This window comes from Panicum virgatum, chromosome 8N (genome assembly GCF_016808335.1).
Source record: "Panicum virgatum strain AP13 chromosome 8N, P.virgatum_v5, whole genome shotgun sequence".
In the NCBI taxonomy this organism is placed as follows: Eukaryota; Viridiplantae; Streptophyta; class Magnoliopsida; order Poales; family Poaceae; genus Panicum; species Panicum virgatum.
Window position 1 is genome coordinate 16,171,131 of NC_053152.1, and position 144,179 is coordinate 16,315,309.

Consider the following 144,179-nt stretch of genomic DNA (forward strand, 5'->3'; position numbering starts at 1 on the left):
GGTCCGCCAGCAGCGGCGAGGACGGCGACGGCAGGAGGCCGCACACTATGGTCGCGTCGCCCGCCCGTGCCAGCGCGAAGGTCGAGAGCGCGGACGCCGCCGCGGGCCGCCACCGAGCGAGCAGGGGCAGGAGGAGGAACACGGAGAGGAAGCCATGGAGCAACCGGCGCTGCGGCGGCGGCATGGGAGCGCGCAGCGGCGTGCGGGGCGGGAGCGGGGGAGGGGGAGCGGCAGGTGGGGGGACATGGTAAGGCGGGAGCCGGGACAGGTGTGGCCGCGTCAGGTGGTGGATTTGGTGAGTGGCATGCTCTGGCCTCTGGCTGCTCAGCTCAACCGCCCGCCCTTGTCACTCCGCTGCTCTGCTCATCCCCACTCCTTCACCGGCTGCATCCATCCATCAAGATGAAGCGATCGAGCTGCAGTGATCAGTGGGTGACGTTGGCGATTAGCGTCGGTAATTGGTTACTAAATTGGCGACGATTAGGGCAGGACAAGATTGCGGTGTCAGGCGGCGCATGTGGCAGGGGATCGCGGCTTGCTTCCGGTGGGATGCGCGCGGATCTGGGAAAACAACTGGGCACCCGCCGGTCAGGTTACGAATTCTCAGGTTACTGTTGCAGGGAGGTCATTCGGGCTCTGGATAGTGGATTTGGTCATGTTTGGCTAAAAACCGCGATATTTTTCACCAAGGAATGTTACATGTATAGCGTATTAAATGAAATTTATTTGTAAAAATTTTCACAGATAGATGCAAGTTTGCGAGTCGAATCTAATAAGCTTAATTAGTTCATGTTTAGATGCAGTAATATTACAATAATGATGCTCTAATCATTTTCTAATCGTACAATCAAAGGTCTCAGTTAAATACGGTAACTGCTACAGTACCATGATTGTGGAAGCGGTTCTGTAATTAGATTTCATTTAATATCTCTAATTAGTGATCAAAATGCTGAAAAGTTTCACCAAATTTTTTTCGCGCCCAAACCAAACTACTCCGTTTGGAGTGATTGAAAGGTGAGGTGACTGATGAGCTGGTTTATTTGGCTCATACTACTCGTCCTACCAACTAATCAGCGAGGATGGGATTTTGCCATACCACAAATATTCTCCTCTTCTTGCTCTCTCTCTTTCTCTCTGTGTTTCTTAACATTGGTAATGCATAAATATAATTTTTTAAAGTACTCTCTCCATTCTAAATTATTAGATATTTTGATTTTTTAGATGCATAAGTTTTATGCAATTAGATATATATATGTTATGTCTAGATGCATAGCAAAATTTATATAGTAATATAGCAGAAAAATACAAGATTATGACTCTGGGAGGCCATAATCAGGCAAAACAAAGAGAAAGTAGAGAAAAATAACTAGCAACTAGCGGGTCGGATTGGGACATCAACACCGCAACACACATACAGCCCCAGAAGGTTGGATTGGGGAAGCATCCCACCGGAAACACTTCACGTCGCCAATGCTCGAGCACCAGAAACGCACCACCATCACCATGGAGAAGGCCCACAGAGGATAAACCATTGTCACCGCCAGCGCCGTTGTTGCTGACGATGCCCCACACCGGACTAGCCACTGTTATACAGGGTTAGCTGCCATGGTCCGCTGCAAGCTGTGTAGCTACCAGACCATCGAGTCCGCTTGCGTCTCCTCACAAAGTTGCCCTACACTGGACCAACACCCGCCGAGCAAGGCTGGCCGCCATAGGTCGCTGCAAGCTGTCAAATCGATAGTTGAATAGCTGCTGCAAGCCATCCAGCTGCCGCACAACGTCCACTAGATCTGATAGAACACTTTTGGAGCCCAAGCCACCCAGCCATCTCGTCAAGAAGCAGCAATGTCGCATAGGGCCTCCGGCAACCAAAAAGACCACCGCTGGCCACCTCCTACCACGCCGGCCTCTGCCAACTTCGTGGTCTCCTCTAGCGCACGGTCCGGCCAAACCGTCGCCCTCAATGCCAAGCGGAGGTCCTGCCCTCACCACACTACGGCAACGTCCACTTCTTGGCCGCCATCCGCCACCGCGTACACCCACCCCTCGAGTCCAAGACTTGGTGTCCGCCCACAGTTCCACATGACCCGTTGACCATGGTTGGGGTTTAGCACCGACACGGCCGACGCTATGCGTGACCGCTCGCCGCCAAACCAACAAGTGAAGGCTCCAACACACTTGGAAGAAGGGGAACTCCAAAGGCGGCGTCTTCAAGAAGAACATGACGCAAAGCTGCGCCAACGCCACCCGCCCGAGCTGGGCAAGGTTTTCACCCGGAGAATCCACCATGGAAGCAAGGAGGGGTGCCTTGACAAAGTCCTCAGCAGGAATACGAAGCCCAAGGCGTCGCCTTTGTCAGCTCAGCGTCCGCCGAGCAGGATTTCTCCCGGCACCCAACTGCCCGCAGCCGCCACAAGCCCAGTTCACTGCCAGCCAGGGCCACCACCACCACCAACCTCGCCTCCCAGACTGCCTGTCGCCGTCACCACGCGGGCATTGCTGAGCGAGCCGAACACTGCTGCCAGGCGACCACCTCTCCTAGGTCGCCGTCGCACGGACGGAGCACGCCCGCCACTGAGGCCGCCGCCGCGCGAGGGCAGCACCTCCACGCCGAGGTAGCTACCGCGCTGTTGTCATCCGAAACACACCGGCGAGCAACGACGGGCAACACGAAGAGCCGGGAGGTTGCTAGGGCGCTAGAGGCACTGCTCCCTCATCGACGGCCCGCAATTTCCGTCACGCGCCCGGAGGTTTTGTGGAAAACCGGGCGTGCCACCAGACCTATACCCGATCAGGAGGGTGCAGACGTACTCCGAACAGTTTCCTGCATGCAAAGACACGTGTAAACGTAAGTCCGAGCTGTGGTCGGCTCCCCGGGATGACTCTTGCATCGGCTTTGAAGAGCCGATCGAGTCCCGGTGTCAGACGGGATCTGATTGTATCCGGATATGATAAATAGAGCAAATTACTATAAAACTGCTTCAGTCAAATCTAATTGATCTAACCCACGATGGTAACAGCTTCACTGCTAGATCGGAACATCTTACACGTGACTAGGCCTAGCGAACGTAACAGACAACTAAACCACAACCTAAAACAGAGGCCTAAGAACTAGCAAGAGCCGATTCCCGGAACAATCCCTATCAAGGCTAAGATAAAGCATCTACTATGCCACCGGATCATCCAATCCGTTTGCAAGGCCTAACCTAGCAGATATTATGCCAACTCTTAAGATAAGAGCAAACCACAACAGATTGGATCTACTAAATATGAAAGAAGCAGGGTGTTGCCCCTGTGCGACTAATTCTATGCAATAAGAACTAGCGTGAGATCGGAACGTGATTGCACAGAGACAACATGATATTCGTAGATGATAAGCAACAAAGCACAATGGATCTACTAATAGCCATGCTACGAACATCAAGATAACTAGTACTACTCGCCATCAAAAACGCTTCAGTACGAGTAATACCAAGGTAAAAGCAAGAACAATACTGCCCTGATCGCAAGAAGCGATCAGGGCAGCATGGCACTTACTTGGATGAAACCCTAGGGTTAGGGGTGGCGATGCGCCGAGAGTTGTTGTTTGTGAGTCGTGATGACGCCCTCTTTCATGAATAACGAAGGGTACATATTTATAGTCCGGAGACTTGGAAAACAATCTAAACTAATCTTGTCCTGATTGGACTCTATCTCTAATCTTAAACTAAATCTAAGGATACACGGGCAATGTGGCCCATATGCTCACGCAGGAGCCGATTTACAAGCCTTCTTTAGTCTTCTGCTTTAAGCCCATCTTGATGTCGGCCCATAAATTAACCCTGTTAATTTATGGCGATAACACATGCCCCCCTGGTTTTGGCAATGATAGTTCCAAAACCAATCCGTCGCCTCATCTTCCCGTTAATGCTCATTAAACATACTGTAACCACCAAGGAAGACGCAACGTCTCTGCAACTGGCTCCTCGTAGAATGTGAAAACTGCCGATCCATCTTCCACCTTTTCACTATTTAATCTCACCCGAATCGGCTCTTCTCCACAGCAAAATTCCTTCTTCTTCCCAAAACCAGTAGCGCAGAAACCCCAATCTTTCACCACTAGCAATGGCGATTTCTTCTTCTTCCGGCTCCAACTCCTTTGGAGACTCCTCTTCTTCCTCCTCCTCTCCCCCTTCTTCTTCTTCCCTCTCGGCCTCCTCCATCGACTCTATCCCAGAGAGCCGAGAGCCGACCCCTGAGTGGGACCCGACAGCAGCCTATGAGGCGCTGGCTCCTCTGCACTGGGATGCAGAGGAGTTCGATTTCGGGGTCGCCTCTGAGGAGGTCGAGCCCATGACTGAAGGAGAAGACCTCCGGCTCCTGTTCCAAGAGGAGTCGGAGAAGAACGAAGAAGAAGACCCCTCTTCGGACGGAGTCGACTCTTCCTCGGAAGAGGAGATCGACTCCCCCTCCGATGACGACGAGCCGATGGGCGGAAAGCCCTTCCGGTTCCTCGGGTCCTCCGAGGAGGATACTGAGGAGGAGAACAGCGGCGACGACGACGGCTGGAGCGACTCCGGGTCTGAAGGCGGCAGCAGCACCTTCAGCAGCGACGACGACGACGGCAGCGACGACGATGGCAGCGGGGATGTACCGGCCCGAAGCCCCAAGCGTCGTAGGTACTAGGTACCTACAAACAGTAGTAGTAGTAGTATCGTAGGGGTAGAATCACAAAGCCGAAGGATTAATTCCTTTTGTAAAATCGGCTTTCCTTGTAATGAACTTTCCTTTAATGAAATCGAATTTCTTCAATTTTGTGTGTCTTCATTTACCTTCCAAAAAGCCGATGGCAACGCATCAGGTTTCTATAAATATCCAAGAGCCGACGAAATTCAAACTAGAAGCAACCCGCAGAAGAATAACACTTCCAGTCTGAACCGAACTCGACGAACCCTCAAACTCGAGTGTGATTCGAAAACCAAGCTCTACAAATCCGAGCAAGAACTCTCCAGGCAGCCGGAATTCGAACCAGAATCTCCAACAATCAAACCCTAAGTCAATAGATCTGACCATGGCAGATTCTACAGCTCAAACGACAAGCTCTGCAGTCCACGATGCGGCAATCCACGGCCTGAAGGTAATATACGGCCTAATCTTTCAGTTTTCTTCAGCTTACCAAGTTTCTGAAACTGAAACTCTGAAACATGACACCATACACATATTTCTGAACTTCTGAACTTCAGGTATCAGACATCCTTTTGCCGCATCCTTCTAATCCAAAATCTTTCTGTCTTGGCCCACAAACTCATGAAAACCCCACAGATTTGATCTCTTGTGAAGCAAATAGGATTCCTTTTGTGAGTCAAAACATCGATTTGAACCTCTGGGCCGACTGCTTAAGAGCCTGGCCTAATCCACCTGAAAGCTGGATAACATGGTACACCAGAGTAGCAAAAGCTCACATGCCCTTGTGGCAAGATTTAAACATAGCCGATGCACTTAGCTTATCACTGTCACCCCTTGACAAAGATGAAAATCTTCTGAAGACCATCGGCTATTTCTGGTCTGATGCTCTGAATTGTTTCCTTTTTGGTCATGGACCCATGACTCCCACTCTGCTAGATGTTGTCATGATCACCGGACTAGACATTAATTCCCCCAATCCTGCTGCTCACAAAATGGCAGAAGTTCCCTTCAAGCTCTCTTCCAAAGTCAACTGCACAAATTGGGGTACTTACGTGAATCAGTACATGAAAACAAAAGGTCCAGTGACTGAGAAGGAACACACAGCCTTCTTAAATCTTTGGCTAGAGCACTTCATCTTCTGTGGCCCTTCCTTAGCTCCGACCAAGAACTATCTCCCTTTGGTCTACCACCTGGCCCATGGTAATCACACCGGCCTAGGCAAACTCTTTCTTGGAGAAACATACAGATATCTCCATCTGATGACATCTAACTTGCTCAACCACAAGAAACTGAGAACTGGAGGCCCTTGGTGGTTCATCCAGCTGTGGGCACAACTGTACTTCCAGCACCATATTCCCAACTTCCAAAGCCTAACCAAGAACTCCTTTCCTGATGAAAATGGCAATCCAATCAGATGTACTAGTTATGGCCAAGCTTTATTCAGTCTCCCTGGCAGTAAACTGAATTCGGCAGATGCAGCAAATTGGTTCAGGGTCTTCTACAAAGGACTAGATAATCCTCTCTACCTTCCGTTTACTGAATCTGAATCCTTTGAGAACCCAACTGCCTTCAGATTAGATAACTTTGCCGATGACGACAGCACTCGGCATCTGTATTCATTGATGATTCGACCTGGCTTCCTCCCCGTTGGCATTAGTACTTCTAACAGAATTATTAAGCCAGGCTATGAATCTTACCAGTCAGTCATAGCAGCTCGGCAATTTGGCCTAGGACAGGTCCCTCCCCACTTCCATATTTACCACTTGGTGGAGAGTAGAGCCGATCTGCCTGATGGTCTCACCAGCTCGAGATGCTACAGCATGATTGACAACCTCCACATTTCAATACCAGCCGATCTGTTTTTCACTTCCACATCAATCGGCTTTGATACTTGGTGGAACATGTGGAAAACTCATGTTTTCCGAAAAGCTCTAGGTCCTCGACTGCAGCAAATCGATCCTGAATATGTAATCCCCAAGGAAGAGGTACTGATTTTATGCATCCATCCTTTTAAATCCTCTACTCCTTTCTCTTGGCTTAACCTGCTCATCCTGTCAGCAGCAACAAGATGGTCCAGAACCCACGACCAATACTAGGGAGCTATTTCACTTTCTTCCAATTGCTCCTGATGTACTTTTCTGCAAAGGATCACCACCAATGAAGAAAGTGATAATGTCTATTCAGCCAGACTTGCTCCAGTCAGCTTTCAAGCGAAGACAAGCCTCTGCAGTAGCTGCCCCCCGAGTCTTGACCAAGAAAAGGAAGATGATCACAAGGCGAGTGATCAAGAAACCAGCACCAGCATCTCCGAGTCCATCAGATTTCAACACCAACCAGGTAACTCTTCTTTCAAAGCCTTCTTCTTTATTTTAGACATATATGCTCTGGTTGACTATAATTCTATTTCCAGGATGCAGCTGAAGAAACCTCCAATGTAGAAGGCCTGAATCAACATGAGACGACTGCAACTTCCGATGCACTGATGGATACAAGCGAAGAACAAGCTGATACAGTCGAGGTTCTTGACGCTAACACCAGCTCTGATAGGACGATTGCTCCCGAACCGACCAACACTTCTTCTTCAGAACAGGTAACCTCATAAAACCAATTCTGAACTAGCCGATAACTTCATAAATGTATATTGTTCTAACTCCAGAGATGTCCATAGAGCTTTGACATTTCAGGTTTACTCTCCTTCGACCCAGCATCAATGGGCCTGATTGCCCCTGGAACAGAAGCATTATCTCTGCAGCAATCGGCTAACTTGTCACATCAGCTTCGACTCATCAGGGACTTTCTATCTGCTCCAATTACCACTCTGGTCGATGATTCCAGCAACATAAAGAACATCTTTGAGCAAATAGAACCCCAACTCCCGGAACCATTGCAAATCAAGCTCTGGTCAGCCAGCAACCTCCCATTCTTTCGGATAGAAGTCAGTAAAGCACAACGAAGGATGAAAGCACGTCGTTCCCAAACTTCTCTGAAAGCTGACATTACCCAAAAGTGCCAGGCCCTCAACCAGAAGAAAGCAACTCTAGATATCAAAGCTGACGTGTCTGCCAACACGAACCGACTCAACCTCCTGAAGAAAGAACTGGCGGAACTCGAAGAAAAGGTCCGCAGCACCAAAGAACTTATCCAGGCCAAGGAAACCTCCATCGCAAACTCTAAGCAAGAAACCCAGGAAATATCCAAGCAGATACAAACAGAGTTTGCAGAGATCAGCACCTTGAGTCGGTAGATAGTTACAGGCGACGACAAGAATGACGAAGCAATTATAGCACGAGCAGACTCTGTCCGAACTGAAGCCATCCATGCCATAGAAGAGTTCCTGAACCAATAGATAGGCTCAAGAGAGAATTAGTATCGCCTGTTAACTTGAGATTTGTAACTGTCCTTTTAAAAACATCTTAAGTCGATGGTCACACATCGGCTGTTTGTTTTTCATATATTTCACTAGCCAACTCAAAGTGTTGGCCTGTCATGATGATTTTTTTTTACTGGCCAACTCAACGTGTTGGCCTTTCATGACTCTTTTTATTATTATTATTATTTTTTGCACGGCCAACTCAACGTGTTGGCCTATTACACTGCAGCCAGATAGATCTCATCGGCTTTTCGTTACTCGCCTTCCCACATGCTCGGGAAATACTTCCTGAGATGCTAACCATTGACAGCAACGGGAAACTTGACGCCATCTATTTACTCGAGCATGTATGTGTTCCCAGGCAAAACCTGATCAACCTTATACGGCCCATGCCAAGTTGGAGACCATTTACCAAACTTTTTGTCTCTAGTTCCCAATGGCAATACCGCCTCCCAAACCAAATCTCCAACTCGGAAATTTTTAGGCTTGACCTTCTTGTTGTATGCACGGGCAACCTTAGCTTTGTTCTCTTTGATTTTTTCCAGTGACCAAAGCCTTAGCTCTGTCAGGTCCTCCACATTATCGTTCATCAAGGCTGCATACTGTTCAGCAGATAGATCATTCTGAAACTCAACACGCCTTGATCCAGCCGTGATTTCCCATGGTAGCACAGCATCCTGGCCGTAGACTAGATGGTACGGCGACGTCTTGGTGGACCCATGACACGAAATACGATATGCCCACAAAGCTTCTGATAACACCTCATGCCAACGCCTAGGGTATTCATCAATCTTTCTCTTTATGAGCTTGATAAGGCTCTGGTTGGATGCCTCAGCTTGTCCATTAACTTGGGCATAATACGGAGATGATCTGATCAACTTAATCCCCATGTCATCGGCAAACTTTCTGAATTCCTCTGATATAAAGACCGATCCTCCATCAGTCGTAATGGTCTGAGGGATCCCAAATCTATGAATGATGTGTTCTTTGACAAAGCTGATCACATCTCTCGATGCTACTGTCCTCATGGGCACTGCCTCTACCCACTTTGTGAAATAATCTGTGGCAGCTAAGACCCATTGGTGATCCTTGCTAGACGACGGGTTGATCTGTCCAATCATGTCCATGCCCCATCCTCTGAATGGCCAGGGTTTGATGATAGGATTCATCACTGATGCTGGCACTATCTGAATTCTGTCAAACCTCTGACATGCTTGACATCCCTTGTAATATTTGAAACAATCTTCAAGCATAGTGGGCCAGTAATAACCCGATCGCCTAATCAGCCATTTCATCTTATGAGCCGATTGGTGCGTACCGCAGGCTCCTTCATGAACCTCATGCAATAGCCGATTTGACTCTGACGGTCCCAGACATTTAAGTAATAGTCCTTCCAAGGTTCTGTAGAACATATCATCCCCTATCAGAACATACTTCATGGCCTTGAGTCTTATCCTTCTGGGTGCCCCCCGAGCCGAATCCTTCAAGTAATTGAAGATATCGGCTCTCCAGTCTCGGGGTTCTAGAAACTGGACCTCCACCTCGACTCCATCGGTTGTCTCCTTGTAGCCAGAAGCCATCTGTGCTAAATCATTGGCTTCATTGTTTAGAGTCCTGTGTATCCAGTGGAAATTGATGTATCTGAATCGTGACATCAACTCACGGCATTGCATCCATATCGGGAAAAGAGCCTCGCTCTCACACCTATATTCCTCCGTGAGCTGAGAAATCACCAGCTTCGAATCTCCAAAAATTTCCACTGCTTCTGCACCGGCTTCGAGAAGCAATTCCATCCCTTTGCAAACGGCTTCATACTCCTCCAGATTATTGGTGCACGGGGCAGTCATTCTGATGGAGAAGGAATAAGTCGCCCCTCGAGGTGACACCAGCAGAATTCCCACACCGCACCCATCATCACAAGCCAATCCGTCAAAGAACATAGCCCAAGCACGAATGAACAACGCAGCAATATCAACGCTGATCCTATCCGCAACAAGATCCGCCAGTGCTTGTCCCTTGACTGCTTTTGCAGGCTGGTATCGGATATCGAACTCTGACAATGCAAACATCCATTTTTCGAGCCGGCCTTTAAGGACAGGGGGCGACAGCATATGTTTTATGACATCTGATTTGCATATGACAATCGTTTCCACCGAGAGCAAAATATGGCGAAGCTTTGTACATGTAAAGTATAAGCAAAGACAAAGCTTCTCGATTTCAGGATACCTGGTCTCGGCGTCTAACATGCGTCTGCTGAGGTAGAAAACCACCCTCTCTTGGCCATCATGCTTCTGGACTAGCACCGAAGCAATGGAAGTGTCACCAACGGATAGGTACACATAGAACGGCCTATCTTGCTGAGGAGGAACCAATACTGGAGGCTTTGACAAATATTCTTTGATTTCATCGAAAGCTTGCTGCTGTTCTGCCCCCCAGCGAAACTCATCATCGGATTTGATCTTTACTAAACCCATAAACGGCTCAATACGTCCGGACAGATTAGAAATAAATCGCCTGACAAAGTTAATTTTAACGATGAGTTTCTGCAACTCCTTCTTTGTAGTAGGTGGCTTCATCGTCTTTACGGCTTCTTGACTTTTTAGGCCGATCTCGATTCCCCTTTTATGCACTAGGAATCCCAGAAATTGGCCGGCCGATACACCGAAGGCACACTTCTTTGGGTTCATTTTGAGCCCAAACCTTCGAGTCCGCTCTAAAACTTGACGCAAATCTTCTAAATGCCCTGCAGTTGACTTGGACTTGACCACAACGTCATCAATATAAATCTCTATCAGCTTGCCGATGAGATCATGAAAAATGTAATTCATAGCACGTTGGTACGTTGCACCGGCATTTTTCAGTCCGAAAGTCATAACCAAGTACTCGAACAAGCCAACTGCACCTGGTACTCTGAACGCAGTCTTGTTCACGTCCTCTGGGGCCATGAAGATCTGGTTGTAACCGGCGTTGCCATCCATGAAACATCATTTTGTGGCCAGCAGCGGCGTTGATCAACGTCTCTGCAACAGGCATTGGGTATTCATCCTTCGGAGTTGCCCTGTTGAGATCTCTAAAATCGACGCAGACACGCCATCGGCTGTCTTTCTTTTGTACCGGCACCACACTGGAGATCCATTCTGCATACCGGCACGGCCTGATGAACCCAGCATCCAGCATCTTCTCCACCTCTTTCTTAACTTCTTCTAGGACTTCGGCCTTCATCTGACGTGCTCGTTGCTGAAACGGCCGAAACCCTTTCTTGAGCGGGAGCCGATGCTCGACTATACTTCTATCCAATCCAGGCATCTCCGTGTAGTCCCATGCAAAGCAATCCCGGTATTCTTTTAGCAATGTGATCATCTCCTCTCGCAAAACCGGATCCAACTTACTGCTGATAAATGTCGGCCGTGGCTTATCCCTAGGACCGATGTCAACCTCTTCCAAATCATCAGCTGATGTGAACCCGTATCCGAGTTTGCCGTCATCTAAAAAATCGTCCGCGAATGCGAGCGAATCTTCACTATCCACAATGTCAGCAGCAAACACAGGGAGATGACAAGAAAGATTACTTGGCCAACCGCACGGGCTGGCCGCTTCTATACTTCTATTATTTCTCAGAGTCAAATAGTCAATAGATAGCCAACTGCTAGAGGAGGCCATCACGTGTACACGATGTAACAATTCCGACCAAAAACAGAATTTTTCTATTTTTTGGGGCCGATCGCCGGGACCGGCCTTTCTATTTCCCTTACACCCCGTGGCTAGCCAGGGTGCATATATTCTGTGAGGCCAGTGGATAAGACCAGCCTCAATCCGTTTTTTGTCGCCTCAATCCGATCACAGTCTTCCAAGGCGATCCCGGAAATCGGCTCTTGTCCTTCCGCATCACAGGCATTCATATCTGCGACCGAGACCTCGCTGGAATCATCTGCAGGGACCACCTCTACTTCATCGCCGTCCCATTGGACGAGGTACTGGTGCATTGTGGAAGGGATACAACAGTTGGCATGAATCCAGTCTCTTCCAAGCAGCACCGTGTATGTGCTCTTGCTGTTAACGATGAAGAATGATGTCGGCACAGTCTTGCGGCCCACTGTCAGTTCCACATTAAGAACCCCCATCGCCTCTGATGGCTGTCCATTAAAGTCGTTGAGCATCACATTGGTCTTGATCAAGTCGGCAGAAGAACGACCTAATCGGCGCAGCACAGAATATGGCATCAGGTTAACTGCAGCACCAGTATCGACCAACATCCTGTTCATAGGTTTGCCGACAATGAAGCCCTTGAGATATAACCCCTTCAGGTGCTTGTAGCTCTTCTCCTTGGGCTTCTCGAAAATGATTGGCCGTGGGCCAAGATCCAGCTGCGCGATGGCCAATTCCTCCGGTTGGGGTGCTCGAAACTCCGACGGGAGCACGAACACCATGTTCACGTCAGCCGATGACTTCTCATCGGCTTTTGTCTGCTTGGGGCGCCACTCCATCCTCGGGGGGCGCCTCTCTTCCCTCTGCGGTCGCCTAACTTGCTCCGCAAGATCCGGACGCGCTTTCTTCAGCACGTCAAGATACTTTGCTTCTGCGTCTTCGAGGTTGCGCAAGCGCTGTATTCTGCGCTTCTGCGACCGATTGAGCCTGTCAGGACACCACCGTGGGCGATGGTATCTGTCTTCTTCCTCTGGCTCGGAATCTCCTCTGGATGGTCGCCTCACATGATTGTCCTGACGTGTCCTGGGCCCCAAACGCCGGAACACCGATGTCTTGTCCTGTTGGTGCTCTCGCGACCTGCACTCCAAGCAATCATCTATAGTAGGTAATCGGCTCATGCCGGAGTTCCAACAGTACCTGAAGAATGGGTAGTGCCAGTGGTCTCGTATAGCCTGGCGCCTTCCCAACGTCCTTCCAGTGCGGTGCTCGTACTCGTCTTCTTCCGATTCGCGTCGGCGGCGCAGGTTGTACTGATACTGGTATTTCTCCAGAAGCCGATTAGAAGCTGGAAGCTGATTGCGGATGTGACGCACTTGCTCTTCGGTCACATGCTGCTGTTCCAACTCGTGTTCCTTCTGCGGCCACTTGCCAGAAGCGGCCTCTCTCCTCTGCTTGTCATGGCGGCGCATAGGTCCCACCATGTTGATGTGGAATGCCAAGTCCTGGCCCTCGGACCTGAAGTCTGACAGTTCCACCACGTTAGCTTGTGGGAAGGGCTTCGTGTCCACCTTCATAGTATGCTGCGCCAGGATTAATCGGCCCTGCTCGATAGCCGATTGGATCTGGTGACGCAACTGCTTGCATTCGCCAGTGGCATGAGTAAACGAGTTGTGCCACTTGCAGTATAGCCTTCCCTGCAACTCTTGTGCCGTCGGCAGCTTGTGATTTTCTGGGAGCTTCAGCTATTTTTCTTTGAGGAGCAGGTCGAATATCTGCTTTGTTTTGGTTACGTCGAAGTCGAAGCCCTTCACAAGCCCCTACTGCTTGATCGACTTGCATGGGACAGGATTTGCCCCCCCGGGTCCACTCTGCCACGGCTACTTCTTGCTCTTCACCCGAGTCGTCAGATTCTTCAGCTTGTGCCATGTTTACATGGCGCTTGAACTTGTCCTGGTACAGCTCGGGATGATAATGCTCGTATGCGGTAAGCTTCTGCACCAGATGCGCCAGAGACGTAAGCTCCAACTGGAAAGCCGCATCCTTGATCGGCTTAGCAAGTCCCAGGACGGCCAGATCGACTGCCTCTTTCTCTGTGATACATGACGAGTAACATCGGTTCTTGACCTCCCTGAAGCGCTGTATGTACTCTGACACAGCCTCTCCTCGCTTCTGCCTGACTTGAGCGAGGTCGGCAATTCCGGCTTCCGCAGCTTCCGAGTGGTACTGGGTATGGAATTGATCTTCAAGCTGCCTCCATGTCCGAATCGAATCCGGAGCTAGCGACGCGTACCATCCAAAGGCTGGGCCTGTTAGGGATTGGCCGAAGAATCGGACCCTCAATGGGTCCGACACTGAGATCATCCCAAGCTGCGTTAAGTATCGGCTCACATGCTCGATGGAGCTGGCTCCCTCCAATCCATTGAACTTGGTGAACTCAGGAAGCCGGTACTTGGGTGGCAGTGGGATCAAGTCATAGTCGCTTGGATACGGCTTGGTATAGCCGATCGTTTTTCTCTTGGGCAGGATGCCGAACTGGTCTCTGAGTATTGCACTGACCTGCTCCACACTAAGAACTCCTAGGGCCGATGGCTCAGCACTCGGCCCAGTAGCGTACTTTGCCAGCCACGCTTGTTTTTCTGCATCTGCTCCAGGAGCTCCTGGGTTCGCCATCTGTACTGAGCGTGCTGGACTGATGCTGTCAGGGATGTAGGCGCACGTGTAACCGTGCGGAATCTCCTTAGGTGGCTCGGTGAGGAATTGGCCTTCTCCAGGATCACCGCCGATCCTGTGGACGACGTAGATCGGCGAGCTCTGCGGTCTGGGAGCTGCAAATGAGAATGGCAGTTGCGGCCTAGAATGCAGTGTAGCTTCCTCTGTGTGACTCCCCAGGGTTGGCCCCGATGGAGAGTACTGGTTCTTGATTATCTCCTGGATGACGCGGTGCGCCATGCGCTCAAGCTCGTTCATCAGGCTCTGAGAGTGCCGATGAAGCGCATGGGCCACCATGTAGTTCATCTCCTGACGCAGGGCTCTGGTGCGTTCTTCAGATGGTACAGACAGATCCACATTGTCCAGAGCGCCTTCTGGTGAGAACCCCTTCCACTTGATGCCATGGCTGCGAGTCCTCTCAAAAGAGCCGATGAGATCGGCTTCCAGCAGAGCTTTGATCTCGTCATACTTCTTCTTGTGTTCAGGAGGAAGCTCTTCATATGTGATGGGCTTGGAAGCGGGATCTTGATCTTGAGCTCCGGTCATCATTGCGAAGGATGTTGTTGCCGAGGGTCCCACCAGGCGTGCCAGAATGTGTTGTCGTCCGAAACCCACCGGCGAGCAACGACAGGCAACACGAAGAGCCGGGAGGTTGCTAGGGCGCTAGAGGCACTGCTCCCTCGTCGACGGCCCGCAATTTCCGTCACGCGCCCGGAGGTTTTGTGGAAAACCGGGCGTGCCACCAGACCTATACCCGATCAGGAGGGTGCAGACGTACTCCGAACAGTTTCCTGCATGCAAAGACACGTGTAAACGTAAGTCCGAGCCGTGGTCGGCTCCCCGGGACGACTCTTGCATCGGCTTTGAAGAGCCGATCGAGTCCCGGTGTCAGACGGGATCTGATTGTATCCGGATATGATAAATAGAGCGAATTACTATAAAACTGCTTCAGTCAAATCTAATTGATCTAACCCACGATGGTAATAGCTTCACTGCTAGATTGGAACATCTTACACATGACTAGGCCTAGCGAACGTAACAGACAACTAAACCACAACCTAAAACAGAGGCCTAAGAACTAGCAAGAGCCGATTCCCGGAACAATCCCTATCAAGGCTAAGATAAAGCATCTACTACGCCACCGGATCATCCAATCCGTTTGCAAGGCCTAACCTAGCAGATATTATGCCAACTCTTAAGATAAGAGCAAACCACAACAGATTGGATCTACTAAATATGAAAGAAGCAGGGTGTTGCCCCTGTGCGACTAATTCTATGCAATAAGAACTAGCGTGAGATCGGAACGTGATTGCACAGAGACAACATGATATTCGTAGATGATAAGCAACAAAGCACAATGGATCTACTAATAGCCATACTACGAACATCAAGATAACTAGTACTACTCGCCATCAAAAACGCTTCAGTACGAGTAATATCAAGGTAAAAGCAAGAACAATACTGCCCTGATCGCAAGAAGCGATCAGGGCAGCATGACACTTACTTGGATGAAACCCTAGGGTTAGGGGTGGCGATGCGCCGAGAGTTGTTGTTTGTGAGTCGTGATGACGCCCTCTTTCATGAATAACAAAGGGTACATATTTATAGTCCGGAGACTTGGAAAACAATCTAAACTAATCTTGTCCTGATTGGACTCTATCTCTAATCTTAAACTAAATCTAAGGATACACGGCCAATGTGGCCCATATGCTCACGCAGGAGCCGATTTACAAGCCTTCTTTAGTCTTCTGCTTTAAGCCCATCTTGATGTCGGCCCATAAATTAACCCTGTTAATTTATGGCGATAACACGCGCGCGGGCACCATGCCGACGCCGACCAAGACCCCGCGCTGAAGCCGCCGCCGCGCGCAGGCCACGCACCTCGCACTGTCGTCGCCACCACCGCGGCCATCGTCGGACGCCGCAACGAGCACCACATCCTGCGCCGAGGCTGCCGACACCGCTACCGCCGGGGAGACGGGTCCCCAGACGCCGGGCTGCCGTCCGCCATCGCCGTCCGCCCGCCCGCCGTCCTCGCGCGGCCGCCCCCCATGGCCTGGCAGACCCGGCCATGGGGGCGACGGATCCGGCCGCCAAGTCGCCGGAGAAACCCCGCTGGCCAGCCTCACAAAGCTCCATAACGGCGTCCGCACATCCCACGCCTGCTCCAGGTCGCTGCACTGGTCGCTGCACTGGTCGCCGAAGTCCCGGCCGCCGCCGTCCTTGACACCCACCGGACTTCCGGCCTCGGGCTCTGGCGGCGGCAGGGAGGAGGACAGGTGGGGAGGCGGCCTCTGGGCACCGGGGGTGAGTCACCGCCCGGGTTGCCCAAGGAGAACGGTTCGGGGGGCCCTGTTCGCTTAGCAGAGGAACCCCGGGATATATTAAATAAAATAAACGACTAATACTTTAGGTTGGAGGGAGTAATATTAGTTTCTCCAGATTTGAGGGTTCTTTGGCAAAGTATGTACTTTCCACTTTACTATTCTTCATTTTGTTTTATATCATGGGGTTATGTGTTTGGATAAATGCTTGGTTGGGAGCAACTTGAGCGCACCAACGGGGAATGTCGGGCCGATCAGAATTATTAAATAAGTTTTCCACATGGTCTTTTTAAAAAAAAAAGATTTTGGTCTCGGCGGCCAATTCGGTGGAGTTCGATCATTAACGTGCACATTAAACTATATGTATTGGCCAGAAGGAAAAGCGTAACAGGATTTGTTACAATTACGAGGCTAAGAGCACACTTAGAAAAAAAATATTTTTTCTACTAATTCCTTTTGTTTTTAAATATATAATAATTAGCACAAACTATTTTGTTTGAAAACCACATGTGTATCAATTATCAAACATCATTTAGTTCGAAATAAAGGTAGTTATTAATTATCAAAGTTCAGACCATATTTTGACCCTAGCCTTCAGAAAAAGTGAAAATGCAACCAATACAATAACAGGCGATTTTTTTAAAGATGGACAGAATTTAGTTGCAAAGTGCCATTTTGAGGGAGGGAGAAACACTCATAAATAAATGAGAAAGCGAGGGTGACCGCACATCTTATTCGTTCCTCTTAATGGCATGACGAAAACAGAGCACGAGGGTCATCGTCCCCGGCGCTGTTCGATCGGGTCACTTTTCTCTTTCTTGAAATTTGAGCACGGCAAGCATGTTCGCTGCATCTCCTTCCCCTAGAAAGCTATCCATCTCATACGTGTACATATATATTATTATATAATAAACAGGGAATGGGATGGTAAGACTTGACTCCGTTTGGATCCACTCACCTAATTATTTAGCTGATTAGTTTAACCAGCTTATTGGATAGTTGCTATTAAGCTAGTGTATTAGCTACTCCTTTTGTACCAAAAAAAAAGTCAGTCTAGGATTCAAAATTTGTCCCATAAAACAAGTCATCTTACCCTATTTAGAAAATACATGTGCATGTAACAATTAATTAGGGCTAAATATAGATAATAAATAGAGGTAAACATGGTCATTTTATCTTATTGTTAATTTGTCCTAAAATTTTTAGAATGACTTGTTTTTTTAGGACAGAGAGAATATGTATTAGCCGGTTCTGTTTGGATCCACCATAACTAAAATCTACTCCCTCCGTCCCACAAAGAGTGTAGTTTTAGAAAATTTCAGACATATTACTCATCCAAAGAAATGAGTTTGTTGCCCTTAATCACTTCTACAATTATGATTGAAAACCGTGCTATTTATTTGGTTTTCTGGATCCTCAATGAATGCATATGCATTGGAACTAGGAAAGTAATATCTACTAAATATTTGATTAGCTCTTTGCATTTTCCTAAGCAATGCTTTCTTGGTACTTGATATTACTTTAATTAAATTAATCTCATTACAAGCTAAAACTACACTCTTTGTTGGACAAAATTTGAATGCTAAAACTACACTTTTTTGGGACGGAGGGAATATTAATTAGCTGTTGATCCATACATACCCTTGGTTTGGTGTTGGTGACAGGTTGAAGGAGGATATGGATGCATGGGTGACATGGATGGAACCTTGCTGAGCAAGGTTCGTCGGAGACGTACTCGTGCAAGGAACTGAACGTCCCAGTCGGGCCAGCGCAGCCGAGATCGGCGCCACCAACGACCTGACCGTTGGCAACTCCCCACCATCCATTTTTGCTTTGCTCGCGACGGCAGCTGCGAAGGAATTGTGGAGCTGATGGCGATGTTACAACGTATGTAGATGGATTAGGGTATTGAGTGTATGGAGGGGCATATATGCACTCGTTCACCATGCATTGACTTCGTCTATGTATGGGAGGCAAAGCCATGATTAGAACAGAAAAATGTGTCTATTCATGGGGGGGGGAGGGAATTCCCATGTCTTTCTTTGTTTTGAATTTTTGAATAAAGTTTTTCTTAAAACTTATCTAAAAGTAAATCATGCAAATAAGTTTTCCAAACAAAGTTATCAAAGTAACTATTTTGGAATAGTTTTTTCAGATAAATTTTCAGAAAACAAAGTTAGCTCAATAACAGATTCTGAGGAAACAACCGTGGTAATGAAAATGTTTTTTTGTCTACGTTTCTAATAATTTCCGACCGTTTTCACCTGTTGGAAGAGTCAATGCAGTATTATTGGAACCCTTTTGTCCCACTGCTAATGACCGTTCAGTTTTGGGTGTGCGTGCTGTAAGGATCGTGGCCCAAGAAGGGGTTGAATTGGGACTTTTTCAAATTTTTATCTAGTCCTTAACCTAGACTAGTATTGCCCAATCTATAAATTTGAAACCTATTCACTAGAGCATGCTAGCACAAGGTCCTTAGGTAGGTAAACACACTATCAAGATCATGTTGCTTAAAAGATATCACACTAGCAAGATCAAAACCTAAGCAAAAGATCACACTACCATACAAGTTGTCCTAGTCAAACTACAAGCAATCAAAGACAAGAGTAACAACAAAAGAATTTAATTGCTTGAAATAAAAGTAAGAGACACGAGACAACCGGATTTTTACCCGTGGTATCGAGGAGTTGACGCTCCCCCCTAATCCACGTTGGAACACCCACACAAGGGTATAGCCCCCTTGCTTCACCAAGGAGCAAGTGATCACTAAGAATGCTCTTTCTCCATCTCCGGAACGACGAGATTCACACCGTGTACAATCTTCTTGTCTTGGGGCTCCCACAAACATCAAGAGCTCACCAAGAACCTCCCGATCACCAAGACCGGCTAGGTGCCGTCAAACACCAAGAGTAACAAGCTCCTAAGCCTTCACTTGACCTACACTCAGTTGGCCCTAGCTCAAGCACACTTGCAACACTTGCAAAGGATGGATTCTTCAAGGTTTGAGCACAAACAAAGTGCTAGATCTTGTCTTGTTTGCTCAAAGCACTTTCTCTTCTTCTAAAGGGTGGCCTCAAGTATTCAGGGTGTCAAAGGCAACTGAAATGAGCCATGGGGTGCTCTTATATAGAGTGGAGAGAGTTACATAGCCGTTGGAAGTCCACTGCAGAAAAACCGTGAGCACCGGAAGAACCGATGGGTGTCAGATTTGAGGCGTCGGTTCAACCGGTCTCTCTGTGTCCAAATTGTAGCCGTTGGGGTTCTGACACAGTATCCAGGCTTGCGTCAATGCACCGGTGCATGCTCCGTAGGGGCATCGGTTCAACCGGTGATGAAGAGTTTCACTAATCAACACAAACAAGCTCTCTGGAACATAGGACGTCTAATGCACCGGTGCTTTGATTCTAAAGCGTCGGTTCAACCGGTGCTGAAGAGAAGTTGAAGTCCACCAAAACATGCTCTCTGTAACAAGGCACATCTAATGCACCGGTGCTTATCTTTTGACCGTCGGTTCAACCGGTGCTATAGAGTTCTTGATTTGATTCCTGCCTTCATCCAGAGAAGATAGACCGACAGGGCATCGGTCCTTCCGCCAAGCATCGGATGCTCCGACGCTAGGGCACCCGTTCGACCGGTGCTACTGTTTTTCATTGTTTTCAGCTGAATTGACTTGGATTCGAATGTAACTTCGATTGTTTCTTCTTCCAAGTGTTGTGTTGACTTCTATTGACCATCTTGGGCTATTTTTGAGCGAGTGTGCATGATTTCTAAGGCCAACTCAATTTTGATCAAGCTACTAACTCATGAACCCCTCTTAATAGTACGATCAAGAACTAAAAACTATAAATCCTATCTAAATCAAGTGTCCTTCATCTCCTTGTGACACTTGAGACTAGAAAGGTCCTTGATCTTTGAAATTGAGTCCTTGGCACGCATGGTTGTTCCGAATTGAGGGGTCTCTTTTCACATTTCATATGAGACTAAATTAATCATTAATTTTTCCTTCAAAACACACGTTAGTCGCATACGGTTGTCATTAATCACCGAAACTTACCATTAGCATCTCTCGGCCTAGATGCACTTCAATCTCCCCCTTTTTGGTGATTGATGAGAACACAAAGTAGAGATACATACTATAAGAAATTGAAAGCGATAAACAAGCATGCATTACTCGAAAAAAAAGCACATGTAGGGACATGTCAACACAGAGCATACTCAATATCCAAATAACATGTCCATACACAAAATCCATGAAGATCCAATCACGCCACAAACCACCAAGCTCCCCCTATCTCTACTCCCCCTATCTATCTCCCCCTTTGGCAACAAAGTACCAAAAAGAAAGACAATCTAATCCTAAGCTGGAGAAGGCGGGGTCTTCCGGCTGGGTCCGGTGGAAAACTGAGCGGCGGAGTCATCGGCGTCGTCGTCCGTCCAGTCGTCGTCGACCGAAGAAGACTTCTGCTCGACTGGAGTCGTCGGAGCAGCAGAAGTAGCTGGAGCAGCGGTAGAAGCTGGCTCGACGACGATCGTGGAGTCCGTCTGAGGAGCAGACGTGACGGGAGTCAGGTCTGGCTGAGTGGGGCGCACGACGGACGGACGGAGCACCTCAGGCTGTGAAGGTGACTCGAAAGTGAGAGACTGAGCCGAGGGGTGCTGGAGCTGGTGTAGGATCTGCTGCTGCCTAAGAAACTCTGCACGCTGCTCGGCAGTCCAAACACTAGGCTGTGGAGCAGGAGCCGGAGCAGCAGTAGGAACATGACTGGCAAACAACCCGGTCTGAAGAAATGGTGACATCGGGAAGGATGACAAGGGTGTCTGCACAAAACCGCCAATAGGAGGAGCGGGAGCAGTGGGGTTGAACTGGAGCTGCTGGGGTGTAGGGAGCTGAGGCTCAGGCAGTCCAGTGTGACGGTACAGCTGATCGAAGCATCCCGAGAAGAAAGTGAACATCTGCTGCTAGATCTGGGACTGCTGCTGAAGCTGTAACCTCATGGCCTCCTGCTGCTGCCGAATGCCCTCAAGAACAAGTGTCTGGGCCTCCGGCTGGCGAGCCTGCTCGACTTGCATGGTCAGCTGAGCTGCAGCAAACCGGTCCTGCTGGTCAGAGAGCTGAGTAAGTATCGCTGCAAGAGAGTCTGGCTGTGTGACCTGTGCAGTGGTAACTGGACGAGCAGGGGCTCGTGCTGCACCGGAGGATCCTACCTCATCGTCATGAGCACCTCGAGGAACAGTAACAGTGGGAATGAAATCCTCGTCATCCTCCGAGTCCTCTGAGTCTGTGATCAGGTAGTGTGGGAGCTGGGCCTCTGCTGCTGCTAGTGAAGCGTCCTCGGCTGCTGTCGGATCGTCTGCAACTCTGCCCTCAGCCAAGATACGCTCATCAAGAATCTGATGTGCCCTGCGCTGGCCTCTCGAGCCACGACGACCGTCTCGAGGAGTAGCAGGTGAGTAAAAATTGAAGTGTGTTCTCGAGTGCTCCAGCTCATCCATATGCTCATTCTGACTGAGCTGAGCAAGAATCCAGTAGATCCAATGAGCAAAAGGATGGCGACGGTGAACTGTCATCCCATCCAGAATCACGTCCTCAAGCTCGCAGATAAAGAAGTCGACGAAGTCAAAGTCTCGTCCTGTCATGATATACAATAAGAGCCACTGCTGCAGAGCTGTAATCCCCTCGTTGTATCCAATCCGAAACAGCAGACTCTTCCTCAGAGCTAGGTGAATAGAGTGTGCCATGGGAGTCAGCCTGTCCGGAGTCCTCGGTGTGCCAGGCAGGAAGGGCTGCTGAAAGAGAACACTGATCTCCTCGTCAGATGGAACGTGAGACTCATGAGGACGTCGAGAAGGCACCGTGCTGCCATAAGCCTAATAGTGCACGAAGTGTGGCTCCTCGGCAATCTGAACTCCAAGGAGGGTAGCCAGTCGAGCTCGGGTCAAACGATAGTGCCTCTCTTGGAACATGAAATCAATAAACTGCCGGTCCTCCTCAATAAACAGAGTGGCGTAGAAGACTCGGACCCACTCTCGAATATATCTGGACCTCTCACTGAGTAGAGCAGGCAATCCATCATATCTCTCGAAGAGAGGAAGCACTGGAGTCCCACCTGCTGCTACACGCATAGCCACCCAGTGGAGCATCTTGTGCTCACTGATCTTGATATCCAACTGGCAGTAGGTGTGGTAAAAAGACTCCTGAAGCAGAGTGTAAAAGCGACGATCAACCCCAACGTCTCTCTGCTCGGGAAACCACTGCTCCGGGGTGACAAATCTCAGTCTCTTGACCCTAGGTCCTGGAATACCCCTGAGATCAAATAACTCAACCTCGGGCAGCTCCTCACCACTGTCCTGACCTCCTATCTCAGTGCCACTGCCGGTGTGCTGCTGCTGTGCCTGACCTGCTCCCCTCTGAGTACCACCACCTCGAGTCCGTGGACAAGAGCGGGACTCAGGTGTGGTCTGAGCTGTCTAAGTACGTCCTGAGCGATGTAGCTGCTGCTGTGGCTCCCCCTGAGCCTGAGGATCCCTGATCCGAAGTGATCCCTGCCTGTCTGCAGCATCTGCAACTGCCTCAGCTTGCTCTCGCTCGCGGTCCTCACGGGTGCGCTTCTTCTTCTTCTGCGCAACCATCTTACCCTTGCCCTTCTTGTCACCAGCCATCTGTCATAGCATGTAATGATATGAGCCTAACATGGTGAGATCTAGTGGATAACAACTTCACTAACACACTAAAAGGACTATTGAAGTGACGAGATTAGATGTGAGTGATCCAATTAGCATGTGAGTGAGTAAGGCAAGGATATAGGAAAACATGTGTGTAAAGGATAAGAAAACTAAGATACAACACATGCTAGGAGAGGCAGCACCATACCCTTGCTAAACCGAGAAACGGTCGAGAGGAAGTCGAAGAAGAAACCCTAAGAGGCCATTCCTCGAACACCTTGCGTGCACTCAAACCAAGGGAGGAGGGATCAAATCGATCTTGAATGCACGAGCGTGGGAGGCAGATCGGAGCAGGAGAGGCTGCGCGCGTGGGGAGAGGCCGTCGGCGGCGGTGAGCGGCGGCGCGTGGGTGGCACAAGCGTGGCGTGGGTGCGCGAGCGGCTGCGGAGCAGCAGCGCAGGAGCGGTGTGTGGGCGCGCGCGGGCGGCAGCGCAGTGGAGAGCTTGGGCGCGGCGGCTTGGAGTGGAGAGCTCGGGCGCGGCTGCGGCGGCGGATGAGGAGCAGCGGCAGTGCGGGGGCGACGGTTCGCGAGGTAGACGAGAGAGAGAGACTGACGCGCGGGGCCCGCGGAAAGGTTAAGTGAAATAGGACGAGCGGGCCTGCCAACCCTAAGGCATCGGAAGTTCCGATGGTTCAGAGAAAAGAGCATCGGTGTAATCACCGGTGTAACTTTGACCAGATCTGATTGAGATGAAAACGTGGTCAACAGGGGCACCGGAAGAACCACTACTGAGGCGTCGGAACATCTGACGGGCGTCGGTGCATTGGCAGGAGTAAGGTCCAGAGACGCTGCAAGGGCCAAAACTCCACGCAGTAGCACCGGTTGAACCGATGCAAAGGCGTCGGTTCATCCGCCAACCATCGGATGCACCGGTGGCCATCGGTGTAACGGTCGGAGTTTGTTCCAGAGACAATGCAGAAAACCAAGCCACGAAGTCTTAAGCACCTGATATTTTTCTTCACGAAGCTTTTTAGAACCAACATAGATAGCTTCAAGTGCTTCCCAAATTTCATGAGAGGTCTTTTTGATATGAACACGAGCAAAGATCTCCTCACTAAGAGCATCAAATAAAGCATTCTTTGCTCTAGCACCATATTTAACTTGGTCTTCATTCCAAGGACCGACTATAGGTTTCTCCGTGACCGCCCAAGCGATGGGATTAATAGCCTCAAGGTAACCCGCCATGCGAGCTTTCCAATAAGCATAGTTTCTCCCATCGAGCTTGGCTGGACCACCACATCCCCCGGCCATACTCTAGGATTTTAAGCCTAAAAAGAGAGCCCTTGCTCTGATACCAATTGTAAGGATCGTGGCCCAAGAAGGGGGGGTTGAATTGGGACTTTTTCAAATTTCTATCTAGTCCTTAACCAAGACTAGTATTGCCCAATCTATAAATTTGAAACCTATTCACTAGAGCATGCTAGCACAAGGTCCTTAGATAGGTAAACACACTATCATGATCATGTGGCTTAAAAGATATCACACTAGCAAGATCAAAACCTAAGCAAAAGATCATACTACCATGCAAGTTGTCCTAGCCAAACTACAAGCAATCAAAGACAAGAGTAACAACAAAAGGATTTAATTACTTGAAATAAAAGTAAGAGACACGAGACAACCGGATTTTTTCCTGTGGTATCGAGGAGTTGACGCTCCCCCTAATCCACGTTAGAGCACCCACACAAGGGTATAGCTCCCTTGCTTCACCAAGGAGCAAGTGATCACTAAGAATGCTCTTTCTCCATCTCCGGAACGGCGAGCTTCACACCGTGTACAATCTTCTTGTCTTGGGGCTCACACAAACACCAAAAGCTCACCAAGAACCTCCCGATCAGCAAGACCGGCTAGGTGCCGTCAAACACCAAGAGTAACAAGCTCCTAAGCCTTCACTTGACCTACACTCAGTTGGCCCTAGCTCAAGCACACTTGCTACACTTGCAAAGGATGGATTCTTCAAGGTTTGAGCACAAACAAAGTGCTAGATCTTCTCTTGTTTGCTCAAAACACTTTCTCTTCTTCTCAAGGGTGGCCTCAAGTATTCAGGGTGTCAAAGGCAACTGAAATGAGACATGTGGTGCCCTTATATAGAGTGGAGAGAGTTACATAGCCGTTGGAAGTCCACTGCAGAAAAACCGTGAGCACCGGAAGAACCGATGGGTGTCAGATTTGAGGCGTCGGTTCAACCGGTCTCTCTATGTCCAAATTGTAGCCGTTTGGGGTTCTGACACAGTATCCAGGCTTGCGTCAATGCACCGGTGCATGCTCCGTAGGGGCATCGGTTCAACCGGTGATGAAGAGTTTCACTGATCAACACAAACAAGCTCTTTGGAACATAGGACGTCTAATGCACCGGTGCTTTGATTCTGAAGCGTCGGTTCAACCGGTGCTGAAGAGAAGTTGAAGTCCACCAAAACATGCTCTCTGGAACAAGGCACATCTAATGCACCGGTGCTTATCTTTTGACTGTCGGTTCAACCGGTGCTATAGAGTTCTTGATTTGATTCCTGCCTTCATCCAGAGAAGATAGACTGACAGGGCATTGGTCCTTCCGCCAAGCATCGGATGCTCTGACGCTAGGGCACCGGTTCAACCAGTGCTGCTGTTTTTCATTGTTTTCAGCTGAATTGACTTGTATTCGAATTAATGTAACTTCGATTGTTTCTTCTTCCAAGTGTTGTGTTGACTTCTATTGACCATCTTGGGCTGTTTTTGAGCGAGTGTGCATTATTTCTAAGGCCAACTCAATTTTGATCAAGCTACTAACTCATGAACCCCTCTTAATAGTACGGTCAAGAACTAAAAACTATAAACCCTATCTAAATCAAGTGTCCTTCATCTCTTTGTGACACTTGAGACTAGAAAGGTCCTTGATCTTTGAAATTGAGTCCTTGGCACGCATGGTTGTTCCGAATTGAGGGGTCTCTTTTCACATTTCATATGAGACTAAATTAATCATTAATTTTTCCTTCAAAACACACGTTAGTCGCATACGGTTGTCATTAATCACCGAAACTTACCATTAGCATCTATCGGCCTTGATGCACTTCACGTGCATAATCTTTCAATGGTTGAAGCTTCCTCACTTTTATCCCATCCACTATATGAATTCATGTAAGTGGCCATCATATACTTATTCTAAGTGACTGGGTGGTAAAAAAAGAAGGTTCCCGGAGCACACGTCCTGACTCCTAGTCCCAGACGGAGACGCAAATTTTCGTCTTGCAGCGTGGATGACCCCTGACGTTTCCTTGTTTGCCATGTACTCTCCAGAGAAGGTGACGGCGCTCCCTGTTTCTTGTACTACTAGTTTGTTCTTTGCAGGGTTGGGTGACTGGTGACGCTGACGGGTCAACTGACCGGCTACGCATGCCCGGTGCTGCTAGTGTTGAGCCGATGCATCAGCGTCGTCAGATTCCAATTGGGTTCTTTCCTCTGTACCAGAACAGCAGCCTCACCTTGCTAGGTTTGACCACTGCACCATCAGGTCAATGCCGCCACCACTCGTGGCCTTCCATCAGGTAGCTAGAAATTCAACCAACAACGAGAAGAAGAAAAGAAAAAACTTAACCGTATGTATGAAAAATAATGTGCTAATAGACAAAGACTGATTTTTTTTAAAAAAAGATGTTTGGATGATTATGTTGATTCCTTTATCGCCCAGGTCAAGGCTAGGATGCCTTGTCTGAAGATCTTTAATTGGCGGAGTTGTTGCTGCTGTTGCGCATGCTGATCCGCTCGCGGTTTCTTTTGCGATGGCGACGGCCGGCCGGCGACGGTCATCATGCCGGGGCGAAGCCAGCTGAAACACGGCTTCGGATAATCAACCTTGTGGGCTAGGATCTGAAATATAAAATAAGTATACAGTTAGTGACAGTAGGATTCCACTGAATTTTCGAAAACTGCATGTCTGCAGGGATCAGCTTATCCTGATGACAGAGGGGCCTAGCTCTGCCCCTGTCATTATGCTAATAATTGCATGTTAATGGGTCCATCAATGATTCACCGGTTCTAACGATGAGGATTGATACGTACACGACTGGAATGCAGGCATGCAGCTAGCTCGGCATGTTTGTGTCCCAATAATTGGGTTGCGACCATGGTTCACCTTTTCGTTTTTTTTACGAATCCCGCCGATCACCGGAAACGGAATTCCGGACGAAATTCCGCCGAAAACCGCATTTTCCGAACGGAAGGTGAATTCAAATTTAAAAAACGGAATTCCGGAAATTTCGGGCGAAATTCCGCTACTTTCCGGCGGAATTCCGCTACTTTCCGGCGGAATTCCGGACTTTCTGGTGAAAAATGTCATTTTTTGACTACAAATGCTCCAAACATATGAAGAATTAAATAATTTAATAGAATATTTTTTTGTATCTATTGTATATTGCAATGTACAATGCATATTAAATATATTACACACAAATTATTCATAACAAAAGTATATTGTCACATGAAATCACAAATAAAATGCATGAAAACTAAATTTATCACAATAACTTAAATTGCATAGACCATAATATAAGTTTATAATACATAAATTGCATAGTCTATATAAAAACCCAAGTTCAATCCAATAAACAATGTTTATGTATATCACGTAGTACTTAATAATTAATGAAGATATGATGAAAGTGTAAGGATAAATAAAGGAGACCTCTCATTCCATTCAAAAGGTATATTCTTTTAACCCATTGATAGTACGGATATTAAAAAGCTATAAATCCTACCTCATTAGACTACAAATAACCTTGTTTTTCAACTAAAATATAATTTTAGTCTAGCAAATGATCTTAGATTTGAGTGTGTTCTAGTCCTATTTGCTCAGAAGAGCACCTAGTTTTTTATTATATTTTTCCCAATTTTTTACAAATATTTTTGAATTTTTAAATTTGAAAACGGAAAATGGCGAAAAATACCGGAATTCCATTTCCCGGCTACTAGCGGAAACTGAAAATTTTCCGGTTTTCCGGCGGTTTTCCGCCGGAAAGTTGAACCCTGGTTGCGACTCGTGCCTGCGCTAGCTGTTTGTATGTAGTGATTGAGGAAACTGGTGGCTGCAGAACGTGTGTATCTTTTTGTCGCCTTGAGCACGCATACCTCCACCTCTAGTACGTACTGATCTCTACAAGTATCAAATCTGATGTCCAGTTGTATCGTTTGTCTTCATGCATGCAGACGATTGATTGCAGTACATATTGTTATATCCAAGTCGGTTTTTTTAGCTTCATTTCCCACGACTCTCCCTCGAACGGAAAAGACAAAATAGGCATTTTGGTCCCTCAATTTTGATCTGAGGATCAAATTTATCCCTCAACTTTCAGAAAAGCCAATATAGTTCCTCAACTGTTATTTTTGGTCAAAGTTATCCTTTTGCTATATATATTGCATAATAACATGAGATTTATGCAAAAAGTCATCTTTACCCTCGTCTCCTTCCCCTTCTAAATTCCTCATCAACAGTTTATTATTACAAAAAAATATTTAGCAAATTCAAGCAAATAAGTCTAGTGGCATGATCACCACTGCATTTAGGAGCTAACATCACAAGTGTTAAATTTGGAACATAGAGTTTTATTTATGAATGCATCACATTGTATTAGGGTTGCATGAAGAGTGGAAATTAAGGAGTGGAAGAAGAATCTATGGGTAAAAAGGACTTTTTGCATTTATCTCATGTTATTATGGAGTATAATATCAGCATAAGGACAGATATGACCCTAAAATAAAAGTTGAGGGACTATATTGGCCAATTTAAAAGTTGAGGGATGAATTTGACCCTTACAATAAAGTTCAAGGACCAAAATGGATATTTTACCGACGGAAAACATTGCATTGGCGGATGCATGTAGCTGCCGAACCTGCAGTACCATGTCCCGATGACCCAACGGAGAATTGGCAGACAATTGCTATTGCTTATTTGGCGTTTCCCACAGTTGCTTAGTATTTGCCACTTGTGCTCTCCAGACTCCAGGGGAGGTAAGACAGGTAAGTCAATGATGTACGCAAGGTAGTGATGCATGCTAAGTTTTCAATTAACGAGTGGTTAGTACTAATTAACGGAATTTTTTTGTTCTTTGGCGTTCTTTTTTACAGTGGCTCGTTTGTCAGTTGTGTTCTCTATGGGATGTGAGAGCTAGCCTTATCCTACTTGGTTTTTAGATTCGGGGAGGATTGATTGGGTACACGTCCAACTTGGTTCGTATATATTTTTAGTTCAAAATTATATGAGATTAGAGTCCAGTCCTTTTAAACTAACAATAATTGGCACTGACGATGACAATTATACAAGATGAACTTAGTGCAGTTTGGGCATCCATGGCAGAGTTGTACTAGTATGTGCCAATAATTGGCCTGCTATTACTTTTTTTTAAAAAAATTCTTATTCCAATTGTAGTAACAATCTGGTAGGGCTCTCTTTATCCCTTGGAGCACATGCATGGCTCCACTTGAGGTGTTAGAATAACTTAGTTTTATACATATAGGTGGTGAAAGATCTTAAAATTTAGCTTAGATAATCTAAAGACGGATCGGATTTGGCGGATTTGACCGGAGCACATGCATGGCTCCACTTGAGGTGTTAGAATAACTTAGTTTTATACATATAGGTGGTGAAAGATATTAAAATTTAGCTTAGATAATCTAAAGACCGATCGGATTTGGCGGATTTGACCGATCTTAAAATTTAGCTTCAATTGGTGGAGGAGTGGTGGACCATGATCGGGCGGCGGCCTTCAAACGACACACAAGGTTTGCGAACCCTCATCATTTTGGTCATTTGGGAGATTTGGTTAGAACGCAATGCTCGGATTTTCAAGCACAAGGAAACAGCATGCCCTGTTCTGATCTCCAAGATTAAAGACCATGCGAGTTGTTGGATGGCAGCGGGCGCCAAGCGTTTGTCGGCACTTCTGGCTTAGTCGAACCATTTGTCGGCGCTTCTAGCTTAGTCGAAACTCGGCTTTCTTTCTTTCTATCTCTCTTTTGCTGTTCTTTATGCTGTTTTTTTCGTTCTTGCCGGCCGATCTCCTTTTTCCGACGATCCGTGCCTTGAGCTTTGTTTAGTGCTTCCTCTGTTGTACTCGCCCTTTGGGCACCCTTCTTTTTAATATAGCGGGCAGCTCTCCTGCCGGTTCGTTAAAAAAAAAGACCGATCCCTAAAAGAGACAGTATCTAATCTTATACAATTTTAAGTAAAAATATATAAGGACCAAGTTGGATAGTGTAGAGACCACTAATAAAGCCATGATCCATTACCACCCCTAATTATACCTCGAACTTCTTCAATCTTCTTTACATGAACGCCTGGAAGTGGGCACGACAGTTCCTTGAGATCAGTGCTTCTTACAAAGCGGTCATTCCTGGCTTCTTGCTCATTTTACTCTCACGTGTGTCAACAAGCGAGGTGCTCGATCTTTAATGTGCTATATGGTTCAACTGTTGCATCAAGATAGAGGGTGGTGACGGAGAAAGCTTGGTCCCCAAGTGCAAAAATACCAATCCTCCTGCAAAAAGAAATGCGAGTAATGCCATAATGTTTTTTTGGAAAAAAAGATGTATTTGTTCAACACATAAGTGAAGAATGGGACGTTTTTCTAGTTGCGCATAACGGTAAATGATAATAAATGTTTTGTCCTAGAAAACACGTACACTTGCACAAATACACGGTCGTGCACCTAGCTACCTTGTCAGAAATAAGACCGAGAAAAATGCAGCCAGCTCATAGACATGACAAAATGTAACAATTTTATTTATTGGAAAATTGAAATCTACTAGTGTAACGAGCACGGCCCCATTTAGGCTATTTCGAGTGATTTTGGTGATCGTGTGACAACGCAATCAATGGGACTAACGAGTTTGCGAGATCATACTTGTAGAATTTCTTAGGTCCTTTGGATGACGTCCAAACCATATCCGAGACGTCTATTGCACCGTCGAGATGAGATGTCCAATGTACCGTCAAGATGAGGTGTCCAATGCACCGTCGAGACGAGGTGTCCAATGCACCGTCGAGACGAAGCGTCCAATCCACCGCAAAGATATCAAGTCGCAGTGAAACAACAGAGAAACAGGAAGTTTCAGTAGGGTCGGATAATCCGAATGACCTGGGTCGAATAAACATATCAAAGCACCCAGATTATCCGACACAGTAAAATACAAGCTTGGACAGTGAGTCGTAGCATCCTTCAGAGAGCTTGTTTCGCTGATTGGAAATTGGTCTGTGGGCTCGGATTATCCGACGTGAAGGAAATGAAGGTCGGATTAATACTCGAATCATTCTTCGGAGAGGCTGTTTTCAGTGAAGGAAAATTCTCTTTAGGGTCGGATGATCCGACGTGGCAGTTCAAGGAGCATCGGACTAATGGGCAGTAGCAATGATCAGTGACCGTTGTTTGGAATTCAAATTCACAATTGATCCGGATGATCTGACGCATAGTTAAAAGAGGGTCAGACTAATGAGTTGGACAAATGACGTCAGCAGTTGGTTTGAAACTTAACGGCTACCGTGGAGATGATATGGGGTCGGATGATCCGACGCCTTGGTCACAAAACACGTCGAATTATCCGACGCTATGCAGAAAAAGCAGTAATGACTACTCAATGGCTAATCTGAGTTGGTGGCCTATATAAGCGGCTCTCCACGGTCATTCGAAGCTTGCTGGAGTTCAGAGAGACCCTAGACTCATTGAAGAACATCTCCAAGCCAACTAAAGAGAAAATTGATCACATCTTTAGGTTTAGCACTAGTTTAGCTCTTGAGTGAGTGAGCGAGCAAGGTTGTGTGCCTTGTGCCCTGGTTCTTGAGTGAACAAATGTGTATCTCGGTGAGCCGGCCATCCTTGGAGTCTTGGTGACTCGCCGGCACGTCTTCGACCCTCCGACTTGGTGTGGAGCGGCGACGACAAGCTTTGTGCGGGAGACGTGGAGACCCCCTTCCTTGGTGGAGAAGCTCCTTAGTGGAACACGGGATCAAGGTGACCGTGGACTCGGTGTCTTCGGAAAAGACTTGATTACCGAGAAGCAACTTTTTGTGAGTGCTTCAACAACGTGGATGTAGGTGTGCCTTTGTGGCTAACCGAACCACGGGATAAACTCTCGTGTCACAAGAGTTTGCATTCTCTCATCCCTCTTTAAACTTCCGCATTTACTTATTGTAATCTTGTGTGCCTTTACTTTCTTAGAGTAGATTCTTGATAGGATTGGCTATATGTTGCACAACTCTTTTAGGATGAGGGTTTTCACACTAGTTAAACCATAGTTGCACATCTAGATAGCATGATCTAGTTTATTTTTATGTGCAAATAGTTGGAGCCATAGGTCAAGGTTTTTAGTTTGCCTAATTCACCCCCTCCCTCTCTTAGGCTATGAGCACCCGATTCCTTTCAACTAGCAAACAGGAGAAAGTAAGGGGGCATTTGTCGTACTGTTTGTGTTTGGCCGTGGACCGACGGCTGCCTGTCACCTAACAGCTCGCAATGCAACTCCATGCATAATGCAGCAATTATTTGATCTCAGCTGCTGGATGGTAGTTAGCATTTCTTAATCCCCACTTTTCTTCTGTTCAACCTGTCAATGCCATGCAAGATGCAGCTCTCAGAGTCAACACCTAATCGTTTGATTTGCTCCGGTACATAACTCATGCCCAAAGAAAAAAAAGCCCAGATGCCTAATTCACGTGCAAACTGTTTCTGGACATAAGAAAAGTCAAGTATAAAAGAACCATCTCACTGGTCAGTTCTCTTGCGTTTCTTTAAAATTCCAAAAAATCTGTACACTGTACATATAAGAATGTTGGTAGCTAAAACAAAGAAGGGCTCAAATTTGCTTCTTCACCGATATATAACGGTCACCAGCTCTAACTAACCTGCTCATACAATGTGACTGTCACTCGCTAGCAACGCTCTAACTAACCTGCTCAGACAATGTGACTGTCACTCGCTAGCAACACGCGAAGAAAAAGGGGTGCACAACAAAGGTAGAAGAGACCATTGCAAGCCACATGACAGGACCCACTGCATTTCATAGAACATGACGTACCATCTCATATTCTTTGGAAGGCACTATATCAGATACAAAGGGGAGGGGGATCTCGAGTGGCAGACAACACAACAAATGCATGGAACAAAAACTGGCAAAAGGTCTCACCTCAAAACGGTGCGTGCATAGAATGTGGCAACGGACGGTGGAGGCACGATTAGTGGGATCCTAGCTGGTGAGATGACTGGGAGAGCTCTTGAACATTGTATGCCACATGTACGCCCGGGAGAGGACCATCTCGAGTTCGTGGTGTCCCCAGGTCCTAGTCGGAAGGCGCTGAAGGAACATCACCATCTCTTGGAAATCCAGTTTCTGCAGCTTGTCTGACCACTAGGCCTGATCATTCGTCGGGTCGGGTCGGAGTTGGGTCGGGTCACTTCGGGTTTTGGGTAAAAAAATGTTGGCCATGCCCGGCCCATGACATGGTCGGGTTGGGTCGGGTTCGGGTTGGGTCGGATTGGCCCGCAATTTTGTGTGTAATTTTCGGGTTGGATCGAGTTTTTTTAGTTTCAGGTCAAAAATTTCTACCCGTACCCAATCTGTCACTTGCTCGGGTCGGGTTGGGTCGGGTTTTTTTTTCGGGTGGGTCGGGTCGGGTTTATCGGGTCGGGTGACCCATGGTCAGTGGGGAGGATAGAAGGGGTTTAAACTTGACATGAGGAATTTGAAAAATCTAGCATGCATGACAGAGACGTTGCTATTCCTGTAATTAAAACATGTGAACCTCCTTTAATTTTAAGGTGACCAAGTAAAATATGTACTTTACGAGTAGGATCTTTTTGGGAACATTACGTAACCTAAGTACTGTGCTGGTACTAACGGACTCGAAAAGGATTTGCAAAAACCAGTTATGAGTAAGGGTGCCCTAACTTACTGTCAACAAAAAGCTAGCTGCTATGTACAAAAGGAAATCTGGTAGATAGTCTCCTTCAGCAAGATATGTATCCCACAGCCGCGTAGCAAGATGGAAGGGTACCTGCAAGGTTAGGTGACAGGACAGCAATTTTGGTTTAATGTGTATATGGAGTACAAAATCAAGTGTTGCAAGACAAACCTCCCGTATCAAAAGGCAGTTGAACCAACGGAAAAAATTGAAGAAACTCTAGCCCTTGTTCTTCAATTTGCTTTGATAAAGGTTCTGTGTACACCCCCAAAAATGGAGGTCAAAAAAACTGTTTTTCCAGTATATAGGAAAAAGGACAACAATTAATTACAAGCAGATCTCATGCCCACAATTATTTTTGTTGGAAGGGGCATTAAATGTGACAGTTAATAAGTGGGGAAAAAATTGGCAGAAACCAAACCAGAATTGGCAATGCATAAGAATCAGTAGAACATTACTGTCTATACGACGAACTAGCTCCTTCAATCTGAAAACAAGGCGCTGAATTCCTGGTTGTGCAAATGTGTAATGATCTTGCATTACATCAAGAAACTTTGAAAGACACCAGTAGCAGTCTGCTTCTATGTTAGAAATGTCCTGTGGTGAAAGGTCATCCGAGGACCAGGTGTCTATGTTGCCCTCCAGGTGCTCTGATAAGAACACGACCAAGAATGGTGTAACAAGATCATTTATTCCTTGGACATAGCCACTTGCTGGGTGACGGATGGACCTGGAATTGCCAAATCAGAGAATGGTGAATAAATTAATATAATAATCATAAGATGACTCTATCAAGCAAAAGTGACATAGCCAAAACACCAATTCAGAAGCTATCCAATTGTGATCAAAGGCATATTTTTCTACACGCCAAGAAGCATAATTGCATCGGTAAATTTCACAGGGAGGAAACTCATGAATAAAAAAAATGTGAGAAAAGGCATATTTCCCACTGATTAAGCAATAGAAATGATCCAGCCAATTTCACACCTTACCATGTATATAGAATGCGTTCCAGAGATTTCTGAATTTGCAGGTTCTGGAAAAAGGTAACATCAGGTGCGGTTCTTGGGCAATCGACAGCAATCTACAGACCAAATAACTTTTAAGATGATTGATTACAGTCCTTTCCAAAAAAAATATTATAGGATTTTATAAAAAGAGGCAGTAGGCCAATTTCAAGTGGATAAAGGTACCTGTCGAAGCATATCAATCTCTTCATCAACACGGTCACTGTCTGGGATATCATAGTATTGAGAAACATATTCTACATACTCGAGTCTTTTCCTTGTTAAAACACTATCTCGTCTCTCTTTATTAGGTGGTGCGTACCCCTGTAGCCAGCTATATTAAATTCAAATTTTGATACCGCAAATTAGAAAGAGGTTACATGATCTTACGCAGAACTTGTTCACTAACCAAAAGAAGTCTCCATATGTTAGGTCGCATATATGGGGGCGCACCACTCCAAGACAATTCACGTAATTTGTCTACACAAATGGAGGAAAAACAGCTGATGTCAAAAGACACGAAACATTGGAAGATGAAAAATTATCTAGAACATAATAGTAACTGAAGTAAATTAAAGAGCGATGGTTGTTCTTTTAGTGTACTGATTTAAGCACATTTAAGGCAGAGTTAAATGGAGACAAGAATAAGCAGCTACACCCAAATGCTCACTATTAGAGAACCATTCTACATATATTTACTTCTAAAAATCAAGCGGACGGCAAATTAATAATCCATTCAATCTTATATATGAAGAAGAACAATCTGCATACCTAAAATAACAGCAGGCCTTGAAAGTTCCTCTGTGAATTTAGCAATTCTTGCAGAATCTGTTGCCCTAGCGCCAAAAACTATTCCTTGAGCATCTGGTAGTGGATTTGTGCTACTTGTTGATGGACAATTTGATTTCTTTGCACTTGTGTTATCAGTTGAGTTCCCAGATGATGGGCCTTCTCCCTGGACAATTAAAATTTCATTAGTCACAATGTATCCTTTCATACGTGCTGAAAGGCCAAAGGGCCTCTACCTGAGATGGTTAGAGGAACCCAGCGGCACTCCTCAGGTCCTGGGTTCGACTCCCCGTGGGAGCGAATTTCAGGCTGAGGTTAAAAAAATCCCCTCGCTGGCCCTGTGTGCCAAAGCACTGGTTGTGAGCCGGCCCCAGGTCGGCCTGAGGACCCTTACATGGCCCAGGCAGGTAGTCCCCAGGGGTTACGTCTCCCAGTGTCAGGGCAGGGCCAGGGTTCGGGGATTTTCTCGGTCGGGGAAGCCGAGTCTTCTCTTAGATAATACCGGTGGGGCGGTCTTTCCCAACCCGGCCGAGTTTTTTTTTATATGTGCTGAAAGAAATCAAACTAATAGAAAATACCTCCTGTGAACCTTCATTAGGCTCATCTTCATCACGATCGAGGTGTGAAGAATAATCAGGAGGAGAAAGAGGTTCCGATTGTTGGCAGAGCAATACATTTCCTGGAAAGCTGCGCCCTTTAATCATTCTGACTAAGAGTCCAGACCAAAGAAAAGAAAAGAAAAGTTCCTTTACAAGGTTAGAAACAGATAGGAGCCATGATAATAAATACTATCATAACAATAGAATGATTTTAGAATGAAACAATACATGTTATCTTTTAGCCCTTTTCTGACAGAAATCTAAATCACATGGCATTTCATAAATTAACAGGTCAAGAACATTTCTTTGAGCACAACCAACTAACCAAGAATTGCTAACATGTTAATTACAAAAGGTTGAATAATGATCAGATAGGTTTAGGTAGATATTTTTTTTCCAAGGAAAGTCAGTCTTTTTATAACTCCCTATGGAGGGAAAATAGTTATGACAGCAGCCATGCCTTCTAATATCATTCCATCAGCAAGCACTAAAAAAGATCATCTCTAAAGTATTTGGACTTCAGCTAGTTATCCCCAACATTGCCCTAGCCGGAGCCAGATTGGGTGCCTTTACTCAGCACCGTTACTTTGTCACTTTCGTGCGATCTCCACCCTCCAACCACCATCTGACGGCTACAGTGACTTTCCCCAAACTAGTACTCGCTTTCCAACCCACACAAGTGCTAATAGATGGGATTTCAGGGAGCAGACACGCGGGAATGGCTCCACAACTCCCGCCCACGCGCTCCGCGCCGCCCGCGCTTCCTCTTCCATCGCGACGAGTCCACGCTGCCATGCCGCGTCGCGCCGCTTCCTTGCTGTTACCGTGCTGCTGCGCCGTCTTTCTTGTTGCTTCCTTGAGTGCTTGGCTGCGCCGCCCTTCGTCCAGTGCCCGGCCGCGTCACCCATCGTCCGGTGCCCGGCCGCGCCACCCTCCGCGCCTCCCTGGGGAGGTGGAGGCCGCGCCGGCTGGGAGAACAGGCGGCCTACCCCGATCGTGGAAGAGCTCTCCTGCGTCTCGCCATATCCATGTACGAGCTTCACAGCCCCTGTAATGCAGATGGCTGCGAAAATTTTCTTTTGTTTTAGTGCCCAGCGTGCATGGATCCTTATTAATCCACCTCAATTATCTACCAAAATGCAAAATATAATGCAGCCACATGTTTCAGTGTCATCTGATTTGAGAACCCATGAGCAATAAATGATTATTTTGCTGAATTTCATGTCAGGACTATTAGTTGTTGTAGCTTGTTTCATATGTTCTGCTGTTAATTATTGTTTGTACTTCAACAAAGTTTTTATGTGTTCTTATTCGTTAATTATTTGGGCTGTTGAACTAGTTCATGTTTGGGTCACAGAACACAATGCAACTGTGAGTGGCGTATAAGGCCATGGCAGAATTGAACAAGGAAACTCCTCGAGTTGGTTTAAGGTTCAAAAGTGCAGATGAGGCTTGGCAGTTTTGGTTGGCATACGGGGTTGCACAGGCTTTGATGTGAGAAGAAGATACTCAAATGTCAGCCCCTTTGATGGTAAGGTGACCTCATGCAGATTTGTGTGTTCCAACGAGGGCCTTAGAAGTAAAGGGCAAACAAATCGTGCGACAAAATGCTTTAGAGCTGAAACAAGGACTGATTGCAAAGCTCGAATTAGCCTTATATTGGATCGTGTTGCAGGAAATTATGAAGTCAATGATGTTGTGCTTGAACACAATCACCTTCTTCACTTGCCAGAAACTCGACACTTGATGGCATCGCAGAGAAAAATTTCAGAACTGCAAGGTTTTGAAATAGAGACCGCAGATGATTATGGAATTAGACCAAAAGCTACACATGAGTTGGCTAGTCATCAAGTTGGTGGACCATGTAACGAACATGGCACCATTGATGCCATTTCGAGTGATTTTGGTGATCGAATGACAACACAACACTTGGACTAATATGATTGTTAAGATAATCATTCTCAGGCTTTTAGGTTCAAGTGATGACAAAGAGAAAGAGAAGATAGGCGTAGCAAGGCCCGATGGACTGCCCCTACGGGGGTTCCGCTACCCGGTTAGCGGACGGGGGTACCGGAAGAACCGACGCCAGGGGCACCGGTGCATCCGACGCTTGTCGGAAGAACCGACGCTACGATGTTTGGTGCAGGAGGAAATCGAAGCCAAGTCAGCCTACAGGCACCGGTTGAACCGACGGGTCAAAATGGGGCATCGGTGCATTGGCCGTCCTTTGTACCAGAGGCGATGTCAGTGCCCAGAAGAAGTTTCTTCAGCATCGGTTCAACCGACGGTGCATCGGTGCATACCACCGGTGTAATGACGTCAGCATCCAGGAGAAGATTCTTTCAGCACCGGTTGAACCGGTGAGGCATCGGTGCATTGCATCGGTTCAACCGGTGGTCTCTGCGTCAGCTGTCAGGACTTCAACGGCTACTTCATGTTGTGAGTGACCGGATGAACCGACGCTACCCTGCCAAGAGGCATCGGTTCTTCCGGTGGTACGCAGATTTTCAGCTAACCGTTGGAGCAACGGCTACAAGACTTGGTGGCCTATATATACGCCTCACCCCGGCCATTTGAAGATTGCTGGAGTTGCTGGACATCCCACACACACCCAAGAACATCTCCAAGCCATACAAAAGCATCAAGATCATATCCTTAGCCCTTAGCACACTTTGAGAGTGTTGTGTAAAGGATTAGCTCTTAGTGAGTGAGTTTGCAAGGCTTAGAGCCTTTGTGCTGTGGTTCATTAGTGAACCAAAACAAGAGCTTGGTGCGCCGGCACCTTGGAGCGTGAAGCTCGCCGGCAACGTCATCGACCCTCCGACTTGGTGTGGAGCGGCGACGACACCTTTGTGCGGGGGACGTGGAGACCCCCATCCTTTGTGGAGAAGCTCCTTAGTGGAACCCGGGGCCAAGGTGACCGTGATTGTGTTCACGGAAGAGACTTGGTGGCCGAGTAGCAATACTCTTAGTGAGTGCTACAACAACGTGGATGTAGGTGTGCCTTTGTGGCTAACCGAACCACGGGATAAACACCCGCGTCAAGAGTTTGCTATCTCCTATCCCGCTCTTTAAGCTTCCGCATTTCTTTCTAGTATTTTGTATGCCTTTACTTTCATAGAATAGTTTCTTGGTAGGAAAGGCTATAGGTTGCTAAACTCTTTTGGGATAGGGGTTTTACACTAGAACAACCTAGTTGCACATATTGATAGCATGTTTTAGTTTAAGTTTTGTGCAAACTAGTTGGAGCCATAGGTCTAAGTTTTTATTAGTGCCTAATTCACCCCCTCCCCCTCTTAGGCTAGAGCACCCGATCACTTTCAGACCACTAACCTTAGCTACACTTGCCGTGATCGCAAAAATTATTTGCAAAGCAAACGACAGAGGGATTGGATTTCGGACAAGCTGGAAGTAAGTTGAAGTATTTTCATGATAAAATTGTTGAAAATCCATCATTCCAATATGTTTTGCAGTTAGACTATGAGGAGCATATAACCAACATATTTTGGGCTGATGGTAAGATGATTCTTGACTATGCACACTTTGGTGATGTGGTTACATTTGACACTACTTTTGGCACGAACAAAGAGTATAGGCCTTTTGGTGTTTTTCTTGGGCTGAATCAGTTTAGAGAAACCACTGATTTTGGTGCTGCAATTCTCTTTGATGAAACAGAGGACTCATTTATATGGCTCTTTCAGACTTTCATAGCTGCACATAATGGAAAGCAACCTAGAACTATCTTTACGGATCAAGATGCAGCAATGGGAAAGGCTATCCTTAAAGTATTTACTGAATCATATCATGGGTTGTGCATCTTTCACATAATGCAAAATGCTGTCAAACATTTATCTTCAGCCAAGGATAAAGATGGAGGTACAGAGGAAGGAGAAGAAGGAGAAGGCGAAGGAGAAGGCGAAGGTGAAGGTGAAGAATCTCATATTCTATCCGATTTTAGTGCTTGTATGTTTGGCTATGAGGACAAGGTAGAATTTCAGGAAGCATTTGACATTATGAGATCTAAAGTGTATAAACAAACTTGGTTAGATAGTATATACAAGGTTAAAGAAAAATGGGATGAATGCTTTATGAGAGATGTCTTTAGTTTGGGAGTGAAAAGTACACAACTAAGTGAGAGCTTCAACAATGCATTGAAGAATCATTTAAAATTAGATTTTGATATTGTTCGCTTTTTGAAGCATTTTGAAAGGACAGTGGAAGACAAAAGAGCTAAGGAATTGGAATCTGAATTTGAGGCAAGGAAGAAAATACCAAGAAGACAAATGCGCACACATATGTTGCTGCAAGCAAGCGAAGTGTACACTCCAGTTATTTTTGAAGCTTTCCAAAGTGAATATGAAAGATCCATGGCTGCATGTAGTAAATTATTAGATGAAAATAAATATGCTATTGCTATTGGGAGATTCCATGGTGATTTGCATTTTGAGGAAGAGCGGATAGTGATAGGTGATCCTCTCAACCAAACAGCCTCATGTAGCTGTGGAATGTTCAATAGGATTGGAATATTGTGTGCACATGGTCTGAAAGTTCTTGATTTGATGAATATAAAGATATTGCCAACACATTATGTGTTAAAGAGATGGACTAAAGCAGCAAGCAATGGGGGTGTACAAGATAAGGATGGAAGGAATGTGATAGCAAACACAAGGCTGGAGTCTCAACTTCGCTACAAGAACATGTCTCATAAATTTCACAATTTGGCATATAAAGGAGCCCACTTTCCAGAATGTTGTTTGATGGTAGAAAATGCACTTGATTGCCTTGGTACACAGCTAGAGGATAAACTCAATGTATCTGCTTCTACTATGAGCAAGCCAAGCAATGACCAAGAAAATGCTGAACCAAATGTCCAGCAAGGAGATGAATTGCTTAGTGCTGCACAGTCGAAGAAAAAGGAGGTCAAATCCAACAATTCAAGGCGAAAAAGAACTTGGCTCGATAAATTTAACAAGAGGAAGCGCAAGCCAACAAAAAAGGAGCAAAGGTATGTTTATAGTGTGCAGCCCATATATGCTACTATAATTCATTCCTAAACTAATTAACTAAATTTTCATTGCCAGAAACAAAAAGGAAGTGATGGAGTACAACCCCAAGTAGAAGTAGAGAATAGTTGCAGCAAAGGAACAAGTGTGCAGCCTCAAGAATGCAATTTTATTGACAGTTTCGGAAGTTTTACCCAGCTGCTAACAGCCCCAACTTATGATGATGATGATATTCTTGAAGATCATGATCTGTTCTAGCGTGAACAAGATGGTTAGATAGTCTTTTGTATATGGCTAACTATAGCCTTTTGTGACCCAAATATAGTCTTTTGTGGCTTAATTGTATAAGTGAAATGGCCCAACTATATTCTTTTGTGGTCTAGCTGTGGTCTTTTGCTGTATGTATTTATGCTCTGAACCTGAAACTCTCAAACCAGAAAATGCCTACTGATAATTATAATATAGATGGTCCCTTGTATTTATTTGTTTTGCAGTCTTGAGAGTACCTGTTGGCTGCTGTGTGTATTTTTACTTGTATTTCCAAAGTGTTGGTAGCTGTGACCTGCAGGATTGGTTCTAAAAAGAGAGGCCGGCGGCTGGCCTGTCTGCCTGCCTGCAATTTTGGCGGGTAAAGGAGGTGAGCTGCAGTGTCTGTGCTTCTGGATTGGGCTGAAAAGTAAAGTCCAGGCTGTAGTCGCTCGATGCTATCTGGATGTCTGAGATTGAGCCAAAGTGACAATGTAACTTTACTCTATAAAGGCACCCAATCTGACTCCGCCCTAGCCAAAGAAACTGGAACAATATCCAGTCAATCAAAGTAGAACACAAAATCCAAATTCCCCACTCCAAAGGCCAAACATCCTATTGTACCATCTAACTTGCCAAATAAACATCCAAAAAACAACGTGATTTCAGATCACCAAATGCATCGGGGCCCTCAGCTACATTGCCCCATATCTGCGGGGTCAAGAACGCCACCATACGCCAAGATCCACATTTAACTGCCGATCCTCAATAAACGCCGTCCCTCTCCGGGAACACACCATCTCTCACCCCATTTCGCAGCAATCAGATCCAAGAGAGGGGAGAGAACCGCGCAAGAGGGAGGAAAGGAGACCGGCTAACCCTTGCACGTTGCGTAGCGTCTGGTTGAAGCGCCAGTCCGTGTTGCTGGAGCTGCCCCCGCCGCCGCCGCTCATCGCCGCCGGTTAGCTGGGCCCCCTGGAGCGGTGGTCCGGGGAATGAGGGGGAAGAAGCCACACACAAATGGAAGCGGTACAATTACTTACAAAGCATTTGATGATGGCCCAACCCGGCCCAAACTTCAGAACGGCCTTAGGCTGGATTTGGGCCCACTTGAACATCAACAAACTTTGTCGCTGCTCGTCTCATCATGCAGAGGTCACTGATCAGCAGCTCTGGGAGAAGCTGCACAAGGGAGAGCTCCTGCAAAAATCCTTCTCAATTTGATCATCGCTTCCGTTTCTTCATGAGCTCCTGCAAAAATCCTTTCTTTTGGTAGTGTTAGTTGCAGGCAGTTATCTCTTTTGTGAACAACCTATTGTTTCAGGTAGCTAAGCAATGTTCGCCAATAGCTACTATAGGGGAGCAGCAGGTAAACAATTTTTCCTACAACAAGGTGATGACCACATCATGTATAAACTCAACACGACAAGAGATGATATATCATATAAAAGAAAGTAGCTAGAAGCATTGTTTCTTGAGGCTAAAAGAAGCTTCCATAGTGATACATCATTAATCCAGTACAGCACGGGTTCTTCTAACACACAACAAGGTTCAATTTATAAGGAGTTCAACTTGCATGCACTGCGATCAAGTGCGCATATTATGAGGTGACAAAACATAGTTCAATCAAGGAAAACGAGCATGAAGTAGAAACTATGGTGATGCATTTGAAGCTTGGGTTATAGTCTGCATATGCAGCAACAAAAAAATGGCATCCATGGTTGCGTTACTGCGTCTGCAAACCAACCCAAGCGTCAAGCACAACCGTGTGTCATGCAGCTTATTCTTCATATTTGTTGCCTACTCCTCAGAAGCTCAATCAGCAGGAGTATTTGTAGCATCTCCATCATCAGCAACCTCGTCGTCGTTAGCAGGGATATCATCTCCATCAGGGAGAGCACCAGAAGTAGCAGCAATGTCACCACCATTAATTTCTCTATCTTCCTCTTCCTCCTCGTTGTCCGCAACTGCTAGCAATAAGATTTGTTACTTATAGAAGTATAATACACGAACAGGTAATGCATCTTCTAAGATAATGAGAACTGTTTCAAGTGTTTCACAATATAATTTCTTCAGGGTTGTGTTTGTCTGACTGGAAACATGTAGTAAAGTATGTTACTGTGCGCACCATTCTCTTCATCCCGTGGAATAGGAACAATGTAGATCCTCTTCACAGAAATGGTGAAAACCCTGCAGTATTAACTTGTTATTACTACGTTTTTTCATAACCAAGTAATTTGAAAAGGAAAAAAGGAAACGAAACACACATATATAGAGAGAGAAAGAGAGAGATTAAGATTTCACGACTCACTCACATGGGACTTCACCAAGGAAGAAACGATCACCGTCCACATTATCATAGAAAAGAATGAAGTTGTCATCTAATGAACCATCATCTTCATTGTTTGCTAACCCATTAAGTTCACACGATGGCACTACACAATAAAAAAATGATAAAATTAATATCATCATATTTCAACTTCTTTAATTATATATTTTAAATGGTATACAGATTTTTACACAAGTTGTATTTGTGTGTAATTTAAATATATAATGTAACATGGTTATATAGTCACTCCATCCTAAAATGTAAGACATTTTGGTTTGTTCTAAGTCAAGCTGTCCTAAGTTTAACGTGTAATAATATTTTTGATATCAAATGAGAATAATTAGATTTATTATGATATATATTTTCATAATTTACTTATTTGATGTGTTAGATGTTAATATTTTTCTCTATAAATTTGGTCAAATATAGACTACTTTAATTTAGGAAAAGTAAAATACCCTACAGTTCAGGATGAAGGAAGTAATATATAATGGTTATGTTTAATAAAAAATGGAAGTGAAAGTGGATCAACACACACGTGTACTCTTTCAACACACAAGATGCTTATATAAAAGGAAAAGAAAAGCTACCAGCTTGATAATTTCTATATTAAGAGAAAAAGTGCAAAAATAGAGATAAAGAGACTTGAACCTACCTCCTCCATTCCAAAAAAATAAGACATTATATATAGGATTCAAATTTTGTCCTACCAAAAATGTTATTGTAGCATCTGGACATGTAGTGGGCCCCATAAACATTAATTCCCTGCCTATTAAGTCATGAGTGCATGGATAATTCCTCTACAGCTAAGGAAGTCTACTCCTTCCACTAATAGAGAAACATAGCAAAGCAACGCGTGTAATAGAGCTCCTGGATGTATGATCCCAATTAAAACATGTAAGTTTACAAGAAAATCTTTCTTTACCAAGGATTTTACAAGATACTCTTCTGTTAATTCCTGTGCGTCAAAATTTTGCGTACATCAAAAGAAAAGATTGACTCAAGATTGTACATGTTTATATATCATAATTAGTAGTTAGTATGTACAATCGAGATCCTCTACAAATTGATTACTTTTGGCACATACTAGTTAGAAACAGGGATACAGGTGTAAACAACTTTGTTGAGTTGGATGGAACATAGTAAATTATTACTAGGAACAAGCTGTTGCAATTGATTTATGAAATACAGGCTATAGATCTAAGTGAATCAGGAACAACTACATGAACAGATTGAACCAAAGATGTATATGGGAGGAAAGTTCAACTTACTGGAATAGTTATTCCCTAGTCTTTTTAGGGTGAAGGACAAAGAGGCGTAATTCTGGTGTGTGGCCAGATTTATCTTCCTCCCAACAACTCCCCCCTGCATGAAAACCTTCACAAACCTTGATGGTGACAATCGAGGCCGCACGTCCACCTCACGCTCAACACAAGTATCTGTACTCCTCATCCCATCCATAAGAGATTAGTCGCAGACTCCTGTTAGGAACAAAAATAAATTAGTTGTATGTTCTGAAATATCCTTTCAAAAAACTAGAGACTAGTGACAACTAGCTAGGCCAAGTTGTCTATCCTATGTCGAAGAGAGAAATATGATTCTAATATTAAAAAATGAAACTAGGAAGGAATGAAATGTAGGGACATGTGTTGCTCCCAACCTCGACAGATGCTATTCGAAATATGTGTAGATTATAGTCATACCCAGGAGAGGATGCCATCGATGGATATTTATACACAAGGCATGACCCTACTATTAAATGAAGTCAGTTGGCATACCCACTTTGTACAAATCCATCCTTGTATAGTATAGTATTTCAAAATATATTCAAAGTTACATGTCAATCTTGTGTGAATTTGTAGAGTAGATATCCAAAGGTGTATAGTATATCAAGACCACATCGTATTAACAATTCATCACTTGTGTGATAATGCTTTAGATCCAAATCAAATGCCTAAATAATTTCTTCAAAATTTAAGCTTCTACTTTCAATTACTTACTATTTAAATCTTGTAATATTAAGTTTAATAATAAAAACTGATTATAAGTACCTTGATATGATGGTATGATAAGGTTGTTCATTGTCATAATGCATGTTTACATGTTATTTTCATATTACTATATCATCAGATCTAGATTCAATAGTATCTGAACAAATTGTAAAATGAAAAGTGTTAGGGTCTGACTAAAAGTCACTTTTGATGACCAATAACTTTGAATTGGAAAAGATACAGGGGTGTGAGTGAAAATATGTTATTGGTACGCAAGCAAATATATCTCCAACATTTAATGTCGTAAGCATATCTTACACTTTCAGATACTGTGCTAGACTGCATTTATATTACATAATAATTGAACTTCATCTGTACAGATGCAGCCAGACATTTGCTTGTCCTCTTCAAAATTTAAAGTCAACTCATTCTGTTTTATTATATTACTTTCCTAAATGTTATAGACATGGTGACAAAATAGGATCCTCGAGTACTCTATATTTGTTTTGTTGATGGATTGGAACCACACTTTTGTGCAAATATTTTTTTCCTTTGTTTCACAATAAACGCAAAGTACAAATCATGACGTGTTTATAGAAAACTAATAGAAGTATTACTCCATACTTGAAACAATTATTTCAGTATTGAACTATGTTATACCAAAAGTTTAATAGGAAATTGGACGGTAGTAACTACTTGTGGGAAATGTTCAACTAATATGTAGTAGGTGGAGAAATTGTTTAATTTAGTGAGGTCATATTTTCTCATGTCCATGTATGTGTAAATCTAGGTGTGAGGAGGACAAAAGAAATAAATCAATAGGAGACAAATGTATATTAATTTAGATTATGGTAGATATGTAAGAAATCTAACTGAAATAGTAGAATAAAAATATTGCTAAACTAGACTGAGTCTTTCCAAAATTTTGCAAGTGCCAAAAATTCAAACATATCCACATGTTATATATACTCAATAGTGTCGTATAAGCTGACAGTACTAGGTAAAGAAGAACACTATATAGCTAATGAAAAAACAATTTCCACAAATCAATAAAAAGATATATTGCATTCGAGATTTCCTATGTTTACTCTGGTAGGTGTAACTTGGGTAATTACAAATAGAGCAATCTGTTAGTAAACATTAACATGAACAAGAGAGGCAATAGAAAAATATGGATTTGTATACATACTTTTGGATTTCATCTCAATGTGGTTAGGTAGGATTATCAGGCCAGCCTTGACATGTGCACCTTCCCTTGATTTGTCCAACAAAGGAACCTTGATATTGGTCACCTCCTCTTCACAAGATTTCTTCTCTCTTTGAGTTGAACAATCCTTGCCACCATATAGGCTAATGAAGCCCAAAGTTGGCACTAGTACTGTTGACATTTCTTAACATCGCCACCAGGAGTTGTTAGTTTCCGGCAACGGCGCCAGAAATGCTTGCTAGCTTTCCTTAGCATAATCAATAGGAATGGGGGATTTAAGCCCATCGCTAGCAACTACACCAAGAAACGCCACTCTCGTGGTATAGTCTATACGATTACAGATGGGATCCACAAGCACACGGATATACCGTTGTAGCATTTCACCTAGAGAGTAAGGGTATCGTTATTTATATTTTCCCAAAGGATGGCAATGGCAAAGGTATTGTACTTAACATTAATCATGACATTGTTCCTCAAGTAATAGGCAAAACTGTAGCAGAGGTAAGTCGTAAAGAAGATAAATCAAGGTAATGTGACACGAGCACACAACTAACACCCAAGAAAGAAAAGAATAAAAGAACGAAAGAATAAAAGAACGAACTAAACTATCCTATGTTAAGTTAGCTGGAGCTTAGGCTAGGTTAGGGGAGTGTATCTATTCAAAGCAAAGGTTATGTTAGAACATGGTTAGGACTGCAGGTGCTAGGAAATTGGGATACCGGGGAGACAGTCCTGCACTGGAGAACATCCAGTCCTGTTACCTCTTTGCATGAACTCCTACACCATACCCGAACATCGGGGAATGCACTAATCGCAACACAACTGTTACGACAGACGGACATGGCTGTCACCTCCTACAGTCTACCCTAGTCACACTAATGAAGACTAGGCCCGATCTTCCGAGAGGTAGAGGTAAATTCGATTGGTGGAGTGTGTGACGTTGGCGATCCGGCTTCTAATCAGCACGATTCGAAGTCAAGCAACTGTTACACCACTGCTCTATTGGTTATCAACCAAGCACAACTTGATTGACCTCGCCGAGAAGGCTTTTCCTGCAAGCGAATCGAAGAACACAAGCAAGAAAGGAAAAACACGCAATCTGAAATTGCAGATGTGTATGAAGCAAAAATCAAGTGGGGTTCAAGAACTCGATTCCAAAGGACTAATCAACACAGTGGAGGAGATCAAGAACGGGGGCACTTGATTAATGTATAAGGACTTGTCTCCACAGATACAACGATGCAATGTCTCAAAGGAAAACTCAAGACTAAACAAAACCCAAGTCTAAAAGGCGGCGGCTACTGAGTTTATATCCTAAGGGAGGTCCTAGGGTTGCTGGTGGAGGCTGAGGGGGCGTCCACCACTTTGGCCAACACGGTACACGGGCCAACAGCCCAAAAGATGGTGGCGCAGCGCCCTGACAGATTCTAGATGTCATATTGTTTTGGCGATTCCTGTCCACTCCGAATGAATTTAGGCCTCAAACTAGTGCCATTGTAAGCTCCTTGAAATTATATTTCCATCCATATAAATAGCATCTAAAACGGACTCCGTATGCGGCCTGGGCATTGATTTTGGTGCGGGCTGCTCCTGGACTCCGAAGCAGACTCGAACTCGACTTGGATTGGGTCTCCAACTCCGCTTGGCTGCCCTTGCTGGTCCACCATGGCTCCAAACTCCTCCCCAATGTCCTCCTCATCATCTCCTTGGTTTCTAACAATAATTAAATCATTTGGTAGTAATTTATTCTCAAATCTAAATGACAAATTTATTTGGAACGAGCTCACCTTATAATCAACGGTCGTATCCGAAGGTGTCGTGCCCTCATCATCCTCCCCTTCTTGAAAGAAAAGCCATCCTCGGCACCAATTGTACTCAAAACTGATCCTGTAGGCTATTTGATCCAAATCCACATGAGCTTTGTCAATACTATCCTGCAAAAGATTAGTACTAACAAAAGGCAGCATAGGAATAGATCGCGTATGAATATCAATAGTATCGGATCCACTTAGTTGATTACAATCTTGGACAACAAAAGAAGAATTCAGATTTGCACAAATGTAAACCCGATATATCAAATATTGTCTTTTGTTGTTATATTTGCAAATAACATGATATGTATGTCTAGACAACCATGACAAATCAGCACACATAAAAAGTTTCTCCTTTAAATTACTTAGAGTACACAAAACATCAAATTCAATGTAACCCAGGGTATGTAAAGAAGACAACAATTTCATCTCATTTGTATCACTAGCAACATGAATCAAATTTGTAAATTCAGCAAAAGCATGTGGTTCAGTGCTCTCAAGTTTATGATCAGGTAAATCATCTTTATCACAGAGAATATGAAGCAAATCATCTTGTGACAAAGGTAAATCAGGAGTTGGTCCCACTAATAGTTGCTCTGTCATAGCATGAGTGGTGGAAGAATTCAGCACATCAAAAGAAGCCTCACCATCCATATAAAGAGCATCCAAAACGGACTCCGTATGCGGCCTGGGCGTTGATTTTGGTACGGGCTGCTCCTAGACTCCGAAGCAGACTCGAACTCGACTTAGATTGGGCCTCCAACTCCGCTTGGCTGCCCGTGCTAGTCCACCACGGCTCCAAACTCCTCCCCAACGTCCTCCTCATCATCTCCATGGTTTCTAAAAATAATTAAATCATTAGGTAGTAATTTATTCTCAAATCTAAATGACAAATTTATTTGGAACGAGCTCACCTTATAATCAACGGTCGTATCCGAAGGTGTCGTGCCCTCATCACACACCGTGGAGCACAGTCATATCCGAAGGATCCCGCATATCCGAGCACCACGCCCGTGTATGAGGTCACTACTCTAGTGTCCCCGGATCTCCCACCCTTCGGATGGACAAGTAAAACACTAGAGCAAGCCCAAAAGCACAACGAACCGATATCCGTACCCGGATCATCTGGTCTAACCATACTCGTCACACAACTTATGATAAATAGAAGCATGGATTGACACTACTGCAGAAACGGTTCGTAGCTAACGGATATGAGAGCCGCCCCTGAAAATGCATTTCCAGGGGCGGGCGGGGGGGGGGGGGGGCGGTCACCCGCCTCTGAAAATAGATTTGTAGGGGCGGGTCACCCCCACCCGCCCCTGGAAATGAATTAGTAGGGGCGGTTAGGGGGATCGCCCGCCACTACAAAACGATTTTCAGGGGCGGGTGACCCCCCACCGCCCCTGGAAATCGTTTTCCCGCCCACCCAAAATTTTTGAATTCGCGTTCTTTTTTTTACGGGATTTGAATTCGCAATTTTGTTCTATCAATCACGTCCAAACTATTGTACGTATTTTGTTTCGTTAAAACGTGCCATCACATCGGCACTATTATACGTCTATTAGTGATAACTTCCGAACTTCAATCTTGTTCGCGATCGAGACATCAAATATGTTAGACATAAAATACTTACGCATACAAAATTCATAATAGATGAAAATTAAATATCAATATAGTACATCATTCCAATTCACCTCTTATACATATTTTCCACTATTCCCCTGGGACGCTACAGAAATGGTTAACAGTGCCCTTGATTGTGCCACTCATGAAGTGAAATGTATTTATCATCCATTGCTAATTCTTGTGTTTCGTCAAAAAAAAATTACCTTTCACGTTCACCACTTCATGCAGAATGAAACGACACAAATCATCGACTACATTTAGAAGTTGTCTCCCGTGGAGCTGGCATCCGTGTTTCTCCGGGTGAAGCTGCAATTATTGAATCCATGATAAAATTAAGCAAGTGGTAGTTACAGTAAAACACAACGTTCAAACATCTATCCATAGTAAAGAGTAGGCCCTTACGCGTTCAGGATCAGTAGTATATCTCCCTTGCAGCCTCATATTCTCGCACATGTAGTACCCGCAGTACACGGAACCTACCGGTTGCTTGTGGCACGGGAAATTTGTGCGAATAGTCATTTTCTTTGGTTTTTTGGCGGGATGAGGAAGTCCTTTATAAACGTAGAACTTGTAAGACCTGTTTTAAATTGAAAAAAATGGAAAGTTAATTTATAGAGGCATATTTCTGTAAAGACACAAGAGATAGATGTGCATAGGGAAGAGAAAATTCACTCACAATTGAAGAAGGTCTACGAATTTTTGGTATCTATCGGCTTTCCAGTCCAAGGAGTCATATACAATGACTCTTCCAAGCTTTGGCTTTAGTTCGAATGCAATCCAGTGACCTCTGCAAAACAATAAAAGTTTATGTACGATTTGTAGCCTTGGATATCAGAGTAATGGTTTATCAAATAATTGGTATTAGACTTACTTGACGTGGTATGGTGCATATATAGAATCCATGTCTTTCCACCGTTCCATCATAAGTGATATGTAGGCTGAAACCCTATTCATGGTCTCATTGTGAAATCTTTTTTGTTCCTCATCTTTGGCCTCCTTTGTTTCAAATGGCTTTAGATGGTCATTGTCGTCCTTCATCCATTTTGGCCCAGCGTGCACAGACTCGCAAATCGCTACGGGATCAAGGTACCGGACCTTTAAGTTTAAAATAATAGCATCCATTGTTTGCATCCTATAGAATATAATGTATGGCATTAAATATTTATGCATATACAGTTTTAGGCCGTAATACAACATATTAGTATCGATGAGGCACTTACATGCACCATAGTCGAACCATTTCAACACCAAGTTCTTTGAGGCAGAACATGCGCTGGATGTCTGGAAAATCAAACGTGATATCATAGACTTGTGGCCCCTTAACTTTGAATACATCTGGATGGTGCGAGGCATATATGGTTTTCAGCCCAAGTCTACATGCCCTCTTGTACCAATTATGCATCCTCTGCATGTAACTAGGGCAATCACATAGTATCCAGTTCGGTAGCAAGTCCTTTCTGTACTCAAACCTTAGAGGAGCATCTTCTAAGTTTGGAAGGTCATCAACCGCAAGCACCTTGTTGTGCAACGTGTCCGTGTGGGGCGTAGAAAAGCCCGACCTTCTACTGCCACTAGAAGTTGGTGGATTTTCCTTTGACTTAGCCTTCTTAGCTTTTCCATCAGACTTCTTGTTTGCGGCGTGCCATCTATTCACAGTTTCGGACCCTTCCTTTTCCTTTTGGTAAGACCGCAAAACTCGAGGTAGCACTGATGTGGTCAGAGGAGCCGAGGTCGGTGCCTGAGGTGATGACTCTCGTTGCCCTGGAGCCACAGGTGATGGCGGAGCCTTAGGTGACGGCTCTCATGTCACTAGAGCCGTTGGTCATGGCAGAGCCCGAGGTGAAGGCTCTCATTGCTCTAAAGCCGCAGGTGATGGTGGAGCCTGAGGTGATGGCTCTCGTGTCACTGGAGCCGCTGGTGATGGTGGAGCCTGAGGTGATGGCTCTCGTGGCATTGTAGGCACTGGTGATTCATCTCGTGGTTGTGGTTATGGGAGGGCATGTTTCATAGCAGGCATAGTTATCTGACTAACCAGTAAGATATCACGTTTTTGCCATAGAATTGTGCTACTGACACATTCTCCAAGGCAATTATTCCCATCTGCAGTGGGATTGTCTATCTCGTTATCCTCGAAGCTTGATTTCAAGAGTTCCTCCACTTCTACGCACACATATAGGGCCGGGATCTGGTTTCCCTCAAATAAATCCCTAGCCGGATGCACTCGGGCTCTAGCAACTTCCTTTGTTTTTCCAGCTCTGCCGACCGGATAGAGCAACAAGCATGGAGTAATACTCGTTATGGCATCCACCGGGTATGGTTGTGCTATGTTCGAGGCGGCACTACTCTGAGCACATGCCGAACTCGCTCGGCCAATTACTGGAGGGGACATGACCACCATCTATTGCTGTCCTACCTCCTGCGACGGGTTGAACATAATTAGCCATGGCTGCTGCTTCTGCTCTGCAAGTTCTGCTCTCAACATATCCTTGAATTTGGCCAGCATTGTGTTCCCTGCTGCTGCTATGATTTCTTCTTTGTAGCGGTCATGGCTCCTTTACCTAGCCTTGTCCTTCTCGAACCCATCCTTGATGCTCAACTTAGAGGACAAGCCTCTAACACGGCCTCCATGCTCTTTGGACCCAATGGCTATACTGAGCACATCCTACTCCCTTTGGGGTTTGAACTTTCCTTGAATCTGAAGCTCCGCAAGTTCTAACATCTTTTGTGCCACCGTGTCAGTCTTGGGTCAAACTTTGGTTTCCCTTCAACTAGCTTTGGCTTCCTTGCTTGAATCCATTGCCAGCCACGTTCGTCCAAACCGTCATATGGGTCGGGCTGCCCGGTAGCTATTGCTGCCTCTCTTTCACAGTGCCACTGGTCGAGCTTTCGTTGGTACCCACCCGGCCCAAGGTGCACTTTTTATATATTGATCTATGCTAGGTCACTTTGCTTCTGACTTAGGGCTAGAGCTTCTTCAGTGGTCTTCTGTCGAACATACTCTTCCCATTGTGCTGGTGTGATGTCCATGAAATCCGCAAAGGGTGTGAGACCCTTCTTGACATACCGAACATTCAGTTCGCTCTTCCATCTGCGGAAAGTTTCACCGAGCATATTCCTAACATGATATTTCACTTTATCTCTAGTTCCTCGGGGAAAAAATAAAAGTTTTGCTCAACAGTTGCCACATTGTTTCTTTCCCCCTCGAAAACTAGTGTCCATTTGGGGATCGTTGGATCCACAACCACTTTTGTTCTGATTATAGCTCCGATGGCATTACGAAACTTTGCTACAATCTCAGGGGGGTTCTATGGGCTCTCTTGCTGTGCTAATTGCATTAACCGTGAACTGTCCTTAAGGGTATTGGTTTCTTCCTCGCTGACCTCGTTTCCTTTTGTTTTGGCTGTCAGAGGTTGTAGGGTCCGGACGCGATCTTTCATTGTCTTCCTCTGTTGGGCTAGGGGGGTGGCATCATCGCCTACTTCTTCCTGTTGGAGACTCCTAATGTCGTTCTGGATCGTAATCCGGATCTAATGCCTCCTTTGACCATCTTTGTCTTGGCTAAATATTAGGATGTTCATCAACTGGGTCGACCCATACATTTCCTTGCCAATAGCCAGGGCCCTGCACTCGCCCCTGCTCATCCCCAGATTCTTCACTGTCGTCAGAGTGCTTGTTCCCAGATTGGTCGTTCTGCCACTCCATCTAAGATGCGATTCGATTAATTTCATCGTCTTTAGGTGCGGGATCATCCCTTCGTGGGGAAGATGATGATGGACGATCCATTATGACTTCTACAGTACAAAGCCATCGAAACTAATTTGAATTCATAACAAACCACATTATAAATTATAATTACTTTGAATAATAAATTCTGGAAGTACAAACTTTATTAATACAAGTCTGGAAGATACGAAAGCAACAAACATGAAGAATGGAAATTGATAATAAAAATCATACACATTGTATTAACAAATATGAAAGATTGGAAATTGATAATGAAAATCATACACTTTGAATTAACTACATTATAAACCCTAAATTATTCTAAACCCTAAATTATTCAAATTATTGGAAACCATAAACCCTAATTGTTCTAATTATTCTAAATCCTAAATTGTTGTAAATTCTAAACCCGAACATAATTGGAACCCTAACCCTAACAAGGGGCTTATAGCCGGGCCCACATGTCAGTGGGTACCCTGGCCCCACATGTCATTGGCCGGCCACCATGGGGAAGGAGGGGGTGGAGCTCACGGGGAGGAGGCGGGCGGCGCCGATGGCGGCGGGGAGGGAGGAGCCAGCGGGGAGGGCGGGTAGGCGCAGGCGGCGGCGTGGAGGAAGGAGAGCGCGGGGAGGAGGCGGGAGGGCGATGGCGGCCAGCCAGATCTGGGGCGTAGCGGGGAGGAGGCGGTCGCCATAGAGGAGACGGGGGCCATGGAGGAGGTCCGGTGCGGAGGCCGGCGGCGGCTAGGGCGGCCCGGCGCGGTGGAGGAGGACGACGCGGTGGAGGAGGTCGAGCGCAGTGGAGGACGGGTGTAAGGATCACCGGGGTGTCCGACCCTAGAGGGGGAGGGGGTGAATAGGGTCGGTAATCGCTTTTCTATCCTAGGGCTCAATCTAATTGCATAAGATAAACCTAACACGTCCTACACATGCTAGTTATGACTAAGGTTTATCTATGCTACCCTCTACTTACCCCAAAAGACTTGCAACCTATAGTCAATCCTAATCAAACTAACTAGGAAAGTAAAGGTAAGCAAGTAAGAGTAAATGCGGAAACGTAATGCGGTAAGTAAAGCGGTAAGGGAGAGGATATGCAAACTCCCGTGAAGACACCAAGACACACGATTTAACGTGGTTCGGTTAGGACACCAAAGTCCCTCCCTACGTCCACGGCCACTTGCTCACAAAGAACAAGTGTGATACCGAGTCTCTTCGCTTGATCACCGTCTTGCCACGCCTCCAAGGCTCCCGACAAGCAAAGGCTAAGTGACACCAAGTCACAAAGACGAGGTCACCGCCACCGTCTATCTCGAAGCGTCACCACGGCACCGTCTTCACTATCTTGGAGCTTTAACACCAAGTAGGGGCCTCCTTCCCCGCACAAAGTGTCGTTGCCACTCCACACCAAGTCGGAGGGTCACACGACGAGTACAAGTGTTTGCTTGCCGCAGCAAGACTTCTCTCAAGGGAGCTCTCGCAAGAACTAATCCCTAATCAAGCACTAAGCACTCTAACAAGTGTGCTTAAGCATATATGATGTACAATGAAGCTCTATGGTGGTTGGAGATGATCTTTAGCTCTAGTATACTTCTTTGAACTCCAGCACACTCAAATGGTGCGGCCTTGGGGGTATATATAGGCAGCACAAGCAAATATAGCCGTTGGAGAAAAGCTGCCAGAAATGTGCTTAACACCGGTTAATCCGATGCTCCCCAAATCGCCATCGTCGGTTTAACCGGTGATACTAAACTGCCCACTGAAAACTAGCCGTTACGTGTACGGGCAATCAACCGACGCAATCGACCGATGTATGTAATATTAGCGTCGGTTTAACCGGTGAGTGCAACTGTCCTCTGATCCTTAAAAAACAAACTCTCTGGACAACTGCACCGATGCCATTAACCGGTGCATCATCGGTTCATCCGATGTATGCATTTTTCTTGGTCTGCTTCTGCCATTGCACCGACGTATTCAAACTTCCTATCGTCGGTTCATCCGGTGCCAAACCCTAGCCCGCAGGCCATCTCTGTCATTGCACCGATGAGTACATTTTGCCTTACGTCGGTTTAACCGGTGATACTAAAACTCCCAGACGTGCTCAAGTCAATGCACCGACGTGTGTAATTTGCTTGGCGTCGGTTCAACCGGTGACTTGATTTCTTTTAGGTTTCAGGGCGCTGCCCTGAGACCCGCGAGGGGCGGCTCCCCCTCGACCCTTCGGGCCTAGCTTCGCATCTCTTCTCTTTGTCATCACTTGAACCTAAAAGCCTGAGTATATCATCTAAGCAAACACATTAGTTCAAGTGTTGCGTGTGTCATCAATCGCCAAAACATTATAATGAAATATGGCATGAGAGGCCATTTTCGCTACAACGGGGCCACCGGGGAGGAGGGCGCGCGCGGTGGAGGTCTGGTGCGGAGGCCTCGCGCCGTGGGGAGGAGGCTGGCGGGGAGGCCGCGCTCGGTGGAGGCGGGGCGGGGGAGGAGCAGGAACAGCGGCGGAGGGAAGAAGGAGGATCGGCGGCGGGGGGGGGGGGGGGGGTTCTCGGTGCGTCAGGGAGTCTGGAAATTTTTCGAAGTCATTGGGTATTTATAGAAGCATGATTTTGTAGGGGCAGGTGGGGGCCCTACAAATCGATTTCTAGGGGCGGGCGGTCCCAAGGCCCGCCCCTACAAATCTATTTGTAGGGGCGAGCGAAGCGCCCACCCGCCCCTACAAATCTTTTTCCATATTTAACAATTAAATTTGTGTAAACCATAAAATAAAATAAAAAATACAGAAAAACCTGAAAATTTTAGTATACGTGTATTTTTTGTTTAAAACATAGGAAAAATAGCAAATCTATTTGTAGGGGCGGGTGTACCCACCACCCGCCTCTACAAATCTTTTTCCATATCTAATCCGAAAATTCTTTTAAACCAGAAAATATAGTAAACAATATTAAAAAAACTGAATTTTTTTGCATACGCGTATTTTTATGTGTAAAACATAGGAAAAATAGAAAATTTACATTTCATTGTATATAAGAAAATGTGTTCAAACCCTAACCTCTACTATGCCACACTACTCTCATAATACTTAAGAGAAACTTTGCGTTTTGCACACTTTCAAACAATAAAAATCATGAGTCGTATTTTTAGAATTTTTCAACAGATCCACTAGTTATTATATGCTAATGGTAAAAATTTCACATTTTTTAGATGTGGTTTGCTATTTTTTTTTGGATTAAATATTTTTTCAGCATAAATTGGGAAACGATTTATAGGGCGGGTGGGGGCTTCACCCGCCCCTACAAATGGATTTCTAGGGGCGGGCCATGGCTCCACCTGCCCCTAAAAATAGGTTTGTAGGGGCCGGTGACGCTCCCACCCGCCCCTACAAATCTTTTTCCATATTTAATCCGAAAATTCGTTTAAATCAGAAAATATAGTAAACAATTTCAAAAAAGCTCAAATTTTATCATACGCATATTTTTTATGTGTAAAACATAGGAAAAATAGCAAATTTACATTTCAGTGTATATAATAAGAAAATGTGTTGCAATATGTCACACTACTCTCTCATACTATTTAAGAAATATTTTTTTCAGAAAAAATTGGGAGTAAGGCGTGATAAAATACAAGCAGTACCAAACATTAATATATCGCTTGTTTATACAAATTTGAAAAATACATAAATGCATTAGATATTGAAGCGGTAACAATTCTCGATTCGCCATCTTTGTGTGCCCGCGGCTTGTCATCTTTCCGTATGCCTGCTTCTATAATCTTCATCTTCTGTGGTAGGTCTGTGGAGAGGTTCATTTGATCATACTGATTATATTCTTCCACATCGTCAATACCCTTGACTCCTACGATATCTTGTTTTCCAGGGACGACAACATATTTTGTCTTCTTTGTAGGATCAGCTACATAGAGTGCCTGTGCGACCTGTGAAGCAAGTACCCTTGGGTCGTCTTTGTAATCAATATTATTGAGGTCAACAATTGTGAGACTATAGCCGTCCACCACAATACCTTTGGGGTGCTTCACCCAACGACACCGAAAGCCCAGGATTTGTATATTCGAACCATAGTGCACTTCCCATATATCATCTATGACACTAAAATGTGTTGTAATTTGACATGTTTTCTCATTCAAGGCCTCAATACGAACACCACTGTTCTGGGACACTGTCTTCTTTTCCTTGGTGCCAGTATAGAATAGATATCCATTTATGTCGTACTCTTGCCATGATGTGACCTGGCTAGATGGGCCAGCTGCCAATCTTTTGATCATTTGCTCCTCGACAGTCTCCCCATCTGGTAGATCTAGGTCATTCAACCATGTAGTAAGTCGACGTTTGTGCTCTCTCATGACCCAATCATCCAAGCGGCCATTACATTCTGCCCAAAGTATGCTCAAGTGTTCTTCGAGTAAAGGTGTCATTATCGTGAGATGTTGCATGATACAGTAATGTGCTTACCTTTGAAATCTTTGTCGATGAAGATTTTCCTGCCGACTGTGCCCATACCTTCCAACCTCCCCAAAGAGCGTGGAATTGGCAAACCAAGGGACACGTTATCCTTTAGGTAACCTAAGCAAGACTCGATGACTTCCTCAGTATTGTATCCCTCTATCATGGACCCCTCAGGATGAGCACGATTCAATATGTACCGGCTGAGGATAGACATGAAATGTTCATACATCCACATTTCATGTAGGTAAAGTGGACCAAGTGCTTGTATCTGATCGACAATGTGAATCATTAGATGTTCGGTTATATCAAAATAACCCGGAGGGAAACACATCTCGAGCTGCGCCATAGTCTCCGCAATGAATTCTTTAAGATCATGCAACTCATCTTCGTAGATCACCTTTTGTGAAATCCTATTGAAGAAGTAACACAATCGAGTGATTACCATCTTTACATATACTGGCTTGATCGCTCTGATTGCAATCGGGAGGAATACTGTCAGCAGCACATGACAATCATGACAATTATAGCCGCATAGTGATAAATCTTTCATCGAGACTAGTTTTCTTATGTTGGACGTGAAACGACTCGGAACTCGGATCCCTCTTAAGCTCTCGCACATTGCCTTCTTCTCATCACGTGTCAAGTTATAGCTAGCTGGGGGGAGTTCATATCTGCCATTCTTTCTCCACAGGGTGAAGATCTTATCTAATCTTCATGGCTACCAAGTCCTGACGCGGCTTCAAGGTATCCTATGTTCTGGCAGATGTCTCCAGGAGGAGCCCTATTGTGTTCCCAAACACATTCTTCTTCAGGTGTGTACCATCGATTGCATGACAAACCTCGAGATCCGCCCAATACGGCAAGTACTTGTAGAAGATGGATTGTTTCTTGAATGGCACGCCATCGATAGGTGCCTTATCTCTCTTTCTCTTCTTCCCATCCTCCTTCTTCCCATAAATGACTTGGATGGTCCGAACCATAATAATAGAAATTCTCTCTAAATTCTCTCTCTAAATTCTCTTCATTTCCTTCTATATATGAAATAACTAAATTCTAGATAATATCAAATAATGGCAAAAAAAATAATGACTACATTCTCTCTAACTAAATTCTCTCCATTTCCTTCTATAACTAAATTCTCTAACTAATGTATATAAATAAATTAACATGCGATACAAGTACATCTAAATTGCACATGTAAAGAAAAAGTAATAAATTATACATATATACATATATAATACAAACTAATTATACATAAATTATTTAAATTCTATCTAATTATACATTATATAGTATATACATATACATAACAAACTAATTATACTAATTATACATGAAACTAATATAGATAAATTATATACTATCTAGTTATCACTAAACAATTAAATTTTAAACTAAATAAAACTATACTATCTAGTTATCACTTAAAAAAATAAATTTTAAACTAAACTATACTATGCGTAGGAGGGCGCCGGTGTCGCAGTGGGGTGGCCGGCATGCTGCAGGGTGAAGGGGCGGCGCGGTGGAGGACATTGAATAAGGACATCAAATTCTAAAAATACTACATTTATAATTAAATTCTAAAAATATCTCTATATAATAATGGTAACACTATATCTATAATTAAATTCTAGTTAATATCTAATAATAAAAATACTATATCTATAATTAAATTATAAAAATATCTCTATAATTAAATTCTAGTCAATATATAATAATTGCAACACTATATCTACAACTAAATTAACACAGATAACACTGACATCTAACATGCACGAGTATTTTTCCTTCGAAGATCTAGATGCAACTAAACTAACAAAGTTGATTTTGTATGTTTACCATTTTTCTGTGATTTGTTATGCATTTTACAAAATCTCAGCCGAATTAAACAATTTTGGAAAACCCTAAACCCTAAATAGGGGCTGACAGTTGGGCCTCACTGGTCAGTGAGAGGCCCAGCCCAGCCCCAGCTCGCGCACGCCATGGCACGGCGGCGGCGGCGTTCCGGCCGGCGTAGGGTCGGGAGGCGAGAGTGCGGCGCGCGCCCGCGGCCAGGGAGGCCAGGTGGCTTTGGGGTGCGCGGCAGCGGCGTGCAGCCCCGCGTAGGGGCTGCCCGCGATCTGCGTGCGGGGACGGGACGCCAACCGCGGCGGTGCAGCTGCGCCCCAGCAATGCAGTGCCGGAAAGAGAGGGGAAAGGGGTCGGAGAGGATGAGGAGGGCGTGGGGAAGCTCACCACGAGCTCTATTCGGGTGGAAGTGGACCGGAGCAGCGTCGAGGCCGGTGGGCGGCGGCGCCTCTCGTACGCGGCGGTCAATGGGGCGTCGAGGGCACGCACGGAGGTCGAGGTGGCGGGTCGAGGAGATGCCGCGACGGCCGGAGCAGAGGGCGCGAGCGTCGTCGAGGCCGGAGGCGCAGTGAGGTGGCGAGGTGGACGATCTGAGGCCTGCGGCAATCGCGAGAGGAGGGGGGAATGGAGGAAGAAGGGCCGGGGCTTAAATACCCGGTGCCTTTGGCACCGGGTGATAATTCCAACCGGTACCTAAGAGCTCCTTAGGTACCGGTTGCAGTTCCACCCGGTGCCTTAGTGAAGCCATAGGCACCAGTTGCAGTTCCACCCGGTGCCTTAGGGGCCCAACGGGCGGGAATGAAATTTTCCTTTGGCACCGGGTGGAGAAGCAAAACCGGTGCCTTAGGGTCTTTGAAATTTACTTTTGTAGATTGCTGGCGGGATGAGATCTGAAATCCCTCGATAGCTCAATGGTAACTCTGTGTAATTTGTGCGCCGTCGCCATGGTTCGAACCCGCGGCCAACCCCTTTTTTTTCGAATTGCCTGCCTTAGGTACCGGTTGATAATTCTAACCGGTACCTAAGGTTTTCTTTTATTTTCACCTTTCTCGTTTTCAAATAAATCTGTTAATTCACTAATAAATCTTTTAATTGCCTAATAAATCTGTAAATTCCCTAATAATAATAAATCAAATAATTGCTACATAATAAATCATTTAGGTGCATAACTAATTATTTTAATTGCATAATAAATCATAATAAATCAAATAATTGCATAATAAATCATTTAATTGCCCAATAAATCAATTCATTGCATAAGAAATCTGATAATATTCACAGAAAATATTACAAGACATAATCATTCAACTAAGGGAATATTAACGATGGTTCGCTTTACAATCGTCCCTTCATTATGATCATGACATGCGTACGGAGCCTCCTCTTCGGCTAAAAGAATACTTATGTCAACCTCCACTGCGAACGGAGTCATATCTTCAACCTTATTGTATTCTTCTTCATCTGTGACATCGTCGACTCCCACAATTTTCTTTTTTCCTGCCAGAACAATATGGCGCTTTGGCTCATCTCTGGCACCAACAAAACTTGATTTATTCCTGGACTTGTCCTTTCTCTGTTTGCTAGACATGTCCTGTACATAGAAAACTTGAGTGACATCTTTAGCTAGAACGAATGGTTTGTCTCGATAGCCAAGCTCTTTGAGGTCTACCATTGTCATTCCGTACTCGCCAATATTGACACCTTTTCCTATGAGTTTAACCCATTGACAATGAAATAGAGGTATCTTCAATGGCCCATAGTCGAGTTCCCAGATCTCTTCAATGTAACCAAAATATGAGTTCGTTTGGCCACTAGAGTTGGTGGCATCTATACGGACACTACTATTTTGATTGGTGCTCTTGTTATCTTGGGCTCTTGTATAAAATGTGTAACCTTTAATTTCATATACTTGGTACATCAGGATTGAATTTGCCGGACCCCTGGCTAGCCAAGCTAGCTACTCATGAATTTGATCGTTGGCCATGACTTCCTTCTGCAACCAGGTGGCGAATGTATCGTTATGATGTTTTGTAATCCATGTCTCAGACTTCAAAGGGTATATGCTTCACACAATTTGCATGTGCTCCTCCATGTATGGAGCCACCAAGGCTGATTGTTGCAGAACTGTGAGATGTGCTTTGCTCAACGTGGCATGATCTGTGGCATTTACTGATTTTCTTCCAAGTGTGCCCTTTCCAATCGGCCGCCCCTCATGACATGATATTGGAATCCCAATTGGGCAGAGTTCTTCCACATAGTCAACACAAAAATTAATGACCTCCTCTGTGACATAACCCTTCGCAATGCTTCCTTCTGGACGAGCCCGATTATGAACGTATTTCTTTAGGACTGCAAAGAATCGTTCAAAAGGGAACATATTATGAAGGAAAATAGGACTGAGAATACCAATCTCTTTGACCAGGTGAACTAGAAGATGCGTCATAATATTGAAGAATGATGGAGGAAATATCATTTCAAGACTGACTAAACTTTGGACAACATCCTCTTGTAACCTGCTTAAACTCGATGGATCGATTGCCTTCTGAGAAATTATGTTGAGAAAGACGCATAGCTTTATAATTGTTGCTCGAACATTAGCTGGTAGAATACCTCTAAATGCAACTGGAATCAATTGCGTCATCAACACGTGACAGTCATGGGACTTTACGTGTGCGAATTTCTTCTCTTTCAAGTTCAGTAGCCTCTTTATATTCGAAGAGTAGTCTGATGGGACCTTGATACTGTTCAAATAGTCGAACATACTTTGTTTCTCTTCCTTACCAAGATTGTAGCATGCAGGACCAAGATAATGACGTCCTTTATCCCTTTTTTCTGGATGTAGGGAGGCCCGTTGTTTCATACGTTGAAGATCTTGCTGCGCTTCCAATGTATCCTTTGGCTTACCGTAGACACCAAGGAAGCCTAAAAGGTTCACACAAAGATTTTTTGTTAGGTGCATCACATCAATTGTGTGGCGGACATCTAAGACTTCCCAATAAGGTAACTCCCAAAAAATACTCTTCTTCTTCCACATAAGTGCACGTCCGTCATCACTCTGCACTGATCTGCTGCCGGGTCCTTTTCCAAATACTACTTTTATCTCTTTGACCATTTCAAACACCATTTTCCCACAACGGTGCCTAGGCTTGGTACGATGATCTGACTTTCCATCATAGTGAGCATGCCTCCTCCTTAATGGGTGCTTGATTGGAAGAAATCGACGATGACCCACACGATCTTACTACAGTGCTTGAGGTACGTGCTGTCGGTTTCTTCTAAACAATGGGTGCATTCTCTATAACCCTTATTGGATTGTCCGGAGAGGTTACTTAGTGCTGGCCAATCATTGGTGGTTATGAAAAGCAATGCACGAAGGTTAGAATGACCCTCTGCATGCACATCCCACATACGAACACCCTCCTCTTTCCACAACAATAGAAGATCCTCAATCAGTGGTTTCAGATACACATCTATATCGTTACCGGGTTGCTTCGGGCCGGGGATAAGCACCGGCATCATAATGAATTTCCGCTTCATACACAACTAGGGAGGAAGGTTGTATATACAGAGTGTCATAGGCCAAGTACTATGGCCACTGCTATGCTCACCGAAAGGATTCATGCCATCCGTATTTAAGCCGAACCTTATATTCCTCGCATCATTTGCAAATATTGGGAATGTTCTATCCACTTTTCTCTTTTCTCCACTGCGACCCATCAGCGGGGTATCTCAACATATTGTCTTGCTTACGTTCTTCTTTGTGCCATCGCATCAATTTAGCATTTATTTTGTTCATGAACAAATATTTCAGACGCGGTATTAGAGGGAAATACCACATCACCTTGGCAGGCACCCTCTTCTTGACACGCATCCCCTCAACGTCGCCTGGATCATCTCGAGGGATCTTATACCGGCATGTGTTGCATACAGGGCATGAATCCAAATTTTCATACTCACCTCGATATAGGATGCAGTCATTAGGACAAGCATGTATCTTCTGTGCCTCTAATCCTAAAGGACAAACAACTTTTTTTGCCTCGTATGTTGTCGCCGGCAAGGTGTTACCCTCAGGGAATAAGTTTTTTATAAGTTTCAGCAACTCCTCGAATCCCTTGTCAGACAAACCATTTGATGCCTTCCATTGCAACAATTCCAATGTCGTACCCAACTTCTTTTGGTCTTGTTTGCAATCAGGGTACAACAATATTCTGTAGTCCTCCAACATACATTTCAGATCTCTCGATTCCTTTTCTATTTCGCAACCTTCCTTAGTTTCGCGCAGCATCTGACCAAGATCATCTTCTACAACGTATCCTTCAGTATCTTCTTCAGGCTCACCCATTGCAGTGTCATTAAAAAAGACATTATAATTGGCTGCAAAGTCAGGAATCCTGTCCTCTTCTTCTATATTATTATCCAGCATAATTCCTCTTTCGCCATGCTTGGTCCAAATATAGTAGTTTGGCATGGAACCACTATTGAACAAGTGACTGTGGATGGTTCTTGATGATGAGTAATCCTTCTTATTCTTACAGAATTTGCATGGACAACGAATGAAACCGCCATTCTTGTGTTTCTCGGCCGCTTCTATGAATTCATGCACGCCATCAATGAACTCCTTTGAACGCCGGTCGGCCATGTACATCCATTGCCGACTCAACTGGGTCCACAATACATTTATATACATCATTGTAGTGTAGAAATAGTTCATTCATACTACCAATTTATAACTAATATTGAATACGCTATTAATAAAACTGAACTACAAAATTATAACGATGCATATGGCCTTCTGACTGCATGACTGTGTAAAAACTTTGTTTCTCTATATGGAACTTTATATTTTTGTACAAGAAACGACGCATGTGGTCTTCTGGCCTAGCTGAGCTGCGGGTCTCGAATTGGCGCAGCATGCATCTCGAATGTGGAATCTTGTAAAGTTTTGGAATTTTGAAGGGAACTAAATAAAGCACCCTTGCATATGTAATTGATAATATTTCCATTCAAAATTTGAATTCAAATATATAATTGATAATGCATATAACTATAATAAATAGATACTATTCACTTATCAAATAAATTGATAAAACATATAAATATAATAATTTGATAGTATTCACATATCAAATAAATTGATAACGCATATAACTACAATAAAATGCTACAACTAAAAATAATTATCACATGTATAAACTAAATTAAGTGATAACTGCTTCTAAAAACCAATTGCTAAGTTATGGAAAAAAATAACTAACTTTTTTTGAAAAAAAATAAAAATTCCCCTCCCCTCACTCAGCTGCCATGAACAGTGAGTTCACGGCAGCTTGGAGGGGGGAGGGGTTGGGGTATTTATAGGCGTGGCTCAAAGGCACCGGTTGGTGCTTAACAACCGGTGCCAAACAATAGGCATAGGCACCGATTGAAGTTACCAACCGGTGCCTTTGTTGTGGGCACGTGGCGGCACCGGGTCATGGCAAAACCCGGTGTCATTGTCCGCCCTTTAGGCACCGGTTGGTGCCACCAACCGGTATCTATTCCTCCTTGTTCTTTTGATACCGGTTGGTGGCACTAACTGGTGCCTATACTGGGGTTTTGGTACCGGGTAATGCTTTAACCCGGTACCAAACCCCTTATCTTTGATCGCCGCTGGCCAAAGGTACCAGCTGCTTTTGCAACCGGTACTGATGCGTGTACCGGTTGCAAAAGCAGCTGGTACCTTTGGCCTATTTCTAGTAGTGTTTTATGGGGATTAGATGTGTGGAATTTATTGGAGGTAGGGAGACAAAGTGTTCTTGGCAGTACAATGAGGTGGAAGATATAGAGAGGGTGTGTGTGTGGTGTGCGGTGGGGGTGAAGATGGTGGGTGGAGGGGGGGGGGTCGGGGTGGTGCTGCAAATGACAAATAGATGGTGGGATACTAGATGATTTATTAGAATTAGATGTATCGAATCTGGTTGGGGTATAGAGACACAAGTGCTGTGGGCTATCAATGTGAAAGATATAGGAAGGAGGCTATGATGTTGCATGCAACAAAAAAGGAATATCGAATAATCAGGTGATGGAGATATAGACACTAAATAGTAATCATTGTTGTCATCACCAAATGACGCCACCTAGGGTCGCAGTGTCCAAAGTTTGATGCGATGGAAATTACGGCGGGGCACATAAAAAGGAAGACTTGTTGCGTCCATCTTTGCAGCACTATGACATGCATTTTTTCTCTGTAAACTAACTTTAGCTTAGATGGTATGAATGAATCCATTATTTAATTTTATAGGATGTAATAGATGATAAACATAAAAATGAAAGAAATATGATAAACATAATGGGCTAATAAGTTATATGTTTCGTATGCATGACTATTCAGTCCAACGTTTACGACATGTTTTTCTTTTGTAGAATTCTTCTTACATGATGACCAAAACTATATGCACATTGATTATGAATCACCAATGGTACAAGACAACACTCCCTTCATAGCTACTAGTTAATTAGTACAAGAAGAACACTAGCTCAGAACTATATATGCCGAATCAAGAAATGCATATACACATATAGTCTATATGCATGATTATGTCCTCTGATCACTTGCTTGACAGGTGGTGCCTTCAGTTATTTATTGGTGGTTCTTCAGTTTTACCTTTTCCTCCACATTCACCATCACCTGAAAAATAATTATGTAATAACAACCACATCCTAGTATAAGCAACGTTTATACATGAATGGTAGATATTTTAGGAACACATATAGCGAAACAAGTAGCATACATATCCGTTTTGTAGTTACCTTTGTCTCCTGATGTTGGGTTTTGGACAATGTACAATCTTTTAGCAGAAGCTAGGAATAACCTACAATAAATTGACAGATGCATTATTTCCCCCCACAATGCTACAACTCCTAGTATTTCTTTGCGATGTTCTAAAAGTCTATAACAAACTCGAAAATAATGTTTAATATGAGCATTTTCTAATTTGTTTACCTTCAGAATCTTTAGTTACATTTTCTTTGTCACGAGTAAAAAAGTGTTGTTTTCAGCTAATCCAAAATGAAATCATTTGAGTTGTGCAAATATCATTGTAAAGGAATGGTTATCGAAAGTATTACTAATACAGCACATTATGAATTAGAACGTGTTGACAGAGGGACAGGTGAATTGTCATTTTGCAGTATCATGAATGCAGGCATTGCTTGAATCTTTATGTAGAATTTATTTATATTGCACTATTAATGATATGGTTGGCAGATTGTAAGACAATACTTACTCCCATGGAACATCACCAACCAGCATTCGATCACCCTCAAAATCTTCATAAAGAAATATGAATTTGTCACTATTGGGAAGATCTTCTTCTCCCGTATTAGACCCTGAACAGTCTGCTGCTGCATTTATGGAACCAAATCCATTTTTTAAATGATAATCAGTACCCCCAGCTTCGCAGAGAAATTGGTATGAATTTTTTGAAACAATGAACACATGCTTCGTTTGTAGTGAAGTAATTGTTTCCTATGCTCTCAAAAATTATAGTTCCTGAACGAGAGAAATCAGCCTAAATTGTCGAAACAAAATCTAAATGACATCCAAAACTATTGTTAAGGAACTATAATTTTCCATTTGATGTATTGGAAATGTTACAAAAACATCACAAAATTTGCTCACCATTATGTTTATAAGTATCAAGATTTTTCGGTATATGAAGATTTTCAGTCCTACTTTATTTTATAATGTACTCGACAAATAAAAACAAGTTTTTCATGGGTACTTACGACAAAAGAAATTCCTCGTCATCCTGGTGAGCACCCGAGATAAGGACTCGTAGCTGCCGTGGGCCCTCAGGTTGATCTTCCTGCCTATTGTACATCCATCCATGTGAACCTTGGCGAACATGTTCGCCGGCGGCCGTGTCGCTATGACTGTGCTGTCTGTCGGCGGCGCCGCCGCATTTATCTTACCACCGGCGTGTGTCGTCGTACTGCCCTTCAGCTCGTCTGCTGTGACGGTGGCGCCGCCTTCCTTTGTTACGTGCATAGAGGTGACGATGTTGCGCCGGGAGGTGTGCACTGGCGGCCAGCCGATGGCCGACGACAGTGGAACAACACGAGCATCACTGCTGGCAAAAGAAAAGGTAATTTGGAGGAGTTGGAATCAAATGAGGAAATTTCAAATGGCACCTTCATGGAACAACGGCAAGTTCAATGAATTTCTGTGACAAAAAGAATAGGTAGAACTTGTGCTAGAGTCTAAGACATACAAATTGTGACGATAAATGAAAAGTATGGTGACATTGTAGATCAGGAAACTGTACAGATATTTGACACAAGAAAAAAGTAGCATTACTAATAATAAGGAATGTATATGTATATAGTTGGCTCTGAAAAGATATATTTAAGAGGCGGTAAACTTAATATTGATTAATAACACTCTCAACTTTGAAGTGTCTAGCTGACCGGTTTCTTCTCAAAAGACTTGATAATAAGGATATCTCGAAACTCCTGAAGGACCGCAAAAGTTCCGCTCCATTTATTGCCTTATGGAACCATGTTCGTCCCAATTCTATTTTAGTAACGTACTCGGTATTATTTTTTTTCTTAAAACGACATCAACTTAAGGCAGAACAAAGGAAAAAAGCAACACACATGAACCCCTGAACTTTGATCATGTTCATATTGGAGTGTCCGAAATGTATCGAAATTTCAGTCACATGAAGATTAAACATTAGAGTCGCCCCAAAAAAATAAAATAAAAACACAAGAACAACATCATCAGCTCATCACATGGCCACAAGCATAGCTAGCTGTTCAATTATTGAGAGAGCAGCTACTTTAGTTAGCACACATCCACATAGGCACGGCCGGGGGACCCAAAAAGTCGTTTTTATCGAAAAGACTGCACTGCAATGCAGCAGAGGACGGGCGAAGATCAGGCCCGCCGTGCCTGCTGCGCCCATGATTGCTGCCTGCACGGCTGCATCCCCACCACAGCTGCCTTGGATATTCCCTTCCCTCTTGCAGCCCCCCCAAAGATCTCGTCTACTCGTCTCTCGCCATTGCCGGCCTCTGCTGCTCCTTAACGGTCCCAAAAGCACAAGAGAGCCATCCATTCTCTGAACTGTTCTTTCTGGCCCACCTTTAATTTGTCAATACACACGTATACTTACCTTGTCTTCCTATGTTTGGTTCCATTCGACATGCATTATACCCTTTTTTAGTACTTATTACATGCATGATCCTCAGTGGTTAAGATGGAGGATTGTAATAAACTGGGAAAGTAAAATGTTTTTATCTTCTTGGTGACTCTGAGAATGCTTGTACCTAGAGCCTGTTTGGTTTTGTAGCACAGGCTACTATAACAAAATTTGACCATTAATTAGGGGTATCTTATCTTATTATTACTAATTGGAGGCTCCTTTGAAGTCTCCATATGAAGTCACCTAGGATCCTAGGTGGACACTCTAAAAAAATAGAAAAATCCTATAAATTCTCACAAAAATCAGAAACATCTAGCCATCAATATAACAACTCTAATTATAATAGTCATCGGATATGTTATCTTTCCTTATAAATTACCCACATCTGCCATTATGAAAATAGACTAAAGTAACTCCCTAAACATGTATCTAAATTACCCACCTATGCTATTATAAAAAAAATATAAAGTAACCCCCTAATATATATTCGTGTAAATTACCGACCTATGCCATTATAATACAAATAGCCCCCTAAATTTGCATATAAATTATCCAATTATAATATTATTAGAAGTTAAATTACTCCTAAATCTGAATTTAAATTATTTAATTATAATAAAATATTAAAATATCAATATAAAAATCTAAATTACAATTTCTATCATTACTAATATTATTGTTTGTATAAAAATACTACACAAGATGTGTCACCATGTATTTATGTATGATGGAAGAGATAAGACTACAAATTCACAAACAAATAGTTCAACTAAATATATATATCGAATACATATGGAGGTGGGATGCAAAATGAAATCTATTGTAACTAAATAATAATAAATATATATTTTAGAGTATGTGTTAGAATATTTAATTGATTAAAAAGAGCTTAAGATACATAATTATAATTATTGATCTCATTCTTATATTAATTTTAATTAGCCCGTGCGGGAGCATGGGTTGATAGGCTAGTTAAATAAAATCAGTTTACAAGCCTAACTTCACAACTCCTATACTACTTCGCGTGACGAATCTAATGAGACCTTTGACCGTATAATTAGATGATGGTTACTGTATCATTACTGTAGACAATCATCGATTAATTATTGTCATTAGATTCGTCGCGAAAAGATACACCTATCCGTAAAATATTTTGCAAATAGACTCTATTTAGTACTGCACGCATACAAGGTTCCCAATTAATCTAGCTTGAAACTAATACCAGACTGGAGGTTAATAATAAGTAGCTTTCTAAATGGAATTCCATCTGATATATATTTAGAAACTTTACGTATACGTAGTTCTTGTCCATCATGAGCCCTTGGATAAGAATCTATTCGTAATCATTTATAAATGCAGTTCTAAGCACACGGCGGCTAGCTTGCATAGAATATACTAATCGATGAGTGGCGCAAAATATTAATGATTGCAATCAGTTGTATGTAGATCACTTTGATTCTCCTTTTCTCCACTATACTACATACATTCTTTGCATCATGATTGCAGCTATAGGCTATTGTCCTTTTAACGTCTATATATGCATGTCTATAACCCAATTTGAAACCAAGATGCATCATAAAATGAGAATGCATGGGAAGAACTAGATGCTTTAAATTTCACTTCTACTAATAAGAAGAAGCCCCCAATACCAAAACTGATGGAGCAAAGTGGTCGGATGTAGACATCAAAACTGCTAATTTTAGAGTACTACTAAGAATACCTCCCTTAACTTTGCTAGATGCAGTTTCTAAGTCAGAAAGTAATGTTTTACAGCTTCCAATCCCCTCGAAACCCATTTCAAAGTGCACTGATTATGACCTATATATAATCAGCAAACTACGAAGCTCAAGCAGTCAAGCTCAAACATGGAGACATACTATATATGGAATGCTTCAACTTAAGACTTAGAAAAACTGATGATTAATCACGCAGAAAATACTTCATTGTGTGTCGAGTAACAATTTATTAGCTCACCTTGGCACATACGTGGTCGGCGGCGTCAGCTTCTGCTCGGCGGCTGCCTTCTGCTGCCGTGCTGCAAGGCTCCATGGGTGCATGAAGCCGGTCGGGCTCAGCATGAACGCCGCTGCCCAACCACCTCGTGCTATCGAATCACTTACATGGCAATCATGCCCTGCGGTAAGGGCATTTGTGGTGGTGGTGATGGTGCCACTGGTCATGCAACCGAGGTTCTTGTCACCACCGCCGCCCTGTCGACCACCACAGCTCGCCTTGATGCCACTGCAGCCAGTTGCGTCGCAGCAGCTGCTGCCGCCATGAGACAAGGAGATGCCAAGGCTGAGGTCCAGATGGCTGTGGAAGCAAGTGCTGCTGGAGTTTGATTCGTTTGCCCTAGGGGGCGCTTTTGCGGTGATGGTAGTATTAGCTCTCTCTTTCCTTCCAAGAGGCGGTGTCTCAAATGATACTAGATTCATCATAAGGACAATGGTTAACAAACTGATGAGCTGAGATCAGAAGCGAAAGATAGAAATTGAGATAGCAAGGAGAAGAGGGAGGTGAGCTGCACAAGGGGTGTGTGTGTGTGAGCGAGAGAGAGAGAAAGAGAGAGAGTGACTGACTTGGGTGAGTGTTGGTGAGGGTTGAGGGTTTATGGTTGTAGAATAAGTATGTCGGCAGAATATGAGATGGTGCAGGAGTGCAGCGCGCTTGATGGATGGATACTGCTACATGTATCAAGATGGATATATAGATGTACAATTGAGGTGAAGGAGATGGAGAAGCGAGGAGCAATGATTCCACACAAGATTCTGTTAAAAGATGGAAATATTGTGTGCAAGAGAGCCACATGTGTGCCCATTCTAGCTAGGGTATAGTTTCATCATGTTGTTTGTGTACCTAGACACATCGATCATTTCATTTTTCATCTATTTCATTCATAGTACATCGGAATTTCTTCAAAATATATAATATGGATTCCGAAATTTGAAAATAGAAGGGCGCTACCAGACATTACACCTTTATTTTCTTTCCTAATGGGCCGTATTGTTCAACTTTTGCAGATAATAATACATAGTGGTTAAGAGTCAGGAATAGTTTCTTATGCCTGTTTTCGCACAATAAGATTGGGAGAATTTTTACAATGATTAAAAAAATAAGAGCCATACAAAAATATGGGACCAAGTACAAAAAAATTGGACTGAATACTAATTTAATTTTATTTTTTAAATACCTTCCATTAATCAACGGCCAGAAAAAATTTGAAGACAAAAGTACCTGAAAGTACCTAGTGGTACTTTACAATCGTTGTAAGACCAGCAAAGAATAATATATATTATGACAGTGAAAGATAGAAAATACAAACCTCTGCATAGAGAAATTAAGGTCCTTTAAGAGGTTACCTACACATATAAAATTTAACAAGAAGTATTCAAATTTTCGACTAGAATCAAAATGAGATCCCGCATTCCAAATACGGTTTAGAACGGGCGTGCCCTTATTCACTGAGCACCTACAGGAAGCTCTTTTGTTTCTGGGCCGATCTGCTTTTCTTCCTTGTCATGGATGTGCCGGCCGGCCGGCTGGCTCATTTCGTGGTGGGGATGTGACCATCATCTCCTCCACCACGGTGCAGTACTTGTTGTTTGTGTCCATTCCCTTTAATTATTGCTTGCAACCCTACTTTGCACCGGGAATTTCCAAAAGGGAGAGACCTACCTTAGCCAGCTCTCCAAAAATTAATGCTTCCACATTAGCATCTCATCGAATCCGATACGACACAAATGAGATCATATCCTCTTAATTTTTGCACATAAAAGCATTCTTGAACTTTTTGAAGAAGATTTATTAATTGAATTCTCATCATATATATTTGATCTGATTTGATTGTGATCTACCTTATTAAAATTATTATTGTTCTAGGTTCCTGGACGTCGATTTGTCCTTTGTGATCCTTGGTTTGGATACGGTGCTCTGATATTTGCACTTGCACGTGTTTGTGATGAGTGTGAACGTAGCTGCAGAGATATATGCCGCCGTTGGCACTTGTTAATTGTTGATGATAGGATCGACTACATCTATATGAGATGAGAATATGAGAGATACGGCCGGCAGACCGCATATCAATCTCCGCAAGGTACAATATATCAATTGTAGATATTGTTTAGAGGCCTCAAAATTTCCCGGATTGTCTATAGAGATATAGTGTGCCATTTATATACTTGTTCAAAGTCTGAAAATGTAACGCTGATATGCTGCTCAGAAATAAATTCTCCGCCTACGTCATTGGGAGCAAGCAGGGATGGAATGGTTAACAATACGTTTTGTTAGGGAGTAAGCTGCAATGAAATGGTTACATCCCAATTTGTTAACAATACGGTAACTTGTCACGAAGGCTCCAAACTTCGCATGAAATCGACCGGAGCAACATCTTTAATAAACTTCATAGCAACTTTCTCTTCTGAGCAGCATTGATTTAGCAAGGTGATTACACTTCTCAGCAACTATATGAAGAAATAAATGACATGCTACGCTTAAACAAGGATTACAGTTGGCTAATAGACTACTATTAGCATTTTCAAAATATTAAGTTATCATCATTAAACCACCCATACAAAGTATAGTAGCTAACCATGCTATCTAGAAACAAAGATACAACAAAAGGGTATAGATCAAGGTTGCCGTCGTATTAATGCTTGCATGCATAAAAATAAATTGATAAATGTTACTATGTCCAAAGTATGATTAAGGAATATACTTGACTTTCTGTCCTAAATTCTTAACATAGCTGCTTAGAGTCTTCAACTCTTGCTTTTGAAACTTTTAATCTTTAATCATCATAGCTCTCGAACTGCATTTTCTTATGATTGTCACACCAATCAATTTAGTTTATATTGTAAAGATGGGGTATGACTTAATCAAGTTTTATTTATGATTGTCTATGTATAACTTATATTAATTAAGTAATCAATTTCGAAAAGTAAACTTGTGAGAAGATCTAACGTTAAATTTGCCATCCGTGTTTGAGCTAAACTAGTCATATTAAAAGACACATCAATGTCGGTATTATTCAAATTAATAGTAATTATGAAAATAAGCGTATAACACTAATTAGCTTTTATTTGAAAAAGCTAGTTTAAATGGTCGCTATTCAAATTAATTCTAAATTTAATTTCACAACAACAAACTATTGTAAGACTATGCTACTAAACTGTAGATCACTCAAAAACGAGACCAATGGAACAAGAACATATTAAAACAAACATTAATCGTGGAAGTTATGAGTTATACAGGGTTTCAAGGGATTAAGCGACATAAACATAGATTACAGGAGCCAGCAGAGGAGATTTTCGAGACACATAAATAGTGCTCGTGAATACTTAGAAACTCAGGGTTAGATCTGATAAAGAACTAGGCCTGGCCTTGACAGAAGGAACCTATGGTTTGCAGGGGTAAAGAGGGCTTGGACTCAAAGATATTGATGGAAAATACTTGTTTTTCAGGCATCTAACTGCAAAGAGTTTAGTCTCATGGTCATGGCGGCTGGAGTGCCGACTAAATCGCCGGTGGGTTTGTGGCCTAGGGGCTCAGACAAGAGGGGGAAGAGGGGAGAGGAAGAGGATAACGTTATGGTGCTCACTAGCCGCATAGGAGGATTGTACCGTCCCGAAGAGGGGGGGTTGGAGAACTCTATGTGGGGGAACTTCTCCTGTAGCATGATGTTGATGAGGAGGTGTACGCGGAGAACACAGTGAAGACAATGAATTTGCTGAACGAGTGACGATCATAGCAAATCGGCAGTGGCATGTGGCGACCGAACGCTCCAGCAGCTTGGTTTAGGCAGAGTTGTTGTTGAGATGTCGGGGTGCTGCGCGAGCAAGAGAGAGTGGTGGAGGCGGTGCAGTGTAGGGGTGTTGGTGTCGCGCAGCTTCATGCGGTTTAGGGGGTGCATGGCCTAGGCCTCATGTTGGCACACATGCCGAGGTGGCGGTGGTAGCGGATCCATGCCAGGGTCCGGCCTGTGAAGATGTGGAGCATGCCGGGGTGAGCCTATGGTTTGTTGGGTCGGGCCTAAGGTAGGCCTTGTAGGCTCGGCCCGGCCCAATAGTAGGGTTTAGGTTTATCTTTTTTTCTTCTGGAGAATATTTTCTCATTCAGCAACAAATACGAAAAAGTCTAGTAAATACTTTTGAAACATGGAAAACATCACAAAAATCTAGGAAAAATTTTAGAGATAGTTTTGGGACAGGATGAGTACAACTAAAATAATTGGAGCCCGTGTGCTTAAAAAAAGTATTAGCTCTAGGAGAAACCGAGAATAAATTTCAGAGAAATTTGGCAAATTCCTGGGAAACCTAAATGATGGATGAACGAATTTGAAAAGATATTCACATTCTAAAAATGAAAATTTTGAGGTATGACAATGCGACAATTACGTCCCACTATGCATATTCCGTGAACCAAACACTACCTTAGATTCTTGATTTCCATAGATATATGGGTCCAATTTTAAAGAGCTATAAAGGTCAATTAACTGTTGGGTCCACTAACTTGCCAAACACTAAATGTTTTCCCCACCTCCCTCCGTCATTTGTCCGGTAGCACCATTGTTGTCTCGCCTTGCCATCCACCATTGCCACCACCGACCATCCCTCTACTCTCTTTAGACCCTGTTTGTTTCTAGAGACTTATTTTTAGTCCCTGTCACATCGAAAAAAATCTTACTATTTAGAGGTATTAAATAAAATTTATTTATAAAACTTTTTTGATAGATGAGTGCTAATTCGCGAGACGAGTCTAATAAGCCTAATTAATCCATGATTTGCTACAATAATGCTACAGTAACCATTTACTAATTATGGATTAATATATATACCTTATTAGATTCATTTCACAGTTTAGCCATAGGGTTCTGTAGTTAGTTTTGTAATTAGACTTCATTTAATACTTACAAATACCAATATTCTCTTTGATGTGACATGGTCTAAAGTTTAGTCTCTAAAACAAAACAACCCAACATTATTCTCTAAAATCGCTATCACCCCTCGACCTTGAAACCCTGATAAACTTAGGGCAGCCAACAGGCAAACACACAACAACAGAGTCATGCTATTATCTTTATTTAAAATTGAAATCAGCTTAGTGATTATCTCTATATTTGTGTAAGGTGTGAAACAGTTACAACCCAATTGGTTAGGTTTATTTTGGTGCGCTTGTCTACTCGGATTCAAGTCCTCCACTCAGCGCGAGTATTCTTAATTTTCTAGAACTATTTTATGAAATTTTATGAATTATTGGTTCTAATTTCTCAGCGATAGACAACATACCTGTCGGGAATTGAGTGACTACTGTTGCGGCTTCATCAATCTCTAGATCTGCTAGTCTATTGTCTCGAAGGTGCTTCTAGCCATAGGTGTGCATTGTTAATCATTGTATTCACTTGGCTTGTCAGCCAACTAGTCAGCAATGTTTTCTCTCATACCAAATCAGCACCAGTCACCCACCAGCAAACAGTACTATTCTCTCATAATAAATCAGCACTAGCCACCCGTCACAACCAAGTGAACAGTTAAGGATAAGTGTGCATGCATGTTTACGAGCATATCCATTCCTAAGAAGATTTGATACAGTATGCGCTCGTGCTACGACTTGCACAGATGTGCATCATTATTGATCCCATATGGAAAGAGAAGGTAGCTGCTACTATATACCTTCAGGTTGATATATCTTGATGGCTGCATGGATTCATGATGAGGCGCACATAACTGTGGTGACTCCTAGACATGTCGATTGATGCGACGAAACCATTTAAAGAGGGCATCGAGCACGCAATCACTTCGATCCGGACGATCCCACGCCCAACACTCGAGCGCAGCTGTGATTCTGTGGATAGGCTTGCGTCGTGTCGATAGATGGCGGGGATGACCTGATGATCAGCGTGTTGGCGGCCAAAATTAGCATTGTTGAAAGCCGACCGGTCTGACCAGTCGGCCCTACCGATCAGACCGGTCTGGTCCTGTGCAGTCTGAGTAGAGTTAGTGTTTGAATTATGAAATCTATTTGTAACTCAATTTGGAAGGGGTACGTCTTCCCCGGCCTATAAATATAAAGGCCACGGCCGATTGAGGACCTTCTACCCAATCGAATCAATCAATCTTCTATTTTCCTATTTTTCCCAAACCCTAGCTTTTCCAACCTCGTGTTGTTCTTTGCTCATTTCTACGGCGTTCAAGGGCGTCTTGGGTGGCCTGCCGACCTCAAGACAACCCTAGATCTTCGAGCTCCGACGGGGTTCCTCCCGAGCTTGAGGTTCTAGATCTTCGCGAAGCTCTCTACGCCCAACCGGTCTGACCAGTTGGCGCGACTGGTCTGACCGGTCGCCGGGGGACTTCGTCTGGTTGCGATCGTTGCGATCCTGCGCGTTCTAGCGCTTGTGTGTTGACCAATTCTGCATCAACATACTTTTTAGCGACTCCGCTAGGGATCAGATTTGAGTTCATCGGGCGCAATGGCCGGTGACAAGGTTGACTCCAAGGTAGATGCGACTCCCGTCGACATCCAGTACGAAGACATACCTGAGGATACACGCAAGCAATTTGAGGCTGCGTTCCAGAAGAAACAAGAGGATGCCAAGAATAGATTGCTCGCATGCTTCGGAAAGACTCGGCAAGGCGTGTTCAAGAAGGAAGAGTTCAAGATGCCTACATTCACACCGCCGCCGAACCCATCTACTATGGCTACAGCTGCTGCTTCATCTGCTTCCACTCCAAGCGAGGTAAGTTTTGCCTTCGATTCTATTAAGCAGTTTGTCGATGCCTTTTTGAGTCGATTCGAGCAGTCACAAAAGTTTACACAAGATATGCTTATCGACTTGACTATGCAAAACAAGGGGAAGAAAACTGTCAATGATTATTCCATTTTTTCCCCTAACTCTAGTCTTTCGGCCACACCATCAGAGAATTATCAGTATGGTATGCCGCCGAATTACTTCGCGGGACAGACACCCCCGCCGGGCTCAGTTCGGCCATCCAGGGCCAAAGCGGTCAGATCGGTCGCACCGACCGGTCAGACCGGTGTCCCGGCGGGCGGACCGGTCAGACCGGTGCCATGGTGCTCGGTTCTGCGTCACAGCCACGAGTCACGCCTCCTCCCGCTTCGGCTGATTATAGCCTGGAGCGAGAATTGGCGGATTTTGTGCCGACGTATACGACTAAGTCATACGGTGAACCACCTTTCCCTCCACCATTGCCCATGGATGTTTGGGATGATTGGCTTAGGGCTAATCCGCAGTATACCGCACAAACGATGTCCACTACTGATCCTGCGACACATCGTTTCGACCAAACATCCACGGGTAACTATGAGGCCGATCTTGCTAGGATGAATGAAGATCTGGACGATATGTTTAAAGAAAAGTTGGGCTTCGTTGCGTGTAGGAGTCGGCTATATCGTAGGCCGTATGTTGATGCTTTTGATTTTATTCCCTACCCCGCTGGTTGGCGTATTCCCGATTTTGTCAAGTTTAGCGGTGATGATAACTAATCCACTTGGAAGCATATTAGCCAATATATTGCTCAACTTGGAGAAGTCGGGTCTAGCAAGTCTTTGCGCGTTCGTATGTTTTCTTTATCTTTGACTGGAACGGCTTTTTCTTGGTTTTCTTTGTTAACTCCTAACTCGATTCGTTCTTGGGACAAATTAGAACAGAAGTTTCATGATCATTTTTATAATGGAGATAACGAAACTAAGTTGACGGATTTGACATCGGTTAGGCAGAGTAGAGATGAGTCTATCCAAGAGTACTTTAAAAAATTTAATGATATTAAGAACCGATGCTTTATTTTGTCGCTCTCTGAGAAAGACTTGGTTGATTTGACTCTTGCGGGTTTACGTTCTAATTATAGAGAGAAGCTTGATGGTTCGAGCTTTTATTCTATTAATCAGTTTCAAGCTAAAGCTTTGAATCAAGAGACCAAATTTAAGAAGGAAAAGGATACCTACAAGTCCCATCGTTCAAACACTCATATTGTTGAATATGATTCCGATTCATCGAACGATGAGGATAAAGAGGTATATGCTGCTGAGTTTGTTTGGCCCGCCTCGGCCAAACCATCCACTTGTACATCTCTTCAGCCGACTGAAAAGAATCGGCAAGAAGAGATGAAATTTACTTTTGATGTGTCCAATTGCGATCGTATTTTTGATGAATTATTACATCTTAGGCATTTGAAAATTACACATGTTATACCGCCGCTTGAGGGGCTAAAGCGGCGCGCTTATTGCAAATTTTATAATTCTTCATCTCATGCGACTAATGATTGTAATGTGTTTTGTCGATAGGTATAATCGGCCATAAATAAAGGATGATTGACCTTCCCGGAGATGATGATAGATAAAGCTCTGTTTCCCGTTCATACTATTGATCTCAACAATGCAAAGGTGCTGATTCGGCCGGATCAAGCCGAAGGATCAAAGGGCAAGAATGTGATCATTGGGGATGATAGGCCGTTGAATGTTGATAACAAGATTCTGGCCAGGGATGTGATTCAGGAGAAGACTCCTGATAGGAAGAAGAATCTGAGAATCATACTTAAGCCTGCACACTCAGGGGGCAAGAGGGTTCTTCTTCAGGCGATCGGTCTGCTGCTCAGCCGAGACCGGTCCGACCGGTTTCTCCGACCGGTCCCGGTCAGATCGCCCTGGTGGTCAGCCCCGGACATTCAAGCCAAAGTGTCCAGAAGTGGGTACATGGAAGACTAATCAGCCAAAGGTGCAGGGCTGGGTTGCAAATCAGAAGCCCACCTTTGGTCAGTTGTTGAACAAGTACTCAAAGGCCGTTCGAAACGATCGGCCCCTAAAAAAGAGACCGAGGTCACCTCCGTGTCAAGGCGCACCTTCATCTCCTAGGGGAGAATCAAGCAAGCGCAGGGGTGATGTGGTTACCTTGTTCTCTACTCAGCAAATGCAGCCGATGTATGCTACGATGCTATGGGCTCCACCGGTGTCGGATTCTCAGTTTCCCGCATGGGAAAATGGGGGAATTTGGATGCAATGCTATCCGATGCCGTATCCACCACACTTCCAGGGGGAGAGAAGCTCCAGAGGACCTGTATTTGATAGGTTTAGACAGCCGGTTCATGATCGATTGGGTCAGTACCAATTTGGTCAGGGGCAGAACCCCGGACCGGTCAGACTAGTCTACCCTGACCGGTCAGACCGGTCTCAGAAGAGGCCAGCACAAGTTCGTCCAATGCGCCAAGATTATCGTGTCAAAGAGAATAAGGACGAACCAGTGCCAATGCAAGTTGATTCTGAGAAAGCTCCAGCTGCTAAAGTTGTGCAAGTTGAAGACGCGAAAGGAAAAGCTCAAGATGTGCAAGAGGGACCGGTGATCATTGAAAAACCGGTCAATGTTTCTCAAAAGTTTGTGTTGGCCAATGTTCATGAGGCAAGTAGCAGCAACCTCAAGGACCAAGACAAGGAGAAGTATTTCCAGCCTAGGTGGTGCCCACCGAGGTTGACTCACACTCAGAAGAGGAGGTTGCAGTGTCTTCGCCGCCAAGAACAGAGGGAAAAGGAGGCGGAGAAGTTGAGGAATGAAATATTTGATGAGTGTAGGCCTAGGTTCCCTCAAAGTAAGGTGTGGTGGGTCAAGATAGTTGATCAGCCCACAGGATCGGTCGGACCGCTCCAGCCGACCAGTCAGACCGGTGTCCCAGACCGGTATGACCGCTCAGAGCAACTAGTCAGACCGGTCGATCCTGAGCCTGAGCAGAAGGTCGAAGAGGTTGTCTCCACTTCGGCTACTGGCGCATCAGAGGTTTCATCAGCTTCTCCATCAGCAGAGGACGAGGAGTTGGTGGATTACGAGGCTCTCCAGAATGCACAAACATGGAGATCAATATTGTGCGCTTTTCTGATGACTATTGGGCGATTCCGGAGGAGGAGACAGCACATCTGGACTTTGGGCCCCGCAAAGCTATTTTTCAGAAGCCCAAAGATTCGGATAATCTTTTGAAGCCTCTCTATGTAAGGGGGCACATCAACGGGAAGCCAGTTTCTCGTATGCTCGTGGACAGTGTGGCAATTATGAACTTGATGCCCTATTCACTCTACAAGAAGCTCGGCGGGACGGACGAAGAACTTATCAAGACGAACATGATGGCCAGCGGTGTTGGAGGAGGTGATCCCATTGGTGCCAAGGGGGTTGCTTCGATGAAGTTGACGGTTGGGAGCAAGACGATTGCTACGGCATTCTTCATCTCCGAGGTGAAAGGTAACTTTAACCTCATACTTGGACGTGATTGGATTCATGCCAATCAATGTGTACCATCTTGCTTGCACCAGTTTTTTATTCAGTGGATGGTGATGAAGTTGAGGTTGTGCATGGTGATGCCTCTTCCTTTATTGGTACCGCCGATTCTGAGTTCGTTGGTGCGCATGACAACATCAAGTGTTTATCGGGCCTAGACTTGACTGACTATGACTTGATCAGTTGCACCAAGGAGGGTTTTGTCTCTGCAATCTTAAAGCCGATGGAGAATTGGCTACACTTACTTCTATGATGCAGCAGGGAAACGACATAGAGGCGACCGGTCAGACCGCTACCTTTGACCGGTCAGACTGGCCAGGACCGACCGGTCAGACCGGTCCAACGCAGACTGGCTGCAGTAGCGCATTGAGCACTATCGGGACAAGGCGAACGATATGTGTGAGGCTATTGAAGACCTGGGCGACCTAGACAAGTTAGGCCAAGGTTTTACGTCGGCTGATCCTTTAGAAAAGCTAGATATTGGAGATGGTTCTATTCCTAGGCTGACTTTTGTAAATGCAAACTTATCGGATGATTGTAAAGCCAATTTAATAAAGTTATTGAAAGAATATGTCGATTGTTTTGCATGGAAATACTCTGAAATGCCTGGTTTGAGTCGTGATTTGGTTGAGCATCGGCTGCCGATCAAGGCCGGTTTTAGACCTTATAAATAACCTTCTAGGCATTTTAATCCTATTATGTATGACCGAATAAAAGAAGAAATTAATCGTTTACTAGATGCTAGATTTATTCGGTCTTGTCGTTATGCAGAGTGGATCTCTAATATTGTGCCCGTTGAAAAGAAGGATTCGGGCAAGATTAGAGTTTGCATTGATTTTAGAGATCTTAATAAAACTACTCCTAAAGATGAATACCCTATGTCTATAGCCGATATGATGATCAATAAGACTTCTGGATATCATGTTATCAGTTTTCTTGATGGTAATGCGGGTTACAATCAAATATTCATGGCCGAAGAGGATACGTCTAAAACGGCCTTTAGATGTCCTGGTTTTGTTGTTTTATTTGAGTGAATTGTTATGACTTTTGGATTGAAAAATGCTGGTGCTACTTATCAAAGGGGTATGAATTTGATGTTCCATGATTTAATTGGCATTATATTGGAAGTTTATATTGACGATATTGTGATCAAATCGGCCGGCTTGAGTCATCATTTGGCTGATTTGAGACTTGCTCTTGAGAGGATGCGTCAGTATGGATTGAAGATGAACCCGTTCAAGTGTACTTTTGGTGTATCAGCTGGGAAGTTCTTGGGTTTCATTATTCATGAGAAGGGCATAGAGATTGATCCAAAGAGAATTGAAGCCATGAAGAAAGTAGAGGCTCCTGCTTGCAAGAAAGACTTGCAAAAATTTCTGGACAAGGTGAATTGTTTGAGAAGGTTTATATTTAATTTGTCCAGAAAGATAGATGCTTTCACTCCTATTCTTCGGTTGAAGAACAAGGCTGAATTTACTTGGAGGTAGAACAGCAAGAGGTTTTTTAGAAGATCAATGAGTATTTGTCTTCACCACCGGTTCTCAAGGCGCCTAAGAGAGGTATTCCTTTTAGACCTTTTGTGGCTGCGGAAGACAAAGTTATTGGTGCTGTTTTGACTCAAGAAACCGAAGGAAAGGAGTATGTTATCACGTATGTTGACCGACGACTTATTGATGCGGAGACAAGGTATACATTTATTGAGAAGTTATGCTTATCATTGTATTATGCTTGTACCAAGTTGAGGCATTATCTTTTATCAAGTACTTGCATAGTTACTTGTCAAGCCGATGTTATTAAGCATATGTTACAAAAGCCGATTTTATGTGGTAGAATCGAAAAGTGGGCTTATGCGCTTGTTGAATATGATTTGGCTTATGAGTCTTTGATAGCTATTAAAGGCCAAATTATAGCAGATTTCATTGTTGAACATCGGATTAATGATGAGCATAATTTGGAAGTCGGGTATGTTACTTGCACACCATGGAAGTTGTTCTTTGATGAATCGGCTTGTGATGATGGACAAGGGATTGGTGCCGTTCTAATTTCTCTGAATGGTACTATTTTTGAGTTCTCAAATCGATTGGAAGAAGAGCGCACGAATAACTAAATTGAGTATGAAGCACTTTTATTTGGCTTGGAATTTTTGGAATCGATGGGCGTTAAACATGTGGAAGCTTATGGTGATTCACTTCTAGTGGTGCAGCAAGTGTCCAAGGTATGCCAATGCTATAACGGTTCTTTAAATGCATATCTTGATAGATGCCTTGATATTATCTCTTGCTTTGGTGAATTTGTAATTTGACATATTCCAAGAGATAGTAATCAGAATGCGAATGCTCTGGCTCAGTAAGCATCTGGCTATAATGTTACTAAGAAATATTTCAACATGAGAAAGCCAATGCAAGCAACAGCCGAGTTACTGGTTTTGGACGAACCGGTCAGACTGGACGCTTCGACTGGTCTGACCGCCCAGACCGGTCTAACCGGTCAGATTGCTGAAAACAGCAAGTCGGCCGCCACTTCCAATTCTAAAGGGAAGGCATAGGTTGCTGATTGGAGGGTGCCTATTGTGACATATTTAAAGGACCCTGATCATGGTGCGGAGAGGAATATTCAGCGTTTGGCATTTAAATACATCTTGATCGACGATGAGCTTTATTGTCGGACCGCCAAAGATGTTCTTCTCAAGTGCTTAGATTCTGATCAGGCCCGTGTTGCTATAGGGGAGGTTCATGAAGGCATCTGTGGCACATATCAATCGGCTCCTAAAATGAAGTGGTTACTTAGGAGAGCCAGTTTTTATTGGCCAACTATGATGGCGGATTGTTTTAGATATTATAAAGGGTGTGAAGAATGTTAGCGATTTGGTAATGTTCAGTTAGTGTCTACTGCGTTATTGCATCCTATTATCAAGCCATGGCCGTTTAGAGGTTGGGAGTTGGATTTTATTGGTCAGATTAATCCCCTTCTTCAAAGGGGCATCGCTTGGTGTTGGTTGCTACGGATTACTTTACTAAGTGGACCGAAATGGTTCCTTTGAAGAATATGACACACTGGGAGGTAATTGAGTTTATTACAGAGTATATTGTTCATAGATTCGGTATTCCTCAAACTTTGACAACGGATCAAGGTTTGTCTTTTATTTCAAAAGAGGTACGTGATTTTGCCGAATCATATAAGATTAAGATACTCAATTCATCTCCATATTATGCTCAGGCCAATGGTCAAGCCTAGTCTAGTAATAAAATCTTGATAAAGCTCATCAAGAAGAAAATAGAGGAGAATCCCAGGAGGTGGCATGAGGTTCTATCTGAGGCATTATGGGCTCATCGTATATCTAGACATGGCGCTACTAAAATTACTCTTTTTGAGCTTGTTTATGGTCAAGAGGCTGTTTTGCCTGTTGAGGTGAATCTGGACGCTTATAGATTGGCTAAACAAAACGACCTTTCTGCTGTTGACTACTATGACTTGATGATGGACAACATTGACGAAGTGAGGGACCGGCGGATGCAAGCTTTGAAGGAAATTGTGAAGGATAAGCTTCGGGTAGGCTGAGCTTACAACAAAAGGGTAAAGGCTAAATCTTTTCAGGTTGGTGAGCTGGTTTGGAAGACGATATTGCCTCCTAGGACAAAGAGCAACAAGTTCGGCAAGTGGTCGCCAAGTTGGGAAGGACCGTATAAGATTGTCAAAGTTATCTTCGAGAATTCTTATATGGTGGAGACGATGCAAGGAGAGCGTCTTCCAAGGGCTCTTAATGGAAGATACTTGAAGAAATACTATCCCAGCGTGTGACAAGATGCTTGAAGAATGAAGACGGCCGGTATAGAGTATCGCCCTTAACATTATTTTTAACCTTGTATATTCTGTATAAATCTATGTACTGGTACTTGTTTTTTTAGTTTGCAAAGCTTACTAAAAAGTAGGGGCATATGTTGGCAGTCAAAATTGGCATTGCCGAAGGCCGACCGGTCTGGTCCTGTGCAGTCCGAGTAGAGTTAGGGTTTGAATTATGGAATCTGTTTGTAACTCAATTTGGAAGGGGTACGTCTTCCCCGGCCTGTAAATATAAAGGCCACGGCCGATTGAGGTCCTTCTACCCAATCGAATCAATCAATCTTCTATTTTCCTATTTTTTTTCAAACCCTAGCTTTTCCAACCTCGTGCTATTCTTTGCTCGTCTCTACGGCGTTCAAGGTCATTTTGGGTGGCCTGCCGACCTCAAGACAACCCTAGATCTTCGAGCTCCGACGGAGTCCCTCCCGAACTTGAGGTTCTAGGCCTTCACGAAGCTCTCTGACCGGTTGGCGTGACCGGTCTGACCGGTCGCCGGAGGACTTTATCTAGTTACGATCGTTGCGATCCTGCGCGTTCTAGCGCTTGTGTGTTGACCAATTCTGTGTCAACACAGTGCACCGGGTATAAGCGTGCATCAACATGTACGTGTGCTCCACCGTACCTCATCGCGACCAAGCCCATAGCTACACGAACAAACATTCTAGTAGACAGTATCCGTCCTCCAAATGAGTTGTTTACACCTGCAAAAATTTGAGAGAAAATGATATATAGCTTGTGAGCTGTACAGAGAAGACAAATTTACACGGCTTTTTCATGGTAAACATCTCTCTTTTTTGCATGTGACCATATTGCATCATGTTTTGATCCTAAGATTTTTTTCCTGAATTTCCAGAACTCACAACTATACAAACTCGAACCTTGCGCTTGTGCTCATGAACCCTATGGTGAGAACTAGTTTGGCTTCCCTTATCAAAAATTTTCATATCAACGTGGCCAAGGGTTGTGAGGCTGCAGTGGCAGACCCAGGCGGTTTTTAAATAGTCATAGGTCTAGATTTTGTGCAATCTTTTGTTTACTAGTTAGATATCAACTGCTAATATAGCCAGCTCTTGTACTACTACTTTGCAGTCCTGTTTCAAATCTCTCGGTCAGGTAATCCTTAGGTTAATAGCCAGCTCTCGTACTACTACTTTGCAGTTCTGGTTCAAATCTCTCTGTCAGCCATACCTTATTAGGTTCAAATTCTAGGTCCGTTCTGTGTGTTTCCGTTAGTCCCAAAGACTGGTCATCACTCAATGTAGAGTTGCCGATGTCAAGGAAACTATCATCAAACCAAAATAACTTGAGGGCCATTTATACAAGCTAAGGATACAAAGTAATAATCCTATACTCCCTTTTGAACGGGATAACCCACTGAGATTTTTGGCATGAACTATAATTATTGTTTTATTTTTGGGGAGGCAAAATGAACTATATACAGTACACTATTTTCGGTACTAAATCATTACAAGCCTACGCTTAGTAACTAGTTAATTGTTACAGTAAGTGCATCCAATCAGTAATAATCACTCTCTGATAAAGATGACGATTATGAGATCTTTCACTATCATCATCTATTGACACATCAAAACTCGCTAAAGCTTGGAGACAAGAACGAGGTACATGAACAATTTTGACCTGAAAATGAATTAACTTATTGGCTGCTTTAAGCTAGCCAGCTAGGCACTACCGAGGCTACTCACGAGGCGACATGCGTACGAGAACACAATGATGACATTGTGATCGCTTTAGTTTCTTTTTCACTCACCTTTTTTTGCCAACTTTTCCCTCCTTTCTTCTAGCTCGTGGCCCTTTCCTTTCACCATCTCTCTTTGCCTGCGTTACTTTCTTTGTGTTACCGATCCAAATGACAAAAGCCGAGCAATCGAGCCGTGCATTACGGTAAGTGAAAAAGGAGACTTAAAGCAGGGAAAAATTAAACTGAAAGAGTGTATCAAAGGTTATGCTTATTTTGCATAATTCTTGATTCCTTCTTTTTATATATCTTTATATTTGGGCATGTGTTAGTTGCTGCTACGACAGTATTATTCAGTCTATCCATAAGCTATGCCGTACATCTTCCTCCAATAAACCATTCTGCTAAATGAATGGAAGCTAGAATTTTCTCAATCTCAAAAATATAAGGAGTGTTACAACTCAGTGCCATCTTCCGTACTGAGCTTTGATCCTTGTTTTCTCTTATAGAATGGACAACAACAACCATTATGTTTTAATTCTTACTTATTATGAATCCACTGCTACCATTTTTGGTTACATCACAGATTGTTATAGGATTATATGCAACACTTGGCGTTTTCAAAGTTGAATTCTTGAAATGATTGTGCTCCTTAATTATAAAAACGGTCGTACCATGTATTTTTCTTCTTTTTTGGAATTTTAAACTAGCCGTCGGTTCCTAGGCAGGGTGTAGCCAAAAAGAGGCATAAAAGCTCTAGCGCTAGACTGCTAGTGGTATGCACATGCGTGGCCAGCTTGTCTTGCACGAGGCATACTACATGCAGGTACAAACTCTGAGGTGGATACACGAGACTGTAGTAAGGATGGATGCAAAGAAGAACAGTAGCTGCAGCCTGCAGCTACCTCTCTGCAGGGCTATCCCAACCAGAAACACGCAGCCCCACATCACACATGCGCGCATCATCGTGTTGTTGGAATCCCGGAAGAGCCCCATGGAATGAAGAATTTACTGTACTTGTTTAGACTCCTTGGATTGCTCATTTTTATATTTTAGTTTAAATTTGAAATAAAGCATTTGGACTTTTCATCTGAATGCTCCAATAGAAATATTGAGAGAAGATTGCATATAAACTTTGGCTACCACTAATAAAATATTTTTTTCACTATATTGGCACGGCGCCCATAAATTCAACAGGTGAAAAGTTCGTCTATATATAGAACCCGTAAATTATGCCAAGAGGGCCCCTTTGGTTCGTCGCCGAACCTCACCACAACCTTGCCGCCACGCCCGCGCCGCTGTTTAGGTAGGCATTTGGCTAGTGACCAGGCCGCCACAAGCTGCCTATTAGGCTGCATTGCTCATCTGGCACGCCACAACGAGCCGAAAGTGTGGTTGGACGATGAATAATATAGAATATGTTTGGTTGAGCTATGACTATAGGAAAAACTGCTGTGAGTTGTAGTTTGTGGAATAAGATGCTTTGGGTTATGGGCTGGGAAAAAGCTAAAAGTCGTTTGGCTGAAACAGCCGTGGCTTTTGAAAACACTTATGAGCTGACCCCACATGTCATTCACTGTCCACCTCAATCAACTCTCTCCCTCTCTAACTGATAAGTGGACCCCACTCGTCGGCATCTTCTTCCTTCCGATAGTACACTGATGAGCAGAACTCGCTTCCGGGCGTGCGTTGGCAACGGCGGCGGCTGAGCTCGCACTCCCGCACCCACCCGCTCCCCCCGCCCCCTCATTCTCTTCCTCCCGCTAGGGGAGCAGCTCCCTCTCTGCACCCCTCTCTCCTACGCCCAATTTGAGGCCATCCATGCAGGATCTCGTGTGCGCCACTGGTGGTAGCTCCTTCGTCTAGGCGGACGGAGCGCGGAGTAGAATGGGGAGGCTACGGTGGAGGCTCCACAGGCAGCGCTGTGCTGGGGTGGAGCCTCCACGGGCAGCCTCCATTGAGAGCGGAGATCAGCCTCAGTGCCGCCGACGGTGAGGAGGAGCTTGTACTACTCAGCGTCATGGGGAAGGAGGTGGCCCCGGCAGGGAGGAAGGGGGGCGCCAGTGTACACGCCCCAGTGCTGCCACCGCAGAAAGGGATCCTTGCCTGCTCTATTACTTTTTGCCGAGCCGAGATAAGGATACTCCTACGTCGGGAAGGAGAAAATAGATCGACGTGCATTATGAATGGCAGGTGGGTAATTTTAAGGGGACGTTCCGCTCCACAGTTGGTAAAAATTGTATTCAGTAGAAGTTCTGATGGGGCATGACGTTTGGTTTGCTTTCAGTTTCTTTTTTTTTTGAAAGCCAAAGCACTTTAAAAGTCCAGCCAAACGGAGCCATATCGTCGCCACAACCCAAACACTCACTTAGAATACTACAAGTCATTTCTCATGGACTGTTTTGGAACCCTATGAAGGTCGTAATAGATACATTTCTGTCGCAGTTCGCAAAACGGATCTTTTTGGGCCCATTTTGGCGCCGGGATTATGTAATACTCCCTCTGTCTTGAAATATAAGTCATCCTGGGAGTGTTTTACTGTGTTCAGATTCATAGAATGTTCAATGAATTTGGACATACAGTTTGTCTAGATTCAGAGAATGTTCAATGAATCTGGTAAAATGCCAGAATGACTTACATTTCAGGATAGAGGAAATATATACCTTTGCAGCGCCCGTGGCCGTGGGCGGGCCTCCCGGAAGCGGCCTCCATGCATCTCGATCTCCTTCCTCAGCGGTATGGGCCCATGCGTTCTCTGTCCTGGGTGAAGAGATTTACACGCCGACCTGGCTGATTGATCACAACAGGCGCGGTGTAATGGACCATGATTCTAGTAGTCCCTTCACAATCATACGTGATCTTTATATATATTTAGTTGAAAATTGTATAGAATTAGAGCCCTACTCTTTTAGGGCCTGATCCTTAAATTACCTAAGTCAAATTTTAAGTCCCGTTATCACCCCTCATGAATGCACAAATTAATTAGCACCCGAAGACCAATCTCCAATTACAATTTTCTGGTACAGTTACAAGATTGAGAATTTGGTAACATAAAACTCTTCCTCCTCTCTTATCATAATTTATTATTATGTTAGCAGATTTGCTAATGTGATGTAACATTTAATGTCTATAAACTCCAGGTCTCCAGCTGAGATTGGTTTAAGTAAATGGAGTGGGAGGATGACAGGTTTGGGATGGGGGTGCAAACCATAAGATAAGGAATGCATTCGACTAGGAGTGTACTGGAGCATCATGTCTGTTCAGTGAACGTGCAACCGAGCTTCTTTAAAACAAAAAGAACCTCTGGCACATCAACAATTGCATAATCCAGGAACTCTCATGAGCCATCAGGTATAATGAAACCATCCTCACACAACAAACTATGGTGTAAAATCAGAGCACAAATTAAAGAAGGTGAGGACCAATGGTGGTCATCATTGGATAATAAGTGATTGAGGATTTGATGTACTTCTTGGCTCATGATGGGTAGATGTAGGATGTGACGTGGTGGCCAATAGCATGCGGTGAAGGGCGAGCTCTAGCTTGGGTGCGATGGACCATGTAGTGATGGCGGGCAAGCAAGAGGCTTGGCGCGATGCATCATACGATGGTGAAGGACAAGTGGAGGCTTGGCGTGATGAACTTGAGGACTTCGGGCGGAGTCATGGACGATCCACACGGTGCACGATCAGAGCAAGAGTACATGGAGAGTGAGATTGTGATGAAGACGATATTGACCAAGTCAAGCAGGAAGGTGATGGCAACCTCGAGTAGGCTGCCTGTGCGGCGGGACTACGAAAGACTTGTAGGCGTCGAAGCTTAGAGGATGCCGGGCACATGTCGACATCAGAGGTGGCAAGTTTGCCCGTTGGGGGTTCAAAACTAGCCATCAGCAGGTTTACCAGTTTGGACCTCAAAACTGAATGACAGTGGTGGAGGGCACGTGACGTCATAAAGGAGCTTGCGTCGAGGCGAAGTGAAGTCGTAAAGGCGGCGTGTCTGTCCGGTGGTTCGGTAAAAACTTAGACAGTTTTACCCCTAAGAGGTATTTTTGTTGTATGCTTCATGTAATAATATTTTGGTCATTCGCCAGGTGCCTCTTTCTCTCTCTCTTATATATATGGAGGGATTATGTGGGCAGCCCACCTCTTTGCATCTCTCATTTGGAGGTCCTCTTATTTGTTTGTGAGAGAGATTTTGCTTGTGTAAGACAGAGAGAATGGATCTTTGATTCGATCTTTTTGCCATTTTAGTTTTGAATGTGCTCAAGAGTGGCTTTTAACTGGACCTCGTGGAGTGATCGAAAGATCAAATTCTTGTCCTTTTGTTTCTTCCTGAGCTTTTTTCTTTTTCTCATTTTTTTCGAGTGATTTTTGTTCTTCGCGTTTAGCTCGAAATTTTATGAAATTTGCTGGAGACTTTTGTTGCTGGATCCTTGTGAGCAATTTTGGCGAGATCCCCTTCAAATCCCTCATAGATTTGGTGCGAATTTGAAGTTTTCCTAAATTGTGTTCTTGGAAGGGGTGTTCGCAATCTCTTTCTTGGATTTACTACATCTTATAATTGTGCATCTATGGTTTAAATTTTGTTCGAATTCATGATGGTTTGATGGAGTGATTTGCATTCGAATTTTTGAACTTTCCCTTGTCTCTGTTCCCGTTTCTGCTCTGGTTCATGTTGCACCAGCAGCGGTAAATATTAGGAGTCACACATGTGACTGACAGTCAAACCATTATACATGGTAGAATAATTTGTTATGCTGGAGTAAATTTTTTTGTTGTTGGAACAATTGTTTTGTCAATAAAAAATTATTCCACGTTTCAGAAAATATGATCCAATTTTTTAATGCTTATCACAAACTAATATATTAGGTTAATCAACTTTTTTACTTTCAGCGTACCTAAAAAGCAAACAGCCACCTAGCCTGGATCCACTAGGGTCACGCGAGCGCTCACCAGCAGCTTCACCGGCAGCAGGCTTGCTCGTGCGCTCAGCCCAGCGCCACGAGGGGCAGCAGCCCCAGCACCGGCAGCTCAGTGCGGGCCCAGCAAGGGCGCTAGCAAGCGGCGGCCCAGCAGCTCGCGCGCTCGGCCCAAGCGCGCGGAAGCACCCGCGGCCCAGCTCCCAGCATCAGAACCTGCAGCCCAGGAAGGGAGGGCGGTTTTTCTTTTTTATATTTAAAAAAAATTAAAATTTCAAAAATATATGTCACATCTTTTTGAAATGCTGGAAGAGCACTGCTATTGGGTTGTCGTCTTTTGTCACGTATGTCTGGGTAAAGAATGCGACATTTGGGAAACCCGTGATCGCCGTGCTGAGCAGTGGCAACCTGTGATCTCGTACTCGCAGCTCGATACACTATGGTTCCTATTTTGAGCTATTCGAGCTTTTTAGCAGCAGACCCTGATGTATTTCTTAGTTCTTAATTCTTATCGTTATATTAATAAAATGTGTGCTTTTTAGTATTCTAGTGACATGGAAAGCTCCGAAAATATTAAGGAAAAGTTCAAAGATTTCATAGACTCTCGGATACAACTGCAAATTAATGGTAAATGCTACAACACACAGAGTTAACCTCTCAACTTAAAACATAAACAACTAATTGCAGTGGCATGTGCACGCGACAAGATAATTTCTTGTTGCATCTAAACCTACCATGCCTTATGGAATGTAAAATGCCGGGATTATATGGTACTACTCTACTGAGTGCACCTAGGATATTTTTCCTTCCTAATTGCTTCGGGCCCGGCTTCCTTCGCACGGCGTGCCCTCTCTCACTTTCTCTCCCTATCAGCTTCACGTTCGGCCGCCGCCTTACGATCTACCTCCTCCATCCTCTTGCGGATCTCTTCTTGCTCTTTATTGCGCTTCTCCTCTTGCTGTTCCTCGTGCTTCATTCGGCGCCAACGTTCTGCAGCCCACCTTGCTTTTTGTTCCACAATGTCCTTTGCCTGCTGTGACTGCACGGTGTCGAACCACTGCATAAAATCACAAAGAGGCGGAGGAGACTTTGTCCAACACAAGTTAGAATCATAACTCAATGTTAGGTCACAGAGAAAAATAGCGTATGTTGTCCTGCTACCTTGGCCCGGTCTTTGCCATATCGCTTAGGTGGATCATATTCGTAGTTCTCACACATAAAGAACCTCATGCCGTAGTCATCTCCTAAAATCTCAGATTGCATGAACTTGCATAACGAACTGCAGAAGCACATTGGCACATCAATTTCTTTGGGTACGGTGGCTTTACACTTGCTCCACGGAATGTAGGTTGATCCTGACGAAGACATTGGCGCTATAGTGTGGTGCGCCAAATAACAAACAATGATTTAAGCAATGCACATATCGTATACCAAATCGATGCGTGAAAATATAAGTATTGTTATAATTCTATTGTCTTATACTGCAATATCAATAAGGTACTATCATAATTCTATTCTAATGTATAATTATTTTATTTGAAAAAGTCTGTAATAGTACTCAAATTGTAATACTAAACCAGTGTTCTAAAGCACCAAATCTAATTCAGCTAATCTGCTAATTAAATTAAATTGTTATACAATATCAACGAATTTATACGGAAGTTACCGGTAGATCACAAGTGCGGAATTCGGCAGAGTTTCGCCGCTTCCCTTCTTCTCACCCCTCTCTTTTTTCTGGATTTTTTTGGTTTTTTGAGGTCAAATGAGGAGGGAATGAGGGGGGAGGCCTTATATAGGCGGACTGACCCGGTCGCCCGGGGGGGGGGGGGGGGGGGGGGGGCGACAGGTCCCCTGTCACCCGCAGGAGGGCGACCGGCCCCCCTGGCAGGCCCACTGGTTGGTCGCCCGAGGGGTGGGCGACAGGCCCCCTCTTTTTTTTCCCAGAGACTTCGTTGCAAATTTGAAGAAAAAAAATTACATTTGAGCCCTGTCGCCCCCCATAGGGCGACCGGGGTATATTTTTGAAATTTTCCAAAACGGACATATATTTTTGAAATTTTAATTTTTTTTAAATATAAAAAAGGAAAAACGCGGAAGGGAGGTGCGGAGAAGGCCTGTACGGCTTGCTCGGCCGGCCCAGTGGCTGCTTGCATCCGCGCGCACACGTCAGCCAGCAGGCGTGCAGCTGCACGCGGCCCAAGCAGGAGGCAAGCAGTGACGCAGTAGCCTAAGCAGCAAGCAGGCCGGTTGGTGTTGCAGGCCAGAAGCTACACGCACGCAGGTGTGCACAACAAACCATCCGTTTCAAATTATAAGTCATCCCTAAAATCTTCGAATGTCAAAAATTTTCAAGTTTGACTAAATTTATACAAAAAATAATAACACTTATGATACTAATTAAGAATTATTAGATTCTTTGTTAGTTATATTTTCATAGTATACCTATTTGATGTCATAAATCTTTGTATTTTTCTCTGTAACTTTGGTCAAACTTTGAAATGGTTTGACTCTCCAAGATTCCTGAAATGACTTATAATTTGAAACGGAGGGAGTACCATGCTACAGATCTAATCATTGCCTAATCGTTGCTTTTGCTATTCACCTCTATTAGTGTATTCATTTATTGCTATTCTTAATCTTTGTGATCTTGATGTTTCAAATAGTTTAATAATGGATGAGATTGATCAGCTTGATGTTGTTTGCAAATTGTTTCGAGCATTACATTTCGTATCACCTCCGTATTGGTATGAGAATTTGCTTTGACGTGAGAATTCCTAATCATTCCTAGGATCAACACATCACAAGTTCACATGTACGATCTTGGCAATTAGAAGAGAGATATTCTGGGCAGTGAATTGGAGTCAGTTTTTCGAAGAATTCATTAAACACTCCTATTTATACCCTCTGATCGTTCGTTCCACTACCTCATAATACTATATTAGTGACGGCCGTAGACCAACATTAGTGACGGCTAAAATACGCGTCACTAAATTTTTTTTCACTGATGTGAACCACATTAGTGATGCGGGAAAAGCCGTCACTAATGATTCACAAAGGTGACGTGGGAAAAGCCATCACTAATGACTCACAAAGGGAAAATCTTTTATATACTTAGTGAAACCACCAAACGCAGAAGCGTGTTGGGCCTACTACGATTGCACACAGCACACGCTTGTGACATTGCATCATACGCGCTGGTTGCGATTACATCTTTACTTATTGGGAAATTTGTCCACGGCACACTCTAAAAGAGTGATTTTTTGTACAACACACCGTGAAAGCTGATTTTGGCTCAAGCACAAGCGTATCTTGGTCTACAACACACTACACCGAGTAAAATAATTTTTTCAGCTTATAGATGGTGTAAAAAGTCCATTTTACTCTCGAACCCACATGTTATCTTCTTCCCTTCTCTCTCATCATCCTTTCTTCTCTGCTAGCCACTCTTTCTTTTCTTTCTTCCTTCTTCTCCCGTTGCTCCCTCCCTTCCGCCGCCATCTCCCCTCCCTCTTCCTGTGGCGCTCTTCCCTCTAACTCTCCCCGATGCCACCTCTACCGCTTTCCCCTCCTCCAATCCTACGACGACTGACGTGTAGGGAAGCCAGCACCGGGGAGCGGTTGTGGTCCGTTTGCGTGAGCCGCGGCCAGAGCCGAGGAGCGGTGGCCGCCACCGCGAGGGAGCAGGCGTGAGGGAGTGGCGGTAGTCGGTGCGCAGGAGCTGGCGTGGGGAAGCGGTGGCGGTCAGCGCACGGCTGTAGGCACTTGGGAGCAGCGGCAGTCAGCATGCGGGAGAATGCGCGAGGAAGCGGCGGTGGTGAGAGCATGAAAGCAGGCGCGAGAAAATTGGAATTTTACCCCTATCAAAACCAGGTTTCGCTGGAATGCTATTGAAGTTGTGGGTCTCACTGTGATGCAAAAGGGTCCATGCATGGCAAAAGATGAACTAAAGAATTTGTGAAGTTGTCAAAAATTGATAAATGGCAAAATATCGTGAAGCACAATGTTCATAAGGGCATTATAGCGAAGCCCACAACTTCGATGGAATTCTAGCAAAACCCATTTCTCATAGGAAAAAATTCCAATTTTCTCTGTGGCAGCGGCGGCGGCGGAAGGCCTGCAAGCGGCGAAGAGATGTGCAACTGTAAGGAACATGGCCCCATTTAGGCCATTGTTTGTGATTTTGGTGATTGAGTGATAACATAATCAATGAGACTAATGAGTTTGTGAGATCACACTTGTAGGAGTTTTTAGGTCCCATGGATATGAGTCAACATGTCTAATTCATCGTCAAGACGCAATGTCCAATCTATCGTTGAGACGCCAAGTCTAATCCGCCATCAAGATGACAAGTCCAATCCGCCGTAGAGATGTAAAAGCATAGTGGAAATCCAGAGATAGAATAAATTTGAAGGATCCAATTGATCACTGCGATGCATTGGATGAGTTCGGCAGAAAACAGAGGCACCGGTTTAACCGATGCATGAGCATCGGTGCATCCGATGGTTGTCGGAAGATCCGACGCCCTGTCATCAGTGCAAGTCTGAGCACCTCTGGAGATCAAGGGAAGATCAACTAAAGAAAGAGTGCAGCACCGGTTGAACCGACGGTCCATTCAGAAGCATCGGTGCAATCGATGTACCATGTTCCAGAGACGATGTCAAGCATGCAGCAGCTAAGCCTTCAGCACCGGATGAACCGATGGCCATCGGAGCAATGCGTCGGTGCGATGACGTCAGCAAGGTGTAACGGCTATATGAAGATCAAATGTCACCAGAAATTCCGACACTATAACATCGGTTCATCTGATGGTCCCTGAAGTTGCTGCAGTAGTGTCAGAGAGGCCAACGGCTACTTCAGAGCGCAGAGTGACCAGAAGAACCGATGCCCTATGCACCTGAAGTTCCGATGCCTACGCAGAAAACTGGCCAATGGCTAGTAATGGTTCTCTTGAGTTGGTGGCCTATATATACACCTCACCCTGGCTATTTTAAGTTGGCTGGAGTTGCTGAACATCCCACACACACCCAAAAACATATCCAAGCCATACACGAGCATAGTGATCATATCCTTAGTTTTTAGCACTAGCTTTGTGAGTGTAAAGTGCTAGATTAGCTCTTGAGTGAGTGTACAAGCAAGGTTTAGATCCTTGTGGCTGGTTCTAGAGTGAACCAAAAGTATATCTTGGTGCGCCGGCATCCTTAGAGTCTTGGTGGCTCGCCGGCAAGTCTATGACCCTCTGGCTTGGTGTGGAGCGGCATCGACGACATTGTGCGGGGGACGGAGACCCCTCCTTCGTGGGCAATATCCCTTAGTGAAGATCGGGATCAAGGTGATCGTGATTGTGTTCACGGAAGAGACTTGATTGCCGGGAAGCGATACTCTTCGTGAGTGCTTCAACAACGTGGACGTAGGGGCGCCTTTGTGGCAATCCGAACCACGGGATAAATCCTCGTGTTGAGAGTTCGCTTCCTCTCATCCCTCTCTTTAACCTTCCGCATTTCATATTGCAACTTGTGTGCCTTTACCTTCTTAGTGTAGTATCTTGATAGGATTGGCTATAGGTTGCAAAACTCTTTTGGGATGAGGGTTACACACTAAGGTTGAAACCGTAGTTGCACATCTAGTTAGCTTGTTTTAGTTTAAGTTTTGTGCAAACTAGTTGGAGCCATAGGTTAAGGTTTTAATAGTGCCCAATTCACCCCCTCCCCCTCTTAGTCTAGAGCACACGATCGCTTTTAATTGGTATCAGAGCTGGGACTCACTTCTCTCACAAAGAAAGCCAATTCCATTGGCAAATTTGTATTTACCGGCTCATTAGATCGGTAGGCTTCACCACCTAGTGATTAGCTCTTATGGGGAATGGATGGATCCTTTTAGACCCACTCCACGGTTCGACGGCACGGGCTTCCAACGATGGAAAGTTTTGATGCAAGCCCATCTCCAAGCGACGGGGCTAAACGTTTGGAGAGTAGTGAGTGAAGGGGTAAAAAATAATGGTTAACAAGAGAAGCAACCTGATGTCACCGCTAAATGTATTATCTTGTCTTCTCTTAGTGACAATGTGTTCAATCGTATTTTTTCTTGTGAAAATGCTCAAAAGCTATGGAAGACTATCATTGAGAATCATGAGGGCACGGAGGATGTTGCTAACGAAAGATATCATGTTCTCATTGATAAGCTTAATAGCTTTAAGAAACTTGATAATGAGAATGCCGAATCTATGTACTCACGTTTGAACACTCTTATGAATGAGATTAATTCCTTAGGTGTGAAGCAAATTAAAGATTTGGAACTCATTCGCAAGATCCTTCACTCACTCCGAAGGCCGGACTGTGATTTGGTGACAACAATTCTATATGAAAAAGATCTCAGCACAATGACACCAAATCAAGTCCTCAACAAGGTGATCGCCCATGAGCTACGCAATGACATCAAGGCAAAAGTGTCTTCTTCTTCACTAATGCATAGCGCTCTTGCATGCAAACAACTCAAGAAGTTGAAGAAGATGGCCATCAAAAGTAGCTCAAGTGATGAGGAAGAAGAGGATGCAAGAAGCTCCTCAAGTGATGATAAAGAGCCAATGAACCCCAACCTCTACAAGTAAGTAAAGAAGATGAACAAATGCTTGAAGGAAATCAACTCAATGGGGTATATGGTCTTCCTCAAAGATGGGCCTCACCATCAACTTATGAAGGTTGAGAAGAAGTTCAAGAAGAACAAGCAAAAGGAAGAGAAGAAGCCCAAGCATGAATCATTTGCCATATTTGGTGAATGGGTTAGCGGTGGTGAAGAATCAAGTTCAAGTGATGAATCAAACAAGAAATTCACCACTCGCATGGGATCATCATCCAACACTTGTTTTATGGCCAAAGGTACGGATAGCGATGTAAGTGATGATGACTCCGACTCTCCTTCAATTGATGAACTTCTTGACCTTATTCATGAGCACCAAAAAGTCATTAAGAGGCAATCAAAAGAAATTAAAAATCTTAATGCTCTCAAAGATCTAAATGCTTCTCTTGCTACAAATTTTGAAGATTTGATGTGCAAATTCAAATTTCTTAGCAAGGACCATGAAGAGCTCAAATTAAAATTTGAGAGCATTAATAATACTAATTACTCTTTGGAAATGAAGCAAACTATCCCTTGAACAACGTGGACGTATGGGCGCCTTTGTGGCAATCCGAACCATGGGATAAATCCTCATATCGAGAGTTCGCTTCCTCTCATCCCTCTCTTTAAGTTTCCGCATTTCATATTGCAGCTTATGTGCCTTTACCTTCTTAGTGTAGTATCTTGCTAGGATTGGCTATAGGTTGCAAAACTCTTTTGAGATGAGGGTTACACACTAAGGTGAACCGTAGTTGCACATCTAGTTAGCTTGTTTTAGTTTAAGTTTTGTGCAAACTAGTTGGAGCCATAGGTTAAGGTTTTAATAGTGCCTAATTCACTCCCTCCCCCTCTTAGGCTAGAGCACCCGATCGCTGTCAGCAACAACAAGTGGGCCCGAGGGAAAAATGGTCTTTTACACTTCGCTCTGCTAGGCAGGGCTTACCGGTGCTGCGACTAGGAGGCACGTGGGGTAGAGGAGTTCGAGAGCTACCTACCAATGCCGACGTTTGGGGTTGAGGTGGTCGGAATCGAGGTCGCCGGCGTTAATGGCGGCGGTGGTGTTCGGGTCGCCGGCGTTGTGGCTGAAGAAGGCTCGGGATAGTCGAACGTCAAGCGCACGAGCACCGTGAGAGTGTGAGGAAGCTATTGGGGTAGATCTCGTGCTTGATTGTCACCGGAATCAACCGGTCCACGGCGAGCCTCGAGCTCACCGGCGGCGGCGCAATTGGGCGGCGGAGCGTGGGTGGCTTCAAGTGGGTTTCTGGCGTGCGTGAGCTTCACAGGAGCTAGGAGAGGCTACTGGTGAGGTCGGATGGGGGAATGTGGGTCGGTGGTGGCCTGTCGGCGTGAGCTCGAGCTCGCCGGCGATGGCGGACGGCGGAGAAACGGGGAAAAGAGAGGGGTCGCGCGACAGAGGGAGCTCTGGTCCTATTTTTAGGCTAGAGGGCTTGGAGGCGACGCAAATGAGCTCTGGGGAAGGTCGGACCAGGCCAGAGGCGCTTGTCGGCAAGGTGGCGGCTGGAGGGGCGGCGCTGCGCATGGCGGGGCGGCATGGCAAGCGCCCAAGTGTCCAGGGACACGTGTGTGCGTGAGGAAAAGCCAAGGGGCCATCCAGGTGTCCCTGACGGGCTCTCCTGGGTCCAGTTGGCCGCGGATGCGCCGTGGACGAGGTCCACTAGCGGCGTACGGGCGGGCGGCGGCGAAACAGAGAGGAAGATGGAGATAGGGACCAGTTTGTGATTTCTAAGAAGTTCAAGGACCTTTCTGTAAACTAAATTTTTCTCTATCTTCCTGGGCTCAAATGTAAAAGTGTTGAATACCAAACTTGCATAACTTTTCAAGATCTACAACTTTTGTTTTAGGCAAATTTTTATTTGAAGTCCACATTTTGAACTATTTTAAATTTCAAAACTTGCAAATAAGGGCTTTGATTTTTATTTCAATTTTTGATGGGATTTGGCTGAAACTTGAATTCAGCACATGTCATTTAAGGTACCATCTACAACCCAACTTATTTTTGTGCATATCTTTAAATAGGATTTCAGTATGTTTTTCACATTTTTACTCTCACATTCCATGTTCCAAATGTGTAGTTTGAATTTTATTTGACTTTTTCTTTCCAAATTAAATTTCCAAAACCCTTATATAATTTATTTGGGTTAACTGAATTGGCTTTTATTTCACAAACACTAGAGGTGTCACACCCTACATCCAGAAAAAAGGGATAAATGACGTCATTATCTAGGTCCTGCGTGCTACACTCTTAGTAAGGAAGAGAAGCAAAGTATGTTCGACTGTTTGAACAGTATCAAGGTCCCATCACGCTACTCTTCAAACATAAAGAGGCTACTTATCTTGAAAGAGAAGAAATTCGCTCACGTAAAGTCTCATGACTGTCACGTGTTGATGACGCAATTAATTCCAGTTGCACTTAGAGGTATTCTACCAACTAATGTTCAAGCAACAATCATAAAGCTATGCGTATTTCTCCACACAATTTCTCAGAAGGCAATCGATCAATCGAGTCTATGCAGGCTACAAGAGGATGTTGTCCAAAGTTTAGTTAGTCTTGAGATGATATTTTCTCCATCATTCTTCAATATTATGACACATCTTCTAATTCACCTGGTCAAAGAGATTGGTATTCTCGGTCCTGTTTTTCTTAATAATATGTTCCATTTGAACGATACTTTGCAGTCCTAAAGAAATACGTTCGTAATCAAGCTCATCCAGAAGCAAACATTATGAAGAGTTACGTCACAGAGGAGGTCATTGTGTTTTGTGTTGACTATGTGCAAGAACTCTGCTCAATTGGGATTCCAGTATCACGTCATGAGGGTGGCTGATTGGAAATGGTACACTTGGAAGAAAATCAGTAAATGCCACAGATCATGTCACGTTGAGCAAAGCACATCTCACAGTTCTGCAAAAATCAGCCTTGGTGGCTCCAAACATGGAGGAGCACATGCAAATTGTGCGAAGCATGTACCCTTTGAAGTCTAAGACATAGATTACAAAACATCATAACGATACATTCGCCACCTGGGTGCAGAAAGAAGTCATGGCCAACGATGAAATTCATGAGCAGCTAGCTTGGCTGGCCAGGGGTCTAGCAAATTTAATCCTGATGTACCAAGGATATGAAATTAATGAATACACATTTTATACAAGAGCCCAAGATAACAAGAGCACCAATCAAAATAGTGGTGTCCGTATAGATGCCACTAACTCTAGTGGGCAAACGAATTCATATTTTGGTTACATTGAAAAGATCTGGGAACTCGACTATGGGCTGCTGAAGATCCCTCTATTTCGTTGCCAATGGGTTAAACTGACAGGAAAAAGTATCGATATCGATGAGTACGGAATGACAAAAGTAGACCTCAATGAGCTTGGCTATCGAGACGAACCATTCGTCCTAGCTATGGATGTCACTCAAGTTTTCTATGTGCAGGACATGTCTAGCAAACCAAAAAGGACAAGTCTAGAAATAAATCAAGTTTTCTAGGTGCTGGAGTTGAGCCAAAGCGCCACATAGTTCTGGCAGGCAAAAGGAAAATTGTGGTAGTCGACGATGTCACAGATGAAGAAGAATACAACAAGGTTGAAGATATCCATTCACAGTGGAGGTTGACACAAGTTTTCTTTTAGCCGAAGAGAGGCTCCCTATGCACACCATGATCACAATGAAGGGACGATTGTAAAGCGAACCATTGTTAATATTCCATTAGTTGAATGATTACGTCATGTAATATTTTCCGTGAACATGCTAATAATGATTATCTCTGATTGTTATGGCAATTACCAGATTTATTAGCAATTTAATGATGTATTTAAATGATTTAATATGCATTTACTAGATTTATTATGTATTTAATTGATTTATTAGGCAATTCATGGAATTATTGTGCATTTAACGAATTTATTAGGTGATTTCCATATTTATTATGTATTTAATTGATTTATTAGGCAATTACTAGAATTATTGTGCATTTAACAAATTTATTAGGCAATTATCATATTTATTATGTATTTAATTGATTTATTAGGCAATTAATACAATTATTGTGCATTTAGCCAATTAATTAGGCAATTACCAGATTTATTATGCATTTAAATGATTTATTAGACAAATAATTGAATTATTGTGCATTTCAATGATTTAATATGCATTTACCAGATTTATTATGTATTTAGCTGATTTATTAGGCAATTAATAGAATTATTGTGCATTTAACCAATTAATTAAGCAACTACCAGATTTATTATGCATTTACATGATTTATTATGCAACTACAAGAATTATGTTGAATGGTCTATTGGTACCGGTTGAAATCTTCAACCGGTACCAAAGGGTTTGCCAAAAAAATTAGGTGCACGGGAGTCGAACTCGGGCTGCGACGCAGACAAAATTTAGGTTTACCACTGAGCTACTCGGTGAATTCAGTCCTATAGGCGGCAAAACACTTAAAATACATATGCCTCAAGAGCCTTAGGCACCGGTTTTTTCGATTCAACCGGTGCCTTAGGCCCTTTTCATTTCCTGCCCTTTGGAACCTTAAGGTACCGGGTGCTTCCAAAACCGGTGCCTATGAGGTACCTAAGGTACCAGGTGGTTCGCCAACCGATGCCTTAGGCCCTCTTAGGTACCGGGTGATCTTTTCACCAGTTACCAAAGGGCCTGGTGTAAATAACACAGTGCCCTGTTCCTTCTCTTCACTTGTGCCCAGTCGGCCTCCACAGTGCCGCCACCAGGCTCTGCCTCGACGCCCCCGCACCACCAGTTCGCCGCGCTGCCACCAGTCTTCGCTGCCTCCGCCTTGTGGCTGCCGCCCCGTCGTCCGCGCGCCGCCGTCTCTGCCCCGGCCTCCTTGGACGACGACCCCGCCAAGCCGATCACCGGTGCGCCGCCGTCCTTCGCCCCCACGCCGCCTTCTGCCGCATCGTCTTCGCCGCCCCCAGTCTCCACTGCGCGTCACCGCGCCGCCATCTCCGCCTACACGCCACCGCACTCTCCGCTGTACGCCGCCGCGCCGCCAGCTATGCTTCATCCAGGGCCGCCGCCCTTCCCCCGCAGTGTAAGTGTGGCCGTCGTTTATTTTTTCTTTTAACATTTTATGTTTAAGTATAGATATTTTAGAATTTAATTATAGATATAATATTTGTATTATTAGATATATTAACTAGAATTGAATTATAATTATATATTTAGAATTCATTTACGGATATAGTGTTTTCTTTATTATATATTAAGTAGAATTGATTTATAGAGATATTATTAGAATTGAATTATGGATATAGTGTATTCTTTAGTTATAGAGATATAGTGAGAATTAGAGAGAATTTAGAGAGAAATAGAGATGGAAATAGAGAATTAGAGTGAATTTTTATTATCATGTATTCATTATTTAATTATGTCATTTAAAGACTTGTATTTATCATGTATTTATTTTTTAATTATGTCATTTAAAGACTTTAATTTCTCATGTATTCATTATTTAATTATGTCATTCAAAGACTTTAATTTATCATGTATTTATTATTTAATTATGTCATTCAAAGACTTTAATTACATGTATTCTTCATTCTTAATTCAAAGGTGTCATTTATATTACTTCTCGAGCTCGCAAACTCGCGCTAACACGCAAACACACGCTCGGTCTTTCGCTCTATCCCTATAACACACACACACACACACTCACTCACTAACTCTCGCTCGGTCTCTCGCTCACTCACTCACCGACGCTCTCTCCTTCTCACCGACGCTCGATCTCTCGCACAGTCACTCATCGACGCTCTCTCCTTCTCACAGACGCTCGGTCTCTCGGTCATACACAAACACTCACTCACACTTGTACACACTCACACTCACACACTCACTCACACCCACACCCACACACACTCACTCACTCACACACACACACACACACTCTCTCTCTCTCTCCCTCTAACACACACACTCTCTCTCTCCCTCTAACACACACACACTCTCTCTCCCTCTAACACACGCGCGCACACACACACACACACACACTCTCTCTCTCCCCCTCCCTCTAACACACACACACTCACTCACTCACACACACACTCACACTCTCTAACACACACCCACACACTCTCTCTCTCTCACACACACACATTTGTTCAATAAATTTAATTCTCGTGCTTCAGTTAAGGATAGACACATACTCTAACACATTTTTACGGTTTCAGTTAAGGATGGAACCCTTCGGTGATGAGGAGGCCGCCGGGCAATACATGTTGGACGCAATAAACAAAGATACGAGGGCCAACACCGCCCAACAAATCAGTGAAGAAGATGCTCGGACAGCTGATTCGTTTCTGAATATGTCTGGAGATGGTGATGAAGAAGATGATGACTATGCGCTGCCACCCAATTAGCAGCATGTTCCAGTACATATCTTAATTATGCATGGTGACTTAGGTAGATTAGTTTTGCGATTAACATATCTTTTCTGTAATTTAGTCGACCTCTGCATCGACTTCGTTGAGCCAATCAAAAGGGAGACGCAGGCCGACCAAGAAAATGGAGGGAAGACAGCACAGAAGTGGACGCAGAGGGCTATCCAAGTGCTCCAGAGGCTGCTAGCACGAAATTTGTGAACCAATGTGGGATTATTGTTCGGGCAAGAATTCTGATCACCACAAGACTATGGAAATCGAGCAAACTAGAAGAATAGCAACACGTCGTGCCTCCACATCAGAAGGAAATGCTATGGACAGAACTCAAGGATATGTTCACTCTTCTTGAAGGAGTTGACCAAGAACTTCTAAAGAAATGTGCCTTGAAAAAGATGGCCCTTGCCTTTGCAACTTTCATGAAGAAGTTGTACACCAATTACATCAAGAAGGATAAGGAGCCGAACTGGGACGATCTTCCTCAGGTTAAACCATACTAGGAGGAGTTCAAACAATACAAACTATCAAGGGAAGCCCAAGAAAAATCCGAACAGGCCAAGATGAATGCATCAAAGAAGAAGTACAACCACCACCTTGGGGCTGGCGGGTACAAGAAGGCAGTTAAGAAATGGCAGAAGATGGAGTAAGACCTTATGAATAGAGGCATCAGGCTGGCGACTTGGGATTGGCCGGATAGATCCAAGTAGTGGTTATTTGCTAACAGCGTGACACTAATCCAGTTGGATGGAACTTTGGTCCCACGATCTGGTCACAACAATAGATGAGGCCCGACAAGGAACATTCCAGCCTCAAAGGGAGAATAATGAACTGACCAGAGCATTAAAGAATCCGGAACACCCTAGACGATCCCGTGGCATCGGCGTGGTCCCATGGAAAGTTGCTTGGGCCGGAGATTGCTCTTACAAGACTCACCGAAAGGGCAAAGCCGAACAAGAAGAGAAACTCCGTGCCTTACAAGAAGAGATGACAAGGAAGGTTGCGTCCTTGGAATCTCAGATGGACGCCAGGGTCAATGATGCAGTGCAGCTAGGTTTGAGCCAAAGGGGCGCTGCTGGGTCGCACCCGGATGTTGTGATAAGCCCGGCCTCTCAGTGACGCAGCAGCTGTGCATCCACGGCGGCACCCGATGTACAAGCTGATCAGCACCCCCAGATTGAGCCACCGGCGGTAGATGACCAAAGGTATCCAGTGGATGACATCACCATGCCGACAGCATGCGAGCTACATGTGTGAGCAAAGAATATATCCATTCATGTAGCATACGGGTCAGCCCTGCCATTAAGTCCTTGTACTACAATTCATGGAAGGCCGATACCCCCTTGCTACGCCTCTGTCACAGTTGATGAGATAGTTGGAAATAATGAGGATCTTGAGCTCGACTTCGTTGGAGGGGATGGAGAGAAGAAATTGGGAGATGCACTGCACGGGGTCGTTCTATGGCGCAAGGCCGACAATCAAACTTATTGCAAGCACAACGGCTCCTGTGGAGACCGATCGTCCATCTCCGCGACTTCTCTCACCACCGTCCCCACAACCACCTCCCTCACCACCGTCTCCGCCGGAGCAAAGGGCCACGAGTACTCCAACTCCTCCAGCACCGAAAAAAGGAAAGAAAAAGACATCATCCCTCCCAGCGGCTGGACCCTCAAAGAAGTAGCAGAAAACGGTCGAAAGAAAATTAACCTACGAGAAGACTGCTGAGGAGTTGGAAGAGGATACTGCTCGATATATAAAAGAATAGTTGAAGCCTAAAGTTCCCCCGCCGAGGGAAAAGGTACCTCTAGAATTTGGGAAAAAGCTTCTCGCAAACCTAGACAATCCACTAAAACCAAAAAGCTTATCCTCGGACTATGATCGGACTTTGACAAAGGCCCACAAGGTGAGAAATCAGAAGAAATGTGGCAAGACTATTCTTCAGCTTAGCACACAACAAAAACAACTCGAGCCCCTCCGGGTGCCAAAGTTGCCAGTCCTACACGAGGCGGACCTACAAGCGGCGCAATTTCTTGCTGAATTATGATTAACGTTAGAGCAGGAAACGGGGCAAGAGGAGGATATCCCTGTCGCTCCCATTGTTGCTCCATTCGAGCATGGAAAACCTTTTGTCACTGAGGAACAGGAGATGAATCTGGGCACGCAGATGTTCAATTTGCATAGATGGTACCTGCGAATGTCGAATGATGAAATGAAAATGTTTGGAGCCAAGTATCGTGACCATGATTTCTTCTACGGGGAGGACGACTTCTGGGTGTACTTTGACAATATATATCACATATACCATCGACAAGCCCTCAACGCCTCTATCATCACCATTTGGGTTCTGTAAGTATCACTTACCTCTACATTAATTCTTTTTGTTAACAAGCAACGTAATTATCTATGTGCATTATATAATTTCTATTGTATCGTTTAGTATGGAGATTCAAAGTAGCCGAAAAGAAGGATGGCAACATCAGATTGGCTTCATATCTCCATTGCTAGTCAACTAGAAAATGCTCAACGATAATTACTAGGAAACGTGCCAAAACATGTACGATTCGTTGACTAGGCAAAATTACAAATCATATATATTCATACCATACAACTATGGGTAAGTCTTGGTCAACTCAATCCTCTTTTATATTTCTAAATAAATACTATATCATCTAATGTATGTATGTATATATGCTATCTATATCTGCAGTTATCATTGGGATTTTCTCATACTTGCCATAGAGACCGGCAATCTTGTAGTGTTCGACTCAATGAGAAAACCAAAGTCCACAATCCAACATATCATAGACCCCTTGAACAGTTAAGTTCAGTTTGCACAATCAAATTCTTTTTCACTTTATAACAATTGTTGAATATCAAATTTAACTTTGAGCGCAGGGTGTGAAAAAAATTTGTGAAAAAGAACAAAGGACGTGGTCAATGGAGCCCCGAACTGAACGTTAAAATGGATTATCCGGTATGTTGATTCACGGACATTTTTCTAATTAAGTAATCCCAAATTGTTCTGTATTGAGTAATTTATTTGTTTCTCCTTAAGTGTGCGAAACAAAAACAAGAAACTGATTGGTGCGGGTACTACATATGCGACTTCTTGCACATCATGACTCCATGCGGGAAGCCTACTACGGAGGACCTAAGAGTACATACAAACCGTTCACTAGTATATTTTCCTAATTATACTAACGCGATGAAATAAATATATCATTCCTTTTTTTCTAAATGATAGATGTGTCCAATCGCGGATGAAGTTTATTCTACCGATCGGATCAACGCCGTGTGCGAGCAACTCGTCGGATTCATTTTGAATGAGATCTTGGATCGTAGAGGCGAGTTCTACCATGACGGTCACATCCATAGAGGATTTCCATCGACGTCCTGAGGGGCCCAGTAGTTGGACTATAAACATGACTTGTACATTTGTAAATATTTCTAAACGTGATGCCTTGTTGTTTGTAGATTTGTGAATATATTAGTTTAGCTAATTAGCTTAATTATATGCTTGCATTTGACTTTTAGTTAGTTTCAAATATTCTGTGAAATCGAACATGACCAATGAATATATAGTACTGTAGAGCTCGGGTATGCTTAGCAATTATAAAAGAATAAACAGTAATAAATAAAACAAACAAAACTGAATTTGGGGAAAATAGGGAAAACTCGTTGGTACCGGTTGGAAAGACTAACCAGTACCAAAAGGGCTGTCAGATTGCGTCAGCGTGGCAGCCTCTTTGGTACCGGTTGGTCTTTCCAACCGGTACCAATGAATGTCTAAGGCACCGGGTGAAAAACTCGGTGTACTAGGGCGAGACCATTACACTACTAGAAAACAGGCCGAAGATCTAGGCCAAAGGAATCACTTGTTGCTTGAACCGGTACTAATGAGACACATCAGCACCGGCTGCATCAATAGCCGGTACTCTTGGCCAGCGCCGAGCGCTGGCAAAGCGCGCCACGGCACAAACCGGTGCCAATGCACTGACAAAGGCACCGGTTAAATCCATCAGCCGGTACCAAATTGGCCATGCATCAATGGCACCGGGTGGTGGCACAACCCGGTGCTTATGAAGCAGATATTAGCACCGGTGGAAGAAACCACCCGGTATCCATGCCTCACGCGTCTGATATTTCTAAGTGCTGGCAGTCCTCTCTCTCGCGTCTCTCTACCACTCTCATTTCTCTAGCTCTCATCTCTCTACCCCCCTCTCTCTCGTGCGGGCGGGGCTCCGGTAGGCCTCTGGCGATGGCCTGCAACTGGCGCGCCGCGGACCAGGCCCGGGAGACGCTCCACGACAAGGACCGCTGCTGCTCCGGCGGTGGTGCCCCTAGACCTGGGGGCGGGCGCGGTGGATCTGGGCCTCCCCGAGCGGCGCGGCGGGGGCGGAGAGTATGTCGGCGGCGATGGGGAGGGTAGGTGGCCGCGCTCGCCGGAGTGGCACCGAACGGCCGAGCTCGCACCGCCGGATCTGCTCACCCTTGGAGGCCGCCGGCGGGGCGCCATGGCCGACCGGAGCTTGCGCGGGCGGGCGGGCGGGCGGCAGATCCACGTCGTGCGCTGCCCCTATATCTCCCGAACCCGCTCTGCTCCTCGTTCCTCGCCCGCCCGAACCCCCTCTACTCCTTCCTCGTCCTGCGCCGGAGAGGATGTGCCGGCAGGGGGCCGCGCCCTGGCTCACGTGGAGCAGCACGCCGGCAGGGGAGCGCTCGAGCCCTGGCTCACGCGGAGCAGCAAGCCGGCGGGCCATCTCGGTCGGAGCAGCGGCGGCCCGCGGCGGATCTGGAGTCGCGGTCGCTCTGCGCAGGCGGCGTCCATGGCGGCCGGCGGCGCGAGCGGGCTTCCTCCCTTCTGGTGGTCGACGTCAGGTCCAGTGGCGGTCCTGGCGTGTTCCCCCTCCTCGGCCCCTCTTCTCCCACCTCCGTTGGGCGGCGGCGCACCCCGCGGGCACGGGCCGGGCGTGGCCTTGCCCGGTGGCGGCCGCTCTGGGGCGGTGAAGGGCAAGAGCGCCAGAGTAGGGGCGCGAGGACGACGGTTCTTGGCGGCGCGGCGGCCAAGGGAGGAGCGGGCCCGAGCGCGGTAGCAGGAGCGGCGGCCGGCATGAGCGGCTCGGAGCGCGGCAGTAGGTGCGGCGACGGCGACGAGGCGAAGCTCCGGGCCCGAGTGCCGGCAGCAGGAGCTCGGAGCCGAGCGCCGGCAGCAGGACGCCTGCTTATTTTTTTTGTTTGCCAAAAATGCTTTGGTACCGGTTGGTCTTTCTAACCGGTACCAATGGATGACTAAGGCACCGGGTGAAAAACCCGGTGTCCTAGACTGAAGCCATGGTCTCGGTTTTGGGGTACTGGTTGTAAAACCGGTGCCTAAGCACCTCTTCAACCGGTTCTGAAGGCTTGTTTTCTATTAGTGTTAGTCTCGGTTTGCAGGAACCAGTTGGAAAACCGGTGCCTAAGGTCATTTCCAACCGGTTCCAATAACCTGTTTTCCAGTAGTGCGTGACCGTGTCCCACTCACCATCCGTCATTTGCGTCAAATATAGCTTCATCTATCCATCCCACGAACCCACAGCGTGCCCCCCATGTGTCCTTGTTTGTAGTGACAAATTAGTAGTAAAAAATATACATTTCTGCATTATAGTTCCGAGTGGCTCAACCACCACGCGATCCACGCTGCAATAGTTTATCAGTTTATATGATATGATGCTGTACTCAAACTCAACTACCCCTACCCACAATCAATGTCAAAGATGATTTGCAAATAAGTAGGCAGTAGGCTGATAGGCACTATATTATTTAATCACTTGGTAGGCCACTAGCAACAGCAGCACATAAAGAAACAAAGATAGAGTGACGGAGTGACAAACCACACCATCGGTTGGTGCTAAGATCAAGATTAATAATTTAATCTGTTGTTAGCGAAATGTAAGTGCCATGTCATATAAAATTAATAGTATAGCCAGCTCATATGATGATTTTTGGCTACTAGATTGGCTAAGAGGACGAATATGCATATGATCTTTTATGATCTATACTTTGTGACTACAAATAAAGAGTAAGAATAGGAACAAAGATGGCAATGGAGCAGAGGATCACATGGAGCAAGATAAAGGTGGGTGATACGTATCAATTGGCTGGGAGCAAGCTTCCTTTCTCGATCCATGTGTTTCAGCCGGCCGAAATGCACAGCGCCGGCTAGCCTCTCTCTCTTCTTCTCCCTCCGCCAGCTAGGAATCTTGTGACGTGTCCTGCTATTTAACCTGCTGAGCTAGCTTTATAATACTTGCTCTAAGACGACCGTGCTTGTTCCAACTGATGCTGACCATACTCCGGGGTCACAAACAGACCTACGGCGCCAGTCTACTACCTCACCTCGCGCTCAATTGTGCTGTCAAGCTCGGCATTCCGACTGCCATCCATAACCTCGGAGGGTGAATACTATAGAGGTAGGCAGTGGGATGAAAATGACTGGCGTTAAATTTTCATGGAGGTTTTGGATGGGCTAAAATTCAATGCTAAATTCTCATATGCTAATATTTTTTTAAAAATTTTGGCTAAAGTTTATCACATCCCATTAGCACTTCTATTTGAATGAGCTAGTGCTAAGCAAGTTTCATACTTTCAACCTTTAGCACTTGGATGCAAACACCTCAAGATTGTTATGGAAATGGGAGCTCGTGCTGTCATTGGAGGTCAACCCGTATGATTACTGCTGCACTCCTAAATAAAATTGTGGGACCCAAGCCGGCGACCAGAGGGGGGGTGAATGGGAGCCGATCAAAAATTTCTTTCGAAATCGATCCGTCGGCCTATATCCCGAAAATCACCACAAGACCTCAAACCTAGGATATGAGAGAATAGCTATGGACTAGCTATCTCTTTACAAAATGCCCTAGGAAGATGCGCGGAAGCAAAAAGAGGCAATTTGCAGAACAGAACTGCAGGGACCGGTCAGACCGGTTCAGGATACCAGTCAGACCGGTAGGAGCCACCGGTCAGACCGGTACGACACACCGGTCAGACCGGTCCTTTCCAGACAGCTCGAAAATCAACCTCCAAACGATGAATCTTGACCAAATGACCTTCAAATCTAACGAAACTTGGAGGATACCTTCACAACTATTCCGTAAACATATCCCCAAGAGATCTTTCCCAGAAGATTAACGGATCGTGGGAAATCAAGGAAAGATCAAAGTGGATTGGGTTTTCCCAAGAACTCAAGAACAACAATTCGGGTGCACTCGCGATTCCAGGGGATTTAGCACTTGGCTAGAGAGATCAGAATCGCCACAAAGAGTCCAGCAAACCACGAATCAATGAACTTGTCTCCTCCAAACACTAAACACACCAAAAGAGGAGAGTTCAAGTCCAAAGTGCGAAAGAGGAGGGGGAGGACGAGAACTCAGCACACAAGAGTGAACTCATCAGATTCAAAAGCCCTGAGGGCACGAGGAGGGTAGGGCCTCCTTTCCCAAACAAATCCAACACAAGATCTCAACAATCCATGGACTAAATCTACTCTAAAGAGAAGAACAGGGGGAGAGGAACACAGGGGCGGCGGCCTGGGGAAATAGAGAATTCACGGACACAATACAAAAGCCGCAATTAACCTAACACAAGTGAAGGGGTATTTATACCCGCGGGACCGGTCAGACCGGTACGCTGGACCGGTCAGACCGGTTGGCCTGCAACACCCCCTGTACACGATCTCATCCGACGGCCGAGGTTCTTTCTTCGGAACGAAGTCTTCTCCACGATGCCACCGTCTTGATGAAGATCTATTCCGCGGTTTTGGAGGGTCCGCGAAACCCGGGTAGGTGGCCGGTTTTGAGAAAACCGCCAAAACCTCACGCGCGGGAAGATTCCCGCCTCCACGCCGTGGCCCTAGACGCCGTTCCCGCCTCGGCCTTCTGACGGCCCTAGACGCCGCCCGACGCCCGTCACCTCCTCGCCCGCAGCGAGGCCCTAGACGCCGTCGACGCCCATCGCCTCCATCAGTCCCGAGACCGACGCCCGTGCCTCCACGACTTGGCGTCTTCAACCGCCGTCCGCCTCCTTGGTTTTGTGGCGCAAACCAAGAAACCCGCCTTCCGTCGCCGCTTGCGCCCTCGATCCAGGAGTGGACGCCACAGCTGCCGCCCGGTCCGAGCTCCGGTCCCGGCTGCCCTTCACCGCCGTCCACCGCACGGTCCATCGGCCACAGCACCTCCACGGCAGCTCCCCGTCAACACTTGACGCCCGTGTACCTGCAATCCAAAGACCAAGCGCACGATTACACCGCACGGTTGACAATTCACTCATCACAGGCAGGATAGAGTACTCTCATTCCTCAATCTCCCCCTTGATGAGTGCATTGTCAACACACCACAAACAAACCAAGAGAAGTGAAACCAAAGAAGAACAAAGAAGCACGAAAGAGAAGAACTCAAGCAAGTGATGAAAAGCTCAGAAAGGCAAGAACAATCACTTACTCAAGCAATCGATCAAAAGCCAAAACATGACTCCTCAAAGACAGAGGTAACGCTCGACGCAGTCATGCAAGAAGCAGAGGGAAAACGAAGAAAACCAGGAGCCAAGAACAAAGCAGAAACTCCCAAGTAAAGCTTTTCCCTCTCACAAGTGCAACTCTCCCAAAATAATGCACTCTCAAAGCCCTGTGCACAACAAGTTTTTCAAAAATCAAACAAGTCTCCCCCTTGTTCGATCACTTCTCTCAAAATTCTCCCCCTTGTTGGCACATGCACACATCAAGCCTAAAAAGACTCCCCCTGAACAGATGCTATGCAATGAATGCAATGCAAGAGGTGTAAGTGAAAGCATTCAGAGATACAAAGATATGAGCAACATCTAGTCACAAGCACGTGTGCATCCATAAACAAGACCTGCATCTAGCTCAACAGGGTATATCAAATCAGTCTAGAGCTAGGCAAGTTCAGTTTAGGAGAAATAAAAGCATCACCCATGATCTAGCACTAACAAGTAGGAAATGGAAAGCAGTGCTAATCAAACTTATACAGGTGAGCCAAAGCAGCCAAAACAAGTTGCCAACATTCATTTTTCAATCAAATTTATATCAAGCAATTCTTAATGCCAGGGGTTGAAAGCTTGTCATGCTTTACTTAGCAACGAGGCCAAGCCTATGCCAAAAGATAATCAGAAGCTTAAAGCACTCGTTTCAGTCATGCACAGCCTTGCCCGGGTTCTCACAAGTGCAAAGTGAGCCGTCCCGAAAGCTCGATCAGTGTGACAAGCAATCCCACCTGGATCTTTTCAATCCAATTCAAGAACAGTTCAAGCAATTTTATCATATTTAGATCATTTCAAGTATGAATTGCTGGACGAAAAAGGCACACTAGCATGAATAAGATAGCAAAGCACATCAACACGCCCTAACATGCTAATAGCCAAGACAGGGTGATCATGTTTTCAGATTTTCAAATCAAAATAGCTTAACTCAGATGATGTCATATACACAATGGAGCAAGCTATACATGATCAAGTTTATCAACTCACACTAGCAGGCACTAGAGGATCATAGCAATGTATACAAGAATGCTAGTGCAAGTGAGACAATGCAAAATGCAAAATGTACAATGCATATGCACAAGCAACTAACCTAGCTAAAACTTAAGAGAAAGACACCGAAAAGCCAAAAGCTAAGCAACTGAAGAATTCAGCAAATACAACGGCTCAAAGACACACAGGACTAGACCAATGAATCCAACTGAGTACCATGGAAAAGGCAACAATCAGAAAACCACCTGTCCATCTTGAGAGGAAAACGTACAAGCCGAATGCTCTCATACCTCGATGAAGATCCCGCTGGACCTAGAGCATAGAAAGCTCGAGGTCACCTCCCCTGTGTCCTCAGCGGATCCATCTTCTGCTCAAACAGGTTCTTGTAGAGGTCAACGATCGAAGTGGAAATAGTGGTACTGGATCGTCCTCCTGAGCTGAGGTAGTCGAAGCAGAAGGGGCCGGAGCCTGCAGCCGGCGCAGTAACTCCGGATCATCATCGGCACCTGAGGTAGAGCTCCCCCTCAACAAGTGATACCTAGCACAAGAGAAGCTAGGACACAAGAAAATAGCAAATTCCAAAAATCCAGAGCAAAACTCAAGAAAACGATTAGGTGTTAGTCAAGCTACATGCAAAAGTATACCAAAAGACACTCTAGAACATATCAAGACGAAAGATATTCCTAGAAAAGTCTAAAGGCACTCAACAACATGAACCAAGGCAGCAAGACTATATGAAAAAGATACTTGAGCTAGCAACCAGACCTAAGGAGTACAAGCTACACAAGCATGAGGGGAACTGAACAAAGCACACACCCTGAGCTAGCAAGAGTCATGACAATATGAAAACCACAAAAACTAGCATACAGAGTGGCTAGTCCACCATAGCACAAGTACAGACCTAGCAAGCAAAGGAAGTATGAGATATAGAGTCTACAACAAGTCAAAAGCAGAAAGTGTACAAAGAACTCAAGGAGCAAACTCAAATGTACATATGATACACAAACCACCACGGGCTATCCATTAGCCTTGGAGAACCATCAAGTCTTGATCAAACCTGCATAAGACCAAGATCCATGGAGCACTTGTTCTCCAAGCCACCAACCTGCATCACCAACGAGACATAGGGGGAGCAAACATCTCGACACTGGGGTTAGCAAAGTGAGAAGCAAACCAGTGACGAGCCATTTGCTCTACAGAAGGGTAACCAAAGTCAGGCAAAGCGTATCCCCTGTCCCGTCTACTACGAGGCTGACGATCACCACTGCGAGGAAAGCGTGGAGTCTCAAAACCTCCTCCAAAGCCTCGGTCCCGTGGTCCATAGCCGTACTGAAAATGACCAGGAGCACGACCGGCAAAGCGACCACCCGCTGGAGCACGGTAACCACCACCGTCTCCCTGACCTCCACCTACACGGTGCGCCCTAGCATCTCGCCTACCACCACGCCAAGAAGGACCATGCACCCGAGCAGAGTACATGTCCGTGTTCCATCTCTCCTGCTCTCTCCTCACAGCCCGCTTCCTCCTGAAGCAAAACTCCTCCAGGTGACCTTCCCTGTCACAGAACTCGCAGTGGTACCTCACCTCACGCTTGGGAGGTGGAGGCCTATCCTGCGGACGGGGAGGAGCAGCCCTCTTCTTCTGGGCAACCTGGGCTGTGGCAGCAGGGAGCGTGTCGAGGGAGTTCCTCAGCTCATTGGGTTTTGGAACCCAAACCTGCTTCTGCGGAGGTGCTTTCGGTGGTTCTTTAAGCACACCATCCACGGGGTCAACAAGCGAAGGCTGCGTGCTTGTGCTAGCAGTGTTTCCAGCAGCCTTGCCAATCTTACCATACAACCTGTCAAAATCTGACTTTGTGTATGAATAACCGACCCCAAACCCATCACCACGCTTGAACTGCTTGATCATCATGCCCAACTGCGGCTCACTAGCAGAAACCCAACTAAGAATCGCCCAAAGATAGGTATTCTCATTCTCCAGGTTGGCTTTCTCTAATGCAAGATTATCCAAATCAGAGATCAAACCAGGGCAAACAGAGCAGTCAATAGGTGGGCTAGACTCTATGACCTTAGTCTTTCCAAAAGACTTGATCAAAGCGTTCTTCTCCTCTAGCTCCAACCTAAGCGTGGGACAAAGCTTACAAGGGCCAAGCAAAACTGGCCTAGACTTCATCTCCTCTAGCTCACACACAACAGTAGCAAACTTAGACTGCAACGAAGCTAGATCAGACTTAAAGATAGGACACTCCTCGCATTCAAGCACATCGCTAACAATAGGAGCATCCTTAACCAGTTCTAGTTCATGCTTGGCCTTAGCGAACTCATGAGACACGTCAGCAAACGAAATCTTAGCAACATCTAAGTTTGCGACGTTCTCATCATGCTTGGCATGGAGAGAAACAAGATCGTTCATGTGAGATATGCAGCCAGCGCACTCATCCTCACTAGACTTCTCCCTAGCACAAGCCAGCTCAGCCCTAAGCTTTCTACGCTCTCTAGCTGCTTCCTTAAGCAGCCTCTTCTGGTTGTCGAGAGCGGCGTACAACTCCCTAACCTCTGTATCAAGCAGGTCGATCGTGGAGTTTACCTCTGAATCGCTCTCGGATCCATGAGAAGAGCCGGAGTGCGTCGGTGTAGCGTGTCCACCGGAAGACGCACGAGCACCATTGGCTTCGCCCGCCATGGTGCAGAAGCTCTTGCGCCGACCGGCCGCCAAGCAAAGGCCAATGAAGCCGGTGGCTTCCTTGTCCCGCTTCTTCTTCTTCTTGTCGTCATCGTCGGAGGTCGGTGAAGAAGAGCGGTCGGTGTCGGAGCTCTTGTCGAGGTCGCTGAGCTACGCCAGTAAGGCCTTCTCCCGCTTCTTGGCCTTGTACTGGAAGCGCTTCTTGAGCGACTCCTTGTCGAAGTGTCCTCCCCGGTCACGACTGCGGTGCTTGTGGTGCCGACGCTCCTTGTTGGAGCCTTCCTCGTCGCGGTTGCGGTGGCGGTAGTAGTCGAAGGAGTTGTTCTGGCCACCGCCGGACTTCTTGGGGCAATCGGCGACGTAGTGGTTCAGATCGCCGCAGTTGTAGCACCCGGGGTTCTTCTTCCTCTGCCTGTTGTGGTAGACGCGCTGGAACTTGCTGATCAGGAGGCACAAGTCATCGTCGCCCAGCGTCTCTAGCTGCTCATCTGAAACAGAAGGCAAAGAGGCAAGAGAAAAGCCAAGAGCAGAGTTAGCGTTAGAGCCCGATCCACCACCTGGGCCAGTCACAAGAGCGACGCTCTTGGAAGGAGGGGCACCATTGAGCTTGGCTCGTGTCTGGTTATCCAGCTCCATGGCCTTGAGCTTGCTGAAAAGCTCGTTCACTGTCAGAGTCTCATAGCCAGCAGACTCAATGATGGTGTTCACCTTGAGATCCCACACAGAGCGATCAAGTGCGTAAAGCAGCTTAAGGGCCTTCTCATGCTCTGTGTACTCAAGGGCACCAGCAGATCTGTTTGCATTGACCTTGTTCACAATCGACTGAAAACGACTGAACATCAGGTCAATGCTCTCACCCGGCTCATGTGTGAAGTTCTCGTACTCACGCCGGTGAGTCTCGAATAGTCTAGTCTTCACCTGAGGTATACCCTCGTGGTAGTTCTCAAGGCACGTCCAAATTTTGTGGGCTTCCTGAAAACCCTGGACGCGTGACAACTCCGCACGAGAAACGCCAGCGAACAAGGCATTGACGGCCTTGGCATTAGCCTCTTGCTGGGTCACCTGAAGCGGTGTGGTCCGAACAGCAAGCACCTTGTAAAGGTGGTTCTTGGTAATCTCCCAGACATCGGCTCCCATTCTCTGCAGGAAGGCTCTCATGTGAACCTTCCAGTAGGCATAATCCTCGCCGAAAAACACCGGGATCTTACCAAGACTCATCATGGTCGCCGAGTGGTTTTCGAACCGGTTAAGATACTGAAAACCTCAACCAGGCTTTGATACCAATTGTGGGACCGAAGCCGGCGACCAGAGGGGGGTGAATGGGAGCCGATCGAAAATTTCTTTTGAAATCGATCTGTCGGCCTATATCCCGAAAATCACCACAAGACCTCAAACCTAGGATATGAGAGAATAGCTATGGACTAGCTATCTCTTTACAAAATGCCCTAGGAAGCTGTGCGGAAGCAAAAAGAGGCAATTTGCAGAACTGAACTGCAGGGACCGGTCAGACCGGTTCAGGATATCGGTCAGACCGGTAGGAGCCACCGGTCAGACCGGTACGACACACCGGTCAGACCGGTCCTTTCCAGACAGCTCGAAAATCAACCTCCAAACGATGAATCTTGAGCAAATGACCTTCAAATCTAACGAAACTTGGAGGATACCTTCACAACTATTCCGTAAACATATCCCCAAGAGATCTTTCCCAGAAGATTAACGGATCGTGGGAAATCAAGGAAAGATCAAAGTAGATTGGGTTTTCCCAAGAACTCAAGAACAACAATTCGGGTGCACTCGCGATTCCAGGGGATTTAGCACTTGGCTAGAGAGATCAGAATCGCCACAAAGAGTACAGCAAACCACGAATCAATGAACTTGTCTCCTCCAAACACTAAACACACCAAAAGAGGAGAGTTCAAGTCCAAAGCGCGAAAGAGGAGGGGGAGGACGAGAACTCAGCACACAAGAGTGAACTCATCAGATTCAAAAGCCCTGAGGGCACGAGGAGGGTAGGGCCTCCTTTCCCAAACAAATCCAACACAACATCTCAACAATCCATGGACTAAATCTACTCTAAAGAGAAGAACAGGGGGAGAGGAACACAGGGGCGGCAGCCTGGGGAAACAGAGAATTCACGGACACAATACAAAAGCCGCAATTAACCTAACACAAGTGAAGGGGTATTTATACCCGCGGGACCGGTCAGACCGGTACGCTGGACCGGTCAGACCGGTGACAGGGACCGGTCAGACCGGTTGGCCTGCAGCACCCCATGTATATGATCTCATCCGACGGCCGAGGTTCTTTCTTCGGAACGAAGTCATCTCCACGATGCCGCCTTCTTGATGAAGATCCATTCTGCGGTTTTGGAGGGTCCGCGAAACCCGGGTAGGTGGCCGGTTTTGAGAAAACTGCCAAAACCTCACGCGCGGGAAGATTCCCGCCTCCACGCCGTGGCCCTAGACGTTGTTCCCGCCTCGGCCTTCTGACGGCCCTAGACGCCGCCCGACGCCCATCACCTCCTCGCCCGCAGCGAAGCCCTAGAGGCCGTCGACGCCCGTCGCCTCCATCAGTCCCGAGACCGACGCCCGTGCCTCCACGACTTGGCGTCTTCAACCGCCGTCCGCCTCCTTGGTTTTGTGGCGCAAACCAAGAAACCCGCCTTCCGTCGCCGCTTGCGCCCTCGATCCAGGAGTGGACGCCACAGCTGCCGCCCGGTCCGAGCTCCGGTCCCGGCTGCCCTTCACCACCGTCCACCGCAGGGTCCATCGGCCACAACACCTCCACGACAGCACCCCGTCGACACTTGACGACCGTGTACCTACAATCCAAAGACCAAGCGCACGATCACACGGCATGGTTGACAATTCACTTATCACAGGCAGGATAGAGTACTCTTGTTCCTCAAAAATGTTCTTATAGTGTGGTTCAGTGCGGAACATGTGCTGTGAGCATTTAATTAAAATAAATGCCCTTGTTCTTGAATAAAACTATATGAATCTTAAGGTAACTGAACTTTAAGCTTTTGTTACTCTGAGACTAATGTAGCCTCTGTTTTATAATGTATTAGAGCACTTCTATGCACTTTGTGTGCTATTTTCGTTCCTCGACGAAGAGAAAGTTAATTTGGTGCTTGTTGATATGTATTTGATTGAATTCCAGAATATGCCATCTATTGCAAGCTCAGGAAGCTTCCTACGAAAGTACTGGGAGGAACTATTGTCACGAACATGGCACCATTTAGGTCATTTTGAGTGATTCTGGTGATCGAGTCACAACGCAATTAATGGGACTAACAAGTTTGTGCGATCATATTTGTAGGATTTTTTAGGTCCCATGGATGGTGTCCAAACCATATCCCAGACGTCCAATTCACCGTTGGGACGTCCAATGCACCGTCGAGACACTCAAGATGAGTTGGACAATTGCAAGTAGAAACAGAGAAAAACTAGTAGCACCGAAAGTTCCAGTGGACCATCGGACGTTCCGATGACCATCTGACCGGAAGGTCCGATGCCTAAGGACTGGGCGAATAAACTGTGCACCTTGGATTCAGTTGGAAAACTCAGTACCACTGGAAGTTCCGATGCCCCCCAATATTAAGCATCGGAGCGCCACACAGAGAGCATGTAAAGGGCGCAGTAGTAGAGCCTTCATCACCGGATGTTCCAGTGGCCATCGGAGCAAGGTGTCAGAGCAATGATGTCAGCACTATTGTGCAACGACCAGACAAGGTTCAGCACCGAAAGGTCTGATGCCCAGTCGGAGTATAGCATCGGATCTTCCGATGGCTACTACATCAGCTGTCAGATCGCCAACAGCTACTATTCAGGCGCAGTGTGATCGGAAGTTCCGATGTGTACGCAGAAAAAGGCACAATGGCTACAAAATGGCTAGCTCGAGTTGGTGGCCCATATAAGCGCTTCATCCCAGCCATTTTCAAGTTGCTAGAGTTCAGGGAGACCTCAAACACATTGAAGAACACCTCCAAGCCAACCCAAGTGGTTAGTAATCAAATCTTTAGGTTTAGCACAGGCTTTGTAAGTGAGAGTGCTAGGCTAGTTCAAGTCTGAGTGAGAGAGCAAGGTTTTGTGCCTTGTGTGTTGTGCTTGAGATCAGCTCAAGTTTGTACTCGGTGTGCCGGCCATCTTTAGAGTCTTGTTGACTCACCGGCAACGTCAACAACCCTCCGGCTTGCTATGGAGCAGCGTCGACATCCTTGTGCAGGGGACGTGGAGACCCCATCTTTCGTGGGAAAGCTCCTTAGTGGAATCCGTGGCCAAGGTAACCATGGTGACTTGCAAGCCTTGGTGGCAAGGCTAGAAGAGTCTCGGAAGAGATTTGGTGGCCGAGAAGCAATACTCTCAATAGAGTGTGTCGGTATTTACTGCCAAGCCTGCTCAAGGATACCCTTAGCAGTAAGGTTTGTAGGTAGGGATCGACTGCTCTGGAACTCGATGGTGCAAGGAACACAAAGATTTAGACAGGTTCGGGATGCGAGTTGCGTAATACCCTATGTCTTGTGTAGTTATTTGTATTGCCTTAGGTGTTGATGTGTTTCGAGGGGGTCCCTGCCCGCCCTTATATATCTGGGGGGATAGGGTTACATGAAAAGTCCTAGCCGAGTACAATTGGAGTCCTACTATAATATGATCGGGTAGTTTCCTTCATACTGTAGCTAGTTCTACGCCTATCCAGGTAGATACAAGAGAGGTATGGTACATCCATGAGCTATCCTTACTCTAGAACATTCTATGCCTATAAGCAGTCACGTTGCCCCGGGTCTGACAAGTCCCCGAGCTCTTCGTAGCCAAGTCCTGTAGGCGTCGAGTACTTGGTAGGGCGTCTTCGAGTACTTCAAGTAGTCAGAACATCCTCCTGGGCCTTCCTTCAAATACATCGAGTAGTCCTCCAAGTACTTCCGGTTGCTTCGAGGCTCTGAGGTGCTCATGCCCCGAAATCTTGATCATATATGGTGCGCGAAGTATTCGCGCTCCATGTAGAGTAGCCCCCGAGCCTTAGGTTGAATCGTAGAATCAGGCTGAGGGTCACTTCAGTCTTTTTCCTTCATTATTTTCCAAAAAATTTGAAAAATAAATCTCTGATGCACATATCTTGCAGCCCCCGAGTCTTGAATTTAAATCTTTCAATTTAGATTTAAGGATCAAAAACTCGTGACAAAATATGTGATAAAACTTCCCAGAAAAGTAAACAATCCATTGATCTTCTAAGTATTCACAGAATTGCCATCGGAGACCATATAAACACGTGCGGTACCTTCTAGGGTTTTTATCCTTTTAACTCCTGGCCGCCATCAAATTTAGATTCACACTTCCCAATTGCTTGTGACATCCGTTAACCCCTCTCGTAGCCCCCGAGCTTAAACTCGTGACACTGAGATGGCTTCCAAGAAGAACAAGTCCAAAGTCGAAGATGAAGCGGTCGCCAATCTTTCCACGGGCTGGTGCAAAAGCAAAATGTCTGAAGCAGCTGTTCAAGAACTGGATAATATGAGTCTTCTCCAGACTCAAGCTGTAATCCAATGGCGTGCAGGCGAAGGAGAAGATTATCCTTTCGAAGGTACACTTGAAACCGTTGTGTTCCGTGATTTCGTGGAATGCGGTTTTGCAGTTCCTGTGACTGAGTTCTTCCATGCTCTTCTGCAATTCTGGGGAATCCAATTGCATCATTTGACTCCCCAATCCATCTTGCATCTTTCTATATTCACTCATTTCCGCGAAGCATTCCTTGGTATCCTTCCCTACTTCCATCTTTTCCAACATTTTTGACCCTCATACCCATTCCAAATGCTGCCAAACCCGCCGTCGTTGGGGGTGTGAATTAGTGCTCTGTCCTGAGAACCGAGACGAGTACTTATCTTATGATCCAGCGGGTAAAGGAAACGAGTGGAAAAGTTTCTGGTTTCATGTCGGGAACTTCGAATCTCCACTTCCAGAAAGAGTTGTTGGTGCCCCCCAAGTCCAAGCAAGCTGGTCGAGTACATGACCTGTGGCAAACAAGTCGAATGTATTCTTGGCGTCATTGCCAAATTCAAAGACAAAGGAGTTACTAGTGATCATGTAGTCTTTTCCTTTGTTAGTCATCGAATTCAGCCTCTTCAGCGTCGAAAACATCCTACCTTCAGATATGAAGGCACACAAGATCCCACCAGACTCTCTCCAGAAGCAATGGCTTGTTCTGAAGTAGTTAAGAGATGTTGCAAAATACTTGATAATTTTGACAAGTCTTTGATACTTCCAACACTCTTCTTGGCAGTCAATCCACCCGAAAAGACCTGGGCAAGTGTTAAAAAACGCTATCGAGTACTTGTAGATGAACATTTATGACCTTCTGATGAATCCTTGCTTTTCCTTGTAGAATAATTATAAAACATGGTACTGCATGCCTCCAACTTTGGAAGATGCTGCCCCTTCTGACGACAGTAAGAAGCAGAAAGCGGCTCCTGGAGCTTTGTTGTAGAGGAAAATGCCTCATCCCGATAGTGGCCAGTAAGAATCTGATCTTTCTCAAATTAGATCCTATTAGCCTCAGCTTTCTTATTTTGAATCTCGCTTGGCTACGATCCAATATCTTTTGGCACATGAGAAGGATCAGGTTTAGGTCTTCCGTAATTGGATGCAGAGTGATCCAGAAACAACTACTCGATCAGCCCCCGAGTCGCCAGTAATTGTGTTGATCGAGAACTCAACTGCTATATGTCAGAATGTAGACACACCTGGGACATCAAATGTTTCGAATCCTGGGACATCAAATGAGTCGAATCATGAAGCACCCAAGCTTACTACTTCTGCAGCTACTGAAGGTACCTCAAGTGCTGCTGGAATTGGCTGTGGTGGAGCTGAAGGATCAAGGGATCCTACTATTCGAGTAGTACCCTTTTAGACTCTGCCACAGTCTACCCAAGAGGAATTGGGAAAGGAACTCTTTGATGACCCATTGTTAACTATAGAAAATATAAAGAAGCTCGCAGATTATATGCAATGGAGGTTCAAATATACCAAGGTAAACCTTCTTCTGCTGCTGTTGCTTATATTGAGTAGTTGGTGACATCTGACCCATCTTACGTTAAACTTATAGAAAGTTGCCAATTGGTCCTTCTTGAAGTCACAAGCTTTGTATAAGACTATTGACAATCGGAAAACTTTGACCCAGCAAAATGCACTAATTGCCAAATGCCTTGATGAATCCCTTGCTGCACGGAACAAGCTTTATGAAGCGAATCGAGAGCATACTCGAAAACTTTATAAGATGAAGCAGCAGATCAAGAGCCTTGAAGAGGAGAAAGCCAAACTCCAGGAACAACTACAGACTGCTCAAGCCTGTAAGTACTTGATCCTTCTCTTGACAGTGCTTCGCTAATGATTGAATAATCATTGAGATGTCCTTTTATCAGGTTCTTCAAGTGACCATACTCGACTAGTAGTAGCAGCTCAGGTCATTGTGAATATGGTAGATTCTGAAGAGGGTTCGTCGAGTTGTAAGTCTCTGGTAGAGTGTTTAGAAAAGGCTCCCAAGAAATTCTTCGATGTCATGATGGCCACCTCCAAGAATTATCGGACCCATATGATTGGAGTTGTCAAGTCTTACTGGCCTCAGCATAACTTAGCTCCCATAGCCAATGGAATAGCCGCTGATTGCTCTGATGAGAAATTTCAAAGCTATTGTAAAGAGTCAGAAGTAATTGCTGAGGAGATTTTGAAGAACTTAGCAGAGTAAACTACTTGTAACAGCTCATGGCATCTTCTGTAAGAACTCGTCTTTGTATATATCGCTTTTATCCTGTTGGTGTATCTTTAGAAGCATGATCTGATACCGTAGGATAAGTACAAACTACTCGAATGATCGAGTAGAATGCTCACATGGAGTAATCTCCATAGTTAATCAGTTAGGATGAATCCCGTCGGACTATCCAGATAGAAAAAACTTTGTAGAGATATCCGTAAACTACTCGTGCAAGCGAGTAGGGTGTCCTTATCAAGGACTGGAGTACTTTTTAAGATAGATCTATTAGGATGAACCTCGTCGGGTTACCCAAGATGAAACCAACTTAAAAATATCCTAGACTTATTCGAGCCAGCGAATAGGGTGTCTAACTTGTTGACTGGGGTAACTACTAAGATTGACCAGTTAGGGTGAACCCCGTCGAGTTACCCTAGTAGGACAAATTTTTTAGTAGTATCCAAAACCTACTCGAGCAAGCGAGTAGTTGTGCCTTTAACACAAGGCTGGAGATCCTTATAGTTGACCTATTAGGATGAACTCCGTCGAGTTACCCAAGTTGGACAAACTAACAAAGGTATCCACAGATCTTCTCGAGCCAGCGAGTAGGTTGTGTCCTTATATTGAGGACAAGGATGTGGCTTGTATAGTTATCCCAATGGAAGAAACTGTGTGTAAGCTATCCCGATTAGGTTATCCATGTCGGTATGAATTTGTGGAGATTACCTTGGTTGGAAGAACCTATTAGAGAGAAGTCCAATATGATGCTGCCAGGATGAAGACTGCCTTTAATGTAACCAAAAAGTTGATAGAAACCTTTGATTTACTAAAGAGATCAACTGACATTATCATGTAACTTGGATAAAGGATAAAATCTGCACAAGTGCTTGATGTTCCAGGAATTGGGTACCTCATTACCGTTTGCATTAGTGATTCTATATGATGCGGGTCTTGTAACCTTAGACACGATGAAAAGTCCCTCCCATCTGGAATTTAACTTGTGCAAAATTGTTTCGTCTTAAATCCTTCATAGGAATAGATCTCCTATACTGAAAGATCTTTGCTGGACATTGCGATCATAGTAGCGTCTGACTCCTTAAAGATATCTAGCCGATTGGGTCAAAACATTGATCCTGGCTTCTTCGACTGAATCCAATTCAAGTTGTCAAGCTTCATCTGCTTCTCCTTCTTGATAGGCTTCTACTCTTGGGGATTTCCACATGATATCTGCGATAGTATAGTCTCTGACCCATAGGTGAGGAAGAAGGGGGACTGTCTAGTCGCCTTGCTAGGCTGCGTTCGTAGCCCCCATACCACATGGGGTAGTTCTTGGATCCACTTGCCACCTTTCTTAGAGTTGGCGTCGTAGAGTCTCTTCTTCAAGCTGTCGAGTACCAAGCCATTGATACGCTCTACTTGACCATTTGCTCGAGGGTGAGCTACTGAAGCATATTTGACTTCTATGCAAGAATTGTCGCAAAACTCCCAGAAAGACTGCGATGTAAAGTTAGAGCCAAGATCTGTGATGATGGTGTGAGGAAATCCAAACCCATGTATGATGTTGGAGATGAAATCCATTGCTCTATCTGATGAGATCTTGACAATGGGCTTGTACTCAATCCACTTGGTAAACTTGTCGACTGCTACCAGCATATGATTGAATCCTCCCGGAGCTACGGTTAGAGGTCTGATCATGTCCAGACTCCAATAGGCGAATGGCCACGACGGAGGGATTGTTATCAAATTGTGTGCTGGAACATGAGTCTTCTTGCCAAAAATTGGCAGCCGGGGCATCGTCTGACAAGGTCTTCTGCATCTGATACAGCTGTTGGCCAAAAGAACCCTGATCTGTAAGCCTTGCAGACTAGTGTCCGTGATGCGGTGTGATTGCTGCAGACTCCTTCATGTATCTCCCTGAGGATGTCTTTGCCTTCTTCAAGGGTAACACACTTCATTAGGATGCCAGAGGCAGAGCGCTTGTATAGGTTGTCGCCAACGAGAACGAAACCTTTGCTTCGCCTAATAATGCGAGCAGCTTCGGCGCTCTTGGCATCAACATGTGGTGGAAGCTTGAACTCCTTGATGAAGTCGATGAACTGAATTTGCTAGTCTTCTTCAATCATTAACACTTCTCTGACTGTGGCTGGGGCCTCCTCATCAGTAGCTTGTTGACTTTCTACCTTGACTGATGGATGGTGTAGTTCACGAACAAAGACTCCAGGTGGAATAGCTACTCAAGTAGATCCAAGTTTGGATAAGACATCAGCTCCCACATTATTGTCACGGTCTACGTGGTGGATTTCCAATCCTGAGAACTTGTTCTCGAGCTTTCTGATTTCTTCAACATATGCGTCCATTGTATCCTTATTGATGTCTCATTCTTTATTTACTTACTGGACGATGAGTAGAGAATCGCCGTAGACATGTAGTCGATTGATGCCGACAGAAACTACTAGGCAAAGCCCGTATAGCAGTGCCTCATATTCTGCTTCATTGTTGGAGACTTTAAACAGGATTTGGAACACATACTTCAACTGTTCTCCCTTAGGGGAGATGAACAAAACTCCCGCGCCACCTCCGTCGAGCTTGAGTGAGCCATCAAAGTACATTACCCAATGCTCAGAAACGTTATGAGGTGCCGAGATTTGATTTTTCCACCATTTAGCTAAGAAGTCGACTAATGCTTGTGACTTGATTGCTGTCCTTGGCTTGAAGTTGATTTCCATGGCTCCCAGTTCAACTGCCCACTTTGAGATTCGTCCGGTGGCATCCCGATTGTGAAGTATATCCGCCAATGGGAAATCAGTTATTACTGAGATCTTGTACTCATCGAAATAGTGTTGAAGCTTCCTGGAGGTGATTAGAATTCCATACAGAACTTTCTGAATTGATGGTTATCTAACCTTTGATTCAGAGAGTACTTCGCTGATGAAGTAGACTGGTCTCTGGACGCCGTAAGCGTGGCCTTCCTCCGGACGTTCAACTACTATCGCCGTACTGACTACATGAGTAATCACAGTGATGTAGAGGAGTAGTTCCTGGCCTGGTGGTGGAGCTGTAAGAATTGGCGGTGACTGGAGATGATGCTTAAGGTTCTCGAGCGCGTCGGCAGCCTCTATAGTCCACTCAAATTTGTCTTGTCGCTTGAGGAGTTTGAAGAATGGTAGACCCCGTTCGCCAAGCCTGGACAAGAACTGGTTTAAGGCTGCCATGCAGCTTGTAAGCTTCTGGACGTCCTTGATGGTAGCTGGAGCATCCATGGCCATAATGGCATTGATCTTCTCTGGATTAGCCTTGATTCCTCGGTTGTTGACGATGAATCCGAGTAGTTTTCCAGAGGGTACGCCGAAGACACACTTGGTTAGGTTGAGTTTCCAGCGAAACTTTCAGAGGCTATTGAAGGTCTCTTCCAGGTCAGCAAAGAATTGATCCTGGGTCTTGGTTTTGATGACGACATCGTCAACATAGGCTTCAACATTGTGATGTAGCTGATCAGAAAAACAGAGTTGTATCGCGCGCTGGTAAGTGGCACCAGCGTTCTTCAACCCAAAGAATATGGTCTTGTAGGCGTATGCCCCATAAGGGGTGATGAATGCCGTCTTGATTTGGTCTTCTTCTTTCAAGGCAATCTGATGATAGTCTGAATAGCAGTCGAGGAAGGATAATAGGACACATCCTGCTGTTGAGTCGATTACTTGATCAATGCGTGATAGCCTGAAAGAATCCTTTGGGCAATGCTTGTTCAGATTGGTGTAGTCGACACACATCCTCCACTCATTGTTGTTCTTCTTCTGGACGAGTACAGGGTTGGCCAACCATTCGGGATGGTAGACCTCTTTGATGAACCCTGCTGCGAGTAGTTTTGCCGGTTCCTTCTTGATGGCTTCTCGCTTGTCTGGGGAGAAATGCCATAGCCGTTGCTTCTTTGGTGTGGCTTTGGGGTCGACTTTCAGGGCATGCTCGATCTATACGATTATGGGGTAGCAAAAACAAAAATTTTCTACCGCATAAACCAGGATTACTGTAGTTATAGATCACAGAATTACCACTAGACGCGCGGTTGCAGAATTTCTGTAGCGCGTCAGTGTAGTGCAGATGGAAGCCGGCAGTACAGTTGCGAGAACCACCTCACGAACGGCTCGTCCTTATATAGCAAGTGCAGCACCTCCACGAAGTCCACACGTACAGGAAGAAGTGTCGCACTCCGGATTGCTAGATCCGCGAGAACAACCTAGGGCCGATGCACGAGGAGGAACAGGGAGGGGCTACTGTTCACGCGTGGCACTGTAGCGCGCAGAGTTGCTGTTCACAGTACTGTTCATGAGTGTGGATAGCAACAAGGGTTATGGTTTTTGGGCGCCCCCTCTATTTATATAGCCCCTTAGGTGGGCTGCCTTGGGCCCCACCTTGGGCGCCCCTTTTTGGACCTGAAAGCCCCATTAGTGCACCTAAGCCCAGTCTAATTCGGATGTCATCCTTATCAGGCTTTTTTCCCTTAAGTGTGTGACTCTATGGGCTCACATGCGAATAGACATGACCCGAGTACTCTTAGTCAGCCCAATAGTAGACATTGGCCTCTACCAAGACATGCATGAATCATGAAATACTTCACATAAATACTTCACATAAGCATTAATCAATATAAGTTGTCATCCATGGAATATCAAGGAACACTTTATTAATCATGAATATAAGGAAATATGATTGTCTCTAGGGCATATTTCCAACAGTCTCCCACTTGCACTAGAGTCAATCTAGAATGTATCTAATACCCATTGCTCTTGTGTGCCTCTCATGCTTAGGCTGTGGAAGGGGTTTTGTCAATAGATCTGAAATGTTCAGGTCCATGTGTATTTTGCATATCATGATCTCACCACGATCGATGAACTCTCGAATGAGATGAAATGATGAAATCGCCGCATAACGTGTTTGCTCTTCTGGTGATTCCTTGTCTCCTTGTCTTGCGTAATAGCTCCACTGTTGTCACAGTAGAGATCCAGTGGGCTAGAGGCATTAGGGAACACACCAAGCTCAATAAGGAACTTCCTTATCCAAACACCTTCCTTCGCAGCTTCCGAAGCTGCGATGTATTCGGCTTCTGTTGTAGAATCGGCCACCGTCTCCTTCTTGGAACTCTTCCAGCTAACTGCACCACCATTTACTTTGAACACGAAACCAAACTGAGACTTTCAATCGTCTTTGTCGGTTTGGAAGCTAGCATCAGTGTAACCGGTTACAACGAGCTCCTCCTCACCTCCATAGAATAGGAACACATCCTTAGTTCTTCTCAAGTACTTGAGGATGTTTTTCACAGCTGTCCAGTGACTCTCACCTGGATCTAACTGGTACCTGCTCATAACACTTAGAGCATAAGAAACATCTGGGGGTGTACTTATCATTGCATACCTGATAGATCCAATTGCTGAGGCATATGGAACTTTGCTCATGCGCTCTCACTCATCAGTCGTCGTAGTACACTGAGTCTTGCTAAGATGTATGCCATGTGACATAGGCAAGAACCCTTTCTTTGCCTCTTCCATGTTGAACCGCTTCAACACTTTGTCAATGTAAGTATCTTGGCTTAATCCTATAAGCCTCTTTGATCTATCTCTATAGATCTTGATGCCCAGTATGTATGCGGCTTCTCCTAAATCCTTCATCGAAAAACTATTTTTCAGTGAAGTCTTTACGGACTCAAGCATAGGAATATTATTTCCAATCAGCAGTATGTCATCTACATATAGGATTAGAAATGCAACAGAGCTCCCACTTTCCTTCTTGTAAACACAAGCTTCTTCTTCGTTCTTAATGAAGCCAAACCCTTTGACTACTTCATCAAAACGAATATTCCAACTCCGAGATGCTTGCTTTAATCCATAAATGGATTTTTCAAGCTTGCATATCTTTCCAGCATTGGTCGGATCAACAAAACCTTCGAGCTGCATCATATACACGTCCTCGGTCAGGTTTCCATTAAGGAAAGTTGTTTTGACATCCATCTGCCATATTTCATAATCGAAATATGCAGCAATAGATAGAATAATCCGAAAAAATTTAAGCATCGCTACAGGAGAGATGGTCTCGTCGTAGTTAACTCCTTGGACTTGTCGAAACCTTTTGCGACAAGTCGAGCTTTATAGATGTGAACATTTCCATCCATATCTTTCTTCTTCTTATAGATCCATTTGCACTCTATGGTTCTCACACCATTAGGCGGGTCTATCAAGTTCCAAACATGATTTTCCTTCATGGATTCTATTTCAGATTTCATGGCATCTTGCCATTTCTCAGAGTCAGGGTCTACCATCACCTCTGCATATGTTGCAGGCTCATCATTGTCTAACAATAATAATTCCTGCACTGCGCGGAACCTTGCTGACCTTCATGGTTGTGAAGGTGCTTCTGTTGCCAAAGGCATCTCAACTTGTTCAGCTACATTAGCGTCACTTGTAGAGTTTTGTCCTATTGGCTCATCTCGAACTTCTTCGAGTTGCATCGTTCTTCTACTTTTCTCTCCTTTGAGAAACTCTTTGTCTAGGAAAACTCCATTCTGAGCGACAAACACTTTGCCCTCAGATCGATTGTAGAAGTAATACCCTAAGGTCTCTTTGGGTATCCCACGACTATGCACTTATCCGATTTGGGTGCAAGCTTGTCAGACTCGAGTAGTTTGACAAATGCTTCACAACCCCAAATTTTTTAGAACAGACAAATTGGGAGCCTTGCCAGTTCATATCTCATATGGTGTCTTGTCTACGGATTTTGACGGCACCCTATTCAGTGTGAAAGCTGCTGTTTCTAGACCGTAACCCCAAAATGACAATGGTAGGTCTGATTGGCTCATCATTGATCGAACCATGTCCAATAGAGTTAGATTACGTCGTTCGGAAACCCCATTCCTTTGAGGTGTTCCTGGCGGCTTAAGTTGTGGAATAATTCCACAACTCTTCAAATGATCGCTAAATTCGTGACTCAGATATTCGCCCCCACGATCAGATCGCAAGGCTTTAAGCTTTTTGCCACGCTGATTTTCAACTTCATTCTGAAATTCCTTGAACCTTTCAAAGGTTTCAGACTTATGCCTCATCAAGTAGACATAGCCATATCTACTTAAGTCATCAGTAAAAGTAATGAAGTATTGGAATCCTCCTCTAGTAGTCGAGCTCATTGGTCCACACACATCCGTATGTATGAGTTCCAGGAAATCCGATGCTCTCTCTGGAAAACCTGTGAACGGAATCTTGGTCATCTGCCCAGCAAACAAGCTTCGCATGTCTCGTATGATTCAAAATTAATCGAACTTAAAAGTCCATCCTCATGGAGCTTCTTCATGCATTTCTCGTTTATATGACCAAGACGACAATGCCACATGTAGGTAGGATTCAAATCATTTAGTCAAGACCTTTTAGCACTTATATTACAGACTGGAGAATCATCAAGATTTAAAATAAATAGCCCATTCTTAATGGACGCCAAAGCTACAAACATATTATTCTTAGAGATCACACAACCATTGTTTTCACTCACAAAAGAATAACCATCCTTCATCAAATATGAAGGAGACACAATGTTTCGACTCAAACTAGGAACAAAATAACAATTATTAAGCTCCAAGACAAATCCTGATGGTAGGTGTAGTTGCATCATCCTGACGGCCAAAGTAGCAACTCTTGCATTATTGCCAACGCGGAAGTCAACTTCTCTTCTTTCAACGCTTCTACTCTTTGTCATTCCCTGCATCAAATTGCATATATGAGCAACCGATTCGGTATCAAATACCCAAGAATTAACATAAGAGTCAGCGAGATATATTTCTATAATATGAACAACAAGCGTACCCGAGGTGGAAGAACGATTCTTCAGTATGGCTAGGTACAGCTTGCAGTTCCTTTTCCTGTGTCCTGGCTGGTGACAATGAAAGCACTTCTTGTCTATAGCTGGTCCAGGTTTAGCCTTGGGTGTAGGGTTTGGCTTAGGGTTCGCAACCTTAGCCTTGCCCTTCTTCTTCTTCTTCCAAGAAGAACCTTTCTTCTTGAAAGCAGGCTTATTCTGGACAGCCATCACATGGCCGCCACCTGTGCTTTTCTTGATGTCACTCTTTGCCGTCTTGAGCATGACGCACAGCTCATTCAAGCCCTTCTCAGCCCCGTGCATGTGGTAGTTTGAGACAAAGTTTCCATAGCTCGGAGGTAAAGAAGCAAGAATAAAGTCAGTGGCCAACTCTTGGCCAAGTGGGAAGCCCAGCTTCTCCAACCTCTGTGTGTAACCAACCATCTTGATTACATACGGCCCACTGGTGCTCCTTCTGCTAGCTTAGTTTCAACAAAGACCTTGGACACATTGAACCTTTCAGTGCTGGCCTGAGTCTGAAACATGTCTCGTAGCACCACGATAATATCGTGCACCGCATGGTTATTCTCAAACTGCATCTGCAGCTTAGGTTCCATGCAAGCTAGCATGAAACAGCTCACTTCATGGTCTTTATCAACCACTCTCCTGTAAGCATTCCTCTCAACAGCAGGGGCATCTACAGCAGGCTCCTCTGGTAGTGGGTTATCTAGAACATCTTCCTTGTTAGCTACCCTGAGAATGATTCTTAGGTTGTGGATCCAATCCGCGTAGTTTGTCTCATTCAATTTGTTGCTCTCAAGTACGGAACGTAAAGCAAAATATTGGTTTTGAGCCATTGATCTACAACAAATAAATGCAAAATACTAAGACAAAAGTATTCATGATGGAGTAAATGACATTAAACAATTTAATAGAATTTACTCCCACTAAAATCAATATCCCTCTGTTGATTCTTAGTGATTCATGACCCACAACTAACACGTCCACTAGTGAGCTTTTGCATCACCACTAGAAGACGAGGTAGATCGGTAAGCAACTCTTGCTAATCATATCTCATATGACTCATGTTGTTAGCTGACATCTCCATGTCTCGCTCCCAACCTTTGTGCCCCAAGGTCCTTAACCGTTTAGATGACCTTATCAAGCTCACCAACCCTTTATGAGTGCTTGTATCCGATACAGCCTGTCTAGTCAAGGAAAACCAGTGGCGCCCTAATTTCATAGACCCACCACCAATCATACAAGACATGGGATAGTGCAAGGTTTAGTTGGTAGGGCATGATTGCTCGAAATTAATGAGGGATCGTTCTACTTCTACTATGACGCATGTAGTTGTAAAACCTTAAGAATGGCAAGCACATAATTGTGAATCAGTATGGCCCTTGTTCTCATGGTGATCTCCATCTTCATAGAACTTATTCACCATGTTGATCTCCATCTCCATGTACATGTGCACCATCCTTCATGTGATGAAAACTCCAAGAACTAGAACTTGCTATTACACCTAATAGCTAATAATTAAAATTACATCCACGACTTGGATCATCACAGGTTGGCACGCAGGCCATTAAATCAAATGCAACAATTCATATGGCTTCGGCTGAATTGTCATAATCACGACACGCAGGTCATGGAACAATTACACACATGCATCACATACACATAGGGGCCATACCAATAACAAAACCTGCAAAACAAAGTTATGCGATTCTGACATCCGAACTTAAAATGCCGAAACCCTATCTTTCGGGCTGAATTTCACAAATCTAAATTTCGTGAAAATAGCAAAGCTGTTCTGAAACAAGTCTAACTTTTTCTATAGATACAAATCGATATAAAAATCGCCTCAATCCGAGTTCGTATGAAAAAGTGATGACTGTTTTACTGTAAAACACGCTTTTGCAACAAAATGGAATTCGCGGTAGATCCAATCTACTGACCTATGCATCTGGCTTATACCCTAAGTTTTGATTCGATCAATCACATTGATCTCCAACCACAACGACCGGGTTTATGTGCATCACTTAACTCCGATGGCGGAAAACCGACCGGTAGGAGTATCTCATTGCACAACCTTCGCAGCAAGTTTACGAAACTAGATCACAGATCGATCTAAAACTGCGCATATCTCCATATGCACATACCCAAATCTATAACGAGGCAGCACTGGCTCTGATACCACTGTACGATTATGGGGTAGCAAAAACAAAAATTTTCTACTGCATAAACCAGGATTACTGCAGTTATAGATCACGGAATTACCACTAGACGCGCGGTTGCGGAACTTCTGTAGCGCGTCGGTGTAGTGCAGATGGAAGCTGGCAGTGCAGTTGCGAAAATCAACTCACGAGTGGCTCGTCCTTGTGCAGCAAGCGCAGCACCTCCATGAAGTCCACACGTACGGGAAGAAGCGTCGCACTCCGGATTGCTAGATCCGTGAGAACGACCTAGGGCCGATGCACGAGGAGGAGGAACAGGGAAGGGGGTGCTACTATTCACACAGGGTACTATAGCGCATGGCTGTAATGTTCATAGGTATTGTTCATGCACATGAATAGTAATGAGGGTTAGGGTTTTTGGGCGCCCCCCCTTCTGTTTATATAGCCCCTTAGGTGGGCTGCCTTGGGCCCCACCTTGGGCGCCCCTTTTTTGGGCCTGAAAGGCCCATTAGTGCACCTAAGCCCAGTCTAATTCGGATGTCATCCTTATCAGGCTTCTTTTCCTTAAGTGTGTGACCCTATAGGCTCACATGTGAATAGACATGGCCCGAGTACTCTTACTCAGCCCAATAGTAGACAGTGGCCTCTACCAAGACATGCCAACTCCTATACGCACACAAAGATCATATCAGACGAGCCGCCACAAAATCATATACATATTGTTCCCTTTGCCTCGTGATATTTGGTCTAGCTTGAAGCCAACCACTCTTTCGCGGTCCTGTGATTCGGAATCCTTGGTTAACTCTTAACCCTAGCATGGCTATGCATTACCTGATCCGAATCAATCGAGGGGCCCAGAGATATCTCTTGCTAGTAGAGGGGCAAATCCCATCTTGACCGACTATGTCTCACAGCATGCTTCTTGACAGACCCAAAAGCCACCTTTATAACTACCCAGTTACGGTGTAGTGTTTGATGGCTCCTAAGTAAGTCGGTTCACATCTTGAGTACATACGACGATCTCAGGTCTTAGGACACAGCGTACGTATTGTGTAATGAGAAGTCATCATCTCGTGTTGGGTCAGTTCTGTCTCGTCTCACATGAACCTATATTATTAGTTTGACATCCCAATGTCCATGACTTGTGAAATGTAGTCAATCAACTAATACATGTGCTAGTCTAATATTTATGTGTGTCCTCACATGAACTCCGACGAGGAACATTTTAGAATATCCATACAAGTAAAGAGTCTCACAAATACTTCAAATAAGCATTAATCAATACAAGTTGTCACCCATGGATATTCAAGGAACACTTTATTAATCATGAATACAAGGAAATATGATTGTTTCTAGGGCATATTTCCAACACGATCAACTCCTTGGGCACCCCTAGCATATCCGCTGGTTTCCACGCGAATACGTGTCGGTTGGCCCTAAGGAAGTTGACGAGCTTGAATTCCTATTTGTCACCCATACCCGCTCCGATGATGGCTGTTTTGGAATCATCTCCCTCTTGTAACTGAATGGTCTTGGTGCCTACATCACCGGTTGACTTAACTGACGATTGGCTTGGCTTCTTGGAGGGCATTGAGTCCTTGTTGAGTGAGAGTTCTTTGGCGGCAGCAAGTATTTCGCTGACAGAGTTAGGAACACGAATTGTGGCAGCATGATCTATTGCTTCCTTATCGCACTCGAAGGACTTGAGGAGGCCTCCTCGCAGGGAAAGTACTCCTGTATTGCCCGGCATCTTGAGGAGCAGGTACACATAATGTGGCACTGCCATGAACTTGGCCAGCGCAGGTCTTCCCAGTATGGCGTGGTAGGAAGATTCCAAGTCGGCTACTTCGAACTTGATGTACTTTGTTCGAAAGTTTTGTTCTGTACCAAATGTGACCGGAAGGGTGACCGAGCCAATTGGTGTAGAAGAATTTTCGGGAACGATGCCATAGAATGGGGCCTTGCTTGGAGTGAGCAGACTCATGTAGTTGAGACCCATCTTAGCCAATGTGCTTGCAAAGATCAAGTTGAGCCCGCTTCTGCCGTCAATGAGTACTCGGGTATTGGATCCTTGGACAACTGGATCGAGTGTTAGCGGGAATTTACCTGGCTCAGAGAAGCTGGTCCATTGGTCCTCCCTAGGGAAGGTAATTGGGACCTCGCTGTATTTTAGTGGTCTCTGAATTGCTGGCTCAACTGAAAGAATTTCTCTGAGTAGTAGCTTCTGGGCCTGATTGGAGAAGTTAGGATCTCCTCCAAATATGACGTTGATGACATTTTGTTACTGTTGGAACCTGTCAGGGTCTTTCTTGTCGTCTTCATCATCCTTGTTCTGCTTTTTCTTAGGAGCATCTAGCGGTGTCAACTGGAAGGATTTGTGCAGGATCGTGCACTCCCACATTGAGTGGTTGCTCTTGGGGTGGATTGGGCACGTCTTATTGTGAAGGATCTTGTTGAACTGATCTTGCGGCTTTTCATTCTTCTTACCACGCGGAGTACGATCCATAGTACCGATAGTGTTATCAGGCTTGCGCTTGCGCGCAGAATCCCGCTGGTTGCTGGCCCCTCCACGATCGTTGTGACGCTTCCCGTTGTTACCGTTGTTACGGTGTGGCAAGCGGCTGCGCTCTTTCTCCTCTTTGTTTGCCCAGTGCTGCATCATGTCGCGTAGCTCTACTCCTGTTTTGGGGCGGTTGCACCCGAAGTTGCGGTAGAGAGATTGGATAGTAATGCCACTCTAGAAGTAGTCGATGATGTCGTCATCCGCGACATTGGGGATGGTGGCTCTTGTGTCAAAGAAGCGCTTGACGTAGGATCTGATGGATTCACCTTGCTCTTTCTTGCACATAGACAAGGCGTGTCAAGTAGCTACTCAATGTAAGTACCCTTGGAAGTTGTGCGGCCTCCAGGGCCATCGGGAAGTAGAGGACCTTAGTGTTGGTGTCTCCTCCTGCAACACTAACAGCGGTCGAATATAAATGTAACCATTAGGCAGGGTCTTGCTTACCATCGTACTTCTGGATATTCGTTGGTTTGAAATCCTTCGGGTACTCGATGTTGTCGAAGACGCTGCTGAGGGCTAGGAAGCGATCGGAATTGTCTGCAAGCTGCGCTCTGCGCCTTACGTTGATGATGTCACGTGCGTCCATTATGGAATCGGCTACTTCTTCCCTGTTTTGGCCACGATTGTTGTTGCGATTCGGTTGAGGCCCAGGAGCTTGGTTTGCTGGTGATTGGCCACCCCTGGGGCGATGGATGCTTGTGACTTCTTGATCCTCTTGATTTCTTTGGTTTTGATGCTCTGGCTATTGTTGACGATGATGGCCTCCGGGTGTATGGCTTGCTTGAGGTATGACTATTGCAGTGGCCCTCGACTGGGTGCCATGAAGCGAGCACAAAGGGTTTTGTCTCTCGAGTTGTTCGACGGCATTTTTGGCGAGGTGTATGACGCACTCCATCTTCGGGTTTTGAGCCATCTGCATGAGTCGCAGGGTTGCTTCTGTCATCGCGGCAATAGGAGTAGTGAAGACTAGATCCGCGATGTTGTTGAATTCATTATTGAGGTTGCGCGGGGGAAGGCGAGCGCGCTCAGTAGCTCGAGCCCTGCGTTCTCCTTTACGTTGGTTTCTGGCCCTGCGAGCTGTGCGAGTAGCTTCATCCTCATCTTGTGGGGCATCTTGGGTCAAATTGTCTTCTGAAATCTGATCGAAGGCCTCGTTAGGGTTGTGATGACTAGGAGCACCTCCACCTTGTTGGTTGATCACTGAAACTAGACGTTCGGGGGAGAAGCTTTCTAGATGTGATTCGCAATCAGCTAGCACAGTTTCCCCAGACCCAGTTTCCTTCTCAATTGCGAGGGGAGTACCTTGTTGGAACGGGAGATCATCAATGCTGGCAACCTCTCGAAGGTTATCGAGTAGTTCTGCGAGTGTATGATCCTGGCAAGACTTGAGTTGGATCTTTGCCAGCGCATTGGTGATGAAATCCAGGCTGTCTTGGGACGACTCGACTGGATCTGGATATACGTCGAAAACGGATGCCTCCCGGCCAGCGGTGACTGGGTGGTTCTCAACATAGAGAAGATGATCCAACCTATTTTCACAGATGGATCTGATCATCTATTTGTAAGTAGATGATGCGTTGCACAACCCAAAGATGGGTTGAGCAAGAGGAGTTGTTGGCACTCCTAAGCCTATACGAATTACTCCACAAGCGCATAGAGACCGATGTAGCTTTCACCAGGGAGTATACCTGGGATATCGAATCCAAGCAACGGTAAAGCTTCAACCAAACCTAGAACTAGTTCAATCGGACCCACTGATGAGGACATCGCCACGCTGGACATGCATGAACCGACCTCATCTCCAAGTTACAAGTCGACTCCAACTCGGTCTTCACATTCATCTCGGATTCAGCCAACACCCCTACACGGTTTCGGCGATATCTCCCTCCTACAGAGTCAGAATGAGGTGATCTTGGATGAGTTGGAATAGTGACGACGAGACGCTTCTTTTGGTTCTGGTCCCAGCTCTAGAAGCCTCGTGGATCATTCTGTGTGACCACAGAAAGGTGCTGCGACACCTATTTTGGGCCTTTTCAAGCTTTGTATCGTGTCGGGCCTTAAGCCCAAGTTGTGGGCGCCCCACCCCTGGTCGTCCCAACCCTAGGTCGCCCCAAGCTTCATAAACTCAGTAGCCGCCGCTGTTCGACTTGGGTTTTGTTTAGTTCTTGTGTTTTCCTTCGAGAAACAGAGATTGATTCGTTGTAACTGTGGCGACAAGTCCTTTTACAGTGATCCAGGGCCCCCGTTCTTGATCTCCTCCACTGTGTCAATTAGTCCTTTGGAATCGAGTTCTTGAACCCCTCTTGTGTTTCGCTTCATCCATATTTGCAATATCAGATTGCATGTTCACATCTTCTTGCTTGTGTCCTTCGATTTGCTTGCAGGAAAAGCCTTCTCGGGGAGGTCAATCAAGTTGTGCTTGGTTGATAACCAATGAAGCAGTGGTGTAACAGTTGCTTAACTTCAAATCATGCTGATTAGAAGCCAGATTGCCAACGTCACACACTCCACTAATCGAATTTACCTCTACCTCTCGGAAGATCGGGCCGCGTCTACATTAAGTGGTATCAGATTTCAGGTTTCCCGTGAGGTATTACCCTTAGTTTTTCCTTTAGATTCATTTCGTGTCACTGTCCGAGAGTCCACAAAAACCCTACAAAAAAATATCACTGTCCTAGATCCATTTTAGCCAGCAATTGTGACTTGTACTTTGGATACTTATTGAACTTTGCTAATCTGCATTCGTTATTTGCTATTCCTTGCTACATATTGTGCCTGTCCCACAGCTCCACATATACTTCGATCAGTACAGGTTCATCTTGCAACTGTTACACCCAGCTCAATAATAGATTGTACCATCCTGATTGGCTTTGGTAAGAACACTTGCAAGACGGTAGTAAGCCACTTGAGATTTTGCTCTCCACTCTCACCATCACCCAGTACTTGTTAGTTGATAGGGATAATACCTTGGTGTTGTCTTTTGCTGTCTTCTAACTATGACAGGGTCAGGTAAAGGAGGGGAGTCCCCTACGGACTTCAATGAATGCGTCTCCAAGGATGAACTTAAGAAACTTGTTGATGACCAGCGCACCTACATCGACGGGAAGTTCAATGAGATGATGCGCAGTATCAATGCAGTGGTCACACACCTTGAGCATATTGAACAACATCCCCCTCGACAGCGACACTGACGCCACCCTCCTGATGGTGATGAGGACGAGGATGAGGATGTCGTCCTTGATGATGATGAGGATCGTGATGCGTACCGTCTTCGGCGCAATCGTCAAGGTATGGGAGGTAATCATAATTGTGGTAACAATGATTCTTTTGCTAAAACTAAATTTACCATGATTCCTTTTGCTGGTACTGCTGATCAGCTTATTTAGATTGGTAAATCACTGTTGAACAAAAGTTTAATTCTCATTTGGTTCCTGTTGAGCATAGAGTTAGACTTGCTACTAGTGAATTTACTAGCTTTGCTTTGTTTTGGTGGAATGATCTTTGCAATGCTAGTAATGCTGCTGTTGTGCCTCAAACTTGGCCTGTTTTGAAACAACGCATGAAGTCTCGTTTTGTTCCTCCTTATTACCAGCGTGATCTACGTTTAAAATTGCAAAATTTAAAACAAGGTGATAAAGGAGTAGAGGAATATTATCAGGAATTGCTTATTGGTCTAGCACGTTGTGGTATTCATGAGGATGATGATGATACTAGTGCTAGGTTCTTTGGTGGTTTAAATCGTAATATACAGGATATTCTTGATTACAAAGATTGGACTCGTTTTTCCCAATTGCACCATCTTGCTCTTAAGGTAGAACGGGAAGTACAGGGACTCCGCATTGGCCAACATTCTTTCAGGTCCAACATTGGGAGATCGTTTCAGCAGCGTTCCGACATTGAGACGCCTGTTGCTAAGCCACCAGCAACACCACTAGCTCCTGCGCCAGCTACTGAGGTAAGCAATGTGTCTACTGTGCAGGCCCAACAACACAAGAAGCATGCTACGCTTGAAAGGGGGTCTTCGAGTCTATCATCTACAAACATCGTGTGCCACCGGTGCAAGGGAATGGGACATGTCATGAAGGATTGTCCAAGTACTCGAGCTTTCATTGCTGCACCTGATGGTAATGGATATGTAAGTGCTAGCGATGTTGAGGATGAATTGGTTCTTGCAGCTAACTTTGTTGCAGATTCAGAGGATGAGGGTGAGGCAATTGATTTTGCAGCTGCGACAAAGGACCTTCCTAGTCTTCTTGTGCAGTGTGTGCTGACTTCTAAAGCGGAACAAGAGGATGAGGAGAAAATCCAACGCAAGAATTTGTTCCACATGTTTCTCCAAGTTAAGGATTGTCGTGTTCTCACCATAATTGATAGCGGAAGTTGCAGCAACTTGGTGAGTTCAGATTTGATCAAGAGGTTTGGTTTGCCCACTCGTTCTATTCCTCAGCCTTACTACCTTGAATGGCTCAACACTAGTGGTAAGACTGAAGTAACTAAATCAGCACGCATACACTTTTCGGTTGGTTTTATCATGACTATGCTGATTTTGATGTTGTACCTATGCAATCATCTTCATTGTTGTTAGGACGACCATGGAAATTTGATAATGATGTTGCACACCATAGTAGAACTAATAACATACACTTTCATGCATAAGAACAAAAAGATTACTTTGCTTCCTTTATTCCCAGCTGATATTAGGAAACATTTTAATGAGTTTGCTACAAATGATAAGAAAACACCTCCTAGTAATGACTCTTGTGATGCTCAAACTAATGGAATTAAATTGAAAGATGGTGTTTATATTGCTACTACATCAACTGCTGCGTTATGTGATAACCCTGATGCACCTTGTTATACTATGCTTTGTCGGGATATGTGTTTTATTAACAATGATCCTATGCCACATATTGTGCATCCTGTTGTCACTAACCTTTTGCAGGAATTTGATGCTGGGATGGAGTCAAGGATGACTCCAATTCAAGAAGGGGAGGATGATGAGGACATCGGCACGCTGGACATGCATGAACCGGCCACATCTCCAAGTTACAAGTCGACTCCAACTCGGTCTTCACGTTCATCTCGGATTCAGCCAACACCCCTGCACGGTTTCGGCGATATCTCCCTCATACGGAGTCGGAATGAGGTGATCTTAGATGCGTTCTAATCGTGATGACGAGACGCTTCTTTTGGTTCTGGTCCCAGCTCAAGAAGCCTCGTGGATCATTCTGTGTGACCACAGAAAGGTGCTGCAACACCTGTTTTGGGCCTTTTCAAGCTTTGTATCGTGTCGGGCCTTAAGCCCAAGTTGTGGGCGCCCCACCCTTGGTCGCCCCAACCCTAGGTCACCCCTAGATTCATAAACTCAGTAGCTGCCGCTGTTTGACTTGGGTTTTATTTAGTTCTTGTGTTTTCCTTCGAGAAACAGAGATTGATTCATTGTAACTGTGGCGACAAGTCCTTTTACAGTGATCCAGGGCCCCCGTTCTTGATCTCCTCCACTGTGTAGATTAGTCCTTTGGAATCAAGTTCTTGAACACCTCTTGTGATTCGCTTCATCCATATTTACAATATCAGATTGCGTGTTTATATCTTCTTGCTTGTGTCCTTCGATTCGCTTGCAGGAAAAGCCTTTTCGGCGAGGTCAATCAAGTTGTGCTTGGTTGATAACTAATGGAGCAGTGGTGTAACGGTTGCTTGACTTTGAATCGTTCTAATTAGAAGCCGGATTGC

At 44.9% G+C, this 144,179-nt stretch overlaps 3 protein-coding genes and 2 pseudogenes across 4 annotated transcripts in view; 2 read left to right on the plus strand and 3 right to left on the minus strand.

Annotated features, from left to right (window-relative positions):
• The window catches only part of LOC120686382 (serine/threonine-protein kinase-like protein CCR4), a 3,474-nt gene extending 2,904 nt beyond the window's left edge, over positions 1 to 570 (minus strand). The window contains exon 1 of the mRNA XM_039968582.1: positions 1 to 570. This exon is cut by the window's left edge and continues 2,904 nt beyond it. Within this exon, the coding sequence (XP_039824516.1) occupies positions 1 to 184 (184 nt within the window). The 5' untranslated portion in view covers positions 185 to 570.
• Positions 571 to 32,740: 32,170 nt separating this feature from the next.
• On the minus strand, positions 32,741 to 43,009 carry LOC120685977 (annotated as a pseudogene).
• A 24,298-nt stretch (positions 43,010 to 67,307) lies between these two features.
• Positions 67,308 to 72,916, minus strand: LOC120686663 (auxin-responsive protein IAA27-like). 2 transcript variants are annotated; one of them, XM_039968879.1, is made up of 5 exons: positions 72,153 to 72,916; positions 68,758 to 69,101; positions 68,256 to 68,373; positions 67,780 to 67,841; positions 67,308 to 67,657 (listed from the first exon to the last, which is right to left on the minus strand). In XM_039968879.1, the coding sequence occupies exons 1-5, from the start codon at positions 72,614 to 72,616 to the stop codon at positions 67,602 to 67,604; spliced, it is 1,044 nt and encodes a 347-aa protein (XP_039824813.1). In that variant the 5' UTR covers positions 72,617 to 72,916; the 3' UTR covers positions 67,308 to 67,601. The 2 variants fall into 2 exon arrangements, with proteins under 2 accessions (XP_039824813.1, XP_039824814.1); XM_039968880.1 differs by having other exon boundaries at positions 68,758 to 69,098; positions 72,153 to 72,915.
• An 11,682-nt stretch (positions 72,917 to 84,598) lies between these two features.
• LOC120684831 lies at positions 84,599 to 86,244 on the plus strand (annotated as a pseudogene).
• Positions 86,245 to 100,882: 14,638 nt separating this feature from the next.
• Positions 100,883 to 106,582, plus strand: LOC120684832 (extensin-like). The gene is made up of 3 exons (XM_039966696.1): positions 100,883 to 101,095; positions 104,246 to 104,593; positions 106,490 to 106,582. The coding sequence occupies exons 1-3, from the start codon at positions 100,883 to 100,885 to the stop codon at positions 106,580 to 106,582; spliced, it is 654 nt and encodes a 217-aa protein (XP_039822630.1).
• The last annotated feature ends 37,597 nt before the right edge of the window (positions 106,583 to 144,179 follow it).

Excerpts from the sequence above, each read along its gene's own strand:
- LOC120686663 (XM_039968879.1), bottom strand. The coding sequence starts at position 72,616 with ATGATGAATCTAGTATCATTTGAGACACCGCCTCTTGGAAGGAAAGAG. Across the intron at positions 69,102-72,152 it reads CCGACCACGTATGTGCCAAG|CAGTGATGCTCGTGTTGTTC; the intron begins GTGAGCTAATAA and ends TTCTTTTGCCAG. Across the intron at positions 67,658-67,779 it reads CCCAACATCAGGAGACAAAG|GTGATGGTGAATGTGGAGGA; the intron begins GTAACTACAAAA and ends ATTATTTTTCAG.
- LOC120684832 (XM_039966696.1), top strand. The coding sequence starts at position 100,883 with ATGGCGGACGGCGGAGAAACGGGGAAAAGAGAGGGGTCGCGCGACAGA. Across the intron at positions 101,096-104,245 it reads GCCCAAGTGTCCAGGGACAC|TCGGCCTCCACAGTGCCGCC; the intron begins GTGTGTGCGTGA and ends ACTTGTGCCCAG. Across the intron at positions 104,594-106,489 it reads CGCCGCCCTTCCCCCGCAGT|GCCAAGATGAATGCATCAAA; the intron begins GTAAGTGTGGCC and ends AAATCCGAACAG.